This window comes from Dermacentor variabilis, chromosome 8 (genome assembly GCF_050947875.1).
Source record: "Dermacentor variabilis isolate Ectoservices chromosome 8, ASM5094787v1, whole genome shotgun sequence".
Classification (NCBI taxonomy): domain Eukaryota; kingdom Metazoa; phylum Arthropoda; class Arachnida; order Ixodida; family Ixodidae; genus Dermacentor; species Dermacentor variabilis.
The window spans coordinates 124,154,215-124,298,393 of NC_134575.1; the positions used below are offsets into that span (position 1 = coordinate 124,154,215).

General features: G+C 46.6%; 1 protein-coding gene and 1 long non-coding RNA gene across 3 annotated transcripts; one reads left to right on the forward strand and one right to left on the reverse strand.

The window, feature by feature from the left end:
- Positions 1-3,414: 3,414 nt before the first annotated feature.
- On the reverse strand, positions 3,415-74,384 carry LOC142591260 (uncharacterized). Of its 2 annotated transcripts, none has more exons than XR_012830420.1 (4): positions 74,272-74,384; positions 60,854-61,007; positions 45,576-45,687; positions 3,415-3,633 (listed from the first exon to the last, which is right to left on the reverse strand). It is a non-coding gene; the product is annotated as an uncharacterized LOC142591260 (long non-coding RNA). The 2 variants fall into 2 exon arrangements; XR_012830419.1 differs by having other exon boundaries at positions 60,854-61,024; positions 74,272-74,377.
- Positions 74,385-141,775: 67,391 nt separating this feature from the next.
- Positions 141,776-143,707, forward strand: LOC142591558 (uncharacterized). Its single transcript, XM_075703871.1, has 5 exons — positions 141,776-141,801; positions 141,877-141,985; positions 142,342-142,444; positions 142,853-143,007; positions 143,473-143,707. Exons 1-5 carry the CDS (start codon positions 141,776-141,778, stop codon positions 143,632-143,634), a joined length of 555 nt encoding a protein of 184 aa, XP_075559986.1. The 3' UTR covers positions 143,635-143,707.
- Positions 143,708-144,179: the final 472 nt, after the last annotated feature.

The following is a 144,179-nucleotide window of genomic DNA, read 5'->3' on the forward strand; positions in this document are numbered from 1 at the left end:
CTATGTAATAAGATAAACGTTATTCTACACTTCTTGTCGTCGAACATTTGCCGTAAGTCCATGTATACATAATTCCCGGCGTCGGAGAAGTCACGAGTATGGCAACCGTAACTGCAACAGTCACGGTATTGTCGTCAGCTGCAGCAACAGGGCAGATGGAATTCACGGAGCCTGTCATTAAGGAAAACGCGACGAGCTATGGCCGATAAATAAGTAATTGCTAAGATGAACATTTTTATTACCAATAGGGGCGGGCGAGTACACAACTATCGAGGATGGCTGATAGCCATCAGCTTCATAATTTCCATTGCTACATCACACATCTGCACTGGATTTCAACTGGTTTCACCAAGTTCCGCTTATATTCTGTTGACCCTTAACTGCGGCTTTGCGTGCCACCTCGGCGCAACTCAAGCAATCGGCGCTGATCCGTCAGCTTTCTGAAGTCCGCTTCCATCTGGCTCACTGATGCGACAGCCCTGGCTGAGTTGTCCTCGACATACTCTTCTCCCAACTTACTCATCACGGGCTGATTTCTCCTGTCGGGGTTCAAGTGAGCAAACTTCGTATTCATAGGGTACTGTATAAGATTTCAGCGGTACCCCCAAGGTGTAAGAACGTTAGAACTCTCCACTTTCTGACTTGACGCACTCCACTTTCTTTCTGACGCCTTGCCAGCTGCAGAATCGCCACCGTTGGTCGCACTGAAGTTCCAATGTCATCACGGGACTTCGCTTGAAATGTAGACGGCCAGGAACCGTCGATGCCCTTGGACCGATGGCTTGCTCCGCCTCAGCTGCGAGTTTTCTTGCGCACACCGTAATTTGATGTGATTGCCGAGTTGCTGCTTGCAGTCTTCGGCGAAATTCCCCGCTGTCTGCGACGCGTCAGTCGGAATGCAGAGAGTTCCTTGTCGTCGACTGTTTCGATCCTGTCCTGATGGCGCCACTAACGTTTCTATCTTCCCATACTCGTGGCACAGAGTGCCCCAATCTTGTGTAACCAGTTTAGTTGGTAGAGAAACTTTACTTCAGCTGTCGTGGTCGTCGCTTCTCCTCTTCCACCAGAGATGGGACGCACAGACGCTTGCACTTGTAGAATCGACTTTATGTACACGTTATATACATCGACAGCTATTTACAGTGAGTCTGACGTATAAACTCGACGTAGCCGATAGTGCAGAACACCAATCGTACATCTACACCATTCGGTGACACTGGGAACGGTGCGTTAACTCGGCAGAGTAGAAGGTGCAGAGCATCTTTCCTGCTTCCGGAACACCCGTGAGAGGTCGGAAGCCAGGTTTGAATCCTTCAGTTGCTCCTCCCGAATCTCCTCAGGGCCAATCACGACACTCCAGTGACCTGATGAATCGATTGGGCTGTCACTCACTCGTCAGTCTCTCTCTGTCGCCCTCTGCCTGGGTTCCTCGCAACATTCAGTGAGAGAGAGAGAGAGAGAGAGAGGGAAAGAGAGAGAGAAAGGAACCGCCAAAGAACAAATAAACAAATACCATCCAAAGCATCCTGCTCTGCGGCATGCATGGGAAATACTCCCGACATTTCAAGAACTCTGGCGGGGAAAAGAGCGCCTTCGTCGCCCCGTCCTCGCGCCATAATTGATCATCGCGCACTGCCTGCCACAAAGAACATCCCTGCCGAAGCGCCCCCACCGATTCACAATGCCGCATTGCGCGTGGTTAGTCTCCGGTGGATCCATAAAAGTGTCAGTACAGAGACGGATTGTGTCTCCGGTGCCAGCCCGTCTTTCAAGAGACCGCGCATTGAGTCACACGATTCCTCTGGCTTTGAAGCTGTCCCTTTGCCCCCCAGGCATACCCATTGACGCCCTAATGACGCTTTGCCTATGGCCCGGCCCATGCAGGGCGCGAGAGGGTAGCTGTTCGCGCCTCCGTCCGCGATTCCGAGCCGAAGCGCTCCCAACGTCACACGCTTTCCCAAGTCTTCAGACCGCACTTGCGACATTTTACGATGCCTTGGGGTGGCGACGCGAGTTCTCTGCAGCCAAAGAGCGCCTTCTCACCCACTAACCAAGCGCCCAGGTGGTATCGCTGTCGGGGAAACCGGAAAACGGCGATCTTCCACAATTCTGCGGCGAAATTACTTTACAGCCCCCATGCCATTTGTCAACATACCTTACAGAGGGGGATGAGCTATTGCATTTTCGCTTGCTTACGGTGGTGTGAGCCATTTCTGTTGATGATAGGTGTTTGCTTTAAGCTTGTTCTTTATTGAAACGCACGCTGTTCAGCACGTTGTATGCGTGATTGCAATGATTCTACTCATTGTCCGTTTCACTTCGCTGAGCGCTCGTAGCGTCTGCCTTACGGGGTATGAGCCAATAACTGTTTGCTTGCTTACGGGAATGTGAGCCAGTGCTGGTCAGGTTAGGTGCTTGTTTTGAGCGTGCTCTTTATTGAATCGTACCTTGGTCTCTACGTTGTATGCGTGATTCTCATGAATGTATTCACTGTTGGCTTAACATTGTTGACCGCTTGTAGCCTCTGCATTACGACGGGAATGAGCCACCGCATTTTTGATTGTATAGGAGGGGGGGGGTGCTATTGCTAATGATAATGTTTCTTCAAGGACATACAAAAAAAATGTCGACAACCGAGAAGCCAACAGCTTCGCTATAAAGAAACGTAGCTCCTCAGCAGACGCTGAAGACACAACACAGGTCTTGAGTCAAACGGTGAAGCAACAGAAATCTCGCTCCTCTGCCATGTGCACCCTCGGCAATCTCGGTCACTCACGTTTTGACCTAAGAGCAGACATTGCCGAACACTTCCGAACTACAGCATCTGCTACAGTAGCATTGGGGCTTGTCAGACAAGGCGGCGGGAAAATGCGCGTGCTCGTTGTACGACGCCCCACAGTTTTTGTTTCAGGCATTGTACTCTCACCATTTTGCTTCGTCGTTTGTTTTCCCTTCTTCAGCCAGTGAGCGTTCGCGCGGCTTGATAAATGGAATCTTGCCGTTATCTTTGTGTAAAATGCTAGCGCCATATTTTTTACAGGAAAAAATGTGCAAAAAGAAAGGGCACTTAAAGTGTGGCGAATGCGCACCACTGCTTGGTTGCACGACAGAACGTGCGCTTAGCGAAAAGAAAGCGAAAACAATATGGCAGAAAGAGCTAATGTAAGCTACGGTAGTCGTTTTGAAACAAGAGAAAGGCTTGCATGTCCTCCTAATACCTTTAACGGAAGGATGATCCTGAAAACGGTCACAAAATACCTTATTTGTGTGGTAATAAAGAATTAGTGAAGGACATTGTGAATCATTGTAGTACTGACGCGCGTAATTGAAAGCACCTTTTTTCTTTGCAGTAGAGAAATCACTATGTTACAATTGCACCTTTTATTTCAAGAGATAAGGCCTCACACAAGCGTTATTGCAAGAGCTTTATTTTTTCACAAACAACGAATGATTGGTTGGTTATACGATCCCCAATGCAGCATTGGTCGACGCCGTCTACAAAGCATGGAAAACTACAAAGCTATATCAGCTTAACTGAAGCTGTTTCAAATCATTCATTTTTTCTGTTTTGGACAGCAATGAGGCCATTTCTCTCCGCTGCCATTTGAATAATATCCATCAGGAGGAGGACACCTGTGTAAAAAACATGAATGATCACACAACGTATAATATGTAATATGAACATCACCTATTCAAGTCAAAATAACTATATTCATGAAGATAGGGTAGTCGAGCAGGAGAATACTCTCTGCGTGAGAAGTACCTGCACGAATTTATCAATATAGGAAGTTTTCTAAAGACCGTTTCAGCGCTTCCCTTGGAGAAACCCTATGAATTCTAAATTTACGCTTGTTAATTATCAAGGCAAGCTTACTTAGTTTGATTTGTTAAGTAATGCGCGTATTTAAAGAAGCCACGTCAAATCTCTAACAAAATACATAGTTGAAGTTACTTACGTCCACTCTAGCGGGGAAACGCGCGTTGTCGCTGTCGAGGTGATAGCGGGTGCAGGCGCAGTGATTACAGTTGACTGTTATTTTATCACGGGCTGGCTGCTGTGGCAAGGACACCCTGAAACCTGTCCTTCAGATGCTGGAGCATTTTGCCACAACCCGCCTTCCGGGCGCAATGTTCATGTATAAATATAAATAAATATATTGTCACGAGCTCTGTCATAACCATGGCTGCCGCGCAGACAACCAGGTGTAAGAACGAAGAGAACGACGTTGGAAAAGTTGCCTCGGGGCCGTTGGAAACGCGCCTATCAGCCAGACTCATCTGATTGTGCTTGAAACACCTCGTGTGTAACATTTGGTGGAGCTGTGCGGGGTAACTCCCATGACCTACAACGGAGCCATCAACACAAGAACTACGCCGAAGCCGTCGCCTTGCCGGAATTTCGCCGTCGCGCTCAATCATGGCCACAGAGCAAAATACCCTCACCAGCAGTGCCTTGGCGAGCCCAGCCCCTATCCAGCACTACCGAGAGCCACGCACGTTCTCAGCGAAGGCAGAGGAAGATGTGGATGAGTGGCTAACCCATTACGAAGGGGTAAGCCAATACAATAACTGGAACGCTGCCAGTCAGCTTAGGAACGTTGTTTTCTTGGCCGGCACGGCGTTAGTATGGTATGACAACCATGCGGACATGCTAACTACATGAACACACTTCGTCGAGGAGATCAAGAAGTGTTTCGGTGACTCGGACACAAAGAAGAAACGTGCGGAATTTACATTAGCCCAGAGAGCTCAGGTACCCGGCGAGACTTGCACTGCCTATATCGAAGAAATTTTGAATCTGTGCCGAACCGTCAACCCTCAAATGACAGAGGAAGATAAAGTGGGGCACGTCATAAAAGGAATAGCGGAAGACACGTACAACTTCCTCATTGGTAAAGAGAATTTGAACACTCTATCAGAAATTATAGGGCACTGCCGTACGTTAGAGGCGCTGAAGACTCGCCGAATTACACCAAAGTTTGGACGGCTGGCCAATTTAACAACCGTAGCAAGTGTTGAGGTGAGTCCTCCGTACCCAGAGCTTTCGTCCGCCATCCACCAGATAGTCCGCGAGGAGCTTCAGGAGCATGGCGAACAGGCACATTATGCGGCGCCACGTTGCAGTTCCTCCGTTTTCCTAGACACTCCTTGGGAACCCCCTTCGGCTACTTGGAAGCACTCGGAGGATGTCGTGGACCTTAGCGGGTCCAGAGAGGAACCGCATTATGGTACGACCGAACCACCACGCAATGATTCGCCCCCTCAACATTTTGATGTACGCCAACGCAACTTTTGTCCACGAAGACTTGCCGCTACCTACGACTTTCAAGGGGAACAGCCTCGTTACCCTCAACTGATGTCTCCGGCAGAATACTTCAATCCGCATTCGGAAGTTCGCCTTTTGCCAGTTTGTTACTTCTGCGGCATGCCTGGCCATATAGCTAGGTACTGTAGCCGTCTCCGAGCACAAAACTACGAACCGTTAGCGCCGACTATGCGGTCTAGCGGTCGTACACTGCGCACTCAGTGGCCAGGAAACTCCACTTCAGAAAGCCACTTGCGAGAGGACAGATGCACCGTCCAGGAGACCTACTTTGCAGAAGAAAGAACCCGTAACCGCTACCGCTCTCCTGCCTCCGACCGTACTCTGACGCCAACACCAGCCTTCTGAGCTTCCCGATCACCATCCCCTCGGCCGCGATTCACGTCACCATCGCCTCGGCGTCGTTTCGTGTTGCCCCCGCCGAGAAACTAGCCAGCGCGGCCGATGGAGGTGAGGTCGCTGGAAAATGTGCGCTGCCGACTTAACCGGCCCCAACGATTTTCATGCTGTAGAATAAGGTTCATGTACTGATTGATGGGGTCTCCACAATGGCTTTAGTCGACACGGGAGCAACTGTCTCGGTGATGAGTGTGGTGTTTAAAGGCCTTCTGAGACGCAAGGTTGCGTTTTGTTGGGACCAGTGGGCAAGCTTCCCTGGAGTAAGTGGTGAATCATTATATCCGGTTGGTGTGTGTAACGTGGATGTGTCTTTGGGTGGGAAGGTTTTCAAATGAAAAATTGAAACGTTGAAAAATGAAAAATGAAAAAACGTTGCCAAATGAAAAATTTAAGAAAGACACTACAAACAAACTAAAGGATATTCAAACGAGCGTCACTGACATCAAAAGGAGACTCAGCGGTGTCGAAGAGCGACTAAAAGCAGTTGATAACTTGTGTCAAGGCGTCACCACCGTTAACTCAGTCGTTCAGGAATCGCAAGAGCAGCTGAAGACCATAGAAACTAAACAGTTGGAGCAGGCCAATCTGGTGTTGATGACCTAAATAACCGTATGCGCAGAAGTAATCTAATATTTAAGGGAATCCCAGAAGAACCAAAAGAAACATGGGTTGACACTGAAGGCATCATCAACCAGTTTGTGTTAACTAAGCTAGACTTCAATGCAGGCGAAATAGAGCGAGCCCACAGAATAGGTCGACCTAAAGAAGGTCACATCCGTCCAATTTTCGTAAAATTTTGAGTTTTAAAGACAAGAGCATCATTTTAAGAAATACTTCCAAATTGAAGGACCTACAGAAGCGACGCGTGTGGATTGAAGAAGATTTCTTGGCCCGAATGCAGCTCATCAGGAAAAAACTCAGGGATTTCGCACGCGAAGTACGTAAGCCTAACGAAAATATACTTTGGTCTACGATAAACTTCTTCTTGGAAGCAAATGTTACACCTTTGTTTCATCACCAAACAAAGTAACCTGTCTTTCAACGCGCAATGAAGCCGAAGTATGTCGGCTGAGTGAGCAACCTAATGTTGGCGCACGAGGGGACGAAACTAACCAGAATGATTGACACAGTCATGCTAATCAAGGTGATTCATTGTCACTCCTGGTGTGCAACTTTCCAAGCATGTTTCACAAACAAGACCAGCTATGTGCATTTATTGAGGCTTGTTCTGTAGATATTGTTCTTGGGACAGAAACTTGGCTTACACCCGATATTGGGGACAACGAGCTGTCGCTCTCTAGAAACTTTACTATATTTAGAAATGATAGGGTGGGCGCACGGGGAGGCGGTGTTGTAGCTGCCGTTAAATCTAATCTATGTGCTCGCGTTGTTGACACGCAGTCAAATATTGAAATTTTGTGGATTTCACTTCAGGTCTGTCCCTCTGTGACATCCGCAGTCGGGGTCTGTTACCGTCCGCCTGATTCTACTTCTGAATTCATCGAGAGTCTGAATCATTCCCTAACTTTAATCCAAGACAAGTATCCAACTTCGCCTATAATCCTTGCTGGCGTTTTCAACTACCCCACAATAAATTGGCAGACGTGTACACCCCTAGGTTGCGCAAGGAAGATCGAATGTAAAGAATTTCTCGATGTTCTCTGTTCATTTGATCTGCATCAAATAGTTTGCAAGCCAACACGTGGAAACACTATCCTAGATCTAGTCCTCACAACCGAACCGGAAAATATGCTTGTCCACGTCCTTGAATGTATTAGCGACCACAACGTCAACCACAAAGGTGAATACGTTTTACAACGTAGTAAACCAGAAAAAGTAAAGAAATCTATTTACGATTACTCCCGTGCAAATATCGACGCGATCCTTACAGAGCTGTCATATTTTTCTGTGTGGTTCTTGGAAACCATGGTTTATCGCAATACAAATGATAACTGGCTCGCTATCGAAAATAAGTTTACTGATCTGAAAGAAAAGCACGTTCCCAAAATTGGAATAACGTCATCAACACAGAGCACATGGTTCACGTCCCAAGTGAAGAGAGCAATAAATAAAAAGAAACGCCGTTACTTTAAAGCTAAGTTGTCCCACTCGTATGGTGATTGGCAGAAATACCGAGAACAATCAAATAAATGCAAAGCTGGAATTGAAGCATCTAAAGACAAGTTTTTTAACGGTGACATCGTCAGCATGTTAATGAACAATCCGAAAAAGTTTTGGAAAGTAATCATCCCTAAACACTCTTCTCAATCCACTATACCAGTCGTTAATAACGGTGTGCTACTCTCACCATCTGAAGCTGCGACTGAATTATACTCGTTTTTCAGATCTGTATTCACAAACGAAAATCCAATTCCACCTGACCTTACGTTTCCTTCCATTAACACATCTATGATTGATCTCATAATTCCACCAGAGGGAATAGAATCGGCCATCGATCGACTTTCAAATAACTCAGCGCCAGGTCCAGACGGCATCTGCACAAAGATGCTTAAAATGACTAAACGTGTAATATCTCCCGTATTAGCCGCCCTTTTCCAGCAATCAATAGATACAGGAATTGTACCAGATGACTGGAAGGTCGGTCGTATCACTCGCATTTACAAATCAGGTGACCGATCAGTGCCCTCAAACTATACACCTATATCCTTGACTAGTATTCCATGTAAATTATTTGAACATATCATATCTTCCGCAGTTACGAAATATTTATCTGAACATAACTTTTTTTCTAACAATCAGCACGGATTTCAGCAAAGACGCTCTTGTGAAACACAGCTTCTTGAACTTATAACTGATCTTCATCAAGCTGTTCACGATTCCATAAAAATCGGTGCCATATTTATTGACTTCAAGAAAGCATTCGATAAAGTTCCCCATTCTCTTCTGATGATGAAACTTAGCCGGCTTAACATACATGGTAAAATTGTTAATGGGATCTCAAGTTTTTTAACCAATCGCGACCAATTTGTTGCCGTAAATGATCACTTTTCCGCTTTAGCACAAGTTAAATCTGGCGTTCCTCAGGGATCCGTACTTGGCCCAATCTTATTCTTAATTAACATTAATGACATCAGTAACAACCTGACCTCAACAATTCGGTTGTTTGAAGATGACTGCATTCTTTACAGACAAGTTATCACCTCTGAAGACACTAATATTTTACAAGCCGACCTAAACAATATTTCACTTTGGTGCGACCAATGGCAAATGGAAATTAATGTTTCTGAAACAAAAACAATGACATTTACCAGAGCCAGTAACGTTCACATAAGTTCATATATTATGAACAGCATATGCATAGAGAATGTGTCTACATTAAGATATATGGGAGTCCATTTAACTTCTAACCTTACATGGAATGATCACATTGATGAAATAATTTCGAAATCAAATAAAACCCTTGGATTCATTAGGCGAAATTTGTATTTAGCAAATCAGTCAACTAAATTATTAGCTTACACAGCTCTAGTTCGCTCAAAGATTGAATACGCTTCCATAATATGGAATCCAAATCAGACTTACCTAATAAACAAGCTGGAATCTTTACAAAATAAAGCAGCACGTTTCATCACTAAAACATACTCTAGAACATCCAGCATCACGGCTATCAAAGAGTCCCTCCAATTACCGTCTCTAGAAACACGACGACTGTTAGCACTGCTTTCCCACTTCCACAGACTGTATCATACCCCGTCATCCTTTACAGCATCCCATATCAAACTCCCACAAAAAATTTTCACCCGCCTCGACCATCCCTTCAAAGTGCGTCCCATGTTTGCGCGTACGAATCTCCTGCGACAATCGCCGCTCTTTCTTGCTATTCATCACTGGAACAAACTGCCAAAAGAAATTGCTTCTATACGTGATCATGACTCATTTGTAAGTAATTTGAAGCGCAGTTTTACGCATGTTGGTTAAAAGCAGAATTTTATGCCTTTGACGCATTGTAAGTGTATCTACATGCTTTGTACACAGTGTTCTTTTTTTTTTCCATCTTGCATGCAATTCTCTTTCTTTTTTCTTTTTATCTTTTCTTGTTGTATTCGGTGATTTTTACCACGGCGTTCTATATTGCCTTTCCCCCCTAATTGTGTTTGAAATATCCTGTTGTTAACTCCCCCCCCCCCCTATGTAATGCGCGTAAGGGCCTTTGGGGTGTCTGAATAAAAAAAATAAGAAAATGCAGAGTTTACTGTTCTTCCTCGCTCCTCGCATGACGTGATTCTTGTGATTGACTTATTGCAATGTTGTGGTGCTAATGTTGACTGCCGGACGGGAGCACTCAGTGCCGACACCAGTGTTTCGCTTGGGCTCTTTGAAGGTGCAGCTTGCCCGGAGAGTGTGTTGTGCGTGTCTAATGATACAGCTGTCCCCGCCTTATCCGCGATGCGTGTTGCCGTCGCCTGTTCATCTCCGACTCCTATCTCGTTCGATGCTGCAGTGGAACCTGTACATCGGAACTGTCTCAAGAAAAATGTGCTCGTTACGCGCTGCGTGGTCTCAGTGACCAATGGATGCGCGGGGCTGTGGGCGCTAAACGGTTCCACTGAAGCGGCAGTGCTCCCTCAAGGCTTAAAGATTGCGACGTTTCAGAAAGACTCGCCCGTATCGCTGGCAGTACTTACAGAGTTACCCGATGGATGAGCAACCAGTGTCTCGAGCCCCGAGAGCTCGAACATACTTTCCATGATCGATAAATCACTCAATGATCAGGAGCGTCGAGTGTTGACGGCACTGCTTACGAAGCACACCTCGGTATTCCACTTTGTGCAGCACGATGACCCGCCATCGATTCCTGCGTCCAGAACTCGTAACCACATCAACACAGGAGCCGCCCAGCCAATCCGTCAAAAACCTTATCGTGTGTACCCGCCACAACGGAAGATAATCAGCGATCAAATACAAGAAATTCCATGCAAAGGCATCATTTGAGAATCATCTAATCCTTGGGCAGACCCCGTGATATCGGTGAAGAAGAAAGACGGTACGAGGTGGTTGTGCGTTGATTATCGTCGCCTAAACGCTGTTACTAAAAATATGCATATCCGCTCCCACGAATTGATGACGCCATCGACTGTCTCTTCGCGGCATCTTACTTTTCCTGTGTTCATTTACGGTCAGGTTACTGGCAAATTCCTATACACAAGGACGACAGAGAAAAGACAGCATTTGTAACGTCAGACGAATTATTTAAGTTTAACGTGATGCCTTTCGGGTTGTGTAACGCGCCCGCAACGTTCGAAAGGTTCATGGACACGATATTACGCGGCTTAAAATGGGAAGTTTGCATGTGCTACTTAGACGACGCTTTGATCTTCGGGCGAACGTTTAGTCAGCACAACAAACGTTTGGACTTGGTCTTGAACTACTTAGAGAAAGCGGGTATTGTGCTAAAAAATGACGTTTTGGGGCATGGCAAACTCTTGTGCTAGGACATCTGTAGCTAAAGAAGGCATCCGACCTGATCCACAAAAGACTGCGGCCGTAGAAGCATTTAAGGTACCCAACTCTGTCAAGCAGTTACGAAGTTTCTTGGGCTTGTGCTCCTACTTTCGCCGGCTCATTCCCTGGTTTGCTGACATGGTCCATCCCCTTACACGCCTTCTCCAAAAAGGCGTTTCCTTTGAGTGGACTGCAGACTGCGACTCATCGTTTCGCCAGCTCAAGTTCCTGTTGACGTCCCAACCAATTCTTCGCCACTTTGATCCTTCATCCCCAACTGAGATTCACACCGATGCCGGAGGCGTAGGCATCGGTGCTGTGCTAGTTCAGCGTGTTGGCAGCAGTCAGCACGTGATCTCGTACGCTAGCCAGTCCTTGAGCCGCTCCGAGTGCAACTACACAGTCACCGAACAAGAGTGTCTGGTGGTCATCTTCGCAGTGCAACGGTTTCCTTCGTACCTCTATGGGCACCCCTTCACTGTGATAACACATCATCATTCGCTATGCTGGCTTGTGAATCTGCGGGATCCCTCAGGACGACTAGCACGCCGGGCCCTCTGCCTACAGGAATACGACTTCGTTATTTGCTACAAAAATGGCCGGCGACATGCTGACGCTGATTGTCTCCCTCGGATGCCACTTCAAACAACTGAATGTGATGAGGACAACTTTGATCAATACATCGCTTTTGTGTCCCAGGAATTTCCGGATATGGGTACCGTCATATCCGAGCAGCACAAGGACGACAGCTCACAACCGCTCTTCGCGACAGCACAGGAGTCACCGGCAGGCAGTCGCTTTCGCCTACGTGATGGTGGCACGCTGTGTAAGAAGAGCTACTCGAGCACCGGTGCACGCTACCTTTCATTTGTCCCCAAGAACCTTCGCAATCATGTATTATACGCCATGCACTTATACGCCATGTATACGCCATGTATTATGCACTTATACGCCATGTATTATACGCCATGCACGCCAACTTCCGATCATCTTGGTTCCACACATACACTTTACGAGGCTCAAGAACGTTTTTACTGGCCTAAGATGCGGAAGGATATCGAACGGTACTTCACCAGCTGCTCTCAATGCCAGCGCTACAAGCGTCCACCACAAGCGCCACACGGCCTGCTTCAACCAGTTCCCCCTTCTAGCATCCACTTTGAGCAAGTTGGTATAGATCTTGTGGGCCCTTCCCGTGATCCTCCAAGGGCAATCGTTGGGTTATCGTTGGCGTAGATCATCTTACCCGCTATTGTGAGACCGCCGCGTTGCCATCGGCCACAACTACAGAATCAGCGATCAGCGTTTTATTTTATTTTATTGTCACGGCTGCCATCTTCTTGCTGGCTCCCGTTATACTCCGACATGGACCTCCTCGCGTAGTAATCAGCGATCTTGGGCGACATCTTACTGCGGGCGTAGTTGAAGAAACCCTTCGTCTGTGTTCATGTAGCTTCCGCCATTCTACGCCCTACCATCCACAATCTAATAATTTCGTCGAGCGCACGAACAGAACGCTTTCCAACATGCTGTCCATGTATGTCGATTCAGCACCCAAGAATTGGGACAGTATGTTGCCTTTCGTTACCTATGCCTTCAATACTGCGAGACACGAGACTACTGGTTACTCACCATTTTTCCTTCTTTATGCTCGTCCGCCGCGCTCCACCCTCGACACCATATTTCCCTACTTCGCTCATGACAACGAATCAGTAGATGAGATTCTCTGTCGAGCAGAAGAAGCGCGACGCCTCGCTAGGCTACGCACCGTGGCATCGCAGGGCCGGTCCAAGACATTTGGCCGCGGTGACAGCCAGTAGGCGCCGCACTAATTAAAGTGGTTGTTGTACTGCAGATAACCTAGCACTCACAGCAAGGAGCTGCTAGGCACGAGGGTTATTTCACTGGAAGCTTGAAAGCGGCGAAGCATTGGGAGCAGCCCTGCAGCTACCCACTGCGCCATTAGCCCCGGAGACTTGCCGCGACAAACCGCTAGGTGCAAGGTGCACTTCACCGAGAGTTCACGCAAGGCAACGCATCGGCATCACCCGGAAGCTACCCACAGTGCATCAGCAAGAATACAAAAGAAAGCGCTCGACATTCAGCGTAACATTTGGCAGCGGTGACAGCCAGTAGGCGCCGGACTAATCAGAGTGGTTGTTGCACTGCAGGTTGGTGCTGTTTTTTTTTGTCTGCTGCAGACGCGTTTTATTTTATTTTATTTGTCACCGCTGCCACCTTGCTGTGTCATTTTGTTTATTGAAGTTCTTTTTGCACATTTTGCACTTTCTACACTTGGTAATGTCGGAGAAGGAGCGGGATGCGTGCTCTGACTTGCGCGAACTACGTTCTGAGATGAGACAAATGAAAAAGGGACTTGAATTCATAGAAAATCAATTTTAAACGATGAAGCAAAAATTTATGGAAGGGCGCACCGAGAGAGAAAGCTTAAGCAAGGAAAATGACTGGCTAAAGACTAAATGCAGTCAAAATGAGTCGATCATTGTAGAGTTGCAGAAGCGAGTTGTTCAGGGTGGGCAGTACTCTCGCAGATCGAACGTGGAAATAAAAAGGCTCGTTGAGAAGAAAAATGAAAACAACATTGATCTTGCAGGCCAGATTGGTGGTGTCGTTGGCGAATCCATTTCTGCTGGTGATATAGAAGAGACAGGGCAAAACGAACTTTATAGACAGGGCAAAACGAACGTTATTGTTCAGTTCAAAAGCAAGCAGAAACGGGACTATGTCGTCGAGAAAGCTCGCAAGAGCCGCATTCGGAATCGTGACGTGGGAATCTCCAGTGAAGCTCAAATATTCGTGAATGAACATTACTGTCCGACACTGAAGCGTCTGCTTGCACAGGCAACTGCAAAAAAACGGGAGAATCAGTGGCAGTTTGTGTGGACTAAGAATGGGAAGATTTTTGCGCGCAAGACCTAGTCCAGTCAAGTGGTGCGCATTGAAACAGATTCTGACCTCCTCAAGATTGCCTAGGGTGCTTATGCGTATAATCTGTATCACGTTTTCTTATACACTCGATGCTGTATCAATAGTTTTGTCTGCCATGTGAACTTAACTTTCCGGCGCAGTCGCAGGGCATTTTCACTGTCCTTAGCCTGAATGTACGTTCCGTCGCCACTAAGCTCGATGAGTTAACCACATTCTTTAATGAATTCAACTTCCTGTTCGACGCGATAATGTTGACTGAAACGTGGTATCATGAAGGAAGCGACATTTTGAATATCATTCACTACAATCACTATTTTGTCAATCGAAGTGGCCGCCGTGGTGGCAGAGTGGCAATGCACGTAAAAAAACATTTTCTGCGGCATAATCCCGGAATTTACGTGCATTACAGCTGAATATGAAGTGTTTTGCATAAAGAGCAATATCAACATGTACGTGGCGTTTTACCGCCCACCGCCTGGTGATATGAGTGTATTCCTGGAATTTATTGAGGAAATGTTAGAATACTCAACATTTCATCAGTATAACACTCTAATATGGGACGACTTTAACATAAACCTTCTCAAGGATAATTTGACCTCCCGGGAATTCATTAACAAACCTTACGCTTGTGGCTACAATAACGTCATTACTACGTCAACAAGAGTAACGACAACTTGCCAGTTCATACTAGACTTGTTTATCGCCAGCATAGACACAGATGTAAGCGCAGCTGGTACGGTATGCGCCGGCGTAAGTGACCACTGTCCTGTCTTTATTGCTTTTCCTAAAACTACTGAAAATGAAATAACTTGCTAGGATATCGTTAAACATAGATGTATGTCTAGCAAAAATATGACCTCATTCCGCATGCGTACGCTGAGGGAAGATTGGTCTTCTGTTTACGATAAGCTAGACCCAAATGAGAGCTATCGTGAATTCTTATCTATATTCACTAGTCATTACAACACATCTTTTCCTTACGATAGCACCAAAGCTAACAGAAAAAGAAGAGAACCTTGGGTAGGCCGCAAGCACATCAAAATGATCAAGAAAAAAGTCGCCTTGTTAAGAAGGTTTTGCGCGCACGTGATAGTAAGGAATTTGAGGCCTTTAAAACTTACAGAAACAAACTAACTGCCGCGCTGAAAAAGGCAAAGGCCTCCTACTATAATGACATGTTTTTTGACAGCTGTCGACGGCGCCGAAACTCAGTTTGGAAAGCCGTCAATCAGGCACTGAACCGCAAGCGGGTCAGAATACTTTAACGGAAATAACCACTAGCGGGAACAAACTTTCCGCTGTGCATTTAGACGAGCACTTCAGTGAGCATTTCGCTAATGCGGTGCAACCACTGGGAAGCATTGCTAATACTCACATTACTTACCATAATACTGATACAATTTTTCTCGCACATACAGATGAAGCAGAAATAGTATGCACATTTCTTTCTCTAAAAAACAGTAAAGTCTGTCGATTTCGATGGATTTCAGGTAGAGGCGATTCAGCACGTTATCAACCTCCTTGCTCCTTGTCTAGCCTACATGTTTAATGTAGACTTTCAGTTTGGCTGTTTCCCAAATGTCATGAAAATCTCAAAAGTTTGCGTTGTATTTGAAACTGGAGATATTAATGATGCTAATAATTACCGACCAATTTCTATAATTCCTGTATTCTCCAAGGGATTAGAGAAGATAATATTCTGCCGCGTAAATAGCTTCTTTAACAAACACAATATAGTTTCGGAGTATCAGCATGGTTTTCAACGTGGTAAATCTACACAGACTGCACTGTTAGCTCAAAAAGAACTGCCAATTAATACCATCGAAGAAAAAAAGCTTGCTCTGGGCGTTTTCATTGACTATAGCAAAGCCTTCGATACCCTAACCATTACATTTTACTCGGGAAATTAAGTGCTTATGGGGTACATTGTGTAGCTAATTCATTGTTTAGTTCGTATCTGTCTGAGAGAAAACAATGCGTCTCAATTGCTGTTTTTCATCTTCTGAAACCATTTCTTGTGGTGTGCCTCAAGGAAGAATTTTAGAACCAATGCTCTTCAATATCTACATAAATGATATTGTTAAGATTGTGGTGAAGAGGAAGACGAAGAAGGCGCTCTTGTGTCGGCTGTGCGCATGATCAGCGTTCATCTACTGCCAGTGCTACTAGACTGTGCCTAGTGCCTCGTAATAAATCATCTTATTACATTTGGTGGAAAGTGCTGCACTCCCCGACCTCACCCTGGAACTTCGCAGCCGAACTTTAACATCTGCTCTAGCCGCTACTATGAACGACGCTCCCAACAATCCGCTTGGCGCATCTGCCGCTCCTGTCATGTGCGGCGTCGTGCAACGGCAGCGGGACCCTCCTGTTTTTAGCGGCTCAGGTGAGACTGACGTAGAAGATTGGCTCTCTACCTACGAGCGCGTCAGTGAACACAACAAGTGGGATGACCCGACGAAGCTCTGTAGCGTCATCTTCTATCTTGCTGACGTTGCGAACCTCTGGTTCCACAATCACGAACGGGAGCTGCAAACCTGGTCCGCTTTCAAAACTGCATTCGCGGAAGTCTTCTGTCGCCCAGCCTTGCGAAAACTCCGTGCTGAACAACGCCTCCGCCAGCGCGCTTAACAGCCCGGCGAGACTTATACTAGTTACATCGTTGATATTTGCGCCCGCGTCGATTCCACCATGACTGAAGAAGACAAGGTGAAGCACATCCTCAAGGGCATCGAGGACGACGCATTTCAAATGCTCCTGGCGCGGAACCCTACTTCTGTCGCAGCTGTCGTCACTCTTTGCCAGAGCTTCGATGAGCTGCGTCGACAAAGGGTCCTTGCGCGCAGTGCTCTCGCACCTGGCGACTCTCTCTCGGGCCTCACGCTTCGCTCAAACACCACGCCAGCAGCATCGCTCTCTGTTGAGATAAAGGATTTCATTCGTGAGGAGGTGGCGCGCCAATTGTCTATGCTGCCTCTCAACGATGGACCTCCCCTGCCTGACACATCTCTGGCTGCTCCCATTAGGAGGGCCATTCGCGAGGAACTTGCTGGGTCTTTACCTTTCGCCCAACCCTGCCCTCCCGTGGCTGCACCTCTGACTTATGCCGAAGTCGCTGCGCGACCTGCGCCGCCGACGTTCTCGTTTCCGGCGCCAATGCGACTTCCAGCAGCACCTCCTCCCGCGTCGCCTCCCGTTCCATCTCGACGCCTAGTTAAGACCTCTTGGCGCACACGCGACAACCGACCCATATGCTTCGCTTGGGGTGTCGCCGGCCACGTTGCGCGCTTCTGCCATCGTCGTATGCCAGCTGCTAACGCTACTGTCGCGCCACCTGGATATGCCTATTCCCACGATACCGCCGGGCATGCGATGCTTCCCGACCACGAGTTTTCGCCGCCTCCTCGACGCCCTGTCGGCACCCATCGTTCGCCATCGCCTCGTCGTCGCTCACTTTCCCCCTTACGTCGCCGCCAGTCACCTAGCGAGGGAAACTAGTTGCTGCAGTTCCGCAGGCACGAACTGCAAGCTTCGCGACTTCTACAAGGCCCGCACAGTCGCCACGCAATTTATTGGACGTTTTAGTCGAAGGAACCGCCGCAATTGCGCTTATTGATACTGGGGCTGCAGTTTCTGTTATCGACGAAAAGCTTTGTCGCAGCCTCCATAAGGTCACAACGCCGTTGTCTGGTATGCTTCTAAGCACCGCGACTGCGCAGCATATAGCCCCGGTCGCTCAATGTACTGCAAGGGTCCTCATCGAAGGCATTGTCTACGTTGTTGTATTTCTCGTGTTGTCATCATGTTCCCATGACATTATACTCGGCTGGGACTTCTTGTCTCACCATCGTGCCATCATCGACTGCGCCCGGGCCGAAGTAGCGCTTTTCCCGCTTGCCGATGCCCCGCTGCCTGACCCTTCTGAACAAAAAGCCTCCAAGCTCACTATTGTGTCCGATACGGACATACCGCCCGACATGTGTGTGCTTGTGCCCGTCTCTTGCTCTACCGCGCCAGACGCTACAGTACTTTTTACACCGTCGCCGATTTTTCTACGTCGCAAGGCCCTACCTCTCCCATTTGCCGTCCTCACCACTGTGTCTGGATTATCCTCCATGCTTGTGTGTAACCCGTCTCACTACTATGTGTCGTTACTGCGCGGCGAATCACTCGGTCGTGTTCAGCCCCTTGACGCGTTTCACATTCTCGATGTTTCCGACGACACGGCCTGTTACGAACTCGACGCCCTCACTTCTACTGTGCTGTGCACATCATCATCATCATTGTCGTCGTCGCCGTCAAACGTTCTTGAATTTGTCGTAGACGCCGATCTGCCGCCTCCATATCGCCAGCAAGTCTTCGCGCTTCTTCAGAATTTTCGCTCGTCGTTTGACTGTGACCAACCATCTCTGGGGCGTACGGCAACCGTCACTCACAGCGTACACACTGGTTCCCATCCTCCGTTACGCCAACTACCATACCGCGTGTCGGCAGCCGAGCGGAAGATCATTAACGAGCAGGTCGACGACATGCTGCACCGTGGCGTCATTCGCCCTTCCCACAGTCCTTGGGCGTCTCCTGTAGTATTAGTACGCAAGAAGGACGGGTCAATACGCTTCTGTGTGGATTACCGTCGACTCAATAAGATCACTCGTAAAGATGTCTATCCGCTGCCTCGGATAGATGACGCCCTCGACTCCTTGCAAGGCGCAGAGTACTCTAATCTTTGGATCTTCGCTCTGGCTATTGGCAAGTGCCGATGGCAGATGATGACTGTGAGAAGACAGCTTTCATCACGCCCGATGGCTTGTACGAATTTACCGTAATGCCATTCGGGCTATGCGACGCGCCCGCTACTTTCGAGCGTATGATGGACACCATCCTTCGCAACTACAAGTGGAAAACATGTCTGTGCTACCTTGATGATATCGTGGTGTTTTCACCAGATTTCCCGACGCACCTCGTTCGCTTGCGTGAGATACTCACCTGCCTCACCTCTGCGGGCCTCCAACTTAACATCAAAAAGTGCCGTTTCGCTGCTCGCCAGTTAACAATATTGGGTCACGTTGTATCGAAGGACGGCGTGCTTCCTGACCCAGCCAAGCTTCGCGCGGTAGCAGAGTTTCCGACGCCCACTACTCTTAAGGCGCTCCGCAGCTTCATAGGGCTCTGCTCTTACTTTCGGTGTTTTGTGCGCAATTTCGCGACTATCATCGCACCACTGACCAATTTGCTTACCGCTTCCAACGGCATCTCCGCGTGGTCAACTTCCTGTGACGAAGCCTTCCAGAAACTACGTCGCCTACTTACTTCGCCACCGATTCTTCGACACTACGATCCCACAGCGCCTACAGAGGTACATACGGACGCCAGCGGTATCGGACTTCGTGCAGTCCTCGCACAACGAAAAGACGGCTATGACGAGTACGTCGTCGCGTATGCGAGCCGAACTTTAAAGAAGGCAGAAGCCAACTACTCAGTAACCGAAAAGGAGTGCTTGGCCATTATTTGGGCGCTCGTCAAATGTCGTCCATACCTATATGGTCGCCCTTTTGCCATTGTCACCGACCACCATTCACTTTGCTGGCTGTCCTCGTTGAAGGATCCTTCAGGTCGCCTAGGGCGATGGGCACTCCGCTTACAAGAATATGACATCCGCGTTGTCTACCGATCGGGCAGAAAGCACTCTGACGCCGATGCGCTTTCCCGATCGCCGCTACCTTGTGATGTGGCTTCAGTGTCTCCGCTCTTCGCATCCATGTCAGCCTTCAACGTCGCTGATATGCCGGACGAGCAGCGTAAGGATCCCCTGCATTCAACTATGCTGTATTTCCTCCACGACCCATCCGCCACACCCCCTTCTCGAACACTTCGTCGCCAAGCCGCTCACTTTACTGTCCGCGACAACGTTCTTTACCGCAGAAATTATTTGCCTGATGGTCGCAAATGGCTCCTGGTGATACCACGACACATGCGTTCTGACATATGCGCTTATTTTCACGCTGCTCCTCATAATGGTCACGCCGGTGTTCTGAAAACGTATACTCGGCTAAGGCAGCGTTTCTACTGGCACGGCATGTATCACTTCGTGCGCCAGTACGTACGCGCTTGCACGGCGTGCCAACGGCGTAAAATTCCACAGCACCCTTCTGGTGAGCTACAGCCGCTGCCCTGCCCGGCTCGGCCCTTCGATCGCGTCGGCATAGACCTATACGGGCCACTTCCCTGCAGTTCCTCGGGTAACTGATGGATAATTGTAGGTGTCGACCACTTGACGCGCTACGCCGAGACTGCCGCACTCCCTGCAGCCTCTGCGCGCGAAGTTGCGTTCTTCATCTTGCGGAACTTCGTTCTTCGACATGGCGCACCACGCGAACTGCTCAGCGACAGGGGACGTGTCTTCTTGTCCGAAGTCATCCAAGCCCTTCTCGCTGCATGTAGCATCGTTCACCGCAAGTCTACAGCCTACCACCCGCAAACGAATGGCTTGACAGAGAGGTTCAACCGCACACTCGGTGACATGTTGACTATGTACGTCGCCTCGGATCACAGTAACTGGGACACTGTTTTGCCGTTCGTCACGTATGCCTATAATACGGCCACACAAGCTACCACTGGCTTTTCACCTTTTTTTCTGCTGTATGGATGAGAGCCCTCGTGTATTTGGACACAATGCTCCCATACCGACCCGATGCTTCCGAATGCACGCCTGTGTCTGAAGCCGCCAAATACGCCGAGGACTGTAGGCAGCTCGCGCGAACCCTTACGACCGCTGCTCAAGGTCGTCAAAAGCTGTGGCGTGACAGTGACGCGCTTACACCACTTTTCCCGACTGGTTCCCTTGTTTGGTTGTGGGTCCCGCCTCACAGCCCTGGCCTTTCGACCAAACTCCTTGCACGCTATGATGGCCCCTACCGCGTCATAGACCGTAGCTCCGCTGTCACCTATGTTGTAGAACCTGTGACACCTTCACCCGACCATAGGCATCGCGGGCGTGACACGGTTCATGTCAACCGACTTAAGCCGTACTATGACCCCCTCATCCTACCTACGCCGTAAGTCGCCAGGATGGCTCCTCTTCTCTCCCGGGGGCCATTGTGGAGAAGAGGAAGACGAAGAAGGCGCTCTTGTGTTGGCTGTGCGCATGATCAGCGTTCATCTACTGCCAGTGCTACTAGACTGTGCCTAGTGCCTCGTAATAAATCATCTTATTACAAGATAAACAATGACGCCTCATTCGTGCTCTATGCGGATGAAACTAGTATTTTTGTTTCTGGACAAGATCCAACTGGAATTGTTCACAGAACTGGAAGTGTACTTTCAGATGTGTTGAAATTGTCCACTGCTATTGGCCTGCGAATAAATGCGAAAAAAACAAAACATGTCTTTTTCAGATCCCGAGGCACTGAAGTCAGCACAACCGCCATGGTTGCTCAGTGGCTATGGTGTTGGGCTTCTGAGCACGAGGTCGCGGGATCGAATCCCGGCCGCGGCGGCCGCATTCGAAGGAGGCAAAAACACCCGTGTACTTAGATTTTGGTGGACGTTAAAGAACCCCAGGTGGTCGAAATTTCCGGAGTCTTCCTCTACGGCGTGCCTCATAATCAGAAAGTGGTCTTGGCACATTAAACCCCATAATTACATTTTTTGAAGTCAACATGAAGCAATCATTAACGCTTGAGGGAATACCCATCGAAATAGTGGAGAAACATAAACTTCTGGGCGTGACCTTTTCTGCTCATATGACATGGACGTATCATATTCAATCACTGACTAAATCGTTATCGTGTGCTGCTGGTGTTCTGTCACGATGTAGGCACTTTCTTCCAGAAAAAGCTACACTTCAGATTTATCATGCTCTGTTTTCTTCCCATATAAATTACTGCCTGTTAGTCTGGGGCCCCCACCACGACCCTTAGCAACATAAATACAATTCACCTATTGCAGAAAAGAGCACTTCGGTATATTGCAAACGTCCCGCGCAATAGCTCTACAGTTACATTGTTTACCAGCTATAAGATATTCATTGTGAAACGCATGTTCGATTTTCGTTTAATGTATGCTTACTTCTTCCCAAACGAACAATTCAAAGTGTTTATTAAAGATTTATCTAATATAAGCATGCATTGCACTGATTCACGCACCCGCAGCGCCGACAAGTCCCTTGTTACTCGTTCCCGCACGACCTACTTTTTGCAGTCTCTTGGATTCACACTGCCGTCCCTACTTAATAAATATGAAGAGAACGACGCCAACTTTTCTACGTTTACATAAAAAGAAATGCGTGAATTTTTTCTAACTCTTGTCTAATGTCTTTTATACTGCCCGAACATGATGAAATATGTTTCATTACTCTTTGTAACACGTTTATTTTCGTCATCTTATCATGTGTCCACGTGAACATTGAACATTTCAACTATAACGCACAACTGTTCTGGAGTGTACTTATATATTGACTTTATTTGTTCTATTTTCCGTTGTTGTATTTGCACAACCTCTGCTTAATTTTTAGACTGCATTTTTTTACTTCATTACGGTAAATTTGTTTTTGAACGTATGAATCGTAATACCGCTGTCGTGTACGTAGCCTCTAGGTATTTTCAAGTGGTGTTACTGCCGCGTTTCGCCTAGGGGACACCCAGCTGTCATTGGAAATAAAGATTTGATTGATTGACTGATTGATTGACTAACTGATTGATTGATTGATTGATTGATTGATTGATTGATTGATTGATTGATTGATTGATACGCTATGACGAGCGTCACCACCACGTTTACTTCGATCCTGGTGACCTTGTATGGCTCTGGACGCCGTTGCGGAAGCGTGGCTTGTGCCAGAAGTGTCTCGCCCACTGCGTCGGCCCCTACGTTAATCTGGAGCGCCTCAGTGAAGTAAACTGTTGCATTGCGCGTCTCACGAGCAGTGGACGACGCTCGGCTAAGGCTGAAGTGACCCACGTCGAGCGTCTGAGGCGTTACAATGCACCAGATGACTGACTCACCCTGCGGGCTTCGTCTGCCAGCGGGGAAGTGTCACTAGCTCTGTCATAACCACGGCTGCCACGCAGACAACCAGGTGTAAGAGAGAAGGGAGCGACGTTGGCCAAGCTGCCTCGGGACCGTTGGAAACGCGGCTACCAACCGGATTCATCTGATTCTGCGTGAAACACGTCTTGTGTAACAATATATATATATATATATATATATATATATATATATATATATATATATACATTGTCACGTGGTGGTGACGTTGAAAAACACAGTAGCAAATACTGTGACAGACAAAACTAATTTTATAGGCCGAACCTGTGCCCACAAAAACAGGGTACACTTATAGCGGAACGATAGCGGCGAACACGGTCGGCGATCGTCAAAAATCTGATCGGCGGGTCAGCTGCGTCGGCTTTTATACAGCAGTCGTCGAATGTTCCAGACTAATCGTGCAGGCCCGCGTGCCTTCCACAAAGTTCTACACCATTCTCGTCACGCGATGAAATCAGATACACAAGGTTCGGCGACGACAGACAGCCGGGTAGAAGCATCGATAACTTTCCAGAAAATTCGGATACATGCCGGCGCTTCCCGCGCTGTGCGAATACATTTCTTAGGCGGCAAAACGTGGTCGCCCGATAAAGATTAGTAAACGTGTCAATACCCCCCTCTTAAAAAGCATCGACCCGATGCTGCATACAAACGGAAGTAATAAAGAAAAACACCCGTAGCAAAGAAAACAACAAAATAAGGAAGTTCGTCAACGTCCGTAAAACGGTTTCAGACGCAACACGTGCACCACTTCAGATCGTGCGCGGCGCCCCTGTGCATGCGAAATTCCGTCTGGCACGGCCTCATAGTCCAGTGCGCCAATACGTCGAATGACCTTGTAGGGTCCGAAATAGTGGCGCAACAGTTTCTCACTGAGTCCTCGTCGGCGTATCGGGGTCCACACCCAAACACGGTCGCCGGGCTGGTACTCGACGAAGCGTCGTCGGAGGTTGTAGTGTCGGCTGTCGGTCCTCTGCTGGTTCTTGATCCGCAGGTGGGCGAGCTGTCGGGCTTCTTCGGTGCGCTGGAGATAGCTAGCGACGTCAACATTCTCTTCGTCAGTTACGTGCGGCAGCATGGCGTCAAGCGTCGTCGTCGGGTTCCTGCCGTAAACCAGCTTGAACGGCGTGATCTCTGTTGTTTCTTGCACCGCCGTGTTGTAAGCGAATATCACGTACGGCAGGACGGCATCCCAGGTCTTGTGTTCGACGTCGACGTGCATTGCTAGCATGTCGGCGAGGGTCTTATTTAGCTGCTCCGTAAGACTATTCGTCTGCGGGTGGTAGGCCGTTGTCCTCCTGTGCCTTGTCTGACTGTATTTCAGAATGGCTTGGGTGAGCTCCGCTGTAAAGGCCGTTCCCCTGTCGGTGATGAGGACTTCTCGGGCGCCATGTCGCAGCAGGATGTTTTCGACAAAGAATTTCGCCGCTTCGGCTGCGCTACCTTTCGGCAGTGCTTTTATTTCAGCGAAGCGGGTGAGGTAGTCCGTCGCCCCGACGATCCACTTATTTCCGGTTATTGACGTCGGAAAGGGTCCCAGCAAGTCCATACCGATCTGCTGGAATGGTCAGCAAGGAGGCTCGATTGGCTGTAGTAATCCGGCTGGCCTTGTCGGCGGTGTCCTGCGTCGCTGACAGTCTCGGCATGTTCTGACATAACGGGCGACGTCGGCGGTCAGGCGCGGCCAATAATACTTTTCTTGTATCCTCGGTAGTGTCCGGGAAAATCCGAGGTGTCCAGCGGTCGGATCGTCATGTAGGGCATGCAATACTCCTGGACGAAGTCCGGGCGGGACAACAAGGTAATTGGCGCGGACTGGTGAGAAGTTCTTCTTCACGAGTAGATTGTTTTGAAGCGTGAAGGAAGATAATCCGCGCTTAAGTGCTCTGGGGACAACGTCGGTGTGCCCTTCCAAATATCCGACGAGGCCTTTTAGCTCCGGGTCTGGCCGCTGCTGTTCAGCGAAGTCTTCCGCGCTTATAATTCCAAGGAAGGCGTCGTCATTCTCGTCATCTTGCGGCGGCGGGACAATGGGTGCGCGTGATAGGCAATCGGCGTCGGAGTGTTTTCGTCCGGACTTGTAGGTTACAGTGATGTCGCATTCTTCTAGTCTGAGGCTCCACCGCGCCAGTCGTCCTGAAGGATCCTTTATATTCGCTAGCCAACACAACGCGTGATGGTCACTGACGACTTTGAATGACCTGCCATAAAGATAAGGGCGAAATTTAGCTGTAGCCCAAACGATGGCGAGGCATTCCTTTTCGGTCGTAGAATAGTTGCCTTCGGCTTTTGACAGCGACCGCCTAGCGTAAGCTATCACCTGTTCGACTCCGTTTCTTCTCTGGACTAGAACGGCACCGAGGCCTAGGCTACTGGCGTCAGTATGCATTTCTGTATCGGCGTACTCGTCGAAGTGCGCAAGTACCGGCGGCGACTGCATGCGTCGTTTGACATCTTCAAATGCGTCGGCCTGCGGCGTTTCCCACTTGAAGTCAACATCACATTTAGTTAGACGTGTCAAAGGCTCGGCGATGCGTGAAAAGTTCTTGACAAAGCGCCTGTAGTAGGCACACATCCCAAGGAATCTACGCGCTGCCTTCTTGTTGATGGTTTGTGGAACTGTGCGATGGCAGCTGTCTTTTGCGGGTCTGGGCGGACACCTGATTTGCTGATTACGTGGCCTAGGAACAGAAACTGATCGTAAGCGAAGCGGCATTTTTCCGGCTTCAGAGTAAGCCCTGACGACTTGATGGCCTCTAGTACTTTCGCAAGCCGCCTGAGGTGATCGTCGAAATTTCCAGCGAAGATGACGACGTCATCCAAATAAACGAGACAGGTCTGCCACTTCAATCCTGCTAACACCGTGTCCATGACGCGCTGGAACGTTGCAGGCGCCGAGCACAGTCGGAATGGCATAACCTTCAACTCGTAGAGGCCGTCTTTCGCGATCTCTTTCGTCGACTTCTATTTGCCAATAGCCAGACTTGAGGTCCATCGACGAAAAGTATTTAGCGTTGCAGAGCCGGTCCAATGCGTCGTCTATTAAAATTATGGGGTTTTACGTGCCAAAACCACTTTCTGATTGAGGCACGCCGTAGTGGAGGACTCCGGAAATTTCAACCACCTGGGGTTCTTTAACGTGCACTTAAATCTAAGTACACGGGTGTTTTCGCATTTCGCTCCCCATCGAAATGCGGCCGCCGTGGCCGGGATTTGATCCCGCGACCTCGTGCTCAGCAGCCCAACACCATAGCCACTGAGCACCCACGGCGGGCACGCGTCGTCTATTCGTGGGAGGGGGTATACTTCCTTCTTCGTGATCTTGTTCAGACGAGAATAATCGACACAGAAACGTAGGGTTCCGTCCTTTTTTCTTTACCAGGACAACAGGGGATGCCCACAGGCTTTTCGAAGGCTGGATGATGTCGCGCAGCATTTCGTCGACTTGTTCTCTTATAGCTTCACGTTCTCGCGGCGAAACTCGGTAAGGGCTCTGGCGGAGTGGTCGAGCGCACTCCTCGGTGATTATGCGATGCTTGGTGACTGGTGTTTGTCGAATCCTCGATGACGTCCAAAAGCAGCCTTTGTATCGTCAGAGCAGATTTCTGAGCTGCTGTTGCCTAATCACGGGGAGACTTGCTATAATGTCGTAGTCTGGTTCGGGAAGCATCGTCGTCGGGGTAGATGAGGTGGAATCCGAGAGGACAAACGCATTACTGGTTTCCAGAATTTCCTCGATGTACGCGATCGTCGTGCCCTTGTTGATGTGCTTGAACTCTTGACTGAAGTTTGTCAGCAACACTGCAGTTTTCCCTCCATGCGGTCGAGCGATCCCTCTTGCGACACAAATTTCACGGTCTAGCAGTAGACCTTGGTCGCCTTCGATGACGCCTTCTACGGCAGCGGGTGTTTCGGTGCCGACCGAAACAACAATGCTCGAGCGAGGCGGGATGCTCATTTGATCTTCGAGAACACTCACGGCGTGGTGACTGCGAAAGCTCTCCGGCGGTATCGCTTCATCTTCCGATAGCGTTATCGATGTTGACTTCAGGTCTATGATTGCGCCGTGATGGTTCAGTAAGGGAGTGCAGCGGTGGCGTAGAGGTAGAACACCCGCCTCGCGTGCAAGAGGTCCGTGGTTCGAATCCCGGTGCCGGCAATTTTCCACCGGATTTAAAAAAAAATCCGCGTGTTGATAAAATTGCACAAACAGGCCTGGAGTGTGGCCTGATCCCGGTAACCAGAACCGGTAACGCACTCCCTCACCAGAGCAGGATTGGCCACCCTGGTGCAGTACTTGGCCACAACCTCCTATGAACACAACAATCAAATCCCGGCCCTCAGTCCCCAGCAGCTGCGAAGCAACTGACCACGGCGGCGGTCAGACCCGCGACGCTGCAGAGGGTGCTAAGAATCACAGGCTCCGGACAGGCCGCCATTGGAATATGAACCTGGCAACGTTTAACGCTAGAACGTTATCTAGTGAGGCAAGTCTAGCAGTGCCTTTGGAGGAATTAGAGGGCAGTAAATGGGATATAATAGGGCTCAGTGAAGTTAGGAGGCCAAAAGAAGCATATACAGTGCTAAATGGCGGGCACGTCCTGTGCTACCGGGGCTTAGCGGAGAGAAGAGAACTAGGAGTCGGATTCCTGGTTAATAAGAATATAGCTGGTAACATACAGGAATTCTATAGCATTAACGAGAGGGTGGCAGGTCTTGTTTTGAAACTTAATAAGAGGTACAAAATGAAGATTGTACAGGTCTACGCCCCTACATCCAGTCATGATGACCAGGAAGTCGAAAGCTTCTATGAAGACGTGGAATCGGCGATGGGCAGAGTGAAAATTAAATACGCTATACTAATGGCCGACTTTAATGCCAAGGTAGGCAAGAAGCAGGCTGGAGACAAGGCAGTGGGTGAATGTGGCATAGGCACTAGGAATAGCAGGGGAGAGTTATTAGTAGAGTTTGCGGAACAGAATAATATGAGGATAATGAATACCTTCTTCCGCAAGCGGGATAGCCGAAAGTGGACGTGGAGGAGCCCGAACGGCGAGACTAGAAATGAAATAGACTTCATACTCTGCGCTAACCCTGGCATCATACAAGATGTGGACGTGCTCGGCAAGGTGCGCTGCAGTGACCACAGGATGGTAAGAACTCGAATTAGCCTAGACCTCAGGAGGGAACGGAAGAAACTGGTACATAAGAAGCCGATCAATGAGTTAGCGGTAAGAGGGAAAATAGAGGAATTCCAGGTCAAGCTACAGAACAGGTATTCAGCTTTAACTCAGGAAGAGGACCTTAGTGTTGAAGCAATAAACGACAATCTTGTGGGCATCATTAAGGAGTGTGCAATGGAAGTCAGTGGTAACTCCGTTAGGCAGGATACCAGCAAACTATCGCAGGAGACGAAAGATATGATCAAGAAACGCCAATGTATGAAAGCATCTAACCCTACAGCTAGAATAGAACTGGCAGAACTTTCGAAGTTAATCAACAAGCGTAAGACAGCTGACATAAGGAAGTATAATATGGAGAGAATTGAACATGCTCTCAGGAACGGAGGAAGCCTAAAAACAGTGAAGAAGAAACTAGGAATTGGCAAGAATCAGATGTATGCGTTAAGAGACAAAGCCGGCAATATCATTACTAATATGGATGAGATAGTTCAAGTGGCTGAGGAGTTCTATAGAGATTTATACAGTACCAGTGGCATCCACGGCGATAATGGAAGAGAAAATAGTCTAGAGGAATTCGAAATCCCGAAGGTAACGCCGGAAGAAGTAAAGAAAGCCTTAGGAGATATGCAAAGGGGGAAGGCAGCTGGGGAGGATCAGGTAACAGCAGATTTGTTGAAGAATGGTGGACAGATTGTTCTAGAGAAACTGGCCACCCTGTATACGCAATGCCTCATGACCTCGAGAGTACCGGAATCTTGGAAGAACGCTAACATAATCCTAATCCATAACAAAGGGGACGCCAAAGACTTGAAAAATTATAGACCGATAAGCTTACTGTCCGTTGCCTACAAAGTATTTACTAAGGTAATTGCAAATAGAATCAGGAACACCTTAGACTTCTGTGAACCAAAGGACCAGGCAGGATTCCGTAAAGGCTACTCAACAATAGACCATATGCACGCTATCAATCAAGTGATAGAGAAATGTGCAGAATATAACCAACCCTTATATATAGCTTTCATTGATTACGAGAAAGCGTTTGATTCAGTCGAAACCTCAGCAGTCATGGAGGCATTACGGAATCAGGGTGTAGATGATCCATATGTAAAAATACTGGAAGATATCTATAGCGGCTCCACAGCCACCGTAGTCCTCCATAAAGCAAGCAACAAAATCCCAATAAAGAAAGGCGTCAGGCAGGGAGATACGACATCTCCAATGCTGTTCACAGCGCGTTTACAGGAGGTATTCAGAGACCTGGATTGGGAAGAATTGGGGATAAAAGTTAATGGAGAATACCTTAGTAACTTGCGATTCGCTGATGATATTGCCTTGCTTAGTAACTCAGGGGACCAATTGCAATGTATGCTCACTGACCTGGAGAGGCAAAGCAGAAGAGTGGGTCTAAAAATTAATCTGCAGAAAACTAAAGTAATGCTTAACAGTCTCGGGAGAGAACAGCAATTTACAATAGGCAGCGAGGCACTGGAAGTCGTAAGGGAATACATCTACTTAGGGCAGGTAGTGACGGCGGATCCGGATCATGAGACGGAAATAATCCGAAGAATGAGAATGGGCTGGGGTGCGTTTGGCAGGCATTCCCAAATCATGAAGAGCAGGTTGCCATTATCCCTCAAGAGAAAAGTATATAATAGCTGCGTCTTACCAGTACTCACCTACGGGGCAGAAACCTGGAGGCTTACTAAAAGGGTTCTACTTAAATTGAGGACGACACAACGAGCTATGGAAAGAAGAATGATAGGTGTAACGTTAAGGGATAAGAACAGAGCAGATTGGGTGAGGGAACAAACGCAAGGTAATGGCATCTTAGTTGAAATCAAGAAAAAGAAATAGGCATGGGCAGGACATGTAATGAGGAGGGAAGATAACCGATGGTCATTAAGGGTTACGGACTGGATCCCAAGGGAAGGGAAGCGTAGCAGGGGGCGGCAGAAAGTTAGGTGGGCGGATGAGATTAAGAAGTTTGCAGGGACGGCATGGCCACAATTAGTACATGACCGGGGTTGTTGGAGAAGTATGGGAGAGGCCTTTGGCCTGCAGTGGGCGTAACCAGGCTGATGATGATGATGATGGTTCAGTAAGCCTATGCCGAGAATGACGTCTCGTGAACACTGTTGGAGGATAACGAAGGTGGCAGGGTAAGTCCGGTCATGAACGGTTATTCTTGCCATGCAGATTCCAGTCGGCGTAATGAGGTGTCCTCCAGCGGTCCGAATTTGAGGGCCTTCCCATGCAGTCTTAACCTTCTTCAACTGGACGGCGATGTGTCCACTCGTTACGGAGTAATTGGCCCCTGTGTCGACTAAGGCAGTGACTGCGTGGCCGTCCAGAAGTACGTCGAGGTCGGTGGATCTTTGTCTGGCGTTGCAGTTGGGTCTTGGCGTCGGATCACGGCTGCTTCGTATTGAACTGAAGCTGGAACGTCGCGTCGTCAAGCCGTCTTTCGTCGGTGTAGTCTTGGCTTCCTGACTTCGTCGGGACGGCGGCGTGTCGTCATTAGGACGTCGAGATGGTTTCTTTGTCGTCTTCGTCGGCGGCGGAGGATCTTCGTCGGTTCGACGAACAGCAACCGCACCTCCATCGGTTGCTGCTTTTAGTTTTCCGGATATGGGCTCGCTGACCGGCCCCGGGCAGGGCCAGTGTATGGTCGGCGCTGCGGCGAGAGGTAGCGGCCTGTTGATGGCGAACGCGACGGTCGTCGAGAGCTCCACTGAGTAGCCGCGAGGTAGTCGGCGATACCGCGAGGGCGTTCACCTTGCTGCGGGCGCGGACCGTTGACGGCGAACCCTCGCAGTCCCATCTCCCGGTATGGGCATCGGCGATACCCATGGCCGGCTTCTCCGCAGTGATAGCTGAGCGGGCGGTGGTCGGGGGCTCGCCAAATGTCCGTCTTCCTCGCGTAGGTGCGCTGGGCGACGGGTGGGCGTGCAGGCGGCGGCGGCGGCGGCGGCGGCGGCGGCGGCGGTGGCAGACGACGGAATTGCGTCGTTGCAGGGCCCTGGCGTGGTCGCGGAGGGGGACCTTGACGGCGTGCGACGGCGGCGTATGTCATCGCTCTGGCCCATGCGGAAATTGTGGTTGCAGCTCTGGAACTCCAAGCAATCGGTCCACCTCTTTTTTCATGATGTCGGCGATCGAAGCCACTTGGGGCTGCGACGAAGGGATGACCTTGCGCAGTTCTTCGCACACAATGGCCCTGATGGTCTCCTGAAGGTCGCCGGAATCCAGTCCTTGGGTGGCGTACTGCGGCGTGAGCCCCTGGTGGTTATATTGCCGCGTGCGCATCTCCAGAGTTTTCTCGATCGTGGATGCCTCTGCAGAAAACTCAGCTACGGTCTTCGGCGGGTTACGAATAAGCCCTGCGAAAAGTTCTTGCTTGACGCCCCGCATCAGGAAGCGGACTTTTTTCTCCTCTGACATTTCCGGGTCGGCGTGCCGGAAAAGACGGGCCATCTCCTCCATGAAGATCGCGATCGTCTCGTTTGACAGCTGCACTCTGGTTTCTAGTAGTGCTTGGGCTCGCTATTTTCGCACGACGCTGGTAAACGTATGCAAGAAGCCGCTTCGGAACAGGTCCTACGTTGTTAAGGTGGCTTCTCGATTCTCGAACCAGGTCCTGGCGGCGTCTTCCAGTGCGAAATAGACATGCCGCAGCTTGTCGTCGCTGTCCTAACTGATAAACGTAGCGACCCTTTCATACGATTCGAGCCAGGTTTCCGGGTCCTCGAATGTTGATCCGCGGACCGTCGGAGGTTCCCTGGGCTGCTGCAGCACGATAGGGGACGCTGGGGCTGCCTTTGGGGTGGCCTTGTCCACAATCTTCTTGGTCTTCCCAAGAAGAAGTCCGTGCTCCTGGGGCAGCTGTTGAAGACGGCGGCTTGCTCGATGCTCCGGGACTACGTTGGTGTTCTCTTTGCGGTCCGGTCTTGGATCACGGCTTGTCGGGGGCGTCTGGTACATGAACGAAAAGCACCTCCACCGGATGTCACGTGGTGGTGACGTTGAAGAACACAGTAGCAAATACTGTGAAAGACAAAACTAACTTTTATTGGCCGAACCTGTGCCCACTAAAACAGGCTACACTTATAGCACAACGATAGCTGCGAACACGGTCGGCGATCGTCGAAAATCTGATCGGGGGGTTGCGTCGGCTTTGATACAGCAGTCGTCGAATGTTCCAGACTAATCGTTCAGGCCCGCGTGCCTTCCACAAAGTTCTACACCATTCGCGCCACGCGATGAAATCAGATAACACAAGGTTCGGCGACAACAGACAGCCGGATAGAAGCATCGATAACTTTCCAGAAAATTCGGATACATGCAGGCGCTTCCCGCGCTGTGCGATTACATTTGTTAGGCGGCGAAACGTGGTCGCCCGATAAAGATAAGTAAACGTGTCAATGTATGTATGTATGTATGTATGTATGTATGTATGTATGTATGTATGTATGTATGTATGTATGTATGTATGTATGTATGTATGTATGTATGTATGTATGTATGTATGTATGTATGTATGTATGTATATGCCCGTGCGTATTTCCGATGTCAAACAGCTTTTTTAAACTCTACAACATTTACTGTGATACCAGCTGTAAATACGTGTTATCTTCCCGGCCACAAATATTAAGACCAAAGAATCAGGTAGGCTGTGCCGCGACTAAGTCCCTGCGGTGTGCGTGAAATGTCTTGCGTGGGCTGCAGCCGGTGCATTGGCACTTTGGTATAGAAATGGCGTAACCAAATACACTGAATACATTTATCACGCATTAGTACTCCTAACAAAGATAACTTATGCTAAATATGTTGTTGATTTACCAACCTTAGCATCTTATTTTTGTCCTTATTAGTCTTTCTTCAAAGATAGTTGGGCTTTGCGTTTCTCTGACTTCGAAAGAAGCCCAACCCATATCACTTTGCACTGGAACATTTGTGGTTTTACTTTGGGTTCCGAAAGCCAGTCAGCCTACCGACCTCGGGTTAATCCATGACCCCGACAAAAATTGGAGGACTCTTAAGCTTCGCCTTCAAGAGTGGAACGCGACAGCGTTCCCGTCGACCCGCCAAGGGGTGTAAGACAATGGGCTACGGCGCAGCGACTACGCGCCCCGCATCGGACGCGGTGAGCGTCGAGCAACGCAGCGTTCGGCGCGACAACGAAATGTGCGCCTGAGCAAGCGACGCACGCCTAAGCCTTAGAAACAGCTCGTTTCTAAGGCAACACCGCGTTCACTAGAGGCGCTTTTGTACCGCTTTGAAGCATCGAACTCGTGGCTCAGTGGTAACGTCTCCGTCTCACACTCCGGAGACCCTGGTTCGATTCCCACCCAGCCCATCTTGGAAGTTGCTTTTTATTTATGAAGTGCCTGCCGTGATTTATCGCTCACAGCGAACGCCGCGGACGCCGACACCGACACCGACGCCGACGACACCGGATTTTCTGCGACACGAGCTCTGTAACGCTATCGCGTTAATATTTCTTACATAAAGCACAGAATTGCATTTGCGAACGTCAACCCTGGCCCCTTCACACTTTCCCAAATTCATCGAACACCATCCTATATATTGTTACGTAGGAAGACTGAGACGAAATTCTAAATACAAGTATATTTACAAGGAAATACGCCGCCCTTAACCAAGAGGCAACAACCCGCGCTAGCCTCTAATTGTCGTCGTCGTCTTCACACTGCTCGCCTCTTCGTCATCGCAAATACTGTTCCGTAGCACTACCCCCGGCGGCAAAAGCGCCGTTCTGGAGCGACTAAAGCCAGGACTAGGAAGCAGTGTAGTATTCCTTGAGCATACTGACGTGCACGACATCACTAGATGCCAGAGTAGAGGACGAGGTTGAACTCACAGTAGCAATTTCGTACGTCACAGGCATCACCTGGCGCAGCGTGCGGTAGGGCCCTGTGTGCCGCGAAAGGAGCTTTTCTGAAAGTCCGACTTGGCGAGAGGGCAACCACAGGAGCAGAAGCGCACCGGGCGAAAACTGCACGTCACGGTGGCAGGCGTTGTACTGACGCTGCTGCGTGATTTGCCAGGCCGTCAGTCGAGTACGGGCAAGCTGGCGTGCATGCTTGGCGAGGGCGATGGCGTCGCGCGCATACTGGCTTGTTGAGATCGCAGCAGGAGGAAGTGCCATGTCAAGGGCTAAGGTCGGTTTGCGACCGTACAGTAGATAGAATTGAGAAAATCCGGCGGTGTCGTGCCGGGAAGAATTATACGCAAATGTTAAGTAAGGAAGGGCAATGTCACAGTCGTGGTGGTCCTTGGAAATGTACTTGGACAGCATATTGGTAAGAGTACGCTTTAATCGCTCTGTCAGGCCATTGGTTTGAGGATGGTATAAGGTAGTCAGCTTGTGTTCAGTGGAGCAGGAACGCACAATGTCGGCGATAACTTTTGAGAGGAAGTTACGAGAAGTTACGACCACGGTCAGTAAGCAGCTCTCGCGGGGCGCAATGAAGCAAGATATTGTCACGCAAGAGAAAGTTCACGACATTACTGACGCAGCTGGTGGGGAGACCCCGCGTGATAGCGTATCGGCTGGCGCAATCAGTTGCCTCGGCTACTCAATTGTTCCCAGAGGATGACGTCGGAAAGGGACCGAGGATGTCTAATACAACACGAACGAACGGTTCCACAGGGACGGTGATCGGCTGGAGATGACCGGCAGGTAGCACCTGAGGTGTTTTCCGATGCTGGCAGGGATCACTGGCAGGAACATATCGTCGGACAGAGCGAGCGAGACCAGGCCAATAGAAGCGGCGGTGGACGCGGTCATACGTGCGGGTTACTCCAAGATATCCTCCAGTGGGTGCGGCATGCATGTCAAAGAGCACAGTCTGTCGTAGATGTTTTGGCACGTAAAGAAGATGAGATCCGCCAGGGAGGAAGTTCCTTCGGTACAGTATGCCGCCCTGGAGGACATATCGGCGAACGGATGCGTCGGTACCTGTAGAGCGCAGACGGTCGATGAGTGCTCGCAGTAATAGGTCTTGGTACTGCTCATCGGCGATGTTAGCGATGGCAGACACAGAGAAAATGCCGTTGGTGGTACTACTGTCGGCGTCGTCAGGCTCGTCTACTGGGTAGCGAGACAGGCAGTCAGCGTCCTTGTATAGTCGGCCAGATTTCTAGGTGACAGAATACGAATAATCTTGCAGGCGTAAGGCCCAGCAACCAAGTCTTCCTGTAGGATCTTTCAGTGAACATAACCAGCAAAGCGCGTGATTGTCTGTGACATCGGAAAACGGTCGGCCATATACGTGTGGGCGGAACTTCGTAACCACCCAAACTAGGTCTAGACACTCACGATCAGTGATAGAACAGTTGCGCTTCGAGGGTGAGAGAAGTCTGCTGGCATAAGCGATATCAAGGATGTGGCCGCGCTGGCGTTGTGCTAGTACTGCGCCAAGTTCGTGACCGCTGGCATGAGTGCGGACTTCGGTAGGCGCAGCAGGATCTAAATGGGCCAGAACGGGAGGCGTTGTGAGAAGGTCGATTAGAAGCGAGAATGCAGAGGCCTCGTTATCGCCCCACAGGAAAGGGGTGCCTTTTTCTCAAAAGCTCGGTTTGTGGTAGTGCTATGACCGTGAAAGTTTTTACGAAACGGCGGAAGTACGAACAAAGGCCGATGAAGCTGCGACATCCTTGACACACTTCGCAATAGGGAAGTGCGTAACCGCATGAATATTGCCTGGGTCCGGTTGCTCTCCGTTCGCGTCAACGAGATATCCAAGTACGGTAATCTGGCGACGGCCGAATTGGCACTTCGATGCGTTGAGTTGCAGAGCGGCTCTCCGAAAAACGTCCAGGTCTGCTGAGAGGCGCTCGAGGTGCGTAGCGAATGTTGGGGAGAATACTTTAACGTCGTCCAAGTAGCACAGGCACGTGGACCATTTGAAACCGTGAAGAAGGGAGTCCATCATGCGTTCAAAAGTGGCAGGAGCGTTACATAGACCGAACGGCATCACTTTTAATTAAAAAAAACCGTCGGGCGTTACAAAAGCCAGAGCGATGGTCAATAGAGGAGAAATTGCGAGCACCGTGGACGTAGTCAAGGGCGTCAGTAATCCGAGGTAGCAGATACACGTCCTTTTTGGTAATCCTGTTAAGGTGCCGATAATCCACACAAAAGCGCCATGAGCCATCCTTCTTTTTTACCAGTACAACAGGTGACGCCCATGGACTACACGACGGTTCAATAATGGTCTTGGCAAGCATTTGCGAACTTCTGCGTGAATAACTTGATGCTTAGCCGGTGACACTCGATACGGGCAGCGATGAATAGGAGAGCCACCGCCGGTATTAATCTGATGTTCAACACCTGTAGTTTGGGCCAAATGACAATCGTTAAAGTCAAAAATATTGTGGTAGAAAAACCGAATGCGGCAGAGCTCACGAGCATGCTCGGATGGCATGTGGGGCGCAGTCAGTTTCTGTTTGTAGGCGATGGTACAAGTTGTCGACCACGATGGTAGAGGATGGTCGGCTGAATTCTCTACTGCAATAGATGCTACTGAGTGATCCTCGAATTAACAAAGCTGGGCCAGAGACATCCCGCGTTGCAGCACTTGTGTCGCCAAGCCAAAATTGACCACTGGCAGGAAGACGCAATTCGCCGTAATAGATAAAACTGTATGAGGTACTGTGATACCGTGTGTAAGGAGACCGTCTTGCATAGGAGCCGCGATGTAGGGACAGTCGGGCACTGGTGGCGATGGCACTAAGTCAACGTGAGTGCCGAAGGTCGCAAGCGAACGAAGTCGACGTAACTGAGGCAACTGGTGTGTGGTTCAGCGGGATCGAGAACAGGCAGGTCAAGGCAGAAAGTGCTGGCAGAACAATCGCTGAGAGCAGAATGCGTGGAGAGGAAATTTAAGCCGAGGATGATGTCGTGAGGACAGTGGGCGATGACTGTGAATACCACAAGAGCGGAGCGATCGGCAAAGGAGACGCGCGCGGCACACATACCAATTGCGGGGGCTGTTACGCCATCGGCGACACGGACAACAGGTGTCGTGGCGAGCGTGATTGTTTTCTTCAGGCGGTTATGAAGGTGAGCGCTCATTACCGACAAATGCGCCCCAGTGTCTATAAGAGTAGATACAGACACACCACTGACTTGCACGTCCAGAAGGCTCTGATGAGTGGGAAACGTCTTTAGATGATTTGGCTGCGTTGGGAGCGAGGCCGCGTCGCCTCGAGGTGCTGCATCGTCTAGTTTCCGGGCTGGGAGCGGCGTACGGAGGGAGTCGGCGAATAGGAGGGACGGGGCTGGGGAGAGCGAGTTTGTTGTCGTTGGCGCGAAGGCGAACGAAAATAGGGGCGGTTCGGTGCAGGATAATCAGTGGCGGCATTATTGAAGCGTGCGGCATAGGGACTAGAAGGTCCACCTGGGGTGCGAGAGTAGCCAGTATAAGAATACCGGCTCGGGGAACTCCAGCGACTGCGACAGTGCCGAGAAATGTGACTGATTCGACGGCAGTCAAAATGAATGGGTTTGTCGTCAGCAGTGTGCCATTCAGATGCGTCGCGTAAACGTGGTGCATAATAAGATGCGGGACGGGGCGGAATCGAAGAAGCCGGGTGTGTATCAGGACGATGGGCCGATCAGACGGTGTGAAGACCCATGTTTGCGAACTCCTGAGCTGCCTAGATCAGGGAAACCATGGCGGCAAGTACGTTGGAGGAGCTGGAGTCGAAGACAGCCGGATAGGCGGCCTCGATCTCACGCCTGACAATCCTGGTAGCATTACCAGTGTTGTTGGTTGGCACAGGGAGATGTCGCTGGGGTTTTGGGCAGACGGGCAAACTGTTGGTCGATACGTCGGCTTTTAGTAAGTTCGAGGCGGCGGCACTCTTATAACTGTACCCACCGTCGCCACGTTGTTGAAAACGCGCAAGTTGAAGGCGTCATCGGCAATGCCTTTGAGGATGTGGGAAATCTTGTCGGACTCAGTCATGTGTGCGTCAACTTTACGGCACAGAGACAAGACCTCCTCAATGTATGTGACGTAGGGCTCTGTTGAAATCTGCACACGACCGGATAACGCCTTTTGCGCGGCAAGTTGGTGACCGTAGGGGTTGCCGAGCTAGTCTCGGAGCTTTTGCTTACGCGAATCCCAACTGGTTAGCTCATCTTCGTGCGTCCGAAACCAAACTCGAGCTGCGCCACCGAGGTAATAGTCGACGTTGGCGAGCGTGATAGTAGGGTCTCACTACTATCAGTAGCGGGCAGAGCGTTGTAGGTCGTCGAAGTGGCAGTAGCTGTCGGAGGCGGCTGAGTCGAGTTGTCGTCGCTGGGAGCCATGAAGGAAGGCTCGACGTACTGTCCATTGCGAAGCTCCGTGACGAGGTACAGGGAACGTCCACCTTCACCAGATATGTTACGTAGGAAGACGCAGACGAAAAGCTATATACAAGTATATTTACAAGGAAATATGCCGCATTTGACCAAGAGGCAAAAGCCGCGCTAGCCTCTAATCGTCATCGTCGTATTCGCCCTGCTCGTCTCTTCTTCATCGCAAATACTGTTCCGTAGCAATATTGCAGCCCTAAGGTGATCTACGTTTGATTATTGCTGTATTCCGCTTCCCTTTAAATAACAGAATATCATGGTGCAAGCTTTAGTAGATCTGTTCTTATTTTATGTATACACCCAAGTCTCCACATTGCTTGAGTACGGTATAACTTCCTCTCGAATTGATACCAAATTACTCGCCTCTTCATTAATGATCCCAATTCGCGATTTCTGCGTTCTAAGCTTATGGCTTGTCGTGACCTCGCCAGACATACACGCAGGTTTCGGTAACTCTCTTGCATTGTCCGCTAGTACTACTACGTCGTACGCATGTATCAGCCTCAGTAACTCTTGTTCCACCTTTAGTGCGGCGGCTATCTCCTCCAGAGCCAGTGAAAAAAAGGATCTCTCACGTGCGTGTAGCGAGAAAAAGAACACGCTGGCGTACTCGACCTCAGCGGCCGCGGTATCGGCCGCTCCAGAAATCCCGTGGCGCCATGGCTGGCTGGCCTAAATAGAACGTGGCTACGGCGGCTACTTATTGGCGCCGCCGCTGGCAAATCGGTGACCCCCAACGACCAGCGTCACCGCGCCGTCTCCAGGAACGATTGGGTAACGTGGCCTCATGTTGTCCTGCAGACTACCCGCGGCGGCAGGATGTCCAGGACTTCTGCAACGACATGCCGAATATCTGCTTCGTACAGCTGGACAGCCACTTCCGTACCAACAAGGTTTGAGGCTCCGGCGGTTCCTCTTCGGCCCTGACTTCTCCGAGGACATGGGGGCAGCCATCCTTGCTCACTATGCTACCTCGAGCTCTCAGACTCTCCAATCTCTCGCCTCTTCTACCGTCACGTCATTTCCTATGTTATCATCCGTCTTCGCCAACGTCCGCCCATGGCGTTCGTTAACACGCGCCGGCTCCTGCTTGGGACCTCTGCTCCGTCCGTGAGTGACAGCGTCACCCAAAGAGGCGCCCCCATTTCCTCAAAATGTTATTTCTCTACCGTTTGTAGCCCGCCTATGTTGAGAGGAAACTTATTAATTGTTTCATACACAATGCTTCTATATGAGCAAAATACGAAAACATAAGAATTTTCACTTCCTTTGCATAGGACTCAGATGTTTAAAAATTTTCCTTCCTACCATCTTTAGCAATTCCGACATTATCATAAAATATAAACTCGGTGTGTCTTTTATTTTTCCATAAAACCCTAAAACCTTGCATATACCGTTTTCAGCGGTTCTACTCACATCAACAGATTCGCTGTGAAGCGCGCTTCATACAAGACTCCTTGACGCATTGACATCCCAACATGTGCTTCTCGCAAATAGACGAATTATCCAATTAGACCCCGCTTCTCATAAACTTAAGCTATAGCTTCAAATGTATTTTTGGGCGCTCTAACGTAAAATTATTACAAACTTTTCTATTACAATTCTGCGGTCAGCCCTTCACGAATGGTCAAAAGCTTTTTTGGACCACCCCCGCTTCGCCTGACTGTCTTTCGACGTCATGAAAGCCGCGATAGCTCACAATCTGACATGACGTGTACACACTAATTATTCATGACTCAACCGAACAAAAGAAAAATAATTATTCCTGATTCGACACTTTTTATCTATTGACCCACAGCGATTAGGCAAAAGGTTTCAGGCGACACCCATTTTACATGTCTCTCACTCTCACTCGTGTGTATGACATTTTACATATCATACACACACTTGTACTGTAATGCTGTTTCAGCAACCTAAAGTAGTGCATGCTGTATTGATGGGGTTCTGCTTAGACGGGATGGAGAAAATACATGCCATAGCCCATTTTAAGTTAGTCAGTGCCATCGCGGCCGAGAGCTCCCTTTTCTAACGAAACATGCAGTGTACATGGTTCGAGTTCAATACGACATAAATAAAAAAGGTAAGGGAAGAGCACAGGCAAACCGGAGAATAATTTCTTTATACAGAGGCTTAAATCAACAAAAGTCATGCGGCATAAATTTGTACACCTTGCAGTCAAGTGTAGAAAAGCAATGACCGTTATGCTAGCGTTGCGTATACCGGACGTTTCGCTCGCGGATTGGAAAGCTGGGTACCTGGACTGCTGTGTTTCACATTCGCGTGAGTGTTGCCCGAGTTTGCTCGATAGCTCTCAGTGAACGGAGATAGCACGAAACGCGCAAGAACATCAGGCAAAAGAAAAGTGCCGAGAAAGAGCTGCATACGACAACGTGTGCGCACCCTGTGCTGGACGTTGCTTCCGCGTTTCAAGCAAAGAAGGATGTGCAACGAAACACGCCCGCGCCGCGTATTGCTATTGACGTATCGGCGCAATTTACCAGTACCCTCACAGTCTGGCTGTCCATCTACGCGCTCACCATGAGCCGCTTGCAACGCCTTTCTGGGGTGCGTCAAGGGCGTGCCGCCTCTTTCGGGAAGAAGTGTTCCGTTCTCTGTCGAATACGAACACGGCACATGCGGTACATTCTTTCATCTAAACTTTACCTCAGTCAAATACGTTAAAACGCAGAAATAAAATGATAAACATTTCCTTTCCTGAAGTATATGTTTGTTTCTTTTGAATGCCGTAAATTTCTAATAACAAGCAGATATCGAGCTAATTATTAAATTTTTCACTTTTTGGCGCGACTGGCGACCGCGAGACGAAAGCTTAAAAGCGGGTACATTTTAGAGGGTCGCACGCACGAGGGAGGTCATACTATTAGCAGTTGCCAGGGGCGCTGCAGCGATAAAGTCAGTTATTACAATTATCTAACAATTCCCTATTCAGTAGGGCAAAGGCAACATGTCGCCGCGGCAGGGCTGTTAAACGTAGGAGCTTCCCTGATGCGATTAAGGCCGCCGCTTTACCAACTACAAACTACAAAACTTTCCATAGAGATGGGAGCAAGGGCTGTTCCTGCAAAATGGCGGTGCCGTATTCTAGGGTCCGTAATGACACAGCACTGTGAAAATCTACCAGTTCATTTGTATGCACGGAGCCTCCGCGATTCATTGGGAAGAATAGCCTGAATAGCGATACAATTAACGGCTCGTCATCGCTTGCCCGTGGCTCTTTGCGCATGTACGCACTATTTGAGCGTGTTCGTCACTCCAATGTGCTTGCGGATTGCCTTTGCTGGGGCTAACAGCGATCGCAGATGGATAGTGTAACGACACCCTGGCAACACCATTTGGGCCGGTGAGGATCCTTGTGCGGAGTTTTAAAATGAGACTCCGAGCAGAGGAAGGTGTTGCAAGTGTTTGGTGCGCAGTGGTTGTGGTGAAGAAATCCCATTGCACCGAGTCTAGAAAAGAGCGATTCTCGACGCTGACCGTGTTTGTGGCCTGCGGCTCTGACGCATCACCAATGACAGAGCAGCCATCTCAAAGGAACGCTGTCATAACTGCAGCGACCGTTGGAGAGCACTACACACTCCTCAGCATAGTCGTCCACCCCTGTGCATCGACTTCGTGCAAGCAGCTACAGTGACGGGCCCATAATTATGTGTTGCGCGCTATGTAACCACAATGCAGGCAATAAAGCCGTGTTCTGGGGTCCCCACAACCCCGGAAGATATATGTCAGTGACAGTTGACGTTTTGTTTTTGATATTGGTGCTCAGTACGTCAACGAGGACAGTGCGCTGTGCGTGTTTTACTTTGGCGGTTAAGATATGCCTCTCAGCTCGGCACCATGTCGCTGTTGCCGAAAGATAAGTTGGGCGTGGCCCAAGTGCAGTGGGTTCATGCACATGGCCTACATGCTTCGCGCGTGCCGTGAGCTACGGTTTTCACTGACAGGCGAACTTGTTTCAAACTCGTATATTGCGATAACCCCACCCCTCTCCCGCGTTGAACTCGGAGGCATGATGGCGGCAGCAGCAGCCTGTGTCATCGCATCCAGCGGGATCAAGCGTGCTGCAGATGGAGGCGTGCCGAGGGACAAACTATTTCTTAGTACCACTGGTTCTATTATTTGGGGCGTCTCCAAAGCTCGTGAAGATCGCGAGTTTCGTCAAACCCGACTCATCCTGCATAAGTACCCCTAGTTTGGATATCAGTCAACAGTACTTAGTTTTTTGCTCGTTTCTTTCTCTCTATGTGGTAGTATCCCTGTCGTGGCAATAACATCTTTTCTCACTTACATCAGAAAAGGCAAGACGATAGGAATTACATATTAAAAGCAGCGCAAGAATAACGGCAACACAAGACAGAGAATTACACGAGACAGCGCCTGTCCTGTTGATTTATCTGTCTTGCGTTGCCGTTATTTTTAACGCTGCTTTTTATACGAAGATGAACCAACTCACCTGGCTTTACGCTCTATGACAGGGACTAGTGCACTCTCACAGCCACACGCATCCGACTGTCGGGTCGTGCGTTAAAGTAAGTTTAACGTTTCATTCTCAGAAGCACTGTAGAGCACATATCATTAGCCAGAATGACGATATGGCAGAGAAAGCGCAATAAATGTACTTAAACCCGTGACCCTGCGATCCAATAGATCTTTGTGTCGAGCGGCTATAAGGACGCGTTCCTTGCTGTCATTTACGATTATCGGATCGAAGGGGTGAAATCGCTCATGCCACGTCAGGGAAGCTTCCACAGACACTAAAAAAAACGAAAAAAAAACGGAAGGTGTGACGGAGAATTGAAGCCGGGACTGTCACGCGGCATTTAGAAATGCTAGTGCTGCGCCAACACTGCCGCTTGCAGACTTGCTTCTCCACTTCTCATAATGTAGACGCCTAAAAACTGCAAAACTGTTCGTGCTTTCGTCGCAAGATTTCTCTTAATTTCGTCGTTTAGGAGGCCTATTCTTGCGCACAGTATTTACATTCTACTCCAGCATTTTATCCTATACCGCTTTAAACCCGTAGAGCCACTTCTGCACGGTTTTTTGTTAGAATAGTAAGCCCTCCGCCACGCTAGTAAGGATGTTTTCGAAGTGTGCTACGAATTCTAGATTCTGCGGCTTGTATGCTCAGGATTCCACATAAAGCGTTGGATGATTGGAAGGTATGTGTGTATGATAAGTATCGCTGTATGTATTCTAACTATTGTAGCCAAATGTAGCGCAAAGCTTCGCAGAATGTGGTAGTGGAAGAGTTTTCTCCTTATGTATCTGCCGTGTCTCTAGGAGGACAAATTGGTTTGTTTGCGTGTACGTACAACGAGGCTTTAGACGCTTCCTAAAAAATGTAACTCTCTCAGACAGTGACTTCTATTACGTCGAGAAATAGGAATACCTTCAAGGACATCAAACAAACGAATGTCGGAAAGCACCACTTAATGGCTTCGAAATCATTAGGCGGCCGTTGCTACACATAATAATATCAGTTATTCAAATATAGAGCAGAAAGCTTGTTACCTACCATGGTGCATTAGCCGCTGTTGAGTTGCTTCTGCTGAGCGCAGCAATGATGGCCGCATTTTTATGGTATCTATGTATCTTAACACCTATGTATCTTAATTTAGGCCCACGTCGAACTCCCTCTCGTATAAATTAACCAGTATTTCCCAACCACGGCATGCCTTGTGCTCGAATCCTACTTTTGGCCGGTGAAACCAATGAAATGAAATAAAGAAATATTGACGATCAACCCCTTCAAAATTGCCGAGAATTTTCTTGAAATTTCTTCTAGAAAGGCCTCTCATGTCATTGTTTGGCACTTTGAGTCAACCTACGCAATTTTCTTTTTTTTTTGCTGCGGGCTAAGGCAAGTTTATTCGCCTTTATTCAAACCACGCTAGAGGGCCAGAGATTGTCTAGCAGCTCCAAAAATTACATCTTGCTTGGAAAATACATAAGCTTTACGCTTACCACTTTTAAGTTCTTCAAGTGCATTGCCAACGGCTTAATTATAAATTCATGCTACAGCATTCCTGCAGCTTCATCACTGGCAAGTTGCTCCTGAAACATTCTCCACCAATTTTGGTTCAATTCAGCATTACCCGACCTTGTGTTGTATTACCTCTGGCGTTGCCATGGTAAACCTGGAACAATAAATTGCGGCCGCGGCAGCCGCACTACGTTGGGGACAAAGTTAAAAAAAAAAGAAACCCCCGTTTGATGTGTATTGGGCGTATGGTAATGAAACTCAGGTAGTTATAATTATGGTGGATTTCCCTACTACGGCGTGCTTCGTAATCCTATCGTTACGCTGGCATCTGAAATTCCGGAATGCAAGAATAAAAAAAAAGCTCTCACTTTGTGAGTCTTTTTAGGTCACCATTTCTCCAAGCCACAAAAAGTTACAGCTTTGTGACAACTTCTTTAATGTAGCCCAGGAACCGCAGCGCACCAGTATGCGGAAGCAGATATGACATTCTGGCAGCTCCTATGTTTTCTTCCGATTTGACAATACACATACGAACTTCAAATTCGCTTACGCAAGGAAATGTTCGTAAGTTAGGTGTGGAATTGAGGCTCCGGTCAGAGTTAGACTATTTCTTCGCAGTCTATTTAGGACGTGTAGTAAAGAACATCACATTAATTTTATTACTGTTCCATTTTAAAAGCATTAAATAACACTTTATTGAAAATGCAATGCATAAAGACTTCGCGCATATACAATTTTAAGGGCGAGACAGCACGAAACCTTTAGGAGAAAAAGTTCTACGTGGCAACAAGAATACAGTATAGGCTTTCAGGCACATCTTACCCTCTTATGGTTACTTGGGTTCCGTTAGGATGACAAAATATCACTTCGCAAGGTTGGGCAAAAAAATGGATGCTGCTGACATCAAGGCTCTCATTGTGATACTTGCATTTACCTGCGACCAAATGAAGCAGAAAACGCACGGCTGGTTTCTGCGAATTGACTTTTATGAAGAAATACAAGTTTCACTTCAAATGTTTTTCATTGCGTCGCACATCTTATCATCCCTGATGAAATGTACTTTGTGGACATCAGGACACTAAGAATTAAAATGGACTTCTCGAAAACGTAAACAAGGCATTTCTATGACATATCGTTGTACCAGTAATATAGGTAAACGCTTTTGTTTAGGTATCGAGCACAGCAGAATCAGACACTATCAGGAGATCAAAGCTTTTTTCAAGCAGTGCACTACTTTATTTAATGTACTAACACACGGAATTTTAGCGCAATGGTGGTTTATACAGGCTGAAGACCCCTAGGCGTAAGAACAATATAAAGTTATTCTTTTCAAAGATGCATACGGCAATTTCCGTTAGCATGGAATCACCATTGAAAGTAAGTGTCAGTAACAATATTCACTGCTATTAATTGCAGCATCTGGATAATATGTTTCGTGTTACAACCAACCGCACAGGCTCTTCCCTCCCCTCTACACTCTGTTCGATTTGGGTCACGAGCCGTGGTCCTGCAGTTGCGATGGTGCTCCACTTATATGTTAAACTTCTAAGCTAGCCGTCGAAGTCCCAGCCACAGCGGCAGCATTTCAACGGGGGTGCAATGCAAACGCACCTGTGTACGATTTGATGCTGCACGTTAAGCGACCTCAAGATGTCAATATCATCTGGAGTTCCTCACTACCGCATGCCTCACAATGAATATCGTGGTTGTCGCACGTAAAACCACCAAATTTAATGTATTTTTATGCGGTCTCCCTCTGTACGCAAGTATAATTCATATCTATAACCTTATTTGTCTGAAATAAATTGAAGTTGAAACAGGCTGACAATAAGACTATTTCAACTGGGACGCTTGCGCTTGGTGCTAATACTACGGTTGTGATTTAGATATGCTTCCTAAGTCAGCAATTGCTGTACAAGTTTATTTATTCCTTGTCTATGCCACCTTATTGTTTGTTTTTATGTTTCCAGATGTGTCGCTTCATATATTGACATCGATTTATTACCACTGATGCTCGATGTTCCCGTTTCTGCGATAAAAATTTCTAAAAATTCTCAAGTCATGCCTCATGAAGCTGGAGAATTCTACTTAGCTGCATTCTTTTTTGAGATGCTGTGCAGTAACTTTAGTTCTTCCCACTCAAGCCCGATCCAACACTTCATTTCCACAAAAAGTGGCTTACATGTATATCAATACGTTTTTATAGCTCATTGTTTCACATGCTTCCAAGTATTTGTATGTTCTGTTTAATAGTTTGATGTCTTCTACCCATCACCCTTCTAGAACACAGTTGAAGCCCAAAATATGAGCACTAAATTACACAAACGTCTCTACCAGCTGAAATACAACTTTCCAGATCTACTACCGACATAGCTGCATTCTGTAGATCACGAGCAGGGCTATCAGTCCTGCTTGCGACAACTGCGGATGCGAGGAGAGGATCATACATGTACTCTGTTGGTGCACTTTGCTACAGCATGGCTGAAAGTGCTCTTTAGTGAATTTGACAAACTGAACAATCGTATTTTAATCGAGAAAAGAAGCCTAAGACATTCGGAATGTGCTGATCCGCTAGTCAATTATTTCTAGATTCTGTGACCCACGTTAGGATGGGCAGCGCGTTGCGTCATAATAAATGCACACACCTCCTTTCCATTTTTCTTTTTTCTATGACCTCTTATTTTTCTTGTCCGGTTTCTATAAAAGGCTGGCCACACACTGACTGAGCTCCCCGTGCTTCTGTCTCAGATTTAGATAGAAAACATCTAGCGAGAAGTACACCCAAAAGGGAAGAACCTTTACCAAGCCAGCGTTTTCGACACTTCCACTAACAATTCACTTATTACACACTCTTTGAGTGCACCACCTCATCACGCTCAGCAATTGCAATGGCACGAATGTCATTATCATTCATCGTAATAGAATTGTTAGAGTTTCAGAATTAGACACCAAGGAGTCACCTGGCAACGGGACTCTAGATCACATGACTCGAAGGCCTTGGGTGGGCGCTTTGGCTGAGCGCTGCTTTTTATGCGGAAACGTGCTAGTAGCGTTTTAGGCGGCTGACAAGAACGACGTCATGGGACCTCTGGATGGAGCGAGTAGTAGGTGCGACTGGAGAGATCTCGTAGGTTACGTCGCTTACCTGAAAAAGGACCCCGTAAGGCTGGAATAGCGGGACATTAGTTTTTCTGAGCGGCCGAAGCGGCGGGTGGGAGATAGTAGAAGGACAGGATCCCTGGGAACATAATCGGCGTCCCGGTGACTAATGTCACAAATGCTTTTCTACTTTTTATAAGAAGCATAAAGGCGACGGTAAGCAACTTGGCATGTTTCTTGGTTTCGAGCCATTACATGGTGGGTATATTGAAACACGGGCTCTTGAGTGGTAGGCACTATTGTATAACAGGCAATACTGGATCTCGGCCGTAGAAGGAATAAAATGGCGAGTAACCTATAGTGCCCCAGCATGATTAATTGCACGCGAATGTGAGAAAAGTGAGAGCAGTATCCAAATCACGATGGCTTTCAGAAACACACATGGAGAGCTTGTCCGTTGTTCGAGTAAGGCGCTCCGTAAGAACGTTCGTCAGAGGGTGTTATGCTGTACGGAGATTGTGTTTGGTTGAAAAGGAGCGGAGCAAGTAGTCCACAACTGTAGAGAGGAAGGAGCGACCCCTGTCGGTAAGAAGTTGACGAGGAGCGCTATGGTGAACAATGATGTTGTGCTACAGGAAGTAGGCTACGTCTGTTGGAAGGGCTTAGGTGAACACGAACCAAGTTGTATAATCAGTTGCGACTGCAATCCATTTGTTGAATGAGTCAGATGTAAGGAAAGGTGCCAAGAGGTGTACACAACCTCGATAGAAGGGTTCGGTAGGAATTCTAAGAGTTAGGAGTAGTGAGAACAGATGGCTTCTTCTGTAGTTGACATAACTCGCAAGAAGCCACGTAGCCGTGGACCGATCGGTACAGACCAGGCTGAAAGAATCATTGCTGGACACGGTCGTACGTACTTATTCCCCGAGTTGACGAAAAGTTGGTAGATCGTACAGCTTGGACAGAACAGTGGTGCGAAGATGCCTGGGAATGACCAGCACCTTCTCAGATCCACTTGGGTACATGCTGCGCCGATATAATGTGCCGTCCTGGGATCGGAACTTGCCAAGAGAAGGATCACATGATCTAGATTTGAACTTGTACATAAAGCCACGTATACTGGATCACAGCGCTGTTCGGTAGCGAGGTCAGCGAAGCACATAGCGAAAATACAGAAGCAGAAGCATAGGTCACAGGAACATCAGGAGCATCGTCTAGGTGGTAGTACAAGCAGTTGGTATCTTGTTGTAAACTCGTACAAGCAACTGTGTACGAGTATTCCTGTAGGCGTAGCGCCCGGTGACCTAGGCGACCGGTAGGGTCTTTGAGGGACGAAAGTCAGCAGAGCGCATGGTGGTCTGTGGTGAATGCAAAGGGTCGACCATATAGGTAAGGGCGAGATTTCGCCACTGCCTACAGAAGTGCAAGGCACTCACGTTCAGTAACGAAATAATTACATTCATCTTGAGAAAGTAGATGTCTCGTGTACGCAATGACACGGTTGTGGCTTCGTTGACGTAGGCGAAATTGGCACCGATTCGATGACCACTGACATCAGTGCGTACTTCTGTGGAGCAGTCTGGTCGAAGTGCGCAAGAAGGAATGGAAATATTAGGAGAGAGACAAACTTCGAGAAGGCAGTTGCTCGTTCAGGTCCCCAAGATAATGAAACGTCCGCCTTCACAACAGCAGAAGGTGGGTGACCTTCTCAAAATTGTGCATGAGGCGGTGGAAGTACGAACACAGGCCCACGAAGCTCCGCACATGTGTTGCACATGTTGGCACGGGACGCTTCTGTACGGCACGAACTTTGCCCGGCTCTAGGCGCACAACAGTTGAATCAACAAGATGATCGAGCATAGTAATTTGGCGGCGTCCGAAGTGACATTAAGATGAATTAAGTTGAAGGCCAACATTGTAAAAAACAGAAAGAACGAGCGAGCGGCACTCCTGGTGCGTGGCCAATGTAGAAGCAAAAACGACCGGCGTCATCTATGTAAAAAATACAGGTGAACCACTTGAGGTCTGGAAGGAGTGTGTCCATCTTGCGTTCAAAAGTAGATGGACAATTACATATGCAGAAGGGCACAAATTTGAACTGGTATAGGCCATCGGGCGTTACATAGGCGGTTTTATCGCGGTCCATGTCATCGACGGCAGTCTGCCAGTAACCGGAACCATGGTTGATGGAAGAAAAGTACTTCGCACAATGGAGGCAGTCAAGGGCGTCATCAAGTCGTGGTAGAGGATAAACATCTCTCTTGGTGACCTTGTTCAGGTGCCTATATGCCACGAAGAAGTACCAGCTGGCATCCTTTTTAGCTATAGCGACAGAGGACGCCCAAAGACTGGATGATGGTTCAACGATTGCTCGAGAGAGTGTCTTCTCGGCCACCGTTTGAATTCCGTGTCCTTCGTGCAAGGAGATACGGTATGGTCGCCTGTGAATAGGGTCTGCGTCACCGGCGTAAATATGGTTTGTCGTGAGAGAGGTCTGGCCTGAAGGGCGACGTAGGTAAAAAATGTCGCTCAATACGTAGAGCAGTTGGCATAACTAGTTGGCGTGGTTAGGCGGAAGTTCGGGAGCAATTACGTTTGTGAGCTGAGGAAGGACAACGGCAAAGAGTGAACGGGAGACGACGTAATATAAGCAGTGAAGGCTGAAAACAGGCAAACTTGGGAGAAAGACAGCTTACCTAAGGCTATGACTTGTAGTAGGACGTGGTCACTGATTCCGAAGTTGACGAGATGAATGCTGGTAGAGTTGTTGGCGATACCGACGACGGTTTGTGGAAGAGCAACGTCATGAGCAAAGAGAACTTCCACGAGAGGAGACACAACACAGTCACCATCAGGCACAGGCGGAGCCGTGTAAAGCAGGACGCTGTTCCTGGGTTGCGGGGCGAGTCGAATGTGCTCAGCAAAGCAGAGCCTGCTGGGAAGTTCCTAAGGAGGGCCAGGACAAAGTAAATCAAGTTTAACAACTCCAGCGGAGCCGTAGATAAGGGCGGAGTGAGCGGATAGGAAATCAAGGCCTAGAATAACTTCATGGGGACACTTTTAAAGAACAGTGAACAAAACGGATGTTGGGCAAATACATACACCAACGAGAGCGGCACACATTCCGATTGTGGCCAGTGCTCTTCCGATAGCCACTCGAACAAGACACAACGTCGCAGGTTTCAGGACTTAATGAGCCGTCTACGAAGCTGGTCGCTCACCAGATAGATGTACGCGCCTTTATCAAGCAGAGCAGCGACAGGGACACCATGTGAGCGGATAGGAAATCAAGGCCTAGAATAACTTCATGGGGACACTTTTAAAGAACAGTGAACAAAACGGATGTTGGGCAAATACATACACCAACGAGAGCGGCACACATTCCGATTGTGGCCAGCGCTCTTCCGATAGCCACTCGAACAAGACACAACGTCGCAGGTTTCAGGACTTAATGAGCCGTCTACGAAGCTGGTCGCTCACCAGATAGATGTACGCGCCTTTATCAAGCAGAGCAGCGACAGGGACACCATCTACGTCACATCAAGTAAATTCCTTTCCGTCGGTAAGGTCAGTAGAGAAACTGCAATCCTGGTCCTTCTAGCAGCGTCACGTCTCGAAGCCATACCCGCCAGTTTCCCGTAGAGTGCAGATACATGGATGACGGAGAACAGCAAATAGGGGATGAGCGAGGTAGGGGACGTCGCGGTGAGGGTGAACGAATCTACCGTGTAGATAAGGACGCCAGCGTAGAGTTGTATGGCTCTGAGGCATCTTTCGCTGATATACAAGTACCTGGCGAGTGGCGGTAAGGTTGGAGCGCAGACTGATATTAGCATGACGTTCAAGTACTGCAGCAGTGGCGGAAAATGTGGCCAACGCGCCGGCACTTGATACATATCGGCCGGTCATCGGATGTTCGCCATTACACTGGCTTACGAAAAGGCCGACAGGGGCACTGGCCTCACGAAGAAGATTGTAGGAAAATGCAGGTGTCGCCTCGGTTGACGGACTTATCATCATCATCATAAGCCTGGCTACGCCCACTGCAGGGCAAAGCCCTCTCCCATAATTCTCTAACTACTCCGGTTATGCGCTAATTGTGGCCATGTAGTCCCTGCAAACTTCCTAATCTCATCCGCCCACCTAACTTTCTGCCGCCCCCTGCTACGCTTCCCTTCTCTTGGAATCCACTCCGTAACCCTTGATGACCATCGGTTATCTTCCTTCCTCATTACATGTCCTGCCCATGCCCATTTCTTTTTCATGATTTTAACTAAGATGTCATTAGCTCGCGTTTTTCCTTCATCCAATCTGCTGTTTTCTTATCCCTTAACGTTACACCCATCATTCTTCTTTCCACAGTTTGTTGCGTCGTCCTCAATTTAAGTAGAACCCTTTCCGTAAGCCTCCAGGTTTCTGTCCTGTAGGTGAGTACTGGTAAGACACAGCTGTTATACACTTTTCCCTTGAGGGGAGGGATAATGGCAACTTGCTGTTCATGATCTGAGAATGCCTACCAAACGCACCCCAGCCCATTCTTATTCTTCTGATTATTTCCGTCTCATGATCCGGATCCGCCGTCACTACCTGCCCTAAGTAGATGTATTCCCTTACGACTTCCAGTGCCTCGCTGCCTATTGTAAATTGCTGTTCTCTTCCGAGACTGTTAAGCATTACTTTAGTTTTCTGCAGATTAATTTTTAGACCCACCCTTCTCTTTTCCTCCCCAGGTCAGTGAGTGTGTATTGCTATTGGTCCCCTGAGTTACTAAGAAATGCAATATCATCAGCGAATCGCAAGTTACTAAAGTATTCTCCATTACCAATTCTCCCCAATTCTTCCCAATCCAGGTCTCTGAATGCCTCCTGTAAACGCACTTTTAATAGCATTGGAGAGATCATATCTCCCTACCTGACGCCATTTTTATTGGGATTTTGTTGCTTTCTTTATGGAGGACTACGGTGGGGTTTGGAGCTGATATAGATATCTTTCAGTATTTTTACCTACGGCTCGTCTACACCCTGATTCCGTAATGCCTGCATAACGGCGGAGGTTTCGACTGAATCAATCGCTTTCTCGTAGTCAGTGAAAGCTATATATGAAGGTTGGTTATATTCAGCACATTCCTCTGTCACCTGACTGATACTGTGAATTTGGTCTATCTTTAAGTAGTCTTTAGGAATTCTTGCTTGTTCCTTTGATTGACAGAAGTCTACGGTGTTCCATATTCTATTTGCGATTACCTTAATCAATAATTTGTACGCAACGAACAGTAAGCTGATCGGTCTATAATTTTTCAAGTCGTTGGTGTCTCATTTCTTATCGAATAATATTATGTTGGCGTTGTTCCATGATTGAGGTACGCTCGAGGTCATGAGGCTTTCCGTTTACAGGGTGACCAGTGTTTCTAGAACGATCTGCCCGCCATCCTTCAACAAATCTGCTGTTACCTGATCCTCCCCAGCTGACTTCCCCTTTTGCATAGCTCCCAAGGCTTTCTTTACTTCTTCCGGCGTTACTTGTGGCATGTCAAATTCCTCTACACTGTTGCTTCTTCCATTATCGTCTTGGGTGCCACTGGTACTGTATAAATCTCTCTAAAACTCTTCAGCTACTTGAACTACCGTATCCATATTAGTAATGATATTGCCGGCTTTGTCTCTTAACGCATACATCTGACGGAATAGACAGAGTGAATTCCGAGGTTCGCCTACTCGCCACGCACAACAGACTGCACAAGGGAAATATTCGGTCGAGAATAGTTCGATGAGGTGTGGAAGCCAACCGGTGCCGCGGCTCCGATCATTCGGCGAAGGATACGGACGAGGCTCTTAGGCGTTGACGGCTGATGCACAGAGTGAAGGTTCTCGCACGCCGGCGTAGCAGCCGTATTTCGAAGATGCATCAACTGGTGCGCGTTGCGACGACTTTTTGCTTCTTCAAAGCGTCGACATTCATTAATGACGTCGGCTATGGTGGAAAAAACCTTATGCACAAAAAGAGTACAAGCGTCGTCTGCTATGCCCCTCGGTACGTGGTTCACTTTGTCTTGTTCTGACATGCTCTCGACAGCGTTGCAGCAAAGGGCGAGAACGTCCTAGATGTATGTCACATGATTCGGCCGACGCCTCTACGCCAGACACAAGTTCCCTTTGCGCAGCTCGCTGACGGCCAACATGTTTCCCGCTGAACTCGTCGAGCTTGTGCTTACATTGCTCCCAGCTCGTCAGTTCTTTGCGGTTTCAAAACCAGAGCCATGCCATTCCTTTCAGGTAGAAAATTATGTTAACCAGCATAACAGTTTCGTGCCCCCTGTTGTGGAACCTGACACACTTGTATATCGAGATTCTCGGTACCGGAAAACGTTCCTAATTCGCGGGACTGCGAGGAGATGACTGTTGGCGTTTTAAACCCTTCTCGCTTATTTCACTTAATCGGAACATTGGTGGTGTGTTAAAGCAGTGTTTTAGTCAGGGATCGGCGTTAAAGCCACATTTCACTTCAGGAGCAACTTGCTGTGCGCCCTCCCGGCAGAGGGAAAGTTAGGGTCTTTTTTTTTTACCTTCAAGTCATGCAGACAAGTGTATAGTGCTGGGCAGAGCATATGACGTCATATGCTGCATTTGGCTCGCTGGCTGTAGCCAATCACAGCAGACTGCGCAACGTCTTTTGCATCAGCAGACAAAAAGCACGTGACTTCGCACTTACCGGCTGCATATTTGTGTTAGCGACGACAACACCCGTGGGAACGTCGCATCGAGTCTTTCTAGCAGCCGCTTGCCATCGCCCCTTGCAGGAGCAGGGATCACCGTCACGCACGCTGCTATCGCGGACTGACGACGACGCGGATGGCCGTAGCATTAACCACATCACACTATCCTTAAACTCCAGAGTACGATTTTGTTTCATCAACAAATCTAGACAATCTGCAGCTGAATACCTAGCGAAGGCGCACTGCACGAAGACAGCGCGAAGTCCGAAACAGCCTGCACTATCCACGAGTAGGATATCTAATTTTACCTTCTTGGAAGGTTAGCTTACCTCCCTCTGTGACACATGGGCGCGCAAGCCCTTCGCTACCGCCTTTAGCGAATATTCACTGTCGTAGCTATATGGGGGACTAATTTTGTTTGACGTCCGCTGTAAAAAGTACAGTTTTCATGCTACACTACATCTATAAAAATGACTTCGTGTAGGTAGGCGGAGGTAAACTTTTCTACGACAAGTAAAAAAAATGGCGACTACCTACACGAACTGCATTCGTGCAGCCAATGTGCATAGATAAAAAGTAGCCCTGTTGAATCCCAGAAGTACAAAATTTTCACCGTAAGGCGATTATTAGAGGTGTCGTTGGAACTGTAATTGCAGAGCAAGTGTGATTTACTCTTCACGCAGTAGCGTCTTGAGAGGCAGCAGGGAGAGAGAGGGAGTGTACATCCGTCTGTACGTCTTCAGTGGGCATGCGCGTGTACTTGATTGTGTGTTCGCGCTTGCTTGTGTCTCCGTATTTGAATCTGCGGGCGCACGGGTGTGTGTACGCACTTGCGAGCATACGCGCGTTTGTGTATGCGTGCATTTCTGTGTGCGTGCGTGCGTGCGTGCGCAGATTCTTCTGCGTGTGTATACATGCGCGGGCGCGTGCAAATGCGCGCGGATTCAAACATGCGTTTTATCTGTGCGTCGGTATGTGTGAGAGATAGAAAGAGAGTGGTGAATGTCTGTTTGTGTTTATACATGAGTGTGGGCGAGCGGGCATTTCGTTGACTGCAGCTGCTCTCGGATGCAAATGGGCAATATACTTTAATATTCTGGGGTTCTTACGTGTAAAAATCGCAATCTGATTATGAGGCACGCCCTAGTGGGGGAATCCGGAATAATTTCGACCACCTAGGGTTTTTAACTAGCACCTAAATCTAAGTACACGCGTGTTTTCGCATTCCGCCCCCATCGAAATGCGGCCGCCATGGCCGGGATTTAATCCCGCGACCTCGTGCTTAGCAGCCCAACACCACAGACTAAGCAAGCGTGGCGCGGATATAGAGCTTACTTGAACCTTCGTTATATCCACAGAGATAAGAACGAATGACACCGCCTTTATAGCATTATCACCTTCTGAAAGCGAAACCGACGCAAAAAAAATATTAGGAGCCATTCCACTCCCTGAAGATGGATGACCAGCTAAGCTGTAGCACATCACAGAGGATTAGACAAAGGGACCTGTATTTATTTTCATCATTTGGTAATGGTAGCGACGATAGCCTTGTGATTACGGTGTTATATACAGGGGGGTCCGCTTACAACCTTAGGCAGAATTATGGCTAACGTAGAATCTGTACATGACCGTTGTTACTTGATTGAGTTACTTGTATTGGTATAGCACTACTAACAAAATTCTTCTTCCAGATACTCAGTGCACCATTGCTTTTCTGGTTTTGAAATGCCAACATTCAAGTCTCCAATGGTTATCACAAGGGTAGTGTCATCGCGGCTAAACAATGCAAAGTGCGGGGTCATGAACTTCTCGATATTCCACTTGGGTGTGCCTGAATATATATAGAGAGTGGATATCATAATTTGGGCTTTCGTTTGTACGGCACAGACAATCCCATAGTCGGTGTCCCTGTCCTCTTTCGAGTCAAGGTTCTAAGGTTGTACATACATTTCCTCCTCTGCATATATGGCAATGCCTTTAGCTTATAAGTCCACGTGCTGTTCACCAACTATTCCAGCATACCCAGCGACTTGAAACAATGCATGTTAACTTATTGCATTCCTCCTTGTTCTTCTTCTTATTATTATTATTATTATTATTATTATTATTATTATTATTATTATTATTATTATTATTATTATTATTATTATTATTATTATTATTCAGCCTTTTTTACGTCCACAGCAGGACGAATGCATCTCCCTGCGATCTTCAATTACCCCTGTCCTACGCCAACCGATTCCAACTAGCGCCCGCGGATTTCCTAATTTCATCGCTCCACCTAATCTTTTGTCGTACTCGATTGCCTTTTCCTTCTCTTGGTACCCATTCTGTAACCCTAATGGTCGAACACTTATCTAACCGGCGCATTATATGACCTGCCCAGCTCCATTTTTTTCTCTTGGTGTCAATTATCGTGTTAAGTATCGTATATACCTGTTTGTTATCTGATCCAAACCGCTCTCTTTGGTCTCTTAAAGTTATGCCTATTATTATTATTATTATTATTATTATTATTATTATTATTATTATTATTATTATTATTATTATTATTATTATTATTATTATTATTATTATTATTATTATTATTATTGGGGCGCAGCACTTGAAGCCTGCTTCACTTCCGCTGTATGACGGCCCGATGCTCCACAACCTCTCGGATAGGCCCATATTTTTGCTCACTGACACGACAAATGCATTTCGGAGCAGAAGTAAGCAGCTTGGCTTTGAAACCGCCTGTGATGTCTGTATTGCCGCCCTGTATTTTGTTTCGACGGCACCATCACCATTGGCATGGTCCCGCGAGGAGTTGCTAGCGGTTTGCGTTCGTTATCATCCTTGCATCGACGGCAGCCCATTCTCTTGACGACAATCATGACGCGCTAAATCTCCGCTATCATTGCGTCGCGCATCCCTACTGCGACTAAGCAAGCTTTCGGCAGCACACGTTCGCTGCTGTATTGACATTAAAACTTTGCTTACTTTCTAAAAACAACGTAAATACGTATCGAAAATGGACTAGCCCCAAGGAACATGCTCACGCAGCGATGTCATTGATGGCAATATCACAAAAGGCTGGGTTCGATCAGTTCACCCTTAAAGATGTTCTTTTTCAGAATCAGTTAAGCTTTCAAAGAGCTTATCTGCAAAACATTTGTGCAAAACAGAAGCATGTTTAATATTTACTCGCTCAGCTAGATAACCTCGAGGACTGGCTCCAAACTACTCATTTCCATTGGCCGCCTAAGATGAATTATTGAACATTTAATTATCGCAGCTCCTTTTATTACGCAAACAGCTGCTCAGTTTACTCCCTATCTAGAGGTTACCAATTTGAACATTCGAATGATAACAATAATGTCCGCGAGATTTGCATTGCTCTTCTACAGTTTGGCGCCGATAAAAATATAACTGCCTGTATATAAATGGTGCTGCAGGCTGCTGCTAAAGCAGGTGCAAATGCTTGGACGGGTTTTCTTGGCGCAACTCAAGTTTCTAAACTTAAGCACATATGCGCAACAGTACACTTCTACTTTTACGACGGACTCTCCTACGTTGTACAAGAAGCACTTCAGCGCTATGGTCTGTCACAGAAGGTGTGCAAAAACATTGTGCGCGCTCCCGATTACATATATGGCCGTTGGCGCCATCAGGTATTGTTTCCTGGCGTGATTAAGAATAAAAACAGCTGCCTGGCAGAAAGCAATGGATAATTTTTTTAGTACATTGTATCAAATAGAGTAACGCGCACGTGTACGTTAGACCAAGAAGTACTGAAGTATTGGGATGAGTGCTTTGCGGAATACATTTTAACTGTCTGTTGTTGACACAAAGATAAAAATACCCCCGTCTTTTTTTAGAATTATCACTGATATAGGTATACAGCAAAGTGAAACATGACTTCCGACCTAGTGCCCGTGTTGGAAGCAGCCCTAAACCGGACGGGTACATTGGCCCATGAAATACTGGTTTGTTAAGGCGAATGCCTGAACTGGCCCATAGCAATGGCTCATATCCGAAAAAAAAAACGGCGTCTAGTCTGGTGATACAAAGTAGAAGAGTGATAAAAAAAAAGTAGATTGATGGATGGATGAATGGTACTTTTTTGTACGTCCGGCAAGGTTTAACGCGACCGAGGCTCAGGTCTCCCATGGGGGAACGTCAAGGCCCTGCCTCAACGCCACCTCACGGGCTTGCTGGACTGCCCATGTCTGGATTCCAAGGTCTGAGCTGCGAGCAGCAATGGCTCTCATTCCCGAAAAAAATGGCGTAATCAGGAGCGGCTCATAAACCCGTAATCAAGCAAAGATTCAGTGGATGAGTGTTAATGAAGAAATAAGAGAAAATGAGAACGAAGGAAAGAAATAAGGAACAAAAGAACGAAAGAGAAAACAAAGAAAGAAACTGTACGGCAGAAAAGGGAAATTCAACAAAAAAAATCCTTTGTATATTCAAAATCTTGTCCACTTTGAAACAATTCATTTGAGTTCCTGCTTTGTACGCTGATACCGAGTGGAGGAAAAACGAGGGAAATATAAGCAAAACATAAAAGAAAAGAAGAATAGTGAAGGGATAGCCAGAGTGAACGAACCCCAAGAGCAATGACAGCTAACAGTCGCAAGCGATCGTATACAGTCCGTAGTCGTTTTTGAGAAGCACGGTTGGTCTTGTGTTCTTGAGCATCTAGAGAAAGCTTTAGCTCGGGCCCAACTCCGACGCAGGCTATTCAAATGCGTGTAAAACGCAAAAAAAAAACGTTTTTATGAGATAACGCCTGGACCGCTTTTAATGAAATTTGTTGCATTTGAAAGAGAAATTTAATTTCTATTGACTGCAGGAAGCGGAATTTATATTTAGAGCCTCAGTTTTCTTAAAAAAAGATTTTCAAATATTTTACCGTCTGAAAAAAATAGAAGCACGAAGTTTACAAATTCATAGCTCTGCATAAAGAACTGATATCGAAGTTCTGTAAACGGCCTGCATTAGATCATTTAAAGTGGACAAATTCTAAATGTCATTTTACATCTTACGTGAATTCGTTACGTTGGTTACAAGGGTTCTGCAAAAATTGTATTTCCCTATTACTAAATTTTTATATTCATGTGAAACATACCAATTTTTCCCGCTTTAGATGTACTATTAGATACAATTCACATATTGTATTATCATTTTTTGTTGTTGAATTACAGCAACACTCACAGACCATGGTCTGTGAGTGGTGGCGCTGGCTAACACTCACAGGATTCTACTAGGACACATAAATACCCAAGAAAGTGGATGCGAAAACGGCGCCGCGGTAGCTCAATCGGTAGAGCATCGCTCGCGAAATGCGAAGGTTGTGGGTGCGGTTCCCACCTGCGACGAGTTGTTTTGTCATCCACTTTAATTTCCATTAATTTATCGTTTATTTCATTTATTAAGCACAAGTAATTTCCCCTATGTTGTCCTTGGTATCAGTGCTTGTTGGCTTTTTATGCTATGACTTATAAAAATCGGGCCCCTCGGTTAACCCACTTTCTTCTTGTATATATATATATATATATATATATATATATATATATATATATATATATATATATACATATATATTTCCTATCTCTTCTTTCATCCTCCCGTAGCAATATCATCACGTGTTGATCACCCGCATAAGGTTGCCACCGGTAGCTGCAACCCAAATGTGCTTTTTATTTCTTTTTTACCTAAGAATAGCGCAGAGTGGAAAAACCTTCCGCCTCTTATTGCCTGCATTGAAGACGCGCCATCCTTCAAGACAGCCATCACCAAGCTTATCATTGAACATGCATCTGCATTATAATTTTTGCTTCTTGCTTTTGCTTAGGATGTTTGTTTGTTTTCTTTTTCTACCGACGCCCGCTGTAACGCCCCTGTTGACCCTGAGGGTATTGTAATAAATAAATAAATACATAAATTATTTATTAAAAGGTGGGGGTTAATTTTTTAACCTCTCATCTAGAGAAGTAAGTTGAGTTAGATTGGCAGTGTTCACGAACGAGATTATATTACGTTGTATATTAGGGACACAATAAGGGCTGGCTATTGGGTGATGCGCTCATATTGAAGTTTTGAAGCACAGGAAGACGTTTTCTGACAGAAGAAAATTTGATAGCAAGGCACCCACTGCAACCGACGCGCTACTCCAAGGCATTAACTATAATTTTTACACTCCTTAAACGCCTTACAAATGTTTTCTTCTGTTCCTTCCCAGTTTGAGGATACATTTATGGCTGCAGTAGCACACCAGCAACAAAATACCTCCACTATGTCTTACCTTTGTCACTTGGTACTGGGACATCAATATATGTCGACTTTTCTTGTGATTTTGCTCCCGATTCGCAAGAAACTCGGCAGGCAAGTGCTGCGAGAATGACTATAAATATTGCTGTCTTCATGGTCGTGATGACCTCACGCGGAGTTTGACAAATCTGAAATGAAAGAAACGCTGCAAGAGAATCATAAAAAAACTTCCTTTTTTCAATCCTCTTGAAGAAACCGGAGCGGATGCCGACTTAAGTTGACATCCACATATAGATGTGAACGTGATAGAGCTATATTAACACCATGGTGTTAAGAGCCTCGTGTCGGAAGATATCCGGTGTTGCGTGTGGCGTCAGCACCGGCGTCCCTTGAACGAAAATTGCCGTATATGTTTGAGTATGTGCATGTGGCCCGCCTGCGATATGACATGCGGTATATGCGGGTTATACTACCACATCATTGTATCGCCAAAGTTGCTCATACTTGTCTTGTATTGTTGATAAAGTTATTCCTCATTCATCTTGAGAATGACAACGCAATAAAAAATATCATGAGAAAATACAGCGGCAGCGCATGCCTTTCATGTTAAATCTACTCAGACTGAAAAATTAGAAGTTAGAAACAATAACAGAAACCTGAAAATTGTGTAATATTTTGGCGCGGCTGTGCACAATCTTCGGTTTCGTGCCGCGCGAGAAGCCGTGTTTCTACCAGAAAGCTCGTCTTCGTGCATAGCGTTCACCACCACCGTTTCACGGTAACCATTACGGTTAGATTAGCTACAGTTGGCAGCAAACGTGAGAAACAGTCGTAGATGTTTGAATTATATGGCGTTCCACTTTATAGGCGAAGCTTAAGCGTCCTTCAAATTATTTTACAAGCACCCGAATTGAATGGACTAATAGTAGCAAACATCGTCAAAGTGGATGTTTTAGAAAAGCTTGCTGAAAAAAAAGCTATATTAATTTTTTCACATATTTCAGGAGACTTAAAGGCATAATTTTATGCGCGCTATTCACTACACCTAATTACGTGCTTTTCGTGCAGCTTCATCTTCATTGTCAACAAATTGTTTGATGACATGTACAATAGGCAAATTAATCACTGAACGTTTCATTTTGTTTGCAGTGTATGTTTTGAGTGGTGAGGTGCGAATATCTTACCAGACCATCCGCCAAGGACGCCTCGTGTGTGGTAGTAATGCTGTTCTTTCAGCAGCTGCTGAATCGAAACCCTGAAACTGGCTATTCGGCTACCTAGTCCTCATCGGTTAATGCAGCAGGAAACCAAGGACTAAAGTATAATATTGACATGTTCTGCACGCCAGAGATACAATCTGATTGAGACACGCCGTTTAGGGGACATCACGTTTCTTGTGTTCGCTTTGGTATCTTTAACTGGCATCCAAATGTATGTACTCGAGGAATTCCGCATTATGCCTCCAATGAAATGCGGCTGCAGTTCATCTCATCTCTTTCCCTCTACCTATATTGTTACGGTGCATTCGGATAGGACCGTGCACGCAAGAGGGAGACGAAAAGGAAGGGGTAGTCTGTCTCCTAGAACTGTTACCTTTGTACCGGCCTGCGCGATTACCACCAACTTTTCGCTATGTAAATAGTTCCACATACATCTGCGCATCGCGCTTGGTCTTCGTAACATTTGGTTGAAGTGCGGTATAACAACTCAGAACGGAGCTTCGCAGTGACCACCACCTCGATTCTTCAGCGATGTCAGTGTAGATGGTGCCTAGTTTGCTAACGCCGGTGTCCACTGCGTCGAATGTCCTACTCACCCATCCGTGTGATCCAGAAACCTCCTGCGGCGCCGATCGCGCCGACGTCGGCGACTGGCAGGAGATGTATGAGCGGGTGAGCAGCCACTACATATGGGATCCCTCAGTGATTCTGACGAATACATTTTTTTAGTTGGTGGAAACTGCGCGAAGGTGGTTTCAAAACCACAAAGAACTCCGCCTGTGAGATGCCTGCTAACAGAAGATGCGAGAGCTTTTGTGAAAACCACTGGATACGAAGGTTATCGCCAAGAAAGAGTTGGCATCACGAGTTCAGACGCCCAGCGAACGCTACGTCACCTATTTACAAGACGTGCTGCCACTCTGATGCAAGACCGACGCTGAAATACCGGAGTCTGAAAAAGTCGGCCATGTTTTAAACGCTATCGCCTATCAAACCTCTAGTTTTGTCATTTGTAAGAACTGTACTTCGGGTTATGAAATAATCACGGAGTGCAAGCGTTTCAAGAACGTGAAAAGAAGTCCTATCTATCAGTCATTTGTACGGCTACACAAATGCGGCCCCAACATCGTCTTGTGAAGACCGACAGGACTCACCTTCGCGGCAGCAGTAGCCTTCGGAGCAGCTGACGATGATCGTGCGCCGTGAGGTGAAAACCATGTGTCCCGTGGCTCGTTACCCACCTTTTAAAGATACTTGGCTCCCATGGTTCCCCGTGTTGAGGCTATAGTATGCCGAGAATTCACGAATGCCGGCTTGCAGTAGGTTTGCACCGTGTCCAGTTCCCAGCCAACCGAACGTCCTGCGCTAGTGCATACTGAAAAACAATGTACCCCTCGAGGTTCTCGCAACGTGGCAAAGTGGCGAGCACAACATGACCGACCAATTTGCTTCAGTTGCCGCAGCTTTGGTCACCTCGCCCGTTACGTTCGCAACCACTGGTTCTCGATGCCGTTCTCGAAGAGCCTACGCTTAGAGGGCACATTGCGCCACATCCAGCCGCAAGCCGAGCCGAACCTGCACACCACTGACCGTATGGCGCCGTCAATCACCGTCGCCGAGCAATCACTAGTGCTGTTCGCCGCAGTCTCGTCACCGGTCGTCCAGGTCACCCCCATCCCGTCGCCTTTCGCTGTCATTCCGATATGGCGCATACCTTCGGGAAACCAAAAGATACAGCTCCCGGAGGTGAAGCTGCATTGTCGATATCTGCACCAAAACCGCTCTCCCAGCCGACCAGACGCAATACAGTCCATGTAGAAGGTGTCTTTCGCCCAGCGCTCGCTGACACTCGAGCCCATATCTCGATGATGAGCAACCCTCTTCGTGGCCGCCTGAAGGAAGCACTTACACCTGCCGCATCTCGTGCTATCCGCGTAGCTTGTGCAGCAACGCCCTTAATCCTTGTCATGTGCACTGCCTAAAACTGTTGCTGAATCCACAATTCTCTCTTATTTGCTGTTCTGGAACGGCGTTCCCATGACTTGAATGTCGACCTCGACTTTTTGTCGGACTATTCAGCACGGATTAACTGCGCCGCTGGCCTCCTAAAGCTCGAGCTCCCTATTCATTGCCGTCCTTCAAAATCAGCTGAGCCTCGTTTATGTTCTGTATACATCGTGCGGTTGCCGCTTGAAACCGCCAGATATGCCTTTGACGTACTTCCCATCTGTTCCTGACAGCGGCTACGTGCTGACTCATAGTGTAAAAGTTCTGCTACGCACTATTGCCGTTCCTCATACCGTTGTGGCTATCGCCGATAACCGCGTATTTCTTGTTTTTCAAGTAATGGCTTATATACGCAAGTTATTCTGAAAGAAATGCCACTCGGCAATGCTTCTCCCATCGTCTATACCACCATCTGTCAGATGTTCCGTGCTCGTCTGCAGCAACATGCTGTCAGAACAGTTTCGAAAAGTCTGATCTTTGAGGCCCGCGATGAGGCATATCGCGGGCAGCAGTGGCAGCAGTGGCAGCAGTGTATGCCTCCGGACGCGCTGATACCGTTTTACGTGCACGCGGCATCATCATATGAAGCCCGATTCTGTAACTTCTATGCATTGGCACCGACATCCCCGTCGTTGCTGATAGCCTGCGGCGAGCGACCTGGGACCAATGCCCCTCCCATCTTGACTGCCATATAAGCGGACTCATCGCACATCGCGGGCAGCAGTGGCAGCAGCGTGTTGCGCCGACCGTACTGATATTGTCTTTCGTGCACGCAGGTCAGTTCAAATTTTAGTTAACGTTGGTATTTTGCTTTTTTGCTGCTCCTCCAGTGGCCCTGTGTAGGTACATGTATATATATATATATATATATATATATATAGCTGTTTGTTGTTCCGTTTGTTCTCCCACACTGAGTGTAAGAAATGGCCTTCGAGGTAACCGATACTTGCCTCTCGTGTTACGTAGATTTCGTCAAAGGTGAAGAAATTCTGACACGTGCTGAGTGCGATCAATGCTATCACCTGGGCAAATGTACTGGTATGAGCGAACGCGTTTTCAAAACCAAAGCTGAGGAAGCTAAAAAATTTAAGATGCCCTACATGTCGGCTTTCTCGTTGTGCTCAAGGGTCACACCAAATGCCCTCTACTTTACCCATTGACATAAATAAGCAGCTAGCACAATTAATTAAGAGTTTGGCTATCCTTACCACAAAAGTCTCAGAACTGGGAACCTTAAAAGAGGCAGTAACTGCCGTAGAGGAGTCTGTTCAGCAAATATCGGACAACTTTGTTGGACTACCGCAGACGTCATCCAAACATGAGAGCGATATCGAAAAGCTTCGCAAGAGAGTCGAGACTCTTGAAAACAGACAAGACCAAAAAAAACAATTGGAAAATTAACTGAAGAACTGAACGATCTTCAACAGTACACTAGGCGCGAGAACATGGAAACTCATGGCTTACCATTCACAGAAGAAGAAAACCTATCGGACAAAATTAACAACCTTGCGCAGAAGCTCGATCTTGCGCTCTTGTCAGATAGTGACGTTGTCAGTGTGCGTCGTCTCCCGCCGCGCCAGAACAAGCTACAGATCACACTAATTCGATTTTCCAGACGAATGATGAAAGCAGCAGGGTTGGCAAAACGGGATAAACTGAAGAAGTAAGCAAGCACTTTACGTTTTTTCGATAACCTTACTGCGATGAAGTAGAGCCTTCTGTGGCTTGCTAAGGCTAAGGCACGCGAATTGAACTACACTTTTGTTTGGTGTTCTCAGGGAAAGGTTTTCGCAAAGAAAGAGCAAGGCACGCGAACCATACGGATTGCTTGTGAAAGTGATATTGAAAAAATGGTTGGGTCAGTGTACACACACCGCTTGTACACTTGTTTGCAACCTGTCACTATCATGGGATCCTATTTTACAGCGAGTTCATTTAATACCTTGATAAGCAGCAATAATTATTCTTCTGAGCAAGCACTTCTTTTATATCACCTCAATGCACAAAGTCTACGAAACAAAGTGCATGAAATTTAAGCCGATCTTCAGCAAATAAGATGCACATTTGACATTATTGGTTTTTCTAAAACTTGGTAATCCTCCGATGCCTATGTTACGCGGTTTCCAGGCTATCAGAACATTTCTGTGTTCACAGAAGATAAACGTGGAGGAGGAGTTAATTTATATGTCAAAAAAGCCTGTCCTATGATGTTTTGTTTGATTATACTGTCTTGCAGGAAGATCTTGAGGCTGTCGCCATATTACACCACAATGTCGCGATACTTCTAATCTACCGTCCCCCTAGTAGCATAACAGACATAGTTATTGAATTGATACAGTCTTTCCTTGAACACGCAAGCATTAATAAATGGGAAACGATCATTTTTGGTGATCTAAATATTGATCTCATCAAAAATAACCCTTACCAGGTGAAGTTGCTTGAATTAGCACTCTCATACGGTTGTTAAAATGTTAGTGATTATCTCACGGGAGTTATAGTGCATTCTGAAACGTTAATCGACTTGTGTCTTACAAGTTTTCCCTCAGACAACCTCTTGTCCGCGGTATTTATGTCTGAAATAAGTGACCATTTTCCATTTTTTGCACAATTTCCCCTAAAGAAATATCTGAGTGAAAACAATTATAAGCGATTAATTGTGAATGAGTTCAACGTGGCCAGATTTTGTTCTTTGACAGCTGAGACTAACTTGGCTGAGGTGCACAGAGAAACGAATCCGTCTAAGGCATATGATTTGTACTTAGAAGAAATCTTCCATAATTATGACCAGGCATTTCCACACGTTTTTGTCAAAAAGCACAGAAAACCGAAAAAGGCATGGATTACCAAACATTTGTATAACCGTATTAACAAAAAAATAGATTATTCCCTCGGTTCCTAAAAATAAAAATATCTTGATCATCTCGCAAAATTTTAAAAAATTCGCAACAGGCTCAATATCGAGCTGCAGCAAGCAGGGCCGGAATATTATGAAAACCAGTTTTCATTAGTAATGCACAACCCCAAATTGGTTTGGCGAGAAGTTAATAAAGTTGTCAAACCCGAAAAAAGGCATCTTTGCCTTCTGAGTTAATTATAAATCGAACTGTTTGCTCTGGCCAATTGCTAGCCAACCACTTTAACAAGCACTCCTTGGGTGCCGGCGCTATCAATAGCTCTGAATGTGTACAGTCTTCGAAGTCTATCGACTCGTATATTTTTCCAACTTACAGTGATTCGTTGTTTCTGACGCCTACATCGGAAGAAGAAATTACAGATCAAATAAAAGCGTGAAAAACGATTGTTCGCCTGAAGACGACGGCATTAGTTCCATTCCGATCAAAGCCGATATTGATTTTATTGTCAGTACACTTGCCTATATATGTAACAGGATGCTTCTTACTGGTATATTCGCCGACAGATTGTCACTTGCACGTGTTACAGTGATTTTTAAAGGTGGTAACAAAAACGTTTTTAACAAATATAGACCTATTTCTGTATCACTACTTTTTCTAAAATTATCGAGAGAGGAAATTACAAAAATATCGACTGCTTTATAAAGGGTAAAAACATAATTTCGAAGCACCAATACGGATATCAAACGGGAAAATCAACTGAAACAGCTCTATTAGATATTATGGATAACATACTTTCAAACTTTGAAAAGAAGCTTTATACTCTTGGTATTTTTATTGATTTTCGAAAAGCTTTTGATTCCATTAAAAATGACATACTATTAAAAATCTAGAAACATACGGTATTCGGCGACTGTATGGCAAACTTGTAGAAAATTACTTGGATGGAAGAAAACAGTACACATAACTTCACGAAACTCGGTCTGAGACCGGCAATATAAAATATGGTGTTCCTCAGGGATCAATTCTTGTTCCTTTACTCTTTATTATCTACATAGATGATATTGTTAATATACCTTTAACCCCAGATATCGTTATTTCTGCAGACGATACAAATGTTCTTTTTTTCGGACTTGGTCTTGCATTGCTGGAATCACAAGCTAATGCCTGGCTTAGCGAGTTATATGTGTGGATGAATAATAATGAAACAGCACTTATTGTAAACAACACAAAATATATGATTTTCGCTCTGAAAAATAAACCTGTATACCATAATCTCAAATTACGCATCAACAATTCGGAAATCACGTTAACAAATGTCTGTTGATTCCGTGGAGTCTGCTTCAAATCAGATTTAAGCTGGTCCGATCGTGTAAACCATGTACGTTTGAAGGTATCTAGGTCCATAGGCTTGATGTACCGGCTGAAACATGTTATAGCGATGCGTATGAAGAAACAATTGACCACGTTGTGGCGTCATTGTCACCCCGGCTACATGTGCTCAAGCGAGTCGCTGGCATACGCTGGGGCAACCACCCGACGTCGATGCTACGGCTACATACAGCGTTGGTTACCAGTCGAATCCTGTATCAGCTACCTCTCATGTCACCCTCAGACAGCCAATACGAGCGCTTAGAAACCATCCACAGAAAAGGTATCCGACTTTGCCTTGGAGTCCCTCAGCCAGCGTCAAACAAGAAAGTGCTCTACGAAGCTGAGTCACGCCCTCTACGACTTCAGGCTTCCCAGGCTCTGATGATGCAGCTACTACGATTGAGTGAGTCTACGCCCGGCAGAGCCCTCTTACGACGTATAGGTAACAGGCCGCGCTCACATTTTTATGCAGCATTGAACACGCTTCGCGTATTAGGATTGCGCTGCTCCAGACAGAGGGAGAGGATAGAACCACCCTGGACATTCGAGGACATCACATGCAACTTAAGTGTACCACGATTGCAATCAAAGAGCTGCATCCCATCTGCAGAAGCCAAGTCATTAGTCCTGGAACACCTGAACACGATTTACCCGAATCACCTACAAGTATACACAGATGGCTCTGTCAAGGCAGACGAAGACCGCTGCGCAGCTGCATTCTGTATTCCCTCTCTAAGCTATACGTGGTCTGGCCGTCTGGACTGTATAGCCTCGTCGACAGTTGTTGAAGGCGTAGCAATAGCTTCTGCTCTGCGCAAATTAAAGACTTTGCCTCCGCAGAATGTTGTTGTCCTTACGGACTCAAAGGCTGCATTACAACAAGTATACCGTGGTTTACCATCCCTCAAGTTCCCACGCAAATCGCTAGCCATCGTGAAAGAACTGAACAACAAAGGCTTCACAGTAAAGTTTCAGTGGATTCCCTCCCACATTGGTATCTCAGGAAACGAAAAAGCTGATGCGCTTGCATACGCAGCGCTCTATCATCCTCCCAAAATCAAGGCCCCGAAGAGTGATCAAGTGCAAAAATCTGACATTCGAAATCACTTTGCGTCGCTTTGGGTTCCACCGCATATGCCCTGCGTAACCAAGCGATTGCACCGAGAGGAAGCGACACTTCTATATCGAATAAGGACAGGATCTGCTAATACACCGGCCTGGTTATTTAAAACGGGGCGAATCAATTCTCCGAACTGTACGGCATGCAATGAGACAGGAGACATTGAGCACTTTTTGTGGTCCTGCCAGCAATTCCAAAATGAAAGAGACACTCTCCTGAAGAATCTGCAAGACAAGGACCTTCCGCATGCGTGCCTGCAACACCTTATATTTCCAGAGGGATCAGTTATAGCCCGCAAAGAAACTTCACGTCTACTCATCGAATTCTTAAGAGAGACTGGCTTGATAGACCTATGGTGACACCCTTCAGTGGTATTGTGCGAGACGCTCGGGCGGAGCAATTGCCGGCCTTGTTCGCCAGGCTAAACCCTCCTGTTGCTACAATTCACCACCACCACCACCACCAATTGTATTTTTCCCTAATTGATTCCGACCTTCGGTACTCTCATTTAGTTTGGGGATTAGGCAACAAGACGGACTCGGACAGGCTCTTCGCACTCCAAAAAGGAGCTTTGCGTTTAGTATGTTTTTCAATATCTGTACCAGACAGCTGCATATTCCAAATTCTAAAAATATTACCTTACGCCGAGCTTTACAGTTTCTTCCTAAGAATTGTTGTTTATTCTCAAATCAAGAATAACTACACACTTTTCTTCGAAAAATATTTAAAGCCGGATGTAGCATATAATTTACGTACGAATATTTCAGTTGGACATAGACCCCGGACGAACTTCGGCACCCAAACAATACATAATAAAATAATATCCCTTTGTAACCGACATCCTTCTACAATTGATCCCGCTCTCAACTGTAAAACTATTTGGCATTACGAAAGGAAAATAAGACTACTATTCCAAAAAATACCCGATCATATCTCATTGTATTTGGTGCTTGACCTGTGTGTAATAGGTAATGAAATTAATCGTTGTATGTGGTGCATATATGCAGTGCGTTCATCAATTTTTATTCATATTTATATAGTGACGCAATCGTATTGCACTACTTTTTATGACTTGTTACTATTTGTGTGTTATTCAGTTCTTTATAACTTATGTCAAGTGTACATTTGCTTGTGATCCCTATGTATTATAATATGTTTTATTCTACGTATTTGGTATTATGATTGCACTGTATTTCATTTAGTCAAAATGCTGTCTGATGTGTACTTCCGAGGCCAAGGCCCTGTCAGGAAACATGCGTGTTTCCTTTTGCCACGCCTCGGAGATATGCCTACTCCATTCTATTTATGTCCGAAACAAAGATTGATTGATTGATCTCGGCATATTTTGGAAGTTGATTGCTCAAGATTGTCTTCCCGAACAGGCTGAGGCATTTCTGTCGCGTCATGGTGTCTTATCGCGACGCCTTTGACTTTGAGGATCACCCTCTGGGACAGATTCCCTTTGTGACCCATAAGATGAACACCGCTTATACTAGTCCTATCCGCCGAGCATCTTATCGCGTGTACACAAGATCATAACAAGATAAGCTGAAGTAGACAAGACAAAATTAGATAAGCAGACAAGATAAGCTGAAGTAGACAAGATTCTGACTAAATGAGCAATTTAGCCCACTTCGAGTCCTTGGGCATCGCCGTATGTCTTGGTCATAAAAGAAGCATGGGAGCTGGCGATTATGTGCCGACTACCATCGACTCAAACAGATAACGAAAAAGGATGTGCACCCTCTCCCTTGGATAAAAGATACTCTCGAATGCCCTTACGTATCGAAATGCTTCTCTTCAATCGACCTCCGATGAGGTTATTGTCAGATTTCGGTTGATGAACTGAACCGTGAGAAGACTGGTTTTGCTACACCAGACGGCCTTTACCATTTTAAGGAGATGCCTTTCGGAGTTTGTGATGCCCTAGCTACTTTCGAAATAATGGCGGTCTCTCTCCTTCGGGGCTGTAAGTGGTCCACCTGCTTATGTTATATGGACAATGTCATATTTTCACTAAAGTTGACAGTCACCTCAGTCACTTGGCCACTATTCTTGATGTTTTTAGGGAGGCTGGCCTTTAACTGAACTCTTCTGAGTCATTTCAGACACCCTAAAGTCAAATTTCTTTGCCGCCTTGTCAGTTCTACCGGCATACATCGTGACCCTAATAAGATTCGTGCAGTTAAGAACTTTCCTGTACTCTGCTCAGCAAACGATGTGCGCAGCTTCGTGTGGCTTTGCTCCGATTTTCGTCGATGTAATTGTTAAAAATTTTGCGGATATCGCCAAGTCGCTGACAGACCTTCTCAAGAAGGCAAAGCATTCCATTGGCGCCTTGAACAAGCCTACACCTTCTACACCCTCATCCGCTTGTTGACAAGGCCTCCAATATTCGGCCACTTTTATCCATCTGCACCGACTGAAGTTAGCACAGACGCTAGTGGCCGTGGCATAGGTTCTATCCTCGCCTAACAACAAAATGCAGTCGAGCGTGTCATTGCCCAGGCCGGTCGCCTCCTGTCCCCTTAGAGCGGATTTTTTATCACGGAGCGCGAGTGCCTCGATCTGGTGTGGGCAGTGTCTAAATTTCGCCGTTACTTCTTTGGCCGCCGATTTTCTATCACTGACCCCCATGCCCAGTAGTGGATATCGTGATTGAGAGACCCGACTAGAGGCCATGGTCGCTGGGCACTCAGATTTCAGGAGTGTTCTTTCGTTGCGATTTACAAGTCCGGCCGCTAACATCTGGACGCCGACTGCTTGTCTCGTCAACCCGTCGGTCCTCCTGAAAATGACGAACAAGATACCGACACTTGCATTCTTGCCATTTCTGACTTTTGCGACATTATTACTGAGTGGCGAAAGGACGACTTTCTGGTTGATCACTGACCGCTTAACTTAGGGAAAATCTGATCAGTAGACCAGGATGTTCGTGCACCATGACGACATTGTTTATCGACGCAACCTTGGCTCTGATAGAGCAGATTTACTGCCAGTTTTCCCTAGTCATCTCCGTTCCACTGTTATTGCTGACTTCCACGAGGAATCTTCAGCCGGCCACGTTTGCACGTCCCGCACTTGCGACAGAGTTCGACATCGCTTCTTCTGGCGAGGCCTTTACCGCTTGGAGCGACGTTACGTTGTGGCTTGCGACCTCTGCCAGTGTCAAAGATGTAATGTGTGCAACCTCCTAGCCCCCTTGATCGAATCGATGTTCCCACAGAGCCTTTCTTCCATGTCGCCATGGACCATCTTAGTCCCTTCCCCACATCCATAAAAGGGAACTAATAGATAGCCGTTGCCACAGAATATGCGATGCACTATGCCATTATACGTGCCCTGCCTACCAGCAGTGTCATAGATGTAGTAGACTTTTTACTTCGAGACGCGATTCTTTACAATGGCGCGCCAAGCAAGCCGCTGACAGATCGTGGCCGCTACTTCCTGTCTCAAGTTGTCGAAGACGTACTTCATTCCTGCTCCGCCAAACACAAGCTCGCAACCGCATATCGCCCAGAAACGAACGGACTGACTGAACGACTGAATCGCATCCTTACAGAGATCTTGCCTATGTACGTTTCAGCAGACAATAAAGACGGGGGCACTACTTTTCCATAAGTTATATTTGCGTACAATTAGTCGCGTCATGTTACCACGGGTTTCTCGCCTTTCTACATCCCGTCTGGTCACCATACCACTCTGCGTTTGGACACTTTGCTGCCGTCATTGTCGCAACATATTCTTGAATACGCCCATGACGCCGTTGGCCGGGCTAGGACTGCTCGCCAGATTGCCTATGACTGACTTGTAGTGGCTCAGGCGTCAAAAATAACTCGCTACGAGAATCGCCACCGGAATCATCAGTTCTCTCCCAGAAATCTCGTTCTTCTGTGGACTCCAAGTAACCATGTGGGCTTGTCCAAAAAAACTGATGTCACGCTATGCCGTACACTACCGGATATTGCGGCGATTATATTACTGAAATTACGAAATCGCCCCTGTTGAAGACACTGCGTCCTCGTCGGAGCTGTCCCAGCTCCGAACTTACACTGTGTACGTGTTCCGTGCAAAGCCGTACTGTTAATCTAGTTTGCCATCGTTTGAACAAGCGCTGGGACGGTGATCGAACCCGCGGAGGTTATGTTACGGTGTATTTCGACAGGACCATGCCCGCAAGCGGGAAACGAAGATGAAGTGGTAGGCTGTCTCTTGTATCTTAGACCTTTGTTCCAGCCTGCACGATTACCACCAACATTTCTTCATGTAAATAGTTGTACATACATTTGTGAATTAGGCTTCGTCGTCGTAATGTTATAGATATTGCAGCTGTACTACAGCTGTAAAAAATCTTCAGGAGCAGAAATGTTACCGTTCTTTACCACAGCCGCCCGCATGACGCATTTAGTATCAGTTCGCTTCCTTCCCAGAACGCCTACGTAAACGCAAACCAAGACTACGGCACCTAGCTTCACTGTTCCTAGGAGACGTTAAACATGCGTGCATGCGCTGAGAGTGTGTAATTTCTGAGCAGCAAAATTGACATTACATATTTTTCACACCACTGCCGCCGTGTTCTAGGCTGGATAGTCATATTTAAGCAGGTAAAAGCGAAAACGCTGCTTTCATTATTGCTTTCAGTAACAGTGTTTTTTTTGTGACGCTTATGCCACTATAAATTTATCCTTTTTTGCAATGCTATTATTAGTATTCAAAAATATTTTTTCCATCTGTAGTAACTTTACTGTTTACAGTGGCATATCCACACATATGCTATCAGGGTAGTGCTTATCTGCTATCTACGAATGATGTATTGGACATAAATAAACAAGTTAATTTCTACTGCACAAGAAAACAAAGCAGTATTTTCAATACGTACAGGTATCTTCCTAGTGTACGGCCTTGACAGTACAGTGCAGTCTCTTCTCGTCCTTCATTAAGATGGAACAGCAAAGGGCCTAAATTTCGACCATTTATACTACCTGACGACCGGCGATAAACGACGGCAATTTTTTGTTGTAGCAAATTAACATTTATTTTTTTTTTTTGCAGAAACGTCGTTGAACTTTTCAGTAATAATCACGAGTCTCTATGACTGGCACATACCCTGGTAGATAACCAAATGTTTGACTAAAAAGGCTATGAGGGCAATGATTTACTTTATGACAGTGTTTCCTGCCATATGTCAATGTTCCTACTATCATATACACTCAAAGGCCGTTATTTGCCAAGGGTAAGTGGAATGAACTGACACGGATGTTCAAGTATTTAGAACAGCTGCATTCAGTTGTGTTGACAGAGACAACACGGTTTCTCTGCGCTCAGTCGCTACTGAAAACCGAACGTGAACTACCATGTTTCAAACCATTATGCATAAACCGTCGATAATGATTGTCAGTGTAAACGAATAGCGCAAACGAGCGCAAGAACGAGCAAACAAGAGACAGCCCCCTAACCCCACCTGCCCCCTCACTCCACCACAAGCTCTTCCTTGCCGCCCATTCCGTCTAGTTGGTTCCGTGAGGCCATGCGTTAATTCCCTTGCTGCCCACCCCCGCCTTCCCGAAGTTTCTTCGTGGCAGCCGGGAACAGCGAAGTCGTCCACTTGTGGCTGTCTTTGCTGTGGCGTCAACACCATCAGAGTTCAGCGGAACGTTCAGCATTGCCTGCGAATATCTCCAATAGATTCTCGCCCGCCGCATCATGCTTTATGAGCCGGCCACAGGCAGGCTAATTCGCTTTAGCCGTGCGGCCGGCGAGGCGTGCGACGAACCAGCGAGAGATAGCCTCCCCTCCTCCTTCCTCCGTTTCCTCCCCACCGCCCACTTGCTCTAGAGCACAGACGCTTCCATTCGCATTCCCACAATGAACGAGCAAGCAACCTAACTAGCGACTACTACATAAGTTCACCTGCTTTGGTCTACTTTCAAAGAAGACTTGCAATTACTTATATTCAAAACCACAAAACGAAAATGTGGCCACTTTCCACAAGACATTCTTTGTTTCGCGCTATGTTTGTTGTTTGTTGTGTTTTGTTTGTACGCGTGCTACGCCTTAAACGGAAAATGACAGCAAGTATCGTCATCTGTGTTATCATGCGCGGAGTTGTATTTCATCGCAGCACGATACATGTCGTAAGCTGGCTAATAAAGGAGTGCGTTGATCTTGAAGACTGCAATGTACGGGTGACAAAATTTAATATGGCAGTAGAAATAGCTATACACAAACAATATTGCTGGTAAATTATACAGTAAATACAGATAATGGAACCACATTTCATGTTACAAGCAATATTGCTGGTAAATTATATAGTAAATACAGATAATGGAACCACATTTCATGTTACAAAGAAGGCCGAAGCTGGCTGAATCGAACCATTCAAACCCGCAAAAGAGAATTGAAATAAAGTTTATCTCACTGGTATGTCTGTGATATACGCATCTCCTTTACTTGGCAAACAAGGAACCGCATCAAATGGACTCGTGCTTGAAAGTCGCGCAGGAAGAACACTGCCAAGAACATGTACACAAGCGAAAGTGTAAGATAATGCTTTTTAGTAGCGTTTTTTTTAATTAGCTCTGGAAGAATTATAGCGAAATATATATTTGCAGAAGAATCGTAGTTCTTTCTGATCCCTTTTTTACTGCTCTACCAAGTGCGAAAACCGACTCGTGCTGTTATTTGGGAAGTTGCATGCGTAATGATGCGTGGTCACCAGTCCCGTACAACCGGGTAGAGCGCAGGACGTTGCGGTTCTAGACTTACTGCGCAAACCACGGAAGGTTAGAAAAACAATCACATTAGCACAGCAGTGAAGTGGATACGTCAGGTGGCTCGACTGATAACTGTAGAAGCGTCATTCAAACCACGCGGAATTATTCTCCTTGTTTGGCGACATTTTCTCTACTTCCTCTTTAAACGAAGAGATGTTGATCGGTAAATATTTTCACAACTAACGGTTAAATGTGTTTATTTTTGCTTTGCCTTCCTGTTTGGCTGTTGCCTCGGCTGTCTCCCTTATTAGATCGTTTAATTTCTCAACTCCTTGCGACTGTTGTTTTCAGTTGCCAATATTGCACGAAAGGTGTTGTACAATTAGGTAAAAGCCAGACGAGTAATTGATGACACTCATATTGCTTAAGGGTTTAACGGTTATTGCAGGATCGGATGATGGACGCTGTTTCGCTGGATCTTATTTTCCACCTTGTCTAACCAATATCGCTGGTATATGGTTCCGAGGATCTGTCAGCATCGCGGCGAGCCGTCAGTCAAGAAAATAATGGAGCAAAAAGAAAAGGAAAAGACAAATGGTGTTTTCTCCGGCCTAAACTCATTCCACTACCATATACAGACCAGCTGACAACAAACCGAATTCCTTTCCTGGTCCCTGGATCAGTCTAAACAAAGAAGGTTGAACTAACGAACCAATAGCGATGCGCGTGGTCTTTGAATACATGGTTCGCAAAATTTGGATTTATGATTTCGCACTTCTTGATATTTGGGAATATTTGGCAAATATTTGGTTCGTAAATACACAAGAATCGCGAATGTATATAATGTGTGAAACATTCCAAAATCTTTTCCACGGTATCAATACACAAAAGAAAGCAGATGCGGCATCAGAACTTCAGAAGAAAATAATTTTAATATTGCTCCTGCAAAAGCGTGGAGCATACAAAGAGCGTGACAACTACGCCATTGCAGGAAGGAGGTGCGTTTTTGACAGTAATACGCGCTGCGGATGCAAGAGTGTGTCCCATTTAGAAGAAACGCTATCGATACCAAGCACTACGCTACGGGCAATCAGCATGATACAAGAACACACTGTTTCAGACATTCCATTCATAAAATATGAAACAAAAATTAAAATTATTTCACCTTGACTTAGACTTAGAAGTGTCACGGCATTAAACCTTCTTCATAAATAAGCTGTTTTCTCTGAATAATATTTGGCAGCCCTCGCTTCTAGGTTACTGTTTTCTCAACAATGAAACGAATAGCTTGCATTTAGTTTTATTATCACCAAGGAACACTTGGCAACGCGTATAGAGTTTCCGTGTGATATGACGTTGACATAAATGATAGTTTATTCCTTGAATAAGTGAACTTACTATTAGCACTTTCACATTTTCATGCTATGTTCTTAGAGCCACCGAATTGGCTACCTACAATTGCCTAGCTGAAACGAGAGACTAGGTTTATGCTATGCCGCAATATCTTAGAGGTACTACAACCTTTTAAAGTAAATATGTCTGCCTGCGCCGCATACAACGTTAGCAAAGGTTATCGGCCGACGCTTATCACATGTATAGGTGAATGTGCATACACCGAAGAAGAGAGAAAAAGGGGCGAGTTGGCTAAAGCTGACAGCTCCGAGAAGAAGCCTTAGTTGTCTTATTCGAGCTGGTAGTTTTAAGCGCAAACGTACGGTTCGCCACTCACGCGAAATTGCCGGATAGAGGCATGACGAGCTCCGTGTCTCCTATCTCCTTGCATGGGCATGCAGCTTCCTAAAAAGCTTATGTAAAGCAATAGTTTACAAGAACCTTCACATAAAGCTGCTGGAAAAACGAATCACTACTATTAGTTTCACAGAAAGCGGCTGTTGCTGAGATCAGTTCACATATCAGTAAATAAGAACGAGTACCAAGTTGCTAGAACAATTTCTTTCAAATCAGTAGACGTGGAGCAGAAGGAAAAATCTGAATTCTTTAAGAATTTTTATTTGTTATGTATCTGCATCTAGCTTCGATGACAATGAATACTTTCGCACGTATTGCAGGAAGGTGACCTACAAATCTGCGCGGTCTGCATGTTTGTTTTTGCCTGGACAAGACGCATCTTCCAAGTCCGCACAGGCAGCGCAATGGAACAAGGGTGTTTGCCATTACTGCAGTAAGAAGTGCATGAGCGACTTTGTGTTTTAACTGGGAGGAGGTGTTAGATCGAGACGGCTTTCTTAAAACATACTATCTTTCATTTTCGAAGCTGTACACCTTTGCTGTAGAAGACGGAATATTTATTATTGTAATGCAGTTCTTATCTATGTCACGACACACCGACCTGCCATGAGACATATTTTAGTAGATACCACTGCTGGCGTTCCTCAACGAGATTTTTTTTTCCCGCCTGTTTAAATGTTTTTGGGAAGCAACTAGAACTGATTGGAACGCAAGCGTTCTGCGAAAGTACGCACTGTCGTATAAGTTATGAGAACATTTTTTAATTTGAACCCGTAAACAGCATTTATTTCTGTTGGTCGACTGAAATAAGCCACTTTATTTTATCCTACACAATCAATAATTTGCGTAAAACAAAAAAAAACAGCTATGCTTGCAATAGCCCTAAGATACGCGCTAGGGCGGTACTTTACATCTCGAGTGGCTTCCTGAACGCTCTGAAAAAGTGCATCTCTCCCTCAGACGTAGGCGCGAGTGGATTGACAATCGCGTATGAAGTAGAGTCCACATTCCTCAACCTTTTCGCATGCCGCCAGCAGTTGCCGCCACTTCCCTGTACAGCAAGATAGCTCGTAGCGGGACTCTGCGCCAACCAGCCAACGAAGACGAAGCGCTGAGCGAAAAGCTCATTAACGTCGTTTTACAGGGACACGCCATCTGTTCGCCAAGGGTGTCGGGGAGTTTCACCCACTCTCCCTGTAACCAGTGATGACATTACCACCGGTTAAGAACCATCGACCAGTTCACAATTCAAGAACTGATTTATTATGTACTTATTAGGTCTACAGTTGGTTTGAATATCAGCTGTAACACGGTGATCGGGGTAGAAGAAGCTCCAAGTCGGAACGGCGGTGCCGACATGCCAAAGTTTGTTTAATAAATGTAATTCATTGGAACCCCGTTCATTACTCAAATGTTTGGTATGTCCCCGCCGCCGTGCAATCTTGGAGCCGCTTCCACTATAAACACCGTGTTGCAAATAATAATTAACACGACTGTACAAACGCATTGACTGGTGCACCCATTAAGAGCATCATTGATTTTGAGTTCAACGTAGTGCGATTTGTATTACCTGTACAATCCTCGTAGAAAAATTTGTTCACCATTTTTTTCATGCTAAGCGAGCGAGCGTTCACGACTGTACATCTAATTACTGCACGCAACATGCAACAGTGTAATGTGGGACAATAAATAGATTACTAGTTGGCGTGATTCTCGATGTCCCCATCTTATCTTGCCAGGTGATATTTAAACGGCAACGCCAAGCCAGAGCGACAACCTATAGACACGCCAGTCATTGGCAGAAGGCACTTGACCGTGAATAACTAGCGAGCAAACGTTCGCGTAGGCATGTGACCTTTCTAGATATTCTGAGATATGGCAAAGGGCACTTGCAACGCGCCAGCCGAGGTGGTTGCTAGTTATCAGAGTGCAGAGAGAACCTTTTCAAAAGTGTGCTGACCTGTAGAGCACTGTTTCATGATTCTGGAGATATATTTTTCACGACATTGAAGAAACCGCCCGACATTTCACATTCCATCAAGTAAACGTTGGGTTGTCTCTGAAAGAGCACGTTCTAGCTCGGTATAGTAAAGAAAACTTTCACACATATAGGGCCGCATAATGTAAAGCTATTCCAATATGTCGTTATTCCAATCTCCTGAAGTCAAATTTGTGTAACCGCCGACGCAAGCATCGGGTGGTCACCCGCAGGGTTATCTGAACAAACCAATTTAATGCCCCCTGGTTCATAGGAGGTCACTTTTGTTTGTTGGAAAAACGTTAACATTGGCTGCACTGAACGCCTAGTCTTATCTAATTGGCTCAGAAGAGGCGGCGAGCATGTTCAAGTGGAGAGGGATTCGATGGGGCCGAGCCGCTGCACTGAAAATCGATAACCGCATCAATAGGGTGGTAGCGGCGTCTGTGATTGCTCCGCTTTCCCTTACTTAGCTTCGGCGGCTCGTCGACAATCGTGGCGGCATGCAACGGAAGCTTAAGAATGACGCTAAAACGGATCTTCAGCAAAGAAGAGTTGGCAGAACGAAGTCGTAAACGCGCCGAAAGTTCTGCAAAACGTTACACGGCCACGCAAAAAGGTTTATTTCACGCAAATAAACCCATGCTCTCCGGCGGGACCGAGTAGCGAGTGCCGGAGCGATCGGCGGCTGCTATCTGTTATTCCTTGCGGAACGGGGCAGCCTGCGGCTATACAGAAGAAAATTCAGTTTTGTTCGGCATATTAATGCATCTTTAACCCGTACGCGTCACTTTGACGCGGTAAGTTTTTGCGGTTTTGTGACGTCCCGTGAAAGGCAGGTGAAGTTGGTGCAGCCCGGAATCTTATGACCAATAGCCGAGGGCTAATGGCAAAAATGCGTCAAGTCAGAAATAACTATTTTTGTGTTGTTCGGTCAAATTATGCATAATCAGTGAGTACGCGTCATATCAGATGGGGAGCTATCGCGGTTTTCGTGACGTCGCGTGACAGACAGGTGTGGGGAGGGTGGTACAAAAAAAGGTTTTGACCAATCGTGATGGGCTGATTGCAGAATTGGAATAGAAAAGTTTGGAATAGTGTTACGTTATAGCGCCCATACTCTCTATGGTTAAGTGCAAATCTTTTCTTTTAATTAAATATGCCCACCAAGCAGCATGGCAAGACAAGCATGCGGAAAAGGCATTGATGATGGTATAAAGCAGAACGAAAAATTCGGAATGTCATTGGAATTCAGAGTTACAATTCTAATAGGTCCGCCATGATCAGAAATCACAGATTTCAAACAAATCATAAGAAGCCAACAAACACTGACACCAAGGACAACATAGGGGAAATTACTTGTGCTTAATAAATGAAATGAAGAAACGATAAATTATTGGAAATTGAAGTGGGTGAAAAAACAACTTGCCGCCGGTGGGAACCGAACCACAGCCTTCGCATTTCGCTTGCAATGCTCGACCAATTGAGCTACCGCGGCGTCGTTTCTCAATCCACTTTCTTGGGTATTTATGTGTCCTCGTAGAACCCTGGGAGTGTTAGCCAGTGCCACCACTCAGAGACCTTGGCGGCGCACGTGTAACGTCCTTTTTGCCGCAGGCGTCACGAGAACGTGATTTTTTTGGGTGAAGGCAACTGGTCAATAAACCCACACATGCTACCTGAAGGCATCAATCTTGCCAGATTCGAGACCCTCGTTATGTAATAAACGAGAAGAAAGGGGGTTAAACGAGGGGCCCGATTTTTATTAGTCATATAATAAGAAGCCAACAAGCACTGACACCAAGGACAACATAGGGGAAAAAACTTGTGCTTAATAATTGAAATGAAGAAACGATAAATTAATGGAAAAAAGTGGATGAAAAAACAACTTGCCGCAGGTGGGAACCGAACCCACAACCTTCGCATTTCGCAACGCGAAATGCGAAGGTTGTGGGTACGGTTCGGTTACCTGTCTGTGTCTCTATTTTCCTGTCAAGATCCGTAACTCGGTAGCCCATGGTTAAATGGGCAGCACATGGTCTGCGGTGGTGAGGGAGAGGGTTCGAAACCAGCAATCTGTGCGACTTAGCACACTCGACATCCGACATTCGGTATGTGGGGCAGTTGAATGCGGCTTTTTTTCATGCGAACTTGCCAACTGTGAACAATGTGAAATTGGGTATGCGCTAACCTGAATAAAACCTGTTTGACCTCTACTTGTGTTACTGGGTATGTGCTATAGCGTATGCGCCGCGGTTCAGTGAACTTCTCTGACGTCATCGTGGGTTCACTGGACATCGGAAGCTTTCTCGTGAACCTCATTGATGACAGCTTGAGTCACTGAGCATGTGTTAATGAGTGTGCGCTATTATTCAGTGAACTTCTTTGGTACCATCTGGGGTCACTGCATAAGTGCCGTCGTTCCATGAAAAGAAAGATACCTTTACGTTCTGCAAGTTTTCGGGGCAAATGAACCCCAATTTTATACGGAATGATAATTTTATTACGATATCAATCATTTGGACACTCCAGGCAGATTTCCACAATCATTTAGTCGCCGTGAGCTTTGGTATAAAGTCCATGCGACTAGACCACGGGCGCCCGACGTTTGATGTAGGTGAAAGTAAAAGCGTGTGAGGGTAAAACGAGAGGGATGGTGGCTCGATCTCCCGCTCAAGGACGGATGGCAGCTAGAAATGGCGTCATTTTCCATCACACGCAGCTCAGCAAGAGCGAGGGTTCGTAATAACTGCGGTGACGTCGGCAGAAGGCGCGGATGAGCGCGGTCGCGCAAGCCCTATCAAGAAAGAGCTCTGCGGAGCATGCAGCGTCTAAGTGCATCGAGGGCTGATGTATTAGCAAACATTGTGCTGTGGAGCTGCAGCACGAAAGACAATTCCCTTGTTACTGCTGCTGCTCTATCTCGCGCGAGCGTTCTAACAGCGAGTGGCTGCAGCGATCAAGTGAGATGTGCTCATGTTTCCCTGTGCATACGTGAGAACGTGCTAATTTCGTTTGTAAGCGAATGTTTAAGGCCGTTTAGGCACCCGGTAAAACGCATAACGTTACTTCGTATAGCTGTACAATAATTTGCTATCGTAGTAAGGCTTCGCCTTTTGGGCGAAAATGTGACTTCGGTTGGTTTTCCTGAACCTTTAAAGATTGCTGCAGCGGATTGCATGGTTCTTCTCCTTGAGCTGGATAATTCCCAGAGGCACGAGAAATCGCTACATATATTCAACTAATTAGAGATATGCACTCATTATTTCTGAATTATTTACTTAGCGGCACGCATCAGAATATACGAATTCTAGCTGGTGAGCTAACAATAAATATCCTCATGAAATTATTATCCTCTAGGGCAACAGTTTCGACTTAGAAAAAAAGACGAGCTACAAGATTTACCACCTAGCCCAAGCAACTACCCAAGTTTCGTGTTACTTCACAAACTTTTAAATGAAGTACAGGGGCATTCGAGGTTGTTTTGTGGTTAAATTGCAGTTTTTACAGTGTGATTGATGGCGCATATCTCCAAACTTGTGTCATCCTTGAATCTACTTTCAAATGCATCGCCTTGCAAACTGACCAGCTGCAAATTAGAGCTTGCAACATGTGTGTAAATCTGGAAGTTTGTGGATTTTTATTAGATCAATGTGTTCTGATTTCTCGTGCAATTTATGCCTGCCTATCTGTATTACGTACCTCAAGGACCAGAAATAACTTTTCACCAGCATGAGATCTACAAAATTCCTGAAACATGTATTGATAGCCCCGTTTATAAGAAACTTTTCACTGAATATATATTTACCCACACGCCTTACGCGTAATTCTTGGCGATACCGGCAGATGGCACATCGTGTCCAATGAAGCGCGAGGAGGGGGCCTGGCTGGCATATGCGCCATACATCAGGTGTACTTTTGAAAGCTATAAGGAATAAATTCAAAATTTATACCGCAATACTATTTCTTAGATGGCAGACGCCAACAATAAGGACGGTTGCACGTTTAGTTGTCCTTAGCCCCCAGTTTTCAGAAAACAAAATAACAAGCAAACCAGAAATTTCGTATTTTAATCTGCTGCGTTTATTATTACCTATTATCTCTGAGGCCAACCTGTATATGCAATTGTCTTCTCTCACTTGGAAATGCAGTGAATATTTACGTTTTTCATGTTCGCCATCGCAAAAAATATTTAAGCATGAGACGACTGTGTTGCTGTTGCGGCTTCAACCATACCATTTGCAATGCTTTCCCATTGGCAAAGCTGTCAAACTATACCTACTGGCCAACAACTTTACAGTTTTCTTTTTCTGCACAGACAGAGGGGGAGAGATGAAGATGTGTTACTTGACGGCGGAGAATCGCTAACAGCAAAGATGCATGCTCTTGCGTTGCCGATACAGCGCTTTATATACATATCATCCGATAGTGAATGATGCTATCAAGAACCGCCACTATCCCTCTATTCCTGACTACGTCACTGCCCAACTAATATATATATATATATATATATATATATATATATATATATATATATATATATATATATATATATATACATACTACACCACGCAAAGGCGAACTCCTAGCACTCCCGGGCAAGACATCTTTAACTACAAACGGGTGGATGTTCCATTTTACCTTCATTAATTACTTTCAGGACTGTAGATATCAGCGCATTTAACTGCCCGCCAACCGGTGTGACCCTTGAATGGAAGCTGAGATATCTGAATTGCATTACATTCAATATATCAGATACTGCAATTACTGTAACTAGGCCCTCCGTACTTTCTTGTACGCCCTCTGTGCTTCCTCTAATTCGCTTCCCGCTTCGTTGTACCAATCCCCCTTTCCTGGCCTATGCTCAAGTGTCAGCCATCACCAGAGCGGCAAGGAAAATTCTTTCTTTTTTCCAACAAGCACAAACGTATACAATTTTTTTTTCCAATAAGACGCGAAATCAGTTTCTGCATGTGCATGAGAGAGGAAACCGCACCCTCTCCATCTCATGCCGTCATCGTCACGTCAGTTTCTTCATGCACTTGCCGTCATGACTCGTCGTCACGCAATTGTCTCCATATTATTGTCGTGCCGTCATCGTCATTCTATTGTTGTCAAACATTCGTCGTCATGCATTCGTTGGGAGACCATCGCCTTAATGTCATCGCGGTCGTTCCATCATCATCAATCTTATTTGTCTAGACCTTATGCCGTCGTTGTCGTCACGCCATCGTCTTTAGATAATTATCCTTACACTATTGTCGTCATGCTATCACATCACAGAATTTTCCTTGATTTGCATTGCGGTCGCTCGTGTCTTTATTACGATAATTATACAAGCCCTCCACCCCCCCCCCCTTCTTCTTCATTTCCGACTTCCCCAGCTCAATCTACCTTATGGAAACGAAAGTGAATATTCTTTACTACATTCTAACCATGTCGAATTTGTGTGAACTTGCGCTGAAGGGCAACCCAAGCTTCTATACGAAACATTGGCTCAGAAATGCCAGTTTGATTACAACATTATATTTATATTATGCTGAAGCACTGCTCCGGTAGTGCCGTGTCCTTCGACAATTCTAACCACTTTCGCCGCTAGAATAACTTCTTCAGTAACAGTCAAGCTTTGCAGCTTGTTGCTGGCCACGCGTTACTGGAAATTTGTAACAGACGAAGTAAAAATAGCACTTCTGAGAAGACTGCTCAATTTTCAAAAGAGAGAGGGGTAAGTCATAAGGGAAAGGGAGGGATGTTAACCAGACTGAACCCTGTAGGCTACCCTGCACTGCGGAAGTGGGAGGGGGAATCGAAAGAGGAGAAAGAAGAAGCTCACAGTCGTCACTGTTTCCCATACAAGCGTGCACCACTAAGTTAGTCATAGGCGGTCATACCGGTTGGTAGTTTTCAAGAAACGCACCACCGTCTTTGTGGGCTTGTGCAAACCAGATGCACGAGGCCACAGGCCCAAGATCTCTATGAAAAGGCGGTCGTATTTCAATTACTAGAACAACAAATGTAGATCTGAGACATTAGTGTAGGCATGCCGATGCAGCCTTTATAATTTCTATTTTTTCAAACAGAAGTCCCTATAGCCCGATAAAGTTAGTCCAAGCAGCTTCTGCGTACTAGGGAGAAATTGGGAGAGTGGAGGCAGCATATGGCCGCGCAATTATTGTTGATGCATTCATTCAGAGAAAGAGCTAAGCCCTAAATGTTGTGATTTCTATCCTCTAGCTGCCACTGCTTCATTACGCAGTGTGCTCTACAATCCCATGCACGCTCATTCCCCATGCTTTGGAATTTAATGAACTTGTGCTTCTAAATTCTTAGGTTGGTTATTGAGATGCGGTGTTAGCGGGTATGAATGCTAGCAAGGCTGGTCATATAGCTGTGCCGTGCCTGCAGCTTATGAACACTAAATCCCTCAGCTCACAAACACAAGAGCTGTGCGAGAATTAAGTAATGCACAGAACGCAAGCGAGAGAAAAGTGCATCGCGCTATCATGTGACAACTGATACCTGCGGGCAAACTAAACCAATTCCTGACATTAAACTTGGTGATTACGTACGCCTTCTCATTTCAAAACACGTACATGTGCATAACAACTTGTTTAGTTTCAGTTTGCGCACCATAAGCGTTAATAGAACGTGAACAGAACTATACTTCATTTTTTACGAACATGCAGCTCCACTGTCAGCTTCACTGAAGAGCACAACTACCGCGTCTTCAGTTTGAGATGCGTAAGCAATAATACGCCTACCCAAGGAGGAAACCTGTCCTACCGCCACACCGTCAATCACTTAAGACGAAAAGCTATAAAGAAAGTATTTTATAAAAATGAATCCGAAAGGGTGAAAAATTGAGCAGTCATCCTACCATTTCAACCATGCATGTCCAGCGAAGCTGGTGAGAACCACCAATGCAAATCCTTACGGGAATATGCAATGCTTTGTTTCTTTAGAGTTATTGTACGATTGGCAATTTAGGGCAGTGGTATTGATGGGAGTAATGGTGATTTTTACAGCACGTGGCCTCCCTTAAGGTGCTGCAACTGCAACGAAATCAGTTGTTAGATACGTATTTTATATACGAAAGGCTTGGGACATCAGTCCTCACGTCGCAAGCTGCCGACGGCGTGGCAGCTTGCGCAACAGAAATCTTTAGCGGGAAATGTTCGCGGGGAGCGCTGCTTGCTTCGCATTGTTATACAGGGGGCCCTATCATCGATTATAGTGCTCCAATGATTGTTTTGTATTGAAACTCATGCTGTTCTGTATGTTGTATGCGTGATTCCAAAGAAAGTATCCACTCTTCGCTTCGATTTTCAGTGTGGTTGAAGCATTTGCCTCACGGTGGTACTACCACTTCCCCTGGGCCCGCACTGCCTCTGGAATCGACCCACATTTTTCCTGACTCAGGCGGACGCAAAAAAAATCTCCGTGCCCTTCCAGTCTGTGAAGAATGATCACCAGCGAAAATGTGTATGTTCGCCCCTTTATGGTAAACGGCATTTCCGCTGCGGGTCGCCGCGTCGTTGCACTATAATTTCAGGATCAGCCCATCCTTGGGGAATGTTTAACGCCGGCTTCACCTCCGCCACGGGTCGGTCCAGCAAAGCACTATCTTCGGGGTTGGTCCACACGTGGCATGTACCTAACGCCTTCTTCACCTCCGCCGCAGGACGGCCCAGTATTGCACTGTATTTGCGATCGGACCGCGTATGGGGAGTGCTTGGCCCCTGCTTCACCTTCTCCGCAGGTCGGCGCGGCATTGCAAAATCTTCGGGATCAGCCAACATATGGAGAGTTCTTAACGCCTTGTTCACTTCCACCGCTAAGGCGCTAAACACTGCCTTAGTGTTTAACGCCTTCGAACTCGCTCGCGGGTCTGCCTGGCATTGCATTATTTTCGGGATCGGCCCACGTATGGTAGTTTTGTGTCTACACACGGGCACAATTCTGGGGGACCTAGCCACTAATACCTTCACGGTAAAATGCCGACCGACGAGGGACTAACAGCTTGGTTGTAAATCATTGGCGGGAGCGAGTTTTGAGATAGGACCCCACGCGCCCTTCCGTCTTACCGACAGGTGTAAACGCCCATGGTTTTAAAATGTGAATATATCAGAACCATATGAGTGCTTCGTACCTGCATTACAGAATATTTGCCAAAGTGAGTAGTTTCTAGGTAGTCTTTGTTGAAAAGTTTGGTGCTGATGGAATAACAGCCATCATTAGTAGTATATGTCACGATGACTTGGAGCATGCTAGAAATTAGGAAAATTCGTATTTTGCGGCTAATTGCTTTTAAACACGCTGCACCCCCGATGTGTATCGGTGGTCGAGCGACGTGTATTGGGACTTAGGTTCATCAGTCGAAGTGCCGCCGACCCAGAGGGTTTATGCGCTTCACGTCGCGCTACGCACACAAATATGTAGTCAGTGATGTGATAAGGACAGAGCGAAAGAGGGAGAGCGAGTGAAAGAAAAACACAAATTTTCATTATTGAGAAACAAATTTTGACATACAGCACAAGTCAATACCAGTGGCTTTCTACAAAGGCGCCTGGATGAGGTGATTGGTTTGGCGTCTTAATAGGCAGAGCTCCAAGTTGTCGTTTATATTGGCGCGTGTACTTCTTTATCTTTATCGGGCGACCACTTCTCACCACCTGACAAATGTTATCGCACAGCGCAGGACGCGCCTGCATGTAAAAGAAGTTTCTGGAATGTTGTCGATGGTTCCATCCGCTGTCTTTCCCTGCAACTTGTGTAATCTGATTGCATGTATGCGCGACGCGAATAGTGTAGAACTTTGCGGAAGGCACGCGCGTACTTGTGGTTACTCTGGAACATTTGACGACTGATCTGTAAAAGCCGACGCGCTTGACCCGCTGATCAAATTTTCGCCGATCGCCGATTATGTTTGCCGCTACCGTTGTGCTTAATGTGTAGCCTGTCTTTGTGGGCGCAGGTTCGCCCAATAAAAGCTAGTTTTGTCTTTTCGAGTATTTCTACTGTGCTCTTTAACGTCACTGCCACGCGACAATATCTTTGTTGTGCTCAGATGATAAGTAGTGATGAGGGCATATGAGTCTTCTCATCACTGTTGATAATGGTTTGAAGCGCCTGGCTAAGTAGCTAAAGAGCGATAGCAGCGTATAATGGTCGGAACAGTTCTGACAAGGTTAATAAGTACTGAGAAGGGTCTGATCAGGTCCAGTAGGGTGGATAAAGACAGAGAGGAATAGATAAGGGTTTATCATCAGCAATAAGGTTCATGAGGACAAGTAAGGGGAGATAAGGAATGGATCGATTTCGATAATGATGATAACAAGCAATTAGGGCTTATATGGATCGAATCTAGTCCGATCAAGTTCACAACAATCTATAACAGCTGATAAGAGTTTATAGTGGTTGCACCAAATACCATAACATTCATAATAACACCCGACACTGTGGAAATGAGCAAGTGCCACAATGCTTACACATACTAAGACAAAATCCCAAAAGAGGTTCTGCATGAATGCGTTTAGAAAGATCTATCCACCAGCAATATTGCTTTGAAGGTAAATAAGAAATAAACATTTTAGAGCCAAGATTCATGATGCAACTAAATCTGACGCAAACTGAAATAAATCATTTGATACAAGTGTCTGTGTACTTTGGCAGCGTAACAAATTGGCACCATGTAAGCTTCTTATTTTTATCATTATAGGGATAAATATGTTCGTGCGACTATGGCTCACAAAGACAATGTATGCTGTGCGGTGATTGTATCGAATGACAAACTGCAGTTATGGTGCTTGAATGTGTTCTCCTAAAAGGTGTGCATGTTCCCCAAAAGCAAGCTCCGCAATGTGAATCGATGATGTCGGCACTAAACCCATATCTATGTTTACTTGTATGTTATCGCATCACATCATTTCCTAGCTTAATCTGAGCTTTCGACGCTTCATACTGGAAACAGCTGAGACATTGAAAGTAGCAGCTGTGTACGTGACTAAGCTAACTGTGGTTCCGAAACGAGCGAGAACTTTTCTAGTAGTGCCTGTACGGTTGTAAAAATTCGTTTTTTGTACAGCTTCCTGATCCAGTAGCACTTGCACCCCACAGAGACGTTATTTCGTCGGAAGATTTTTTCACCCAGAACCTACTGGTCCCAAAGATAACTCGTCAAACTTCTCACCATATCTAGTAAATGTTCAATGAAAGAGAAGGTTTCCGCGCTTGTGTTACATCTTCCCAATCAGTGACTTGCGAACGCTCGCAGCATATATTCACTTTCACGCGTTCGTAAATTTGGAGTTTTTGGTTGCAAACTTTTGCATTTTTTTAGAATATTTGGGAAACATTTGTTTCATAAATACACTGGAAATGCGAGTGTAAAAAAGTGTCATATTTCAGAGTGATTTTGATAGCATCACTGCACAAATGAAAAATGATGCGGCATCAGCATTACAGAAGTAGACACTTGCATCTCCTGTAAAAGCGTGGGGCGTTCTCATAGCGTGGCAGCCATGCCATTCAAGAAAGTAGGCACGTTTTTGACAGTATTACGCGCTTCGTATGCCAGAGCGTAGCATTTGCCGCCTTTAAGGAAACGCTATCGATACACAAGCACTACGCTACAGGCATTCAGCATGACTCAAAAATTTACTGTTTGAGACATTTGCTTCGTACAAGACTGAAAGGAAAATAAAAAATAATTCGCCTTCACATAGACTCACAAGTGTCTCAAGATGAAAGCTTCTTCATGGATAAACAGTGTTCTCGGAAGACTATTTGAAAATTCTCCATTCTATGTTCTCGTTTTATCAATAAATGAAGCGAATAGCTTGTATTTTAATATCACCAAAGAAAACTTGGCAACATCTGTGGAGATTTCATCGAATGTTACGGGACGCAAGTGACAGTATAAATGATGACTAACTTTGCTTTCAATTAACCCTCACCTTCTTATGCTATGGTATTATAGCCACAAATGTGGGTGCCCAGAATTGCCTAGATGAAGGGGAAAACCAAGGGAAGTTTATGGTGTGCCATAATGTCTCAGAGATACATAGTGCATCTTTTTCACGTAAACATTTTTGTCCTGTGCTGTTTACAACGTTAGTGAAGATTATCGGCCGACACTTATAACACAAATAGGTGAATTTGATTGCACTGAACAGGAAGAACCCAGGGAAGAGTTGCCTAAAGGTCAGGGCACGAAGAAGAGGAAGCCCTACTTACCATCCTAACTTAGCTGGTTGTTTTAAGCATATGGATACAGTTCCTGACTGAATCGAAACTAAGGGATGCAGTCGTCACAAGTTCGGTGTCTTGTATCTCCTCACATAGGCATACGGCTTCCTCAAAAGCTTAAGTACTGCAAAATTTTACAAGAGCCGTCGCGTAAGACTGCTGAAGAAACGAATCACTAGTATTTGTTTCACAGAAAGTGGCTATTTCTGAAATATTCCATTTTATTAGAACAAGCATCAAGCTGCCAGAAGACTGCATTTCTTATCAGCAGACGTGGAGGACCCAAAAAAGTATAAATTTTTTATGAATTATTATTTTTGATGTATCTGCTTCTAGTTTTGATGACACTGCATACTTTTACACATTTTGCAGGCAGCACAACTTTGAGCCTGTGCGGGCTGCAAGTCTGTGTGTACTCGGCAAAGACACACCTCTCAAGTCAGAACAAGCAGCCTGGTGGAACAAGAATGTCTGCCGGCATTGCTGTGAGGAGTGTTGGAGCGACTTTGTTTGGATTTTCTCAGTGAGGTGCTGCAACTTCTAGATGGCTTTCCTAGAACATAATATCTTTTATTGTACAGTCCACGTTCCTCTACAACCTCGCATCCCGAGAACAGTTGCCACCAGCTCGCTGTTCAGCAAGAGAGCTCTTTGCAGGACTCTGCCTCTACCAGCCGACGCAGACGAAACCTTGTGGGACCTGACATTACCGACGTTTGTGTTCACCAGTGGTGTCAGGTATTCTCACCCACTCTCTCAGCAACCAATGATGACGCGATCACCGGTTAAGAACCAACCACCAGTGCACAACTCATGAATGGACTAATTATGCACTTATTAGGTCAATAGTTCGTTTGAATATGAGCTGCAGTACGGGGTTCTTGGTATTACAAGCTGCAACTCTGCACTGCGGGGCCTACATGCCAGACATTTGTGTCAGAAATACAACTTATAGGAATCGTGTTTCGTTCTCAAATGTTGTGTATGTCGACGCCGCAGTGCAGTCTTGCAACCCCTTCCATCATGAACACCGGGTTGCAGCTAATAATGAACACCACTGTGCAAGCGCAGAAACTGATAGAACCATTAGTATAGATTAGATTGATTTTAATTTCAAAGTATTGCTATTTGTGTTTCCTCTACAGTCATCGTAGATAAGTTTAGCCACCACCGTTTGCATGGTAAGCGTGCGAGCGTTCACGACTGTACATCTTTGTACTGCAGGCAATAGGCAACCTTGCGATGCGGCGCAACAAATAGAATATTAGTTTGCGTGATTCTCCAAGTCCCGATCTTTTCATGCCACGTGATACTCTAACTGCAATGCCAAGCCAGAGCGACAACCTATAGACACGCCAGTCAATAGCAGAAGGCTATTGACCGGGAATATCTAGCGAGAAAACATTCGCGCCCGCATGTGACCTTTCTAGATCTTCTATGATATGGCAAAGTGCAGTTGTAAGGCGACAGCAGAGGTGGTTGTTAGTTTGTCAGAGTGCAGAGAGCACCTTTTAAACAGTGTGCTGACCTGTAGAGCATTGCTTCATGCTTCTGGAGATATATTTTTGACGACAATGAAGAAAGCGCCTGACATGTCAGATTCCATCAAGTAAACGTTGTGTTCTCTATAAAGGTGCACGTTCTCGCTCGTTATAGTAGAGAAAAAGTTTACACATATATTCTCTCTAGTTAAATACGAATCTTTTTTTAAGGATGCCCACCAAGCAGCGTACAAATAGAAGCCTGCGGAAACAAAGAAGTCCGAATCTCATTGGGTTCGGAGGTAAAATTGTAATGTGTCCACCAAGGTCAGAAATCGCAGATTTCAAGCAAGTGTTTCCAGCAACCATTTAGATGTCAGCGAAATAAACTGATTTACCTTTGTGGGGCACTTCTGTTCATGCTTTTCCTGACCGCGTAAGCGCAAGTGTGAGTGCTCACTGGATTTCATTCGGCGCGTTCACAGCAGCCGTCATTTAGGTGCAGTTAAGCATGAGCTTCTTGTTCCGATGCACTACTGTCTATTCGGGTCAGTGTCAGACGTTTCAAGAAAAACTTATGGATAGCAAATTTGAGGCAATGCGGATTTCTCGAATGATTGTTGTAAGTGGTCTTACTTGAGACTTCAGGTTTGCCTGTTGAGTCTTTAGTCGCTTATGTGCATGTAGGCGTTTTTATTGTCAATAACGTGTCCTCACAAACGCTGTTAAAAATTTGCACACCTAAGGGTGTTTTATGGTCTTTAACTTGCCCCAAGCACACTCGATAAAGCTGATAAACGGCTGAAAATGGCTAAATGGCTAAAAAATGAGATCCCGCGACTTGACGTGCCATGTGAGCGCGATCAATGGCTTCACGAACGTACTCAGATTCAACTCGCGGCACAAATGAAACGGTAATGTGGGTCGCAATCATACAAGAGGTAAAAGGGGCGAATATCCTGCGCTGTCATGTCGGGACGAGTTGCACGCGAACGTCTAGTAAGCTAGCGTGGCGTCCCAGTCGCGGTGATCGTTGGAGACGTACATCGACAGCATCTCTGTGATTTTTCGGTTGAGACGTTCGGTAAGACCGTTCGTTGTGGGTGGTAGGAGGTGGACAGCGGAGGGGGTCGTCGACAACTCGAGATAAGAACGACCTGCCGTAGTCTCTAAGTAACTGTCGAGGTGCACCGTGGCGGAGATGTACGCCGTGGATCGGAAAATCGGCGACGTCTGTTGCGCAACTAGTCGGCAACGCCTTTGCTATCGCGTAGCGCGTCGCGTAATCATTAGCGACGGGGATCCACTTATTCCCTCTAATCGTCGTCGGAAAAGAGCCAAGCATGTCAAGGCCTACGCGAAAGAACGGTTCCGAAGGAATTTGAATTGGATGTAGTCGTCCGACAGGTGCCAGGGGAGGCTTCTTCCTGGACTGACAGAATTCACAAGTTGCGACATAACGACGCAAAGAGCGGTAGAGACCCAGCAAGAAGAACCGGCGTCGTACGCGGTCATATGTACGCAGAAGTCCAAGGTCTCCCACCGGTGGTGCATCGTGAAGTTGATCGAGAACGACGGATCGCAGATGACGAGGAAGGACAAGGAGCAACTCAGGGCCGTCAGGGTTGATATTGTGGCGATAGAGCCGATGCCGTGTGTTCGGACCTTCAAGGCCCCCGGCGGAGGGAACACACCTCCTTGGCCTCTGCTTCACGTAGACGGCACCCCCGGACTGACCCACCCGGGGGAAATCGGCAGTCGCCTTTTCCTGTCCACATCTTCAACCTTTTTCTTTCCTATCTTCTTTTTTTTACTGTCCTTTCATCTCTTTTCTTCCGTCACTTCCTAATTTTTCTATGCGGCTAGGGTTAACCTTGTGTATGTGCCCTCCCTTGGGTATAAAAATTGGAGGACGCTTAAGCTTCGCCTTTTATTTATTTTATTTTATTTATACAAGTACCTGCAGCGCCACAAGGGCATTATTGCAGGGGGGGACAAATTGAAGAAAAGTGAACATGTGGCAAAAACTTGATACAGCAGAGCACAGGTGGTAAGAGTAACAAAATACGTAACATAGATGAGTCATCTCGACGGCAAAACGGTCTTGTGAAATGCGGTGCAAATTTGCAAGACAGAAATGGAAAGGGTACACTATCGCATGAAGTGCAATGCCAGCCAAATGGTATAAAGAAAACGGGATAATATACTACGACAGACTGCGTGACAATAAAGACAGAAACTCTGTACACGTTTTACATTCACCAATGCTCCTGGGAAGCCTATTCCAGTGTGCGGAAACATGCGGGAAAAATGAATTACGGTAGACATCAGTACGACAGCGTATTTCAAGGACTTTCAGCTCGTGATCACATCGTTTAGAGATGAAGTGGGGAGGGAAAATGTACAAGTTCTTGTTTATTCCTGTGAGATCAAAGTAGATTCGGAAAAAAAGTTCTAATTTTGCAGTTAATCGGCGGTGTGCTAGTGATTTCCAACCAAGGTCCTCTTTAAGCAATGTAATACTGCTACGGAAATTATAATTACCAGAAACAAATCTTGCAGCGCGGTTTTGGACGCGTTCGAGCTTTTCTATAAGTTTAGAGCTTTGAGGGTCCCATACCTGGCAAGCGTATTCGAGTACCGGACGAACATTTGTTATGTAAAGCTGTTCTTTTACTTTCTGGGGGGCGTTATAAAAATTACGTCTAACAAGGTTTAGTATACGAGATGATTTTAAGGTTAAGTATTCAATATGTCTGTTCCATGTTAAATTTTCTGAAAAATAGACCCCGAGGTATTTGTAGTGTTCGACCTTTTCAAGAAGTAGTCCGTCCAATTTGTACACTGATCTCACAGGAAAGCGTTTACGGGTGAATGACACAAGTTGGCATTTAGCATTGTTCAAAGACATGCCCCACTTAATGCACCAAGCATGAATTTTGTTTAGATCATTCTGCAAACTACTAACATCACAAACATTTTCTACATTCTTGTATATGGCACAATCATCAGCATATAACCTCACTTTGCATTCTAGATTGTGCACAATGTCATTTATAAAGACTAAAAATAACAAAGGCCCCAAAACAGACCCTTGGGGCACGCCAGAGGTTACGGTGACAGGTGTTGATTTAGTTCCGTTTATTAAAACATGCTGTGTTCGTCCAGACAGGTAATTCCCAATCCAATCCAAAGAGTGAAACGCGGCAGCGTTCCCGTCGACCCACGAAGGGGTGTAAGACAATGGGCTACGGCGCAGCGATCACTTACGAGGCGCCCCGCATCGGACGCGGTGAGCTTCGAGCAACGCAGCTTTCGGCGCGGCAACGAAACGTGCGCCTGAGCAAGCGGAACGAACCAAAGAATTCGGTGTCTCGGAGGGGGAAACGGTGCACACCAGCCAAACGTCGGGATCAGCACGGTAAGACAGATAGTGATCTAAAGAAAGGAAGGAGGCTTGATTCTGCAACCCTCGAGGGTGCAAGGCGAAGCGTCGTCAGGGGAGAGGGAGTTAGGGCCGCGACGCACCTCGCACCAGTCTCCGCACAGCCCCAATGCGTGCGTGGCGTGCCACCTGTCGGAGCAGCGCCGTACATTGAGAGGAGGAGGTCTTGTGTGCTTGCCGCAAGATGGCTCTGCGTGTGTGGAAAGCGCAGAAGAAATGTAGCGGAAACGCACTTCGCTACTCGTCTAACTCTTACTTCTGTAACTTACATCTTCATAAATACTGATATACACCGCAGTATAGCTTTCTACGGCTCGTTTCTAAGGCAAAACCACATTCACTAGAGGCGCTTTTGTACCGCTCTGAAGCATCAAACTCGTGGCTGAGAGGTAGCGTCTACCTCTCACACTCCGGAGACCCTGGTTCGATTCCCACGCAGCCCATCTTGCAAGTTGTTTTTTATTCATGAAATGCCTGGCGGGATTTGTCGCTCATGGCAAACGCCGCCGACACTAACACCGACGCCGACGACACCGCCTTTTCTGCGACACGAGCTCCTTAACGCTGTCGCGTTAATATATTGCCTTATAGTGGCAATGTACGGTTTGCGCCTGCAACCTTACCCGTTAAGTGCTGCAGCGTCCCCAAGTTGGGCTCCGTCGTGGGTGGCCGCCATTGCCACCGAAAAGAAAAGAAAGTACTATGGGAACAGCCACATTTCCCCGCATACTTAATCGTCACCCTCAAAAGAGGGGACGCACCGATGACCTAACCACATGCTTCAACAGAACAAGAGAGACATATCCGAAATACCACGTTGTGCACAGCGAGAACTCCGAAAAACAGGCGAAATTAATTTCCCCTTTCATAGTTGCTAAATCTTTAACCGAAGCCATAAGGTCAGATTATAAAGTAACGAAAATGGCTAGCGGAGACCTTGTCCTTCAGATCCCTCAGAAACATCAGTACGAGAAGCTTGGCAGTCTTGTGACATTTGGTAACATACCACTTTCTGTTACACAACACCAAACAATGAATAGCTCACGGGGAGTCGTGTCAGAGGCAGACCTCCTAGACTTGACAGAAACTGAACTCCTGGAAGGGTGGAAAGAACCAAATGTCACTGATGTAAAGCATATTATGCTTAGACGAGACAACAAGGAAATCGCCACTAAACATCCTGTCCTAACATTTGCATCCAGCGTACTGCCAGAAACCATCGAAACAGGATACATCAGGTTACATGTGCGACCATATATCCCCAACCCTAGACGGTGTTTGAAATGTCAGCGGTTCGGCCATGGCTCGCAGAGCTGCCGTGGTCAAATGACTTGTGCAAAGTGTGGAGTCCAGCGCCACCCCTCCGACAACTGCAGTGGCACACCTAACTGTGTGAACTGCAGTGGCGACCATCCAGCCTACTCACGCTCCTGTCCGAACTGGAAGAAAGAAAAAAAATATAATCACCCTCAAAGTCAAACAAAACATTTCGTTTAAGGAAGCCCGTAAGATGTGCTCACCTTTCCACAGCACACCTTATGCTGATGCGGCGATTCGGGGGGCAGCGTCGCAGCGGCCATTGCCAAGGGCCCTGCCCGCGTGCAGTGAGCAGGCACCTTTGGCTCCTGCCCCAAGGGTGGAAGTAGGTAAGCCTACTCCATCCAATCAGCAAACAGGCAAGGCTACCCTTGGGTTGCCGGCCCCACAAGGGTTATCTGCGGCAACCTGCGCTACACGCAGCGATCCCGCAGGACCGATAGCGGCCCCGAAGGTGGGTGCAGCCGAGGCTGCGTCAAGCTCCGCGGCCCCTTCCAGCGCTTGCAACAGCAGGCGCAGCCAAATCCCACAGGGAGCCCCATCGACCTCCGAACTGGTGGGCGCAGGGGTCGCCTTCCGAGGTGAGACTCTCTCGAAAAACTTCTCGCTCGCAAGAGCGCGTGTCCGGCGCCTCACAAGAGGCAATGGACAATACACCTATCTTCATGGCACGCCAAGCGCCTAAGGAGCGGCGAGGATCCCTCGAACGTTCCAGGAAAGGTAGAACCCCGGTTACAGGGCCTCGAAAGAGCCCGGTAAATCTAATGCATCACTTCCGTTTCCACACACGCAGCACCTATTTATTTCCAATATGGACACAAAAATTATTCAATGGAACGTCAGAGGTCTCCTTAGAAACCTTGATGATGTACCAGAACTGATCCACCAACACAATCCAAAAGTGCTGTGTTTACAGGAAACACACTTAAAACACAAACACACAAATTTCTTTCTACAGCACGTTACTTTTCGCAAAGGTCGCGATGATGCTATCGCATAGTCGGGTGGTGTCGCCATTGTAATTCAAAAAAGCATAGCGTGTCAACGTTTACAGCTACGAACGGCCCTCGAAGCAGTGGCGGTTCGAGTTGTCCTGCTAAACAAACTCATCACTATTTGTTCGCTTTACATACCCCCACATTACAAATTAAACAAACCAGAATTTCAGTCGTCCATAGATGAATTGCCAGAAGCTTATGTTGTTCTTGGCGATTTCAATGCACACAGCAGCTTGTGGGAAGACTCTCGTATCGATGCGCGAGGTCGTCTCGTTGAACAGTTCCTTTTTTTTCGGGAGCGTGCCTTCTCAATAAGAAAGAATCCACATATTATTCTCTTGCAAACCGAACATTTTCATCAATTGACCTCAGCATAGTTTGGCCGTCTATTCAGCCTGAACTTGAATGGGAAGTTACCAGCAATCCTTACGGGAGCGACCACTTCCCTATACTGCTAAAAACATCAAAAGAAGAAGAATACCCACCACAGGCCCCTAGGTGGAAGGTTGATACAGCCGACTGGGAGAAATTTCGAAATCTCACTAGTATCTCATGGGATGAAATGCCTTCATAGGAATTGATGCTGCAGTGCAGTATTTTACAGCCTTCAATATAGATGCCGCATCTAAATGCATATCTGAAGTAAGTGGCTTGGCATGTAGACGACGGGCCCGTGGTGGGACGACGAATGTAGGATCGCCCGTAAGAAACAGAACAGAGCGTGGGTGTTGCTACGCGCTTCTCCCACTGCAGAGAATCTTATCGACTTTAAAGAAGTAAAGCCCAAAGGCAGGCGAACCCGCCGACAGGCCAGAAGAGAAAGCTGGCAGAAGTTTTTATCGGGCATCAACTCGTACACAGATGAGGCCAAAGTCTGGAACTGGGTTATTAGGATAAGAGGGCGACAAGCACATTCACTCCCTTTGGTAAACTCACAAAGCGATACCCTGCAATATCAGGCCCACTCACTTGGGGAGCACTTTGAGAGCGTGTCGAGTTCAACCCATTATTCTCAGTCCTTTCTCAAATATAAACAAACAGAAGAATGTAAGCCACTAATTAGAAAATCCAGACAGAATGAACCCTAGAACCGGCCTTTCAGTATCGCCGAGTTGAGAGCTGCCTTGAACACATGCAAAAGCACTGCACCGGGACCTGACAGAGTAAAGTATGACACGATCAGAAACTTACATACTGACACACAAGTTACGCTACTTACACTTTTCAACACTCTGTGGGCTGCGGAATACCTCCCATCTTCATGCAAAGAGGCGATTGTGGTTCCTGTCCTGAAGCAGGGAAAAGACCCCTCCTTGGCAGCAAGTTATCGTCCGACAGCTCTTACAAGTTGTCTGTGTAAGCTTTTTGAAAAAAATGACTACTCACATACTCATACATTTCCTTGAACTCAACAATATAGTCGATCCCTATCAGTGTGGCTTCAGACAAGGGCGGTCAACGACCGATAATCTTGTGCGCATTGTAGGATACATTCGCAATGCCTTTGTACACAAACAGTATTTCCTCTCGATATTCCTCGGTATGGAGAAGGCATATCATACAACATTGCGTTACGGGATCTTGCGAGACTTGTCGGGAATGGGCATCTGTGGAAATATGTTGAAAATAATTCAAAGCTATTTCTCCAATCGTACCTTCCGTGTAAAAGTCGGCAATGAAATATCACGTCTTTTCACGCAGGAAACTGGTGTACCCCAGGGAGGCGTGCTCAGCTGCACTCTCTTTATCGTTAAGATGAACACACTACGTGCTTCGCTACCACCTGCTATTCTTTATTCCGTATACATAAACGATATACAAAGAGGCTTCAAATCCTGCAAACTCACAGTATGCGAAAGACAGGTTCAACAGTGCCTAAACAAGGTGTCCAAATGGGCAGGCCAAAATGTACTTAAAGTCAACCCCCACAAAATTTGACGTATTTTTTTGACGTATTGACTTTGATGTATTGACCAGGCCTCTCTTCACAAGAAAGAGAGGCCTGCTCCCAGATCCTTGCGTAGAACTGGGCGGACAACAAATTACTGTAAACAAAGATCACGAATTTCTTGGTGTTATACTTGACTCCAGCCTTACTTTCATTCCTCACATTATATATCTTAAAGGGAAATGTCTTAGAACAATAAACTTACTTAAAATCCTACCCCACACAACGTGGGGTAGTGACAGACAGTGTTTATTGAATATTTACAGGAGCCTAGTTCGATCACGGTTAGAAAATGGTGCCGTAGTATGTCACTCTGCCGCACCGAGCGCGCTTAAGATGTTAGACCCCGTTCACCATCTTGGTATCCGTCTGGACACTGGCGCATTTAGGACAAGCACTGTTGAAAGTCTATATGTAGAGTCGGATGAGTAACCACTCCATCTTCACAGAACAAACATCAGCTTAACGTATTTTCTCAAGGTTAATTCTAATAAGGAACATCCGTTTTTCACAACCGTTAACGACTTCACGTGTGAAACACATTTTCGTAATAGATCCTTTTTGAGATTACCTTTCTCAATACGTGCAAGAGAACTTAGTATGGAAATGGATGTTCCATTTCTCAAATATCACTTAATGATCCCAGCTAAGCTAGCACCGCCCTGGGAGTGATAGACTGTGATATATCCTTTGTGGAGGTCATAAAGCATGCTCCTGACCTCGAAATCGCTATGCATTTCCGTGAGCTTCAATCGAAATACTGCTGTTCAGAATTCTGGACAGACGAAGTCAAAATCACATTCTGGTGTATCTTATGCTGCTGTTGGTCCCCCTTTTTCTAAATCTGATGTATTGAAACCCTTAACGAGTATCTTCGCTGCAGAAACGTATGCCGTACTGTCTGCAGTAAAAGATATAAATAAAATAAAACTCGACAAAGCAATAGTATTTAAAGACTCGTTAAGGCTTGTAATAGCGCTGAACTCTTTACAAAAGCATACAAACGCTGTTTTCGTTGAGCTTTACTTGCTCTTATGCAATATTTATCTATCACATAGACACGTAGTGTTATGCTGTGTGCCTGGCCAAAGGGGCATCGAGAGTAATGTGTTAGCTGACAAAATGGCCACATCACTCACATCACTAACCACTTCTTCTACGGCCGCTGTCCCTGTCACAGATTTGAGGCCTTTGTTAAAAAGGAAACTGCGACAACACTGGCAGCGCATGTGGAACGCAGAAATAAATAATAAACTGCACGTTATAAAGCCACAGTTAGGTTTTTGGCCATCTCCAACAAAATCTCGGCGAACAGATGTCTTATTCTGTCGCCTCATAATACGGCACACATTTGGTTCCTACAACTTTCTGCTTACTGGAAATGAACCGCCAACCTGTGGTCCATGTGGTGAGAGGCTGACCGTCCTCCACGTCCTCTTGGAGTGTCGCAAAGCCGAATTTGAAAGAAAAAAAGCATTTTCCACTTGCATACCGTTATTACATCCCTCTACACCCGGCTATGTTTCTAGGTAAGGAACCGCACTTTAACACCAAGGCAGTCCTCAACTTCTTAAATGATGTCGTTCTGCACGTTATAAGCCCATCAAACTCGTAGAGAATCCTCGCTCTAGAGGATGCCGCTGCAATAATTGTTTTGCGTAGCACATGCTCCCAGGCCCTTGTGTTTCAAGAGCTCTAAGAAGGCAGTAGTGCTCTAACATATCTTATAACCTGATATATTTTTACCTATTATATCATTCTTTTAAATTGCATCTTAATATTCATAGTACACGTCAATCCTCATCGCCATAATCTTATTATACAAATTTTACGCACTTTAGAGTGACCATTTTTATGGCCCCTTTAAAGCCACTTCACACCATCTTCATAGAACTCATGATTTCACTGCAAACTCATTAACACGGAAATGGCGCTCTTTGGCCTTACTTGGCCCTTGCGCCGTAAACATCAAATATCATCATGTGGCAATAGAGGATGCTGTCATGCAGCAAGAACATGCGGCACGTGCTGTCGATTCGGCCAGATTGCGCTCCGGCGTTGATGCGTCGCGTTGTATTTTAGTGCGCATGTCTGTCATGTCAGCCAAAGTCATCACGCAGGTCATCGGATTACATGTAACAGGATCGGGACTTTCCACTAGGTGACGCAAGAAGCTGTCAGCGTCATTGTGGAGGCGTCCAGTCTTGTAATGAACTATAAATGAAAATTCCTGGAGCCGCAAAGCCCAGTGACAAAGCCGTCCAGTCGGGTCCTGTAGGGAAGACAGCCATCAGAGTGCGTGGTTTTCTGTGACGACCGAAAATATGCCGCAGTACAAATATGGCCGGAACTTGGCCGCAGCCCAAACTAAAGCCAAGCACTCCTGCTCGGTGATGGAGTGATTTCTCTCGGCACGTGACAGCAGATGGCTGGCGTAAGCTATCACGCACTTAGTACCATTCTGTTGTTGGGCGTGAACAGCACCGCTGTCATGGCCGTTTGCGTCAGTGTGGACTTCGGTCGGTGCAGATGGATCAAACTGGGTAAGTACGAGTGGGGTGGTCACAATCGCGATGAGAGCGGCTGACACGTGAGCCTGCTCTGGGCCCCATGGATATGGCGTGTTCTTCTTTAGAAGATCTGGCAAAGGCCGGGCAACGTCGGCGAAATTTTTGACGAAATTGCGAAAGTAAGAAACCAGGCCGACGAAGCAGCGCACGTCAGAACGTAGTAGAACGTGGCACAGGGAACCTGAGTACGGTGCGAAGTTTTTCCGTATCTGCAACGACACCGGGTGCATCCACTAGGTGTACTAAAAGAGTAATCTGACTGCGCCAGAATTGATACTTCTTGAAGTTCAGTTGAAGGCTGGCTTTTCGGAAGACCGCAAGAATTGCAGCGAGTCGGCTAAGGTGGCTGCCGAACGTGGGAGAAAAGCCGAACGTGGGAGAAACATCGTCCAGGTAACAAAAAGAGGTGGTCCATTTGAAGCCTCGCTGAAGAGAGTCCATAATACATAATACAGTTCAAACACATCAACAACGGCATTACGATCGCGTACATCGAGGAAATTCTGGAAACCAGTAGTGCGTTTGTTCTCTGCGGTTCTGCCGCATCTACTCCGACGACCATAGTTCCCGATCCAGACTTCGACATAAATCCAAGTCTCTCATGAGCAAGCAGCAACCGTTCCGAAGTCTTCGCCGACGAATACAAGGACTCCTTTTCGACTTCATTGAGGATACGACACACACCAGTTGCAAAGCATCGCATGATAACCGAAGAGTGCGCTCAACCACTCCGCCAGAGCCGTTACCGAGTTTCGGCGCGAGAACATTAAGCTATTAGACAACAAGTCGACCAAATGCTTAACGGCGACATCCTCCAGCCGTTGAAAAGCCCATAGGCATCTCCTGTTGTCCTGGTGAAGAAAAAGGACGGAACCTTACGTTTCTGCGTCGATTACTGCCGACTGAACAAGATCACAAAGAAAGACGTATACCCCCTTCCACGGATAGACGACGCATTAGATCGGCTCTGCAACGCTAAATACTTCTCATCGATGGACCTCAAGTCTTGCTACTGGCAAATAGAAGTCGCCGAGAGAGATCGCGAAAAGACTGCCTTCATCACGCCACATGCGCTCAACGAGTTCAAGGTCATCCCATTCGGTCTTTGCTCGGCACCTGCAACATTACAGCGCGTCATGGACACAGTGTGAGCAGGATTGAAGTGGCAGACCCTGTCTTGTTTACATGGATGACGTTGTGGTCTTCGCCAGAAATTTCGACAATCACCTTAGGCGGCTTGCGACAGTACTAGAGTCCATCAAATCTTCAGGGGCGCGATTTTGTAGAAATGTCTTTTTTCATGCCAATGCCTTTTCGCGTGACGTCATCGATGTTGGAAATTGTAGTTGCGTAGGCACGACGTTTCTCGGATCGTTCAATCAGAAGCTCCCTTCATTGGCCGGATGTTTCTTTTGTCTTCTCTTCCCTTTTTCTGGGGCTGTATAGCAAATTTGTTTTGTAAAACGGCACTTAATAAAAGCGGACTTCCACGCTGCGTAAAGCAAATTCATTTTGTTACCTTACAACGCAAAAGCTGCCGCAGCCCAAAGAAATGCCAACGCAAGTACTCTATTTTCGAAGCCGTAGCCGCGGCGTCATTGACACCGCGGTGTCAATGACACCCGGTGTCAAAAACCCCGGTGTCATTAAACACCAAAGGACAAGCGCTCTCTCGAGAGCGCTAAGAGGGACAAAATCCCAATAACCACTCAGTATAGGAAAACGATAACCTAAAGGTTATCGCTCCTTTGTATGAGCCTTTTAAAATCCATGTCACCTAACATCTCACCTCTTATTCTTTCCGTAGTGCCATTTCTTACCTTTCAATTTCAAGATGGCTTGTATTATCCATTGGAATTATAGAGGTCTCATACACAATCTAGGTGACATCAAAGACATCATCAACGTCTTTTCACTAGTTGCTGTATGTCTTCAGGAAACAAATCTCGGACCAAAAAATAGTCAGTTTCTCAAAGGTTTCACCGTTGTCCGAAGGGACCGCGAATGTTCCAGCCATCTGTCAGGCGGAGCGGCTAAAACCGTGCCGGGCGGCACTCCTACCCGAAACGTCCATTTGAATACATTCTTAGAAGCCGTAGCAGTCACCATTCTATCCGTCAAAACCGTCACCATTTGCTCACTGTATATTCCACCCCACACCCACTTCACTTCTAAACAATCAGAACATATAACATATCAATTACCGGAAACATTTAGTAAGGGATTTTAATGCGCATTGTACTCGTTGGGGCAGCATCCAAACTGACCAAAGAGGACAGCTGGTTGAAGATTTGATCTTAACCAATGATATCTGCCTTTTAAATTCAGGTGCCCTGACGCACTTTTCACCAACTGCCCACAGTTTTAGCGGTTTAAATTTAGCTTTTTGCTCACCGTCTCTTTTTAATGATCTTAATTGGGAGGCCCTCGACACGCCTTATGGTAGTGATCACTTACCAGCACTCATTGGACTCCTATCATCATCACCAACCTTGACCACTAGGCCACGCCGATGTAACTTAAAGCTCGCTAATTGGCCGCTCTTTACGGAAAATTCGAAACTGGAAGATGCCTTTTCGCCAGACCTATGCGTTCATGAACTTCACAAAAAATTCACTGAGGTAATAATCTCAGCAGCAGAAATTGCGATACCCCAGTCATCGGGAATTTTGAGCGAAAGGCTAAACCCCTGGTGGACGAAGGAGTGTACCAACGCTAAAAAACAAACAAAATAGGGCCTGGGAACTTCCTACGGATGTTCCCCACCTATTGCAACCTCTTAAACTTCAAACAAGCCAAAGCCAAAGCACCATTCATTAGAAGACAGGCTGAAAAATCATCATGGCAAAAATACATATCTGCAATCAACAGTACAGTAACATCAAAACGAATGTGGGGCCAGGTCAGGAAATTTAGAGGAGAGTACTCGTCGTACAGAATTCCACTACTTACATGTCCAGGCACACAAACAACAATACAAGAACAGGCAGATATACTTGGCGAACATTTCCGTGGTGTTTCCAGTTCAGGGAATTATACAGAGGAATTTTTACAATACAAACAGTGTGCTGAAAATCAGAAGCTGCCCACTACTGGTGCGTCAAGTAAACCGCACAATTCCCCGTGACACAACAAGAAATAAACAGAGTCCTTTCTGCAGGGAAAACAACAGCGCCAGGTCACGACCGTGTTTACTACGCCATGCTGGCTCATAAATCTCAGGCATCTGTAGACCCTCTCTTTATATCTTGCAACATAATCTGGGAATCTGGTATAATGCCTGAAGAGTGGAAAACGCAATAGTATTTCCATTTCTAAAAGCCGGTAAATGCACAACATCCGCAAGCAGCTACAGACCCATTGCCCTCACAAGCTGTTTGAAAAATCATATCAAAGCATTATCAATATAAGACTCTCATTTATTTTAGAATCAAGAAACCTCATAGACCCCCAAAAGTGTGGATATAAAAAGGGTTGTTGAACCACTGACCATCTTGTCCGTCTTGAACATGAAATTCGACATACATTTTTACACAAACAACACTGTCTTGCAGTTTTCTCCGATTTAGAAAAAGCCTATGATACCACATGAAGATATGCAATTTTAAGAGACATGGCTGAACTCGGCATCCGTGGTAAAATGCCGAATTGCCTAGCTGATTTTATGTCGAATAGAACATTTCCGATACGTCCGGGTTCACTATATTCTCATACATTTACGCAGGAAAATGGCGTTCCACAAGGCTGTGCTCAGCATGACACTGTTTATAGTAAAAAATGAACTCAGTTAATAAAAGTATACCGTCGTCTCTTATGCACTCAGTTTACGTAGACGATCTCCAACTGGTTTCCCGCGCCTTAAATTTGCCAACCTGTGAAAGGCAGCTTCAAATGACAATAAATTAACTTACACAATGGGCTAACAAAAATGGTTTCCGTTTCTCTACACAGAAAACAGTTACTGTTTTGTTCTCTCAGAAACGAGGGCTACACAGCGATCCATCCCCCAAATTGAACGACACCATATTGCCGGTGAAACAAGATCATAAGTTTTTAGGAGTAACCTTTGATACCAAACTTAATTTCCTAACTCACATAAAAGCACTAAAGATTAAAGCAAGTAAAGCTCTAAATATCCTTAAAGTTTTGTCTCATAAGCACAGGGGTTCCGACCGAACGTGCCTTTTACGTGTTTACCGGTCTCTTGTGCGTAGCCTTTTAGACTAAGGCTCCATGTTTACGGCTCAGCCAGGCAGTCCTACATCCAGCGTCTTGATCCAGTACACAACCTTGGACTGCGACTGGCAAGTGGTGCCTGCAGAACGTCACCTATTCAAAGTTTATACGTCGAGCGTAATGAACCCTCCTTACAGCAGCGCAGAGCATTACTCACTTTTTCCTTCGTACTAAGAATTCAGTCATCACCGCAACACATATGCTACAATATCCTCACACAATGCAACCCACGCCTACACTATACAAATAAACCGAACATGATTAAACCGCTTGTCCTGCGATATGAGTAATATGTTTGAGATTATGACATTCCTTGCGAAGTGTTCCAGGTTGCCAGAAAACCACAGCGTTTGCCCCCGTGGTACGATTTTGAACCGCTATGTGACTGGAAATTGACACATTTAATTAAGAAAGACACCCCACGCGAACACATCACACAAGAATTCCGTACACTTCAGAACAAATATCAAAATAACATGCAATATTACACTGATGGCTCTAAAACGAAAGAGCACGTGGGTGTGGGGGTCGTAACGGAAAATTTGGAAAAAAGCATTCGATTGCAACGACGCGCCTCTGTTTTCACGGCCGAAGTTTTAGCTATATGGGTTGTAAAAAGATTATCGCAGATAAACACAAGAATGCAGTCATATACACAGATTCTTTAAGCACACAAAGGCTCTGCATCTTAAATATGAGTGTGAACCCCTGATTGGAGACATTTTAAACATGGTGGCTTTTAACGAATACGGGAGGTCAATTCGTTTCTGCTGGGTCCCAAGCAATGTTGGGATACCGGGTAACGAAGCACCTGATAGATATGCATTAACGGCAGCGCACAAAGACATTACAAACACAACACTCCCATATAAAGATAGCATAAGTGCAATTAGAAAAGCTTCAACGGTAAAATGGCAACGAGAATGGGAGCGTTGAGCCGGCAACAAGCTACATCTCACGAAACCCATAGTTGGTGAGTGGAAGTCATGCTATCATCAGGAGCGGTTCATCGAAGTAGTTTTATGCTGACTGCGCACTGGGCACACGCACCTCACACACAATTACTTACTTACGAAAGAAGACAAACCAACATGCGAGAAATGTCAACAGCCACTAACAGTTATGCACATATTACTCACACGTACGGAGACTGAAACACACAGACGAACACTTTTGCACAATTTATATCAACTACACACACCTTTACACCCTGCTCTAATTTTAGGTGATGATCCACTAGTACCATACTGTGACGTCTGCAATATTCTAGATGACACTGGCTTTTTAAATAAAATATAGATTAACAAAGCCTTTTCCTTCATAAACTGGATTTTAAAACACCTCGTGTTTGGCGCAGCATAGCCTCAGTCGCTTTTGCGCCATTAAACCCCATTTAACTAACTAACTTTTTTTGTGCAAGTGACAATATAGGTTATGTACTCTGAGCAGCAACTTGTGTACACGATGCGCATTGCACACACTGCTCGCAATGTCTGAACACTACTCTGACTGCAGGACACAAGTTCAGACGAAGCTGCAGGGCCCAGAGGTTCCTGCAGACATCCACCAGCGACAGCTGCCTTCGTGGAGTGGTGCCGTGCAGCTGTTGCTGAGCCAAGTGGCCTTACACGTAAGGCAGTGACCTAGCTTTTGTTGTAGCATTTGCAGTTGGTGTATGACCTTGCTATGAAGTGATCTGCGTCACTGTGCTGTTATTAACTTTGTATCCAGCATCCAGCTCTTATTCATGGAGGAGGAATGCAAGACTACAAATGACATGATGTTATAATAGAGATTCCTTGTGCTTCTTAAAGGTTACTGCTACCAGCAACTTTCTGTGGCATCTTTGGCTCTAACTACCTGTTTTGTGTATCATTATTGCAGCTATGCAGCTATAAAGACATTTCAATGTGACTGGTTAGGCCAATCAATCTGTGTAGGTCGGATAACGGTGAACGAGTAGCCTTTGTTTTTGCCTAGCATGAAGAGACCTCGGCTACTCCCAAGGTGCTGCGGCCTACCCTCCCCCCCCGGTACCTAAGCCTACCACCCAGGTGCCGCGGGCTACCACCCAGGTACCGCAGCCAACCCCGCAGATGTCGCAGCCTACCCCCAGGTGCCGCAGCCTACCCCTCGAGAGTCACGGGCACCCCGTAGACAGCCCAGGCAGCAGGAACTCGATGGTGCCGTGGTGACGGCTACTGCCTGATACGTTCGCCAGGGCCAGTTGGCGGAAGCTCTGGCTTCTAATCATATGCTCTCTGAAATTGAGAGCACATGACCTCTGTAAAAATGATATTAATCAGTGAACAAGCATAACGTATACGTGTAGTCCTGTGGTGATATCTTGTGTACATTCGAGTGATATAACATGTGTAAATATCGAGGCAATTATGCGGCAAAAAGAAAAAAGTAGCGTTAAGTTCAGAAAGCAGGTATAGCAATGTAACACATCTTAATGGCATGCGACGGCACAAGTTTGATGGGCCGCTGTTTAAATATACAATGACAAGACAATAGCCTGCAAATGCGGATGAATGCAACACACGAAGGCCTTGTTACTGAGCTTCTGCATTTCAACTAATTACACATCTTTGCTAACAGCACCACGAGGCCCACATGCAGAGCCTGCGGGACCTTAGGGAGGAGGTGGCGAGAATGCGGGAAGTGTAGTCGCAGCGACTCGAAGTGCAGCGGCAGCGCCTCGAAGTGGCGCGTCGGTCGCGCGAAACCAACGTGCGCCTGCTTCAGCTTCTGCTGGCTCCAGGCTGCACTGGGGCATGGTGGTAGCCAAGCCCCTTCCCCCTCTCAGGCTCCACATAATTAAAGGAAGTAAGGGTAGCATAGGCAAGGAATCTTTAACTTACCTTAAATTTGCTGATGTATTAATGATATGAAGGGCGAATATTCTTAGTTTGCAAATAGATAATTGCTGAAGTCACGTTTTAATGCAACCACAAGTAGCATAGCCATTGCAGCATGAATTGTTTCTTCAAGGTTTACTTCAGCAAAAAGAGCGTGCACACCATCAGGCTCACCTGCAAAAGTGCCAGTAGGCCTGGTGTGTGCGGGAATTCCGACTGTCGCACTGCAATTTTGAGATGCCTTGTTATTGTCATGTCAATTTTAGCACGATGCCACACTGCAAGTGTTCTACAATTTAATCCTTGTCATCGAATGCTGAAAGTTTCAGGCCTTATTATAATGTCGAAAGCAACCTGTCAATATACATAGCCAAAAAAAAAGTTATGAAAATTCCTTGCCTATGCTGCTTCTTTTCGTGTGTAATGTTTATTATTTTTTTTGTTGCATATGCATATTTGTTGGTGTCACTACGTACGGAGCTGGAATGTCTCTTTTCTTGCACATCTGTCTCATTATCAAACACTTTGTTGTCATTCAGTGATTTTTCAGGTTGTGATAAATTGTATGTTAAGCCCTCGTTGTGCAGTTTGTGTGCAATATTTATGCAGTTTGTCTTGCTGAATATCAACGTATGATGTTATGGCTCTTTCAGTATCAAAGCGCCACAACAGCATGTTCCTTTCACATATAGTGATGTAGCTATAGATTTCGTTGTGATAAATATTCAGTTGGCATGTGATTTAGGCACCTGCTCATTTTTGTTTCTAGTGCAGTTTAAGCCAGTTGTTATTACTGTGTACTTGTGCAGCGTACAACAGTTTTCTTAAACGATGCGTGCCGTCACCTGTGATATATTATGAGGCAAGAACAATGTGATCCAATATTTATTTCAACGTGTCTGTGGTATGTTGAATAATTTCTCTACTACTGAGTACTCATGATTCTCTCACTGCTTCAATGTAGAGACTGTCGCATGTGATGTGTACATAAACAAGTGTATGTTGAAGGCTGAAATGCAGAAAGGTGCAGTTTTCCTCTAGTGCTTTTATTTACACATCGCAACCACATTTCTAGTGCTAGCTTGAACTGTACAAATATTACGGTATAACATTGTTGAGTTCTGCTATATACAAGTGAGGTAACATTGTTGAAATCTATCAACTGCTCGTGCGTGCACACACTTCGCGAGAGCCACAGCGTTTGACATGTCAAATGACCAGTTGGACGGCATTCTCGTCTCTCGAAAGGAACTTTGCCGTTGTATCGAGACAAAATGGTGGAGGACCTAGAAGCTGTGCGTGCAACAGCACGTTCCATGGAGCGGAAGGTGTGACGTGCACTGTACATCTTGGCTTTTGTGAGCTTCTCTGTGGTAGTGGAAAGTGAGGAGACAGGCGCTTACGTCCATCAATGCGTAAGAGGATACGAGTAAAAATAAAAATTCTACAGGCTACATGCATCTAGATGACGACAGCAACAACAAGCAAATTATTGCAGACACTATGAAAGTGCACTTACTTTGAGCTTGCTTTCAATCTCATATGTCACCTCTAAAGATACTGTTTTACTTACTATAAATGCAGGCTTTACATAACCCTTCACTACACAACTTTTATGCACCCGCCGTGGTTGCTCAGTGGCTATGGTGTTAGGCTGCTGAGCACGAGGTAGCGTGATCGAATCCCGGCCTGTGCATGCACGTAGCGATGCTTACGCTGCTGTTGACGTCGCAGCTGCCGCCGCACACTCCTCAGACAACGCATGTGCTGCGCACGGGTTGTGCCAAACATGCCAATCACATTATCGCGAACAGCCCGCCCTCTCAAGTAGTGCATTCTAGACCCCGTGTTTCGGGGCAGACTGTGTGGCATGGGGTCGCCTTTATTGTCAAGCTCACCATACTACTGGCGCTGCTGCTGTCTTCATAGCTGTCATCGCCTGATTCTATGTCGCCTTCACGAAGGCGAAGGTAGTGCAACACAGCACATGCCGCGACAATAATGGCTGCACGTTCCGGCTCGTAGAGGAGGGTGCGATATCTCTGAACACAGCGGAAACGGCTCTTTATGAGCCCAATGGATCTCTCCTCTACGGAACGCATGGCGGCATGTGCTGTGTTGTACTGCCCCTCGGATGTGTGCACTGGAGGATGGCCAGGAACCGGGGTTAGGAGCCATGGCTCCAAGGGGTAGCCACTGTCACCTGCACAAAGATGGAAATAGTACATTGAGTACTCCGCTGACGAGAGGCAAGTTGTCAACTGAGGAAAGCTACAGCGTCATTCAACAAAGGTAGACTTCAGGGTTGCAAGTGCCAATTAAAGCATGAGTTGAGCATGTCGATACCCGACACAAACTCTTAACCAATTTACAAGTGCGCTACTCGGTGCCTGGCACAAACAAGATAATACATGTGGGTGCTATCAATGACAGTAGTAGCAGTAGCACTAATGTGTGTTCATTTCTTCTGCTTTTGGAAGGCACTGGCTGCAGTCAGCACTAATACGTGCTGCTTTCGTCAGCTCCTCGCAGACACAGAATGTGCCTGTAACTTAGCTCTTCGAACATTGCCGATGGTGGCAGTCAATGTCTTCATTTTCTTTTTTTACTCCGGACTTACTCATGTTCTTGTGGTCTGGTTAAAAGTTTGGGTTGGAGCGCAAACGGCGTTCAGCGCTACTGAAGCGTGACTGCGCAAAAAAAATGTTTTTTGTTTGTCGCCGTGAAACTATTCCCCGGGATTCACGATACGCCCCGCTTGGAACCGCCGGCGCAACCATGTCGTCCGCCAGACGAAAGCGTCATGGTCCGACCCCGGTCGCAGGGGGTCAAAGGCCAAGATTTTCATGTCCACGTCGCAGATCGGAGGTAAAACGTAAACCAGAGAAAGTGCCCGCTGACGAGAGCAACGTAACTTTCAAAAAGGATGGCAGAAAACGTGAGTGTTACTTACGAACATGCACTTGAGGACGTAGTATCCCTTGCGGCACATGAACACAGCCTTGCGCTAACCCTTCGGTGCGATAATGGCTATGAGGCTGCCGTGTACGCATCCGATGACGCCGGTGATAGCGCCGCGCCGAAGGAAACCCTCCTTCACGGCTGCCTTTTACTCAAATGTCTTGGGAAAAGGGACCCACTTGTTGCGGGCCCCTGCGTTCACAACAGCCTCTGCGACACGTCGCGCGCACTCGCTCGCCGTCGACTGCGACACACGGATCATCTCCTCGCTCCCAACGGACGCTTGGAAGCAGCCAGTTGCAAAGAAGCGCAGCGCGCACAACAATTTCCGCTTCACCGACAGTCCCGTCGCTCGCTCAGCTTCTAGTTCCTCCGCCTGTTCCTCGCACAACAACCGCACCGTTCCCTTCGAGAGGCGAAAAGGCCGTCGAAAATGGTCATCCAACATATCAAAGGCGTCGTCTGGCTCTCCGTGTTCACATCGGTGACAGCGTAGAGCCACGGCCATAGCTATCAGAGGGGCGGTCACATTTTTTATGCCATCGGAAACGACCCTGCCTCCGGCCGTGTCAAAAATCCGTGCCTTATGCTCCGCATAATGAATGCGTTAACGTCACTTAGGCGATTACAGTTTTCGTGGGTTCCGGACCTCACATGATTGACAAAGTGGGCGCGGCCCGGTCATTTTCTACCAATGGCTGCGCAATGATGGCCGCAAAAGGCATACAGAAAGTGATAGAATTCCTACAAAATAGCACCCCAGGGCTCACTCTTAAGCCAGAAAAGTGCCGCTTCGCTCACGATGAGCTTCTGTTCCTAGGCCACGTCATCAGCAAATCCGGAGCACGCCCCGACCCGCAGAAAGCAGCTGCCGTCGCAAAGTTCCCGCAGCCCATCGACAAGAAGGAAGTGCGTAGATTCCTTCTCATGTGTGCCTACTACAGGCGCTTTGTCAAGGACCTTTCACGCATCGTTGAGACGCTAAGGCATCTAACCAAAGCTGATGTCGAGTTGAAGTGGCAAATGCCGAAGGCCGACACATTTCAAGAACTAAAACGGCGCATGCAGTCACCGCCGGTACTTGCACATTTCAACGAATACCCCGATACCGAAATCCACGATGACGCCAGTAGCCTAGGCCTCGGTGGCGTCCTAGTCAAGAAGAAAGACGGGCATGAACGGGTGATATCTTATGCTAACTGGTAGCTGCCAAAAGGGGAAGGCAATTATTCTACGACTGAAAAGGAACGCCTCACCACCATTTGAGCTGCAGCGAAATTCCGCCCTTAACTATATGGCAGGCCATTCAAAGTCGTCAGCGACCATCACGCGTTGTGTTGGCTAGCTAACTTAAAGAACCCTTCTGGACGGCTGGCGAGGTGGAGCCTTAGACTGCAAGAATATGACGTCACGGTAATCTACAAATCCGGACAAAAACACTCAGACGGCCGACTGGCTATCGCGCGCCCCATCGATCCCCACCGGAAGACGATGAGGATGGCGATGACTTCCTCGGAATAATACGCGCAGAAGACTTCACTAAACAACAACGAGCAGACCCGGAGCTAAAAGGCCTCGTCGAGTGTTTGGAAGGGAACACCGACCCAGTACCTAGGGCATGTAGGCGCGGATTGTCTTCGTTCACATCACAAAACAACCTGCTCGTAAAGAAGAACTTCTCACCAGTCCGCGTCAGCTACCGTTTTGTTGTTCCGTCAGCGCTGCGTCCACAAGTACTATGCGCCCTACATGACGATGCAACCGCTGGCCACCTCGGATTCTCCCGAGCGCTGTCGAGGATACTAGAAAGGTACTCCTGGCCGCGTCTGACTGCCCACGTCGCTCGTTACATCAAGACATGCCGAGAGTGTCAGCGTCGCAAGACACCACCGACAAGGCCAGCAGGATTACAACAGCCGATCAAACCTCTTTGCGGACCATTTAACAAGATCGGGATGAATTTGTTATGACCGTTTCCGACGTCAACATCCAGAAATACGTGGATCGTCATGGCGACGGACAATCTCACCCGCTTCGCTTAAACTAAAGCTCTGCGGAAAGGCAGCGTAGCCGAAGTGGCGAAATTTGTCGTCGAGAACACTCTGCCGCGACATGGTGCCCGAGAAGTGCTCATCACCGACAGAGGAACAGTGTTTACAGCAGAGCTCACCCAAGCCATTCTGCAGTACAGCCATACACGCCACATGAGGACAACTGCCTACCTCCCGCAGACGAATGGTCTCACGGAGCGCCTGAACAAGGCCCTCTCCGACATTCTAGCAATGTACGTCGACGTCGAGCACAAGACGTGGAACGCGGTCCTTCGGTACGTAACCTTTGCTTAAAATACGGCGGTGCAAGGAACAACACAGATCACGCCGTTCAAGCTGGTTTGCGGCAGGAACTCGACGACGACGCTCGACGCCATGCTGCCGCACGTCACCGATGAAGAAAATCTTGACGTCGCAATCTATCTCCTGCACGCCGAAGAAGCCCGACAGCTCACCCGCCTGCGGATCAAGAACCAGCAGCGTACCGACAGCCGACATGACAACCTCCGACGACGCTTCGTCGAGTACCAGCCCGGTGACCGTGTTTGGGTGTGGAACCCTTTACTACAACGAGGACTGAGCAAGAAGCTTTTGCGTCGCTATTTAGGACCTTACATGGTTACGCGACGTGTTCGCGAACTCGACTATTAGGTAGTGCCAGACGGCATTTCGATATCACAGCGGCGCCGCTCACGATTTTAAATCGTCCACGTTAATTAACTTTGGGACTTCGCGTAACTGATCGACCTATGGACTTTGTTTCTTTTCGTTGTTTTGCAACTTTAGTTTAAGAAGTGGGCTTTTGTGTTTCGCTCTCTTATATTTGTAGCATCAGGATGATGCTTTCCAAGAGGGGGGTATTGACACGTGTACTTCTTTATCTTTATCGGGCGACCACTTCTGACCACCTAACAAATGTTATCCCACAGCGCAGGACGCGTCTGCATGTAAAAGAAGTTTCTGGAATGTTATCGATGGTTCCATCCACTGTCTTTCCCCCCCAACTTGTGTAATCTGATGGCATGTATGCGCGACGCGAATAGTGTAGAACTTTGTGGAAGGCACGCGGGTACTAGCGGTTACTCTGGAACATTCGGCGACTGATCTATAAAAGCCGACGCGCTTGACCCGCTGATCAGATTTTCGACGATCGCTGAATGGGTTCGCCGCTATCGTTGTGCTTTAAGTGTAGCCTGTCTTTGTGGGCGCAGGTTCGCCCAAGAAAAGCTTGTTTTGTTTTTCAGGGTATTGCAACTGTGTTCTTTAACGTCACTACCACGTGACAATATCTTTGTTGTGCTCAGACGATAAGTAGTGATGAGGGTATATGAGTCTTCTCATCCCCGCTGATAATGGTTTGACGGGCATGACTAAGTAGCTAAAGAGAGATAACGGCGTATAGTGGTCGGAACAGTTCTGACAATGTTAATAAGTACTGCGAAGTGTCTGATCAAGTCCAATAAGGTGGATAACGACAGGGAGGAATAGATAAGGGGTTATCATATGCGATAAGGTTCATGAGGAGAAGTAAGGGGAGATAAGGGATGGATTGATTCCGATAATGATGACAAAAAGCGGTTAGGGCTTATACGGATAGAATCTAGTCTGATCAAGTTGACAACACTCTATAACAGCTGATAAGAGTATATAGCGGTTGCACCAAATATCATAACATTCATAATAACTCCCGACACTGTCGAAATGGGCAAGTGACACAATGCTTACACATACCAAGACAAAATCCCAAAAGAGGTTCTGCGTGAATGCGTTTAGAAAGATCTATCCACCAGCAATATTGCTTTGAAGGTAAATAAGAAATTAAGATTATAGAGCCTCGATTCATGCTACAGCTAAACCCGACGCAAACTGAATTAAACCATTTGATACAAGTGTCTGTGTACTTTGGCAGCGGCAAAGTGACTATAGAAAGCGTACAAACTATTCCTGAACAACAACGGGGAGATGCCTACACAGGATCAAAATAAATAAATGCCCCAGATTTACCAGATATATCAAAGAGCCACGAACATCACAAGCCGAATGATTTGCGCAGTGCTTCACGCATTGAACTACTGGATTTTCGCGAATGGAATTCGTTATTTTCCATAACTCTATCTATATATATTTTTCTGTCTCTATCAGACTTAATCACCGTAGAGCTTTTGCAGGCGCAGCTGTGCGACTGCACTTTCTATTTCTGCGCTAGTAGGTAGAGCAAACTTAGCCTTAGCCTGTAAGGAGAGACAACGGATGGTTTAAAGCAGCATAAAAACAATGAAGTATTTGAAAGTATAATTTGGTGGCATGACTAACTTACACATTCCTGTTGAGGCACCCTGCAATGGAAGACTCCGGAGAAATTATGATCTCCGTGAGTTTACGAACGTGCACCTAAAACATGGCACACAAGTGTTTTTGCATTTCGCCCCATCGAAATGCGGCCGCCGCGGCCGAGCTTTGATCCCCCTGCCTCGTCCGTCACAACGCAACACCATCGTAGATCAAAGGCTAAACTACAAAGTAAAAACGAACAAGCAATGTTGCGTAAAACTTCAAAAAATAGCGAACTATAAACTGAATTACAGAGCTGAAGTGGTCATTCCCGTGATGCTTCAGGCGGATCGTTATACTTCGGTTTTATAACCACAAGCGTACCTTTGGGTCCTTCGTGATGAAAGCCGGGAACAGCACGTCCCACTTGTAACATCAGGCTTGCCTAGGGTAAAAAATTTGGCACCATTTAAGCTTCTTATTTTTATCATTATAGGGATAAATATGTTCGTGCGACTATGGCTCACAAAGACAATGTATGCTGTGCGGTGATTGTATCGGATGACGCACTGCAGTTATGGCACTTGAATGCCTTCCTCTAAAAGGTGTGCATGTTCCACAAAAGCAAGCTCCACAATGTGAAGCAATGATGTAGGCACTTAAGCGGTATCGATGTATGCAGTTATCTTATCCCATCACATCATTTCCTAGCTTTAATCTGAGCTTTCGAAGCTTCGTACTGGAAGAGCTGAGACATTGAATGTAGCAGCTGTGTATGTGACTAAGCTTCCAGTGGTTCCGAAACGAGCGAGCACTTTTCTAGTAGTGCTTGTACGGTTGTAAAAATTTGTTTTTTCTATAACTTTCTGATCCAGTAGCACTTGCACCCCACAGAGACGTTATTTCGGCGTAAGCTTTTTTTTCACCCAGAACCTACTGGTCCTAAAGACGACCCGTCACTCATCTCACCACATCTAGTAAATCTTCAATGAAAGAGAAGGTTTCTGCGTTGTGTTACATCTACCCAATCAGAGAATTACGAACGCTGGCAGCATATATTTACCTTCACGCGTTCGTAAATGTGCAGTTTTAGGTTGCAAACTTTTGTATTTTTTTAGAATATTAGGGAAATATTTATTACACGGGAATTGCGAGTCTAAAAAAGCGTCATATTTCAAAGTGATTTTGATGGCATCACTACAGAAATCAAAGAAGATGCGGCATCAGCATTACAGAAGCCGACACATAGCGTGACAGCCATACCATTCAAGAAAGTAGGCACGTTTATGACAGTATTACGCGCTGCGTATGCCAGAGCGTAGCGTTTGCCGTCTTTGAAGAAACGCTATCGATACACAAGCACTACGCTACAGGTATTCAGCATGATTCAAATATTTACTGTTTGAGACATTCGCTTCATGTAAGACTGAAAGGAAAATAAAAAATAATTCCCCTTCACATAGACTCACATGTGTCTATAGGTGAAAGCTTCTTCATAGATAAACAGTGTTCTCGGAAGGCCATTTGAAAATTCTCCCTTCTATGTTGTCGTTTTATCAATAAATGAAGCGAATAGCTTGTATTTTATTATCACCAAAGAAAACTTGGCAACATGTGTGGAGATTTCATCGAATGTTACGGGATGCAGGTGACAGTATTATTGATGACTAACTTTGCTGACAATTAACACTCACCTTCTTATGCTAAGGTATTGAAGCCACACATGTGGGTGCCCAGAATCGCCTACATGAAGGGAAAGACCAGGAGAAGTTTATGGTGTGTCATAATATCTCAGAGATACATAGTGCATCCTTTTCAGGTAAACATTTTTGTCCTGTGCTGTTTACAACGTTAGTGAAGATTATCGGCCGACCCTTATCACACAAATAGGTGAATTTGATTATACTGAACAGGATGAACCAAGGGAAGAGTTGTCTAAAGGTCATGGCACGAAGAAGAGGAAGCCCTACTTGCCATTTGAGTTTAGCTGATTGTTGTAAGCATATGTAGACAGTTCCTGACTGAATCGAAACTAACGGATGCAGTCGTCACAAGTTCGGTGTCTTGTATCTCCTCACATAGGCATACGGCTTCCTCAAAAGCTTAAGTACTGCAAAAGTTTACAAGAACCGTCGCGTAAGACTGCTGAAATAACGAATCACTAGTATTAGTTTCATAGAAAGTGGCTATTTCTGAAATATTCCAGTTTATTAAAACAAGCATCAAGCTGCCAGAAGACTGCATTTCTAATCAGCAGACGTGGAGGACCAAAAAAAGTGGAAATTTTTTATGAAATATTATTTTTGATGTATCTGCTTCTAGTTTTGATGACACTGCATACTTTTACACATTTTGCGGGCAGCACGACTTTGAGCCTGTGCGGGCTGCAAGTCTGTGTGTACTCGGAAAAGACACACCTCACAAGTCAGCACAAGCAGCCCGGTAGAACGAGAATGTCCGCCGGCATTGCTGTGAGAAGTGTTGGAGCGACTTTGTTTGGATTTTCTCAATGAGGTGGTTCAACATCTAGATGGCTTTCATAGAACATATTATATTTTACTGTATAGTACACGTTCCTCTACAACCTCGCATCCCGAGAACAGTTGCCACCGGTTCACTGTTCAGCAAGAGAGCTCTTTGCAGGACTCTGCCTCTGCCAGCCGACGCAGACGAAACCTTGTGGGAGCTGACATTACCGAGGTTTGTGTTCACCAGTGGTGTCAGGGATTTTCACCCACTCTCAGTAACCAATGATGACGCGATCACCGGTTAAGAACCAACCACCAGTGCACAACCTATGAACTAATTATGCATTTATTAGGTCAATAGTTCATTTGAATATGAGCTGCAGTACGGTGTTCGTGGTATTACAAGCTGACATCTCTGCTCTGCGGGGCCTACATGCCAGACATTTGTGTCAGAAATACAATTTATAGGAATCGTGTTTAGTTCTCAAATATTGTGTATGTCGACGCCGCAGTGCAGTCTTGCGACCCCTTCCATCATGAACGCCGGATTGCAGCTAATAATGAACACCTCTGTGCAAGCGCACAAACTGATAGAACCATTAGGTATAGATTACATTGATTTTATTTTCAAAGTAATGCTATTTGTGTTTCCTCTACAGTCATCGTAGATAAGTTTCGCCACCAGCGTTTGCATGGTAAGCGTGCGAGCGTTCACGACTGTACATCTTTGTACTGCAGGCAACAGGCAACCTTGCGATGCGGCGCAATAAATAGAATATTAGTTCGCGTGATTCTCCAATTCCCGATCATTTCATGCCACGTGATACTTTAACTGCAATGCCAAGCCAGAGCGACAACCTATAGACAGGCCAGTCGATAGCAGAAGGCTATTGACCGGGAATATCTAGCGAGAAAACGTTCGCGCAAGCATGTGACCTTTCTAGGTCTTCTATGATATGGCAAAGTGCAGTTGTAAGGCGACAGCGGAGGTGGTTGTTAGTTTGTCAGAGTGCAGAGAGAACCTTTATATTCCATCGGGCTGCTTGTGCTGACTTGTGAGGTGTGTATTTTCCGAGTACACACAGACTTGCAGCCCGCACAGGCTAAAAGGTATGCTCCCTGCAAAATGTGTAGAAGTATGCAGTGTCATCAAAACTAGAAGCAGATACATCAAAAATAAAATTTCATAAAAAATTTCTACTTTTTTTGTCCTCCACGTCTGCTGAATAGAAATGCAGGTTTCTTGCAGCTTGATGCTTGTTCTAATTAATTTGAATATTTCAGAAATAGCCACTCTCTGTGAAACAAACACTAGTCATTCGTTTTTTCAGCAGGTTTACGCGACGGTTCTTGCAAACTTTTGTAGTACTCAAGCTTTTGAGGAAGCCGTATTTCTATGTGAGGAGATACAATACGCCGAACTTGTGACGACTGCACCCGTTAGTTTCGATTCAGTCAGGAACTGTTTCCATATGCTTAAAACAACCAGCTAAGCTAGGGTAGTAAGTAGGGCTTCCTCTTCTTCGTGCCCTGACCTTTAGACAACTTTTCTCTGGGTTCTTCCTGTTCAGTGCAATCAAATTCACCTATTTGTGTGATAAGTGTCGGCCGATAATCTTCACTAACGTTGTAAACAGCACAGGACAAAAATGTTTACCTGAAAAGGATGCACTATGTATCTCTGAGATATTACGACACACCATAAACTTCTCCTGGTCTTTCCATTCATCTAGGCAATTCTGGGCACCCACGTGTGTGGCTTTAATACCTTAGCATAAGAAGGTGAGTGTTAATTGTCAGCAAAGTTAGTCATCAATAATACTGTCACCTGCATCCCGTAACATTCGATGAAATCTCCACACATGTTGCCAAGTTTTCTTTGGTGATAATAAAATACAAGCTATTCGCTTCATTTATTGATAAAACGACAACATAGAAGGGAGAATTTTCAAATAGTCTTCCGAGAACACTGTTTATCTATGAAGAAGATTTCATCTTCAGACACTTGTGAGTCTATGTGAAGGGGAATTATTTTTCATTTTCCTTTCAGTCTTACATCAAGCGAACGTCTCAAACAGTAAATATTTGAATCATGCTGAATGCCTGTAGCGTAGTGCTTGTGTATCGATAGCGTTTCTTCAAAGGCGGCAAACGCTACGCTCTGGCATACGCAGCGCGTAATACTGTCAAAAACGTGCCTACTGTCTTGAATGGTATGGCAGTCACGCTATGACAACTCCCCATGGTTTTACAGGAGATACAAGTGTCGGCTTCTGTAATGCTGATGCCGCATCATCTTTGATTTCTGTAGTGATGCCATCAAAATCACTTTGAAATATGACGCTTTTTTACACTCGCAATTCCCGTGTAATAAATATTTCCCTAATATTCTAAAAAAATACAAAAGTTTGCAACCTAAAACTCCGCATTTACGAACGCGTGAAGGTGAATATATGCTGCCAGCGTTCGTAATTCACTGATTGGGTAGATGTAACACAAAGCGGAGAGCTTCTCTTTCATTGAACATTTACTAGATGTGGTGAGAAGAGTGACGAGTTGTCTTTGGGACCACTAGGTTCTGGGTGAAAACAAGCCTAAACCGAAATAACGTCTCTGTGGGGTGCAAGTGCTACTGGAGCAGAAAGCTATACAAAAAACAAATTTTTACAACCGTACAAGCACTACTAGAAAAGTGCTCGCTCGTTTCAGAACTACTGGAAGCTTAGACACATACACAGCTGCTACTTTCAATGTCTCAGCTGTTTCCAGTACGAAGCTTCGAAAGCTCAGATTAAAGCTAGGAAATGATGTGATGGGATAAGATAACTGCATACATCGATACCGGTAAAGTGCCTACATCATCGCTTCACATTGCGGAGCTTGCTTTTGTGGAACATGCACACCGTTTAGCAGAACACATTCAAGTGCCATAACTGCAGTGCGTCATCTGATACAATCACCGCACAGCATACATTGTCTTTGTGAGCCATAGTCGCACGAACATATTTATCCCTATAATGATAAAAATAAGAAGCTTAAATGGTGCCAAATTTTTTACCCTGGGCAAGCCTGATGTTACAAGTGGGACGTGCTGCTCCCGGCTTTCGTCACGAAGGACCCAAAGGTACGCTTGTGGTTATAAAACCGAAGTATAACGATCCGCCTGAAGCATCACGGGAATGACCACTTCAGCTATGTAATTCAGTTTATAGTTCGCTAGCTTTTGAAGTTTTACGCAACATTGCTTGTTCGTTTTTACTTTGTAGTTTAGCCTTTGAGCTACGATGGTGTTGGGTTGTGACGGACGAGCAGGGGGGATCAAAGCTCGGCAGCTGCGGCCGCATTTCGATGGGGCGAAATGCAAAAACACTCGTGTGCCATGCTTTAGGTGCACGTTCGTAAACTCACGGAGATCATAATTTCTCCGGAGTCTTCCATTGCAGGGTGCCTCATCAGGAATGTGTAAGTTAGTCATGCCACCGAATTATACTTTCAAATACTTTATTGTTTTTATGCTGCTTTAAACCATCCGTTGTCTGTCCTTACGGGCTTGGGCTAAGTTTGCTCTACCTACTAGCGCAGAAATAGAAAGTGCAGTCGCACAGCTGCGCCTGCAAAAGCTCTACGGTGATTAAGTCTGATAGAGACAGAAAAATATATATAGATAGAGTTATGGAAAATAAGGAATTCCATTCGCGAAAATCCCGTAGTGCAATGCGTGAAGCACTGAGCAAATCATTCGGCTTGTGATGTTCGTGGCTCTTTGATATATCTGGTAAACATGGGGCATTTATTAATTTTGATCCTGTTTAGGCATCTCCCCGTTGTTGTTCAGGAATAGTTTGTACGCTTTCTATAGTCACTCTGCCGCTGCCAAAGTACACAGACACTTGTATCAAATGGTTTAATTCAGTTTGCGTCGGATTTAGTTGTAGCATGAAACGTGGCTCTATAATCTTTATTTCTTATTTACCTTCAAAGCAATATTGCTGGTGGATAGATCTTTCTAAACGCATTCACGCAGAACCTCTTTTGGGATTTTGTCTTGGTATGTGTAAGCATTGTGTCACTCGCCCATTTCCACAGTGTCGGGTGTTATTATGAATATTATGATATTTGGGGCAACCGCTATATACTCTTATCAGCTGTTATAGATTGTTGTCAACTTGATCAGACTAGATTCTATCCGCATAATCCCTAATCGCTTTTTTTCATCATTATCGGAATCGATCCATCCCTTATCTCCCCTTACTTCTCCTCATGAAGCTTATCGCATGTGTTAAACCCTTAACTATTCTTCTCTGTCCTTATCCACCCTATTGGACTTGATCAGACCCTTCTCAGTACTTATTAACCTTGTCAGAACTGTTCCGACCACTATACGCCGTTATCGCTCTTTAGCTATTTAGTCATGCCCATGAAAACATTATCAGCGGGGATGAGAAGACTCATATACCCTCATCACACTTATCATCTCAGCACAACAAAGATATTCGCACGTGGTAATGACGTTAAAGAACACAGTTGTAATACCCTGAAAAACAAAACTAGCTTTTATTGGACGAACCTGCGCCCACAAAGACAAGCTACACTTAAAGCACCACGATAGCAGCGAACCCAGTCGGCAATCGTCGAAAATCTGATCGGCGGATCAAGCGCGTCGGCTTTTATAGGTCAGTCGCCGAATGTTCTAGCGTAGCCGCTAGTACCCGCGTGCCTTCCACAAAGTTCTACACTATTCGCGTCGCGAATACATGCAATCAGATTACACAAGTTGGGGGGATAGACAGTGGATGGAACCATCGATAACATTCCAGAAACTTCTTTTACATGCAGACGCGTCCGGCGCTGTGGCATAACATTTGTTAGGTAGTCAGAAGTTGTCGCCCGATAAAGATAAAGAAGTACACGTGTCAATACCCCCCTCTTCGAAAGCATCATCCTGATGCTACAAATAAGGGAGCGCGAAACACAAAAGCCCACTTATTAAACTAAGGTGACAAAACAACGAAAAGAAACAAAGTGCAAAGGTCGATCAGGTACGCGAAGTCCCAAAGTTAATTAACGCTAATAGTACAGATTGAGCCGCACAACGTGACCGATTTCAGGTCGTGAGCGGCGCAGCTGTGATAGCGAAATGCCGTCTGGCACAACCTCATAGTCGACTTCGCCAACACGTCAGGTAACCATGTACGGTCCTAAATAGCGACGCAAAAGCTTCTCGCTCAGTCCTCGTTGTCGTATAGGGTTCCACACCCAAACACGGTCACCGGGCGGGTACACGACGAAGCGACGTCGGAGGTTGTCATGTCGGCTGTCGGTACGCTGCTGGTTCTTGATCCGCAGGCGGGTGAGCTGTCGAGCTTCTTCGGCGTGCAGGAGATAGATTGCGACGTCAAGATTTTCTTCGTCGGTGACGTGCGGCAGCATGGCGTCGAGCGTCGTCGTCGGGTTCCTGCCGCAAACCAGCTTGAACGGCGTGATCTGTGTTGTTTCTTGCGCCGCCGTGTTTTAAGCAAAGGTTACGTACGGAAGGACCGCGTTCTACGTCTTGTGCTCGACGTCGACGTACATTGCTAGAATGTCGGCGAGGGTCTTGTTCAGGCGCTCCGTGAGACCATTCGTCTACAGGAGGTAGGCAGTTGTCCTCATGTGGCGTGTATGGCTGTACTACTGAATGGCTTGGGTGAGCTCTGCTGTAAACACTGTTCCTCTGTCGGTGATGAGCACTTCTGGGGCACCATGTCGCAGCAAAATGTTCCCGACGAAAAATTTCGCCACTTCGGCTACGCTGTCTTTCCGTAGAGCTTTAGTTTAAGCGAAGCGGGTGAGATAGTCCGTCTCCACGACGATCCACGTATTTCTGGATGTTGACGCCGGAAACGGTCACAACAAATCCATCCCGATCTGGTTAAATGATCCGCAAAGAGGTTTGATCGGCTGTTGTAATCCTGCAGGCCTTGTCGGTGGTGGCTTGCGTCGCTGACACTCTCGGCATGTCTTGACGTAACAAGTGACGTGGGCGATCAGACGCTGCCAGTAATACCTTTCTAGTATCCTCGACAACGTTCGGGAGAATCCGAGGTGGCCAGCGGTTGGATCGTCATGTAGGGCGCATATTACTTCTGGACGCAGCGCTGACGGAACAACAAGACGGTAGCTGACGCGGACTGGTGAGGAGTTCTTCTTTACCAGGAGGTTGTTTTGTAATGTGAACGAAGACAATCCGCGCCTAAATGCCCTAGGTACTAGGTCGGTGTTCCCTTCCAAGTATTCGACGAGGCCTTTTAGCTCCGGGTCTGCTTGTTGTTGTTTAGTGAAGTCTTCTGCGCGTATTATTCCGAGGAAGGCGTCGTCATCCTCATCGTCTTCCGGTGGGGATCGATGGGGGCGCGCGATAGCCAGTCGGCGTCTGAGTGTTTTCGTCCGGATTTGTAGATTACCGTGACGTCATATTCTTGCAGTCTAAGGCTCCACCTCGCCAGCCGTCCAGAAGGGTTCTTTAAGTTAGCTAGCCAACACAACGTGTGATGGTCGCTGACGACTTTGAATGGCCTGCCATATCGGTAAGGGCGGAATTTCGCTGCAGCTCAAATGGTGGCGAGGCATTCCTTTTCAATCGTAGAATAATTGCCTTCCGCTTTTGGAAGCTACCGGCCAGCATAAGATATCGCCCGTTCATGTCCGTCTTTCTTCTTGACTAGGACGGCACCGAGGCCTAGGCTACTGGCGTCAGTGTGGATTTCGGTATCGGGGTCTTCGTTGAAATGTGCTAGTACCGGCGGCGACTGCATGCGCCGTTTTAGTTATTGAAATGCGTCGGCCTTCGGCATTTGCCACTTCAACTCGACATCAGATTTGGTTAGATGCGTTAGCGTCTCAACGATGCGTGAAAGGTCCTTGACAAAGCGGCTGTTGTAGGCACACATGACAAGGCATCTACGCACTGCCATCTTGTCGATGGGCTGCGGGAACTTTGCGACGGCAGCTGCTTTCTGCGGGTCGGGGCATGCTCCGGATTTGCTGATGACGTGGCCTAGGAACCGAAGCTCATCGTGAGCGAAGCGGCACTTTTCTGGCTTAAGAGTGAGCCCAGGGGTGCGATTTTATAGGAATTCTATCACTTTCTGTATGCCTTTTGCCGCCATCATTGCGCAGCCATTGGTAGAAAATGACCATGCCGCGCCCACTTTCTCCGTCAATCATGAAAGGTCCGGAAACCGCGAAAACTGTAATCGCCATAGTGACGTTGACGCATTCATTATGCGCAGCATAAGGAACGGATTTTTGGCACGGCCGGAGGCAGGGTCGTTTCTGATGGCATAAAAAATATGACCGCCCCTCTGATAGCTATGGCCGTGGCTCTACGCTGTCACCGATGTGAACACGGAGAGCCAGACGACGCGTTTGACATGTTGGATGACCATTTTCGACGGCCTTTTCGCCTCTCGAAGGGAACGGTGCGGTTGTTGTGCGAGGAACAGGCGGAGGAACTAGAAGCTGAGCGAGCGACGGGACTCTCGGTGGAGCGGAAATTGTTGTGCGCGCTGCGCTTCTTTGTAACTGGCTGCTTCCAAGCGTCCGTTGGGAGTGAGGAGACGATCCGTGTGTCGCAGTCGACGGCGAGCGAGTGCGCGCGACGTGTCGCAGAGGCTGTTGTGAACGCAGGGGCCCGCAACAAGTGGGTCCATTTTCCCAAGACATTTGAGTAAAAGGCAGCCGTGAAGGAGGGTTTCCTTCGGCGCGGCGCTATCTCCGGCGTCATCGGATGCGTAGACGGCAGCCTCATAGCCATTATCGCACCGAAGGGTTAGCGCAAGGCTGTGTTCATGTGCCGCAAGGGATACTACGTCCTCAAGTGCATGTTCGTAAGTAACACTCACGTTTTCTGCGATCCCTTTTGAAAGTTACGTTACTCTCGTCAGCGGGCACTTTCTCTGGTCTACGTTTTACCTACGATCTGCGACGTGGACATGAAAATCTTGGCCTTTGACCCCCTGCGACCGGGGTCGGACCATGACGCTTTCGTCTGGCGGACGACATGGTTGCGCCGGCGGTTCCAAGCGGGGCGTATCGTGAATCCCGGGGAATAGTTCCACGGTGACAAAAAAAAACATTTTTTTTTGCGCAGTCACGCTTCAGTAGCGCAGAACGCCGTTTGCGCTCCAACCCAAACTTTTAACCAGACCACAAGAACATGAGTAAGTCCGGAGTAAAAAAAGAAAATGAAGACATCGACTGCCACCATCGGCAATGTTCGAAGTGTTAAGTTACAGGCACATTCTGTGTCTGCGAGGAGCTGACGAAAGCAGCACGTATTAGTGCTGACTGCAGCCAGTGCCTTCCAAAAGCAGAAGAAATGAACACACATTAGTGCTACTGCTACTACTGTCATTGATAGCACCCACATATATTATCTTGTTTGTGGCAGGCACCGAGTAGTGCACTTGTAAATTGGTTAAGAGTTTGTGTCGGGTATGGACATGCTCAACTCATGCTTTAATTGGGACTTGCAACCCTGAAGTCTACCTTTGTTGAATGACGCTGTAGCTTTCCTCAGTTGACAACTTGCCTCTCGTCAGCGGAGTACTCAATGTACTATTTCCATCTTTGTGCAGTTGACAGTGGCTACCCCTTGGAGCCATGGCTCCTAACCCCGATTCCTGGCCATCCTCCAGTGCACACATCCGAGGGGCAGTACAACACAGCACATGCCGCCATGCGTTCCGTAGTGGAGAGGTGCATTGGGCTCATAAAGAGCCGTTTCCGCTGTGTTCAGAGATATCGCACCCTCCTCTACGAGCCGGAACGTGCTGCCATTATTGTCGCGGCATGTGCTGTGTTGCACTACCTTCGCCTCTCTGAAGGCGACATAGAATCAGGCGATGACAGCTATGAAGACAGCAGCAGCGCCAGTAGTATGGTGAGCTTGACAATAAAGGCGACCCCATGCCACACAGTCTGCCCCGAAACACGGGGTCTAGAATGCACTACTTGAGAGGGCAGGCTGTTCGCGATAATGTGATTGTCATGTTTGGCACAACCCGTGCGCAGCACATGCGTTGTCTGAGGAGTGTGCGGCGGCAGCTGCGACTTCAACAGCAGCGTCAGCATCGCTACGTTCATGCACAGTTTTAAATACTTGCATTGTGCATATCATGCTGTGAAATTGCACATACATTTCCCATGTTAAGTTGTAGCTGATGTATGGGTAATGCAAAGCATTCATGATTTTGTTGAGAAATGTAAAAGTTGTTAAAAAATAAATTATGGGGTTTTACGTGCCAAAATCACTTTCTGATTATGAGGCAAGCCGTAGTGGAGGGCTTCGGAAATTTCGATCATCTGAGTTTCTTTCACGTGCACCTAAATCTAAGTACACGGGCCTTTTCGCATTTCGACTCTGTCTAAATGCGGCCGCCGTGGCCGGGATTCGATGGCGCGACCTCGTGCTCAGCAGCCTAACACCATAGCCACGCAGCAACCACGGCGGGTGCATAAAAGTTGTGTAGTGAAGGGTTATGTAAAGCCTGCATATATAGTAAGTAAAACATTATCTTTAGAGGTGACATATGAGATTGAAAGCAAGCTCAAAATAAGTGCATTTTCATAGTGTCTCCCACAATTTGCTTGTTGTTGCTGTCGTCATCTAGATGCATGTAGCCTGTAGAATTTTTATTTTTACTCGTATCCTCTTACGCATTGATGGACGTAAGCGCCTGTCTCCTCACTTTCCACTACCACAGAGAAGCTCACAAAAGCCAAGATGTACAGTGCACGTCACACCTTCCGCTCCATGGAACGTGCTGTTGCACGCACAGCTTCTAGGTCCTCCACCATTTTGTCTCGATACAACGGCAAAGTTCCTTTCGAGAGACGAGAATGCCGTCCAACTGGTCATTTGACATGTCAAACGCTGTGGCTCTCACGAAGTGTGTGCACGCACGAGCAGTTGATAGATTTCAACAATGTGACCTCACTTGTATATAGCAGAACTCAACAATGCCATACTGTAATATTTGTACAGTGCAAGCTAGCGCTAGAAATGTGGTTGCGATGTGTAAATAAAAGCACTAGAGGAAAACGGCACCTTTCTGTATTTCAGCCTTCAACATACACTTGTTTATGTACACATCACATGCGACAGTCTCTACATTGAAGAAGTGAGAGAATCATGAGTACTCAGTAGTAGAGAAATTATTCAACATACCACAGACACGTTGAAATAAATATTGGATCACATTGTTCTTGCCTCATAATATATCACAGGTGACGGCACGCATCGTTTAAGAAAACTGTTGTACGCTGCACAAGTACACAGTAATAACAACTGGCTTAAACTGCACTAGAAACAAAAATGAGCAGGTGCCTAAATCACATGCCAACTGAATATTTATCACAACGAAATCTATAGCTACATCACTATATGTGAAAGGAACATGCTGTTGTGGCGCTTTGATACTGAAAGAGCCATAACATCATACGTTGATATTCAGCAAGACAAACTGCATAAATATTGCACACAAACTGCACAACGAGGGCTTAACATACAATTTATCACAACCTGAAAAATCACTGAATGACAACAAAGTGTTTGATAATGAGGCAGATGTGCAAGAAAAGAGACATTCCAGCTCCGTACGTAGTGACACCAACAAATATGCATATGCAACAAAAAAAATAATAAACATTACACACGAAAAGAAGTAGCATAGGCAAGGAATTTTCATAACTTTTTTTGGCTATGTATATTGACAGGTTGCTTTCGACATTATAATAAGGCCTGAAACTTTCAGCATTCGATGACAAGGATTAAATTGTAGAACACTTGCAGTGTGGCGTCGTGCTAAAATTGACATGACAATAACAAGGCATCTCAAAATTGCAGTGCCACAGTCGGAATTCCCGCACACACCAGGCCTACTGGCACTTTTGCAGGTGAGCCTGATGGTGTGCACGCTCTTTTTGCTGAAGTAAACCTTGAAGAAACAATTCATGCTGCAATGGCTATGCTACTTATGGTTGCATTAAAACGCGACTTCAGCAATTATCTATTTGCAAACTAAGAATATTCGCCCTTCATATCATTAATACATCAGCAAATTTAAGGTAAGTTAAAGATTCCTTGCCTATGCTACCCTTACTTCCTTTAATTATGTGGAGCCTGAGAGGGGGAAGGGGCTTGGCTACCACAATGCCCCAGTGCAGCCTGGAGCCAGCAGAAGCTGAAGCAGGCGCACGTTGGTTTCGCGCGACCGACGCGCCACTTCGAGGCGCTGCCGCTGCACTTCGAGTCGCTGCGACTACACTTCCCGCATTCTCGCCACCTCCTCCCTAAGGTCCCGCAGGCTCTCCATGTGGGCCTCGTGGTGCTGTTAGCAAAGATGTGTAACTAGTTGAAATGCAGAAGCTCAGTAACAAGGCCTTCGTGTGTTGCATTCATCCGCGTTTGCAGGCTATTGTCTTGTCATTGTAGATTTAAACAGCGGAAATATCTTTCCGGCCCATCAAACTTGTGCCGTCGCATGCCATTAAGATGTGTTACATTGCTATACCTGCTTTCTGAACTTAACGCTACTTTTTTCTTTTTGCCGCATAATTGCCTCGATATTTACACATGTTATATCACTTGAATGTATACAAGATATCACCACAGGACTACACGTATACGTTATGCTTGTTCACTGATTAATATCATTTTTACAGAGGTCATGTGCTCTCAATTTCAGAGAGCATATGATTAGAAGCCAGAGCTTCCGCCAACTGGCCCTGGCGAACGTATCAGGCAGTAGCCGTCACCACGGCACCATCGAGTTCCTGCTGCCTGGGCTGTCTACGGGGTGCCCGTGACTCTCGAGGGGTAGGCTGCGGCACCTGGGGGTAGGCTGCGACATCTGCGGGGTTGGCTGCGGTACCTGGGTGGTAGCCCGCGGCACCTGGGTGGTAGGCTTAGGTACCGGGGGGGGAGGGTAGGCCGCAGCACCTTGGGAGTAGCCGAGGTCTCTTCATGCTAGGCAAAAACAAAGGCTACTCGTTCACCGTTATCCGACCTACACAGATTGATTGGCCTAACCAGTCACATTGAAATGTCTTTATAGCTGCATAGCTGCAATAATGATACACAAAACAGGTAGTTAGAGCCAAAGATGCCACAGAAAGTTGCTGGTAGCAGTAACCTTTAAGAAGCACAAGGAATCTCTATTATAACATCATGTCATTTGTAGTCTTGCATTCCTCCTCCATGAATAAGAGCTGGATGCTGGACACGAAGGTAATACCAGCACAGTGACGCAGATTACTTCATAGCAAGGTCATACACCAACTGCAAATGCTACAACAAAAGCTAGGTCACTGCCTTACGTGTAAGGCCACTTGGCTCAGCAACAGCTGCAGGGCACCACTCCACGAAGGCAGCTGTCGCTGGTGGATGTCTGCAGGAACCTCTGGGCCCTGCAGCTTCGTCTGAACTTGTGTCCTGCAGTCAGAGTAGTGTTCAGACATTGCGAGCAGTGTGTGCAATGCGCATCGTGTACACAAGTTGCTGCTCAGAGTACATAACCTATATTGTCACTTGCACAAAAAAAGTTAGTTAGTTAAATGGGGTTTAATGGCGCAAAAGCGGCTGAGGCTATGCTGCGCCAAACACGAGGTGTTTTAAAATCCAGTTTATGAAGGAAAAGGCTTTGTTAATCTATATTTTATTTAAAAAGCCAGTGTCATCTAGAATATTGCAGACGTCACATTATGGTACTAGTGGATCATCACCTAAAATTAGAGCAGGGTGTAAAGGTGTGTGTAGTTGATATAATTTGTGCAAAAGTGTTCGTCTGTGAGTTTCAGTCTCCGTACGTGTGAGTAATATGTGCATAACTGTTAGTGGCTGTTGACATTTCTCGCATGTTGGTTTGTCTTCTTTCGTAAGTAAGTAATTGTGTGTGAGGTGCGTGTGCCCAGTGCGCAGTCAGCATAAAACTACTTCGATCAACCGCTCCTGATGATAGCATGACTTCCACTCACCAACTATGGGTTTCGTGAGATGTAGCTTGTTGCCGGCTCAACGGTCCCATTCTCATTGCCATTTTACCGTTGAAGCTTTTCTAATTGCACTTATGCTATCTTTATATGGGAGTGTTGTGTTTGTAATGTCTTTGTGCGCTGCCGTTAATGCATATCTATCAGGTGCTTCGTTACCCGGTATCCCAACATTGCTTCGGACCCAGCAGAAACGAATTGACCTCCCGTATTCGTTAAAAGCCACCATGTTTAAAATGTCTCCAATCAGGGTTTCACACTCATATTTAAGATGCAGAGCCTTTGTGTGCTTAAAGAATCCGTGTATATGACTGCGTTCTTGTGTTTATCAGCGATAATCTTTTTTACAATCCATATAGCTAAAACTTCGGCCGTGAAAACAGAGGCGCGTTGTTGCAATCGAATGCTTTTTTCCAAATTTTCCGTTACGATCCCCACACCCACGTGCTCTTTCGTTTTAGAGCCATCAGTGTAATATTGCATGTTATTTTGATATTTGTTCTGAAGTGTACGGAATTCTTGTGTGATGTGTTCGTGAGGGGTGTCTTTCTTAATTAAATGTGTCAATGTCAAGTCACATAGCGGTTCAAAATCGTACCACGGGGGCAAACGCTGTGGTTTTCTGGCAACCTGGAGCACTTCGCAAGGAATGTCATAATCTCAAACATATTACTCATATCGCAGGACAAGCGGTTTAATCATGTTCGGTTTATTTGTATAGTGTAGGCGTGGGTTGCATTGTGTGAGGATATTGTAGCATATGTGTTGCGGTGATGACTGAATTCTTACTACGAAGGAAAAAGTGAGTAATGCTCTGCGCTGCTGTAAGGAGGGTTCATTACATTCGACGTATAAACTTTGAATAGGTGACGTACTGTAGGCACCACTTGCCAGTCGCAGTCCAAGGTTGTGTACTGGATCAAGACGCTGGATGTAGGACTGCCTGGCTGAGCCGTAAACATGGAGCCGTAGTCTAAAAGGCTACACACAAGAGACCGGTAAACACGTAAAAGGCACGTTCGGTCGGAACCCCTGTGCTTATGAGACAAAACTTTAAGGATATTTAGAGCTTTACTTGCTTTAATCTTTAGTGCTTTAGTGTGAGTTAGGAAATTAAGTTTGGTATCAAAGGTTACTCCTAAAAACTTATGATCTTGTTTCACCGGCAATATGGTGTCGTTCAATTTTGGGGCTGGATCACTGTGTAGCCCTCGTTTCTGAGAGAACAAAACTGTAACTGTTTTCTGTGTGGAGAAACGGAAACCATTTTTGTTAGCCCATTGTGGAAGGTAATTTATTGTCATTTGAAGCTGCCTTTCACAGGTTGGCAAATTTGAGGCGCGGGAAGCCAGTTGGAGATCGTCGACGTAAACTGAGTGCATAAGAGACGACGGTTTAATTTTAATAACTGAGTTCATTTTTTACTATAAACAGTGTCATGCTGAGAGCACAGCCTTGTGGAACGCCATTTTCCTGCGTAAATGTATGAGAATATAGTGAACCCGGACGTATCGGAAATGTTCGATTAGACATAAAATCAGCTAGGCAATTCAGCATTTTACCACGGATGCCGAGTTCAGCCATGTCTCTTGCAATTGCATATCTCCATGTGGTATCATAGGCTTTTTCTAAATCGAAGAAAACTGCAAGACAGTGTTGTTTGTATAAAAATGCAAGTCGAATTTCATGTTCAAGACGGACAAGATGGTCAGTGGTTCAACAAACCTTTTTATATCCACACTTTGGGGGGTCTATGAGGTTTCTTAATTCCAAAATAAATGAGAGTCTTATATTGATAATGCTTTCATATGATTTTGCCAAACAGCTTGTGAGGGCAATGGGTCTGTAGCTGCTTGCGGATGTTGGGCATTTACCGGCTTTATGGAAAGGAACTACTATTGCGTTTTGCACTCTTCGGGCTTTATACCAGATTTCCAGATTATGTTGAAAAATTTAAAGAGAGCGTCTACAGATGCCTGAGATAGATGAGCCAGCATGGCGTAGTGAATACGGTCGTGACCTGGCGCTTTTGTTTTTTCTGCAGAAAGAACTCTGTTTATTTCTTGTTGTGTCAGGAGGAATTGTGCGGTTCATTTGACGCGCCAGTAGTGGGCAGCTTCTGTTTTTCAGGAGACTGTTTGTATTGTAAAAATTCCTCTGTATAATTCCCTGAACTGGAAACACCACGGAACTGTTCGCCAAGTATATCTGCCTGTTCTTGTATTGTTGTTTGTGTGCCTGGACATGTAAGTAGTGGAATTCTGTACGACGAGTACTCTCCTCTTAATTTCCTGACCTGGCCCGACATTCGTTTTGATGTTACTATACTGTTGATTGAAGATATGTATTTTTGCCATGATGATTTTTCAGCCTGTCTTCTAATGAATCGTGCTTTGGCTTTGCCTTGTTTGAAGTTTAGGAGGTTGCAATAGGTGGGGTACCTCCGTAGAATTTCCCAGGCCTTATTTTGTTTTTTTTAGCGTTGGTACACTCCTTCGTCCACCAGGGGTTTAGCCTTTTGCTCACAATGCCCGATGACTGTGGTATCGCCTTTTCTGCTGCTGAGATTATTACCTCAGTGAATTTTTTGTTAAGTTCATGAACGCATAGGTCTGGCGAAAAGACATCTTCCAGTTTCGAATTTTCCGTAAAGAGCGGCCAATTAGCGAGCTTTAATTTCCATCGGAGTGGCCTAGTGGTTAAGGTTGGTGGTGATGATAGGAGTTTAATGACTGCTGGTAAGTGATCACTACCATAAGACGTGTCGAGGGCCTCCCACATAAGATCATTAAAAAGAGACGGTGAGCAAAAAGCTAAATCTAAACAGCTAAAACTGCGGGCAGTTGGTGAAAAGTACGTTGGGGCACCTGAATTTAAAAGGCAGATATCATTGGATAAGATCAAATCTTCAACCAGCTTTCCTCTTTGGTCAGTTTGGACGCTGCACCAAAGAGTACAACGAGCATTAAAATCCCTTACTAAAACAAATGGTTCCGGTAATTGATCTGTTAAATGTTCTTATTGTTTAGTAGTGAAGTGGGTGTGGGGTGCAATAAACAGTGATCAAATAGTGATGGTTTTGACGGATAGAATGGTGACAGCTACGGCTTCTAAGGATGTATTCAATTGGACGTTTCGGGTAAGAGTGCTGCCCGGCACGGTCATAGCCGCTCCGCCTGACAGACGGCTGGAACATTCGCGGTCCCTTCGGACAACGGTGAAACCTTTGAGAAATTGACTATTTTTTCGACCGAGATTTGTTTCCTGAAGACATACAGCAACTGGTGAAAAGACGTTGATGATGTTTTGATGTCACATAGATTGTGTATGAGACCTCTATATTTCCAATGGATAATAAAAGCCATATTCAAATCAAAGGTATGAAATGGCAGTACAGAAACAATAAGAGGTGAGATGTTAGGTGACATGGATTTTAAAAGGCTTATACAAAGGAGCGATAACCTTTAGGTTATCGTTTTCCTTTACTGAGTTGTTATTGGGATTTTGTCCCTCTTAGCGCGCTCGAGAGAGCGCTTGTCCTTTGGTGTCAATGTCACCGGGGTTTTTGCGTCGAGCTCCATCACTCTCTCTGAGGCGCTGGAGGTTCGACAGCTAGGCGCCGAGGCACGTGTCTCGGGCCTTGGGGTTCGCTTGATCGTAGGGCCCTGCGGGACTGGTGTCTGCAGGGCGTTTGAAGAGGATGGAGCAGCGTCGGCTGCTTCCATCACGTGGGCAGGAGGGGTCACTGCGAGACCACTGCGGGTGGGCTCGGAGGATTCCTGTAACCTCTGTGACGCTGCCCCCATCTGCATCACATCGGCGTAACTTCTTCGCGGAAGGTACGATAGCCGCTTTCTGGCTTCATAGAACGAGATTTTTTCTGTGACTGTTAGAGCAATTACTTCTTTTTCTTTTTTCCAGCCAGGGCCGGACCGCGAATAAGCGGGATGATCTCCCATGCAGTTGACACAAAGTGGCGAAGAAGTGCAATTGTCAGTTTGGTGATCGTTCGAACTGCATTTAGCACAAGTTATTCATCCTCAACATGAATGCAAAGTATGTCCAAACCTTTGGCATTTGAAACTTCGTCTAGGGTTCGGGATATATCGTCTAACATTTACCTTTACATAACATGCATCCAGCGAGGTAGGGATTACTCTTGTTCCGAAGGTGAGTATAACATGTTCTGTGGGGATTTCTTGATCGTTTCTACGGATGACAATTCTTTGGACTTTAGTAAAATTTTGTTCCTGGAAACGGTGCAGTAGTTCTTCGTCGCTCAAGCCAATAAAGTCTTCGTCTCATATCACACCCCTGCTTGTATTAAGTGTTCTGTGTGGTGAAATTGTTACTGTTACTTTACCAATACTGGTAAGTTCTGTGAGCTTTTGCGCTTGTTCTTTGTCATTTAGTACTAGGAGGAGGTCCCCGCTAGACATTTTTGAGGCTTTGTAATAATGTCCGATTTTTCTTTTAGGCACTTGGCCACAACGAAGGTAGAGAGCTTTCTCACTGGTACGTTGTTTTCGCTGTGCAGTACATAGAACTTGGAAATGATGGAGCGTTGCTCCGAAAAGAGAACTGGAACGTTGCTTCGGTGCGGCATCTTTTCAGACGCCGATCATAGAGAATTGAGGCTTGCACTGCCATGAGAAAAAATTGGAGGACGCTTAAGCTTCGCCTTCAAGAGTGGAACGCGACAGCGTTCCCGTCGACCCGCCAAGGGGTATTGGGCTACGGCGCAGCGACTACGCGCCCCGCATCGGACGCGGTGAGCGTCGAGCAACGCAGCGTTCGGCGCGACAACGAAATGAGCGCCTGAGCAAGCGACGCACGCCTGAGCCTTAGAAACAGCTCGTTTCTAAGGCAACACCGCGTTCACTAGAGGTGTTTTTGTACCGCTTTAAAGCATCGAACTCGTGGCTCAGTGGTAACGTCTCCGTCTCGCACTCCGGAGGCCGTGGTTCGATTCCCACCCAGCCCATCTTGCAAGTTGCTTTTTATTTATGAAGTGCCTGCCGTGATTTATCGCTCACGGCCAACGCCGCGGACGCCGACGCCGACACCGACGCCGACGACACCGGCTTTTCTGCGACACGAGCTCCTTAACGCTATCGCGTTAAAATGTGTATGTTCGGCAACAGCGCCGACCGCCCACCACGGAGCCCAATGCGGGGACGCGGCAGAGCTTCTGTACAAGTCTTCACGGCGCCAGTCGTACACCTTCACAATGAACAAATATGGTGTACCCTAGGTAGGACAACCACACAGGGTAACCCTTGCCGCCGTGGAGAAAGGAAGTAACTGGAAGAGAGAAGAAGACAGGAAAGATCGAAAAAATTGGAGGACGCTTAAGCTTCGCCTTCAAGAGTGGAACGCGACAGCGTTCCCGTCGACCCGCCAAGGGGTATTGGGCTACGGCGCAGCGACAACGCGCCCCGCATCGGACGCGGTGAGCGTCAAGCAACGCAGCGTTCGGGTGGTGGTGGTGGTACAAACTTTATTTAGTGAAGGCCAAAAAAAAAGGAAATTAAGATGCCGCCGTTCCGTGGGTGGCCTTCAGGCTGCCGGTCGTGGCCACCAGATCATGCCTGGCGGCGACTTCCGCTGCCCAGATCGTTCGGCGCGACAACGAAATGCGCGCCTCAGCAAGCGACGCACGCCTGAGCCTTCTAAGGTAACACCGCGTTCACTAGAGGCGCTTTTGTACCGCTTTGAAGCATCGAACTCGTGGCTCAGTGGTAACGTCTCCGTCTCACACTCCGGAGACCCTGGTTCGATTCCCACCCAGCCCATCTTGGAAGTTGCTTTTTATTTATGAAGTGCCTGCCGTGATTTATCGCTCACGGCCAACGCCGCGGACGCCGACGCCGACACCGACGCCGACGCCGACGACACCGGCTTTTCTGCGACACGAGCTCCTTAACGCTATCGCGTTAAAAGTGAGAGATAAAGACGAAGGTTTGAGGAGAGAGAGACAGGAAGAGGCGACTGCCGATTTCCCCCTGGTGGGTCAGTGCGGGGGTGCCGTCTACGTGAAGCAGAGGCAAAGAGGTGTGTTGCCTCCGCCGGGGAGCCTTAAAGGTCTGAACACCCGGCATCGCCTCAACCCCCAGGATCCCCCTTTTCCCGGACACGGCTAAGCCGAACACGGCTACACGTAGGAGGGTCGAACCCTCATATGCTCGGGTACGTGTCGCAACACTAGGACAAAAAAGGGCTTAAAATATTTGCAATATTGTGTTACAATGTAAAGCTGAAAATTTGTGAGGCCACAGCAGGTCACACAAACACTTCTTTAAATCCAATGTACGCACCTCGCTATCGGCGAAGAACTGAGGGGGGGAAACAACGACCCTTACAGTCCTCATAAGGACGTCGACGACGCGGCCGTCGACGCCACCCACTTGCCACCTCCAGTAGCCCTGCAAACAAGGCAACAACAACTACAACATGAAACGACGTTACTGCCAGCATCATTATAAGCTCACCTCTTCTCGTTCGCGCCCCTGGCCGCCTTTTTTTGCTTTATGGGCCATCTTGTCCCAATGGTTGCGCCAACTGCTGGTGGTTTCTACGGCTGGCCCCTGTGCGTTAAGGACCGCCGCCACCTCCTCCCACTGTTCGTTTTTTCGAGCAGCAGTCATACATGGCGAGAACTCTGTAGAAGCTCTCGCAAGGTATGGGTGCTGCTCAATGAACTGCACGAGAATAGCCGCCTGCTCTTTTGACACCCGCGGCCCTTTTGCTGCCATTTTCTCTTTGTCAACTTGGGAATTTCAGCCGGCCCTCACCACAGTAAAAAATTTAGAGGCAAACATTCTGTCTAAGCTAAGCGCCTGCATAAAGTGCTCACTACGACTTAATTGTTTCTTCCTTTTAATACCACTAAGGATAAAAAGGTGAAGTCTCTACATACATTTAACGTTGTAGCAGCTTCTTTCTCGCAGCGTATCAGTGCAGGAAGTATTACCGATGCAGCGATTACTTTGACGAAGCTATCGTTCTGTCATGGCGGTGCCCTATGGAAAATGCCTTGACAGTTCTCGATCCACTATGTTGCAAAGTTTGACCACAGGGGCTACAGATAATTCTTCTTCGCCCTTCCTAAAGAAGAAATTATCACACGTCAGACATGCAGCGAAAACCATATGATAATGCAAGCACTACACGAGCAATAGTTACTCACCTCAATCCTGTATCTCACGGGGCGGGGGGCGCAATTACGGACACACAAGGGGCTGTCAGCTGTTCAGACGGACACGCTAGGGGCTGTCAGCTGTTCAGGTAAACAGAGGCTGCCATTTTGCGTGCGCTCAATGGCATGGATTGGATGACATCTGACTATGTGGCTACGGCTTCGAAAATAGAGTACTTGCGTTGGCATTTCTTTGGGCTGCGGCAGCTTTTGCGTTGTAAGGTAACAAAATGAATTTGCTTTACGCAGCATGGAAGTCCGCTTTAATTAAGTGCCGTTTTAGAAAACAAATTTGCTATACAGCCCCAGAAAAAGGGAAGAGAAGACAAAAGAAACATCCGGCCAATGAAGGGAGCTTCTGATTGAACGATCCGAGAAACGTCGTACCTACGCAACTACAATTTCCAAAATCGATGACGTCACGCGAAAAGGCATTGGCATGAAAAAAGTCATTTCTAGAAAATCGCGCCCCTGATGATTTGATGGACTCTATACCTGTCGCAAGCCGCCTATAAGGTGATCGTCGAAATTTCCGGCGAAGACCACGACGTCATCCATGTAGACAAGACAGGGCCGCGATAACGTAACTCTATTCCAAACAAAAAGTGTTCCAAACTCAGGACGTCAAAATGACGCGACAGTTTCTGCGTATGGGGGCGGGAACCAGCGACGTTTTTCAATCTGCCCAATCAGCAGCCTCCATCGTTGCCGGAAGCATGTTTTGCTTGTTTTTTTGTTTGCGAAGGGACCTTATAGCAAGTGACATTTAGATATAAACGACTGATAAATGAACAATTGTGTGTCGCTGAGAGTAAAAGTGTTTTGTAATCGTTTAAGGCAAGAGAAATTGAAGCGCGCTTGAAAGTAAAAACAAATATTTTAATTTTTCGAGTCATAGCCACACATGTGCCAATTCCGCATCCAATCCATTTTGCTACGCACACTTAAGATGGCGGCTACGTGAAAACAGCTGATAGGTTCTGTGGGCCGCATTTGGTGTATTTTTGTCCGTAACGCTGCCTGATTAGATGAAATCTCGGCGTACGAGGTGCTTTCGCCCGAGAAGAATTCTCGAAGCTATGAACATCATGAAGACTGTGAATGCGTTGTGCTCGGTGAGTAAACACATCATTCTTTCTTGTGCTTAGTGACTGAGCAGTAGCATCTGAACATCTGCGGTGATCGCATGGTGTTCACTTTTGCTTTTATTCGCATAGGATACGGAAGAATCGATGAAGGTTGGAAGGCATCTCAACAGATAGCTGGTAAGTAAACGTTTTCTATAAACGATCGCAACTATCTCCGAATGTAGGTCCTGATTTAAATCGAGGGTGGTCTGTAACAGAGGCTAATTTTTTTTTCTTTGCCACACACTGCTGCGCAGTGATCCATTTCCCCGTGCGGGCGGTACAGATACTTGTGCTGGATATAACTTGCATGAGAAAAGTTTTCTTGTTGTTGCAATTCACTTGTGTTAAATTTAACGTAACATTTATGGCGTGATAAAATAACAACACTATAAATGAATGTAACCGTTATGTTTTAACGGCATAGTGATATCTGAAACCGTACGATTTGCTGGTATTAATTCGCTGCGGTGCGGCGAATGTTGAGCGCGATGAAGAAATGGGCGGATCAACGAAAAAGCGCGTGCGTTTCGGCCGCGCAGGCTGCTATGTTGGTTCAGTTCATAGAGCAGCATTCATACGTGGCGAGAGGCGCCACAAGCCTCTCGCAAAGTATGAGTGCTGTTCAGAAAAAAGCACTGTGGGAGGAGATTTCCGCTGCGTTAAACGCAATCGGACCGACAGTCAAAGCAGCCCGGCGCTGGCGCCTCTATTGGGCCCGGCTGTGCTATGACTGCCGGAAGCTCGCGACGCAGGTGGGCGCCGAGTAGAGGTGAGCCCGCGACTAGCAACATCTTCGGAACGTATGCACGGTATTCATGCATTTACAGGAAGACAGGAGGCGGGAAGCTGGGCGGCCTGGAGGGCCGCGTGCTCGCCGTGCTTGGCCGAACCGGCCCAGCTTCCGCTCCTGTACTGTTTCTCCGCGACGACTCCGAGGTGAGTAGCAATGTTCGTTGCTATGTGTACCGATGTCGGGCAGTTACACCGTGGTGAATATTTTGCCGTTGTGTGCATGTGTGTGTTTTCTTACAATTCAACACACATGCCAGCACATGATATCCGTACTTTGCAAGAATGGAAATGCTGCCCCACTGCTGTTACGAAACACCTTGTGATGGATTTCATGGCTCGTTAATCCGTAAAACATTAGCAACGAGTTGTCAAAGCTCTAAGTCACTAGTATGTCGCATGCTGGATTAAGAATTTTCTGAGTTAAAAACAATAAGTGAAATAGACATTGCAACCAGTTGATGGAACCTAATCACAATATGTCCTGTGCTTTATTGTTCCAGGAGGACACTTCCAGTGAGGAGGAGCCTGCACCTCGGCCCCCTGCCCCACCAGCAGCTACCCGCGTTTCTGTCGGGACGGAGCCGGGGACAAGTGGCACTGCACGTAAGGCACTTCAGCAGCTATTGCAATACGAACACATCACTCAAAGCAACAAAGCAGTATCAGTCAAGACCTTTCAAACAGAAATTGTGTATTTATATTATTTACATGGCAAAGAAAAAGTGCCTGCCTAAACGTCGCTGCAAAATGGAACAATAAGCTGTTTGACTATTAACACCATTTGTAATGCAGCTTGTGCAGCGTACAAGCTGAAAGTACTATCATTGTAGTATTTTATGATGGTGTAGTGCCTTTCTGTTTATGCAAATTTACAGTTCATTTTGTGAACGGTGTGTTGCTGGAACTATTTTTCTGGGCTTCCACCTGATAATGAACCAGTAAAATGTCTACGCGGGACGGAGCGAAATTTTTTTTAACCTGTTTACTGTTTTTATTTTTACCGACCATCAGCTCGGCAGCAGCCCCGCAGGCCGCCCCGCCAACAGCTGCTGGAGGACGCGGCCTGCAGTACAGCCGCCGAGTATGCGCGGCTGGGGCAGCAAGCTGAGGCGGCAAATGCGGAGGCCGCCAACTTCCATCAGCTGTTGCTGCAGCAAAATAGGCAGGTGCGGACATCTTGGCCGGGTCATTTTTTGAAGAGGTGATTAGTGCACATGGTAATAATGTACATTACAACCATGTTACACATGAGAGGCATCTGTAGTGATTTGGCTCATTTGCTCATGCACGTTTATAGATCTCCTTTGAGGTGTTCTTTAACACATAGCAACTTACAAAACATTTCCATGGTTGCATGTATCGCCACAGCATGATCATCATTTGTTTAACAATTCAACTAGTCACCAATACTGCCTTCTGACAGGCAGAGGCAGCTTGGTAGGATTTGCTACGTTTCACACGTTTTTAACATAACAGACCATGTACGTTTGCACGGCCATTTGTCATGTCATATGTAAATGATCTGGCTGCCCTCAAGAGTAACCTTGCTGAAACTGCCACACTTGCAAAGAGTGCAAATCGAGCATTTACATTGCATAACCTGTTGCTAACTAAGTGAATTTGTTTCGCAGCATCACCAGCAGCTGGTGGAAGAGCAGAGGGCGACCCGGCAGGTCCTGCAGCAGCTGGTAGCCGAGATGCGCGGTTCGCGAGAGGCCACTAGTCTCATCGCAATCACGCTGCGCCAGCTGCTGGCTGCCCTCGCTCACCTCCGCGAGCCGCCTCAGCCATGAGGGACAGCCTTTTTTTCCCTATATCATCCTTTAGTGCTGTGTAGGTCCAAGTGTTGCCTATCTTTCCGTTCAAATCACCGTTACAGCATACGTCCTCGCAAGCTGTTGTGCCGCCAAGTTGTAGCCAGTCTTGTGAACTGATGTGCAGGTCATGCGTGACCATGGCAGCGAAGACTGATAGTGCTGTGATGTCACTTGAAACACGAATGCATGGTTTTTTTTGTATGTAGCACTAAAGGATGATATGGCTGTTTTCCGTACATTTCTGTCCCTAATCATATTTTTTTGCAAGGTAATTTCTCTTATGTGTATTTCCATTTGTAGAGCAAGTTTGCCCAAGTGAGGCATTTAATAACTTATATGTAGAATTTTGGCATTTCTGTTCCTAAGCGTATTTTTCCCCAAGTTCATTTCCTTTCGTATGTATTTTTTTTTGACCAAGTGAGACGGTATAACTTATATGTACAACTTTTGCCATATTGTCGCATTTCTGTTCCTAACCGTATTTTTTCCCCAAGTTAATTTCTTTTCGTGTGTATTTTTAT

Bases quoted from the DNA above. Each gene is read 5' to 3' on its own strand.
- LOC142591558 (XM_075703871.1), top strand. From the start codon at position 141,776: ATGACTGCCGGAAGCTCGCGACGCAG. The intron at 141,986-142,341 runs GTGAGTAGCAAT...TTATTGTTCCAG, and splicing joins TTCTCCGCGACGACTCCGAG to GAGGACACTTCCAGTGAGGA. The intron at 142,445-142,852 runs GTAAGGCACTTC...ACCGACCATCAG, and splicing joins GGGGACAAGTGGCACTGCAC to CTCGGCAGCAGCCCCGCAGG.